General features: G+C 50.4%; 3 protein-coding genes, 1 long non-coding RNA gene and 1 pseudogene across 15 annotated transcripts; 3 read left to right on the top strand and 2 right to left on the bottom strand.

Annotated features, from left to right (window-relative positions):
• Window positions 1-6,968: 6,968 nt before the first annotated feature.
• Window positions 6,969-33,516, bottom strand: CAPN11 (calpain 11). 6 transcript variants are annotated; one of them, XM_003897661.4, is made up of 23 exons: window positions 33,445-33,515; window positions 24,756-24,824; window positions 22,407-22,657; window positions 21,969-22,038; window positions 19,209-19,327; window positions 18,557-18,690; window positions 18,254-18,422; window positions 14,877-14,960; window positions 14,690-14,775; window positions 14,373-14,447; window positions 14,027-14,187; window positions 13,605-13,783; window positions 11,211-11,222; window positions 10,678-10,889; window positions 10,342-10,381; window positions 10,179-10,244; window positions 10,036-10,093; window positions 9,843-9,907; window positions 9,532-9,600; window positions 8,653-8,731; window positions 8,441-8,557; window positions 7,605-7,663; window positions 6,969-7,462 (listed from the first exon to the last, which is right to left on the bottom strand). In XM_003897661.4, exons 1-23 carry the CDS (start codon window positions 33,458-33,460, stop codon window positions 7,436-7,438), a joined length of 2,217 nt encoding a protein of 738 aa, XP_003897710.3. In that variant the 5' UTR covers window positions 33,461-33,515; the 3' UTR covers window positions 6,969-7,435. The 6 variants fall into 6 exon arrangements, with proteins under 6 accessions (XP_003897710.3, XP_031522962.1, XP_031522961.1 ...); XM_031667102.1 differs by having other exon boundaries at window positions 8,515-8,557; XM_031667101.1 differs by lacking the exon at window positions 7,605-7,663.
• Window positions 33,517-34,630: 1,114 nt separating this feature from the next.
• TMEM63B (transmembrane protein 63B) lies at window positions 34,631-64,304 on the bottom strand. 5 transcript variants are annotated; one of them, XM_017957888.2, is made up of 24 exons: window positions 64,044-64,304; window positions 56,151-56,333; window positions 55,801-55,880; window positions 55,531-55,569; window positions 54,433-54,523; window positions 52,026-52,063; window positions 50,903-51,045; window positions 50,753-50,804; window positions 50,153-50,261; window positions 49,417-49,487; window positions 43,229-43,309; window positions 42,651-42,774; window positions 41,768-41,901; window positions 41,503-41,640; window positions 41,209-41,362; window positions 40,198-40,304; window positions 39,860-39,946; window positions 39,540-39,605; window positions 38,181-38,343; window positions 37,490-37,595; window positions 36,349-36,516; window positions 35,983-36,098; window positions 35,729-35,809; window positions 34,631-35,482 (listed from the first exon to the last, which is right to left on the bottom strand). In XM_017957888.2, exons 2-24 carry the CDS (start codon window positions 56,307-56,309, stop codon window positions 35,291-35,293), a joined length of 2,499 nt encoding a protein of 832 aa, XP_017813377.1. In that variant the 5' UTR covers window positions 56,310-56,333; window positions 64,044-64,304; the 3' UTR covers window positions 34,631-35,290. The 5 variants fall into 5 exon arrangements, with proteins under 5 accessions (XP_017813377.1, XP_003897705.1, XP_009203534.1 ...); XM_003897656.2 differs by lacking the exon at window positions 64,044-64,304 and adding an exon at window positions 63,478-63,596; XM_009205270.2 differs by lacking the exon at window positions 64,044-64,304 and adding an exon at window positions 63,310-63,485.
• Window positions 49,025-52,217, top strand: LOC103883694. Its single transcript, XR_001901787.3, has 3 exons — window positions 49,025-49,112; window positions 50,883-50,999; window positions 52,004-52,217. It is a non-coding gene; the product is annotated as an uncharacterized LOC103883694 (long non-coding RNA).
• On the top strand, window positions 63,670-77,724 carry MRPL14 (mitochondrial ribosomal protein L14). Of its 3 annotated transcripts, none has more exons than XM_031667108.1 (3): window positions 63,670-63,812; window positions 75,091-75,179; window positions 77,195-77,724. In XM_031667108.1, exons 2-3 carry the CDS (start codon window positions 75,109-75,111, stop codon window positions 77,559-77,561), a joined length of 438 nt encoding a protein of 145 aa, XP_031522968.1. In that variant the 5' UTR covers window positions 63,670-63,812; window positions 75,091-75,108; the 3' UTR covers window positions 77,562-77,724. The 3 variants fall into 3 exon arrangements, with proteins under 3 accessions (XP_031522968.1, XP_031522967.1, XP_031522966.1); XM_031667107.1 differs by having other exon boundaries at window positions 63,671-63,773; XM_031667106.1 differs by having other exon boundaries at window positions 63,709-63,822.
• A 22,635-nt stretch (window positions 77,725-100,359) lies between these two features.
• The window catches only part of LOC110743073, a 2,688-nt pseudogene continuing 1,539 nt past the window's right edge, over window positions 100,360-101,508 (top strand).

Below are 101,508 nucleotides of genomic sequence, written 5' to 3'. Positions count from 1 at the left end.
CGATGTTCCACAGGGAGAGGAGGGGACTATAGCTGTTTCAGTAATGTGTTATTCCTTCAAAAATAAAGAAAGTGACCGGGCGTGGTAGCTCGTGCCTGTAATCCCAGCACTTTGGGAGGCAGAGGTGGGCGGACCACTGGAGGTCAAGGGTTGGAGACCAGCCTGGCCAATGTGGCAAAACCCCATCTCTACTAAAATTACAAAAATTAGCTGGGCTTGGTGGTGCACACCTGTAATCCCAGCTACTTGGGAGGCTGAGGCAGGAGAATCGCTTAAACCCGGGAGATGAAGGCTGCAGTGAGCCGAACTCCCGCCACTACCCTCCAGCCTAAAAAAAAAGAATTTGATAAAGAAAAGCAAAAATGGGCCAGGCACAGTGGCTTACGCCTGTAATACCAGCACTTTGGGAGGCGGGGGCGGGCGGATCACCTGAGGTCAGGAGTTCAAGACCAGGCTGACCAAGGTGGTGAAACCCCGTCTCTACTAAAAATATAAAAATCAGCCAGGCACTGGTGATGGTGGTGGCGAGCACCTGTAATCCCAGCTACTTGGGAGGCTGAGGTAGGAGAATCGCTGGAACATGGGAGGCGGAGGTTCCAGTGAGCCGAGATCACACCATTGCACTCCAGCCTGGGCAACAGGAGCAAAACTTTGTCTCAAAAAAAAAGAAAGAAAAGAAAAAGAAAAAGAAAAAAAAAGTCCAGTACAAAAATGGGCAAGGACAAGAGGCTCAGGCAGGAGGATCACTTGAGCCCAGGCATTCCAGGCTGTAGTGCCTGATGATCCCACCTGTAAATAGCAGCCACTCCAGCCTGGCCAACATAGTGAGAACTTTAAAAAAAATGTGTGTGTGTGTGTGTGTGTGTGTGTGTATATAATATATAACTATATATTCTTTGGGAACATATATAACATACACATAACATATATGTTATATATGTTACATATATTTTATATTTGTGTATATATTACATATATGTTATATATGAAATATATTATGCTATATTAAAAATGTTATATATTATAATATACTATACATTATATATTATAACATATAACATATGTTATATATGTTATATATGATATATAGTATAAAATAGATTTGTTATATATGTTGTTATTTATATGTTGTATATGACATATAACATGATATATATATTTCATATATAACATATGTTATATGTACAAGTATAGCTTATATATGTTACATATATTGTATATTATATATGCAACATATATTATATATTATATGTAACATATATAATATATGTAACATATATTATATATTATATATGTAACATATATGTAACATATATTATATGTGTAACATATATTATATATTATATATGTTCCCAAAGAATATAGAGATAGTTCATAGAAAATAAAATGCAAGCAAAAGCAAAAAATGAAGAGTTGCTCAATCTCATTTGCCATAAGAGAAACGCAAATTATGGCTATGCTGAGATACCATTTTTCTTCTACCAGATTAGAAATATGTAAAAAGTTGCCCACACACGGTGTTTATGAGTCTGTAGGGGAAAACGGCAGTCTCTTATCCTGCTTGTGGGAGTACAAATTAGTATTACCCTTACAGAGGGGAATTTCCTTTTTTTCAGAATTACTGATATACATATTCTTTAGCCCAATAATCCTACATTTAGAAATTTATTGTATAAAAATATTTTACTGGGATAAAATGACATATGTATAGTGTTATTTATTGCAGCATTATTTATAATAATGAAAGATTGGAAAAAACTGTCAACAAAGAACTGCTAAATAGTGAGACTTTAATCCAGTGCAGTACTATGCAGTTATAAAAAAAATAAGGAAGCTCTCAGCCAGGCACGGTTGCTTATGCCTGTAATCCTAGCACTTTGGGAGGCTGAGGCGGGCAGATCACTTGAGGTCAGGAGTTCAAAACCAGCCTGGCCAACATGGTGAAACCTCGTCTCAAAAAAAAAAAAAAAATTGGCTGGGCACGGTGGCGGGTGCCTGTAATCCCAGCTACCTGGGAGGCTGAGGCACGAGAATTGCTTGAACCTGGGAGGTGGAGGTTGCAGTGAACCGAGATGGTGCCATTGCACTCCAGCCTGGGCAACAAGAGCAAAACTCCGACTCAAAAAAAAAAAAAAAAAAAGAAAACTCTCTATATATTAATATTAATAGAAAAATATCTCCAAGATATATATTTTAAAATTGCTTTTAAAAATAAGCTAGTTATTGGGCTAGGCACAGTTGCTCATGCCTGTAATCTCAATACTTTGGGAGGCCAAGGCAAGAAGATCACTTGAGCCCAGAGGTTCGAGACCAGCCTGGGCAACATAGTGAGACTGTCTCTACAAAAAATAAAAAAAAATAGCTGGTGTGCACCCATAGTCCCAGCTACATGGGAATGAGGCAGAAAGATCATCTGAGCACAAGAGTTCGAGGCTGCAGTGAGCCATGATTGTACCACTGCACTGCAGCCTGGGCGACAGAGGGAGACCCTGTGCCTAAAATAAGCAAAATACCAACCAACAAACAAAAAAAAACCAACCACCAAAAACAAAAGAAGCTAATGAGCTCATCCTGCTTTACTTTTTCTTCACTCAGCATCTTCTCAGGCTCTACAGCTGTGGCTGGGTGGCATCTAGTGTGCTGCTTCTGTTGCGTGGCATTCCATGGTTTTCAAGCACATTTGGGACCCAGCTTTCTCGAGACCAGAGGATGAAGCTGCGGAGATATTCTGACGGAGGAGAGGAGTGGGGTTGAGGCTGTTTCTCTGACGTAGCCTCATTCTTTGCAGTAAAAGTGGAGGCTGTAGTGAGAGGTCTGGGGAAAATGAGGGCAGTGGGTGTGGAGAATGGTAGTCAGTCATCAGGAGAAGAAATCTAGCTTGCCATGTGGCCTCCATCGAAGTCAACCAGCATGGATCGGGAGGATGCAGGCAGCATGGTTAGTGCCCTTTCCCAGCAAAACCCAGCCACCTGGTTTTATGAGCAGAGGACTAAAAGGGAATAGAAAGTGTGGGGCTGCCTGCCTGTGGTTACAGGTCCCTCAGTGACAGCAAGGACATAGTGGGAATGGCCTCCCAGGGCATTCAGGCTGAGCTGGGATGGAGTTCCAGTGAAGCTGGACGGGAATGGAGCCCGAAGGGACTAGAAGAATGGCGTACCTCATTTTCCAAATTTTAAATAATATTGTAAATAGCCATTGCTAATAATATTTAATGCAGACAAGTGGTAAACACTTACTAATGTCAAGGACTATTGTAAATCTAATATGCATCTTGCTTATTCAACTCTATGTCATAACCCTCATGCTATTTGTGTTATTTAGTTCAATGGCTTGATATTTTATTGTGTGTAACATCTAATGTGTATGTATGTATTTATGTATTTGTGAGACAGTCTCCCTCTGTTGCCCAGGCTGGAATGCAGTGGTTTGATCAGAGCTCACTGCAGCCTTGAACTCCTAGGCTCAAGCGATTTTCCTTCCTCAGCCTGCCGAGTAACTAGGACTGTAAGCATGACCCACCACTCTTGGCTATAATGTGTTCACAACTGAAAATTCGTTTTTTAAATTTTTTTTACTATTATAGATAATATCAAAGTTTTTTTTTTTTTTAAAGAATGATGTGCCTAAGTGCTTCACTTTCATTATTGCATTATCGCAGTTGTCCATCCAACACCCCTCTGAGATAGGAATTGTCACCTCTAATTGACAGATTCAGAAGGACACTCTGTTAGAAAGGTAAAATCATTTGCCCAAAGACACACAGCTCATGAATCCTCACCTTGAGCCACTGTGCGAAGTGTTGGGAAAAGAAAATAACTTTTATTTGGCGAGGTGGCAGGTGCCTGTAATCCAGCTTCTTGGGAGACTGAGGCCTGAGAATCTCTTGAACCCGGGACGCGGAGGTTGCAGTGAGCTGAGATTGCGCCACTGAACTCCAGCCTGGGCGGCAGAGAAAGACTCTGTCTCAAGAAAATAAAAAATAAAAATAAGGCCGGGCGCGGTGGCTCAAGCCTGTAATCCCAGCACTTTGGGAGGCCGAGACGGGCGGATCACGAGGTCAGGAGATCGAGACCATCCTGGCTAACACGGTGAAACCCCGTCTCTATTAAGAAATACAAAAAACTAGCCGGGCGAGGTGGCGGGCGCCTGTAGTCCCAGCTACTCGGGAGGCTGAGGCCGGAGAATGGAGTGAACCCGGGAGGCGGAGCTTGCAGTGAGCTGAGATCCGGCCACTGCACTCCAGCCTGGGTGACAGAGCGAGACTCCGTCTCAAAAAAAAACAAAAACAAACAAACAAAAAAAAACAACAACAACAACAACAAAGTGCTGGGGTTACAGGTGTGAACCACTGTACCCAGCCTAAAAATCCACTTGTAACTGCTGCTAATCGGAATGTATATTCAGAACAATTTGAATCTATTTTCCAGGGTTACAATCCTTAAGTTTGGCCCAAACAAATTCTCTACTCATATGAAGCTTGCTTCATTTTATGTTTACAGAGTGTTCATGAGTAACCAGCTTTGTTACAAACCGGAAGGGATAATCCTGATTTGAGAGTTTTCTGCTTCCTCTCCATCCTGGCTTGAAGTTGGCAGCATCTCACCCTAGGCCATGGAACAAGGGGTGGGGTTAGCATCTTCCTAGGGTCCCCAGAACCAATTGGGACTGCCCAGGACCTCTCAGAGTCTCAAAGGACCTGCTAGGTTTTTGTTTTTAAAAGATAGAGTCTCCCTATATTGCCCAGGGCTGATCTCAAACTCTTCAGCCTCCCAAGTAGCTGGGATTACAAGCATGTGCCACCATGCCCATCATGGACCTGTTAGTTTGAGGCTCCCACTGACCTCTCCTGCTCTCCCTGGGGACTTTTGCTCATCACCCAGAGAAGCTCTGTGGAGAGCAGGTGGTGGCTACCATCTCTTAGAGAGAGAGGGAGAATGACGAGTGGGAGAACAGTTTTACAAGAGGCTCCAAAGAGAGTGTGACCTATTCTTTCAGAGTGGACTGGAGACGGAGAGGAAGCAGGGAGGGCTGGCAGGACAGGAAACGATTCCTTTGAAGGCTGTGCGGGGTGGCGATAATGGAGGGAAGGCGGCTTTATATCCAGGCAGACTAGCTTTAGTCTTTGAAGTCACAAAGAAGACAGGGGCCAGGGCTCGTGCAGAGAATCAGTCACCAGATTAAGGAAGATCAGAATCCCACCTGCTTCACTAAGCACACACGGGCTGGGTTTAGAGCACGTGGCAGGAAGTTAGCGACCCCAGGAAGCTGCACAGGTACACAGAGACAGGAAGGGTTTAGCTTCGTTAGGGATGACAGATCTCTAATCTAGGGGAAGTTGGGGGCGCTGTCTCTACCTGAGAGGCTGAGAAGCGCATGTGCTTGGGCTCCAGTGTCCCTGCCAGAAACCAGAAGGGGATGCTGTGGAGAGCTCTCAAAGGACAGGGGGAGAAGTGCAGTTTAGAGACTGCTGTTAATTGCCTGGATCTTCTCACTACTGCAGGGGGCTGGGGCTGGGGTTGGGGTGTGGGCATCTGAGGCAGAGACCCCGAGGTCAAAAACAGGTGGACCCAGAAATAAGTGTTTCTTCCATGCCTCCTGCAAGAGCAGTAGCTTGACAGGCAACAAATTTCTTTCTTTTTTTAAATTTTCTTTTAAATTCTCAGCAAGGCAAGTTACTTCTATATAGAAGGGTGAGCCTAGATGGAACAATGGGGAGTGCACATTTGGACAAGGGAGGGGAAGGGGTTCTTATTCCTGATGCTGTGTTGTTCCCCTATTGGCTAGGGTTAGACTGCACAGGATAAACTAATTCTGATTGACTAATTTAAAGAGAATGACGGCATGAGTACTTTGGTAGGAGTCAGGGCAGAGCAGGTAGCAGGCAATTGGAATAAGAGTGGAGTAGGTAATTGAAAAGATTGCTTTATGAAGAAGTTTAAAAGTAGAAGGCAAAGAATTGAACATACTGACATATTAATTCTTTGAAAAGAAATTTAGAACTCATATCTAACAATCCCTCCCCTTGTATTTCCTTACAGGTTCCTTTTCAAACTTTTTTTTTTTTTTTTAACATGTCTTGACTTAGTTGTTTTGCTTGATTTTCTAAAAGAAGAAGCTTCTCTGGATAAGGTGGAGGATAGTTAAGGGAGGTTTTAGTAAGTAAACAGGCAACAAATTTCTAACAATAGTAATAACAATCTGAATCTGAACACCTTTAAGGCAGGAATGAGTTCACCTATTGCCACAGTCCTCAGCCCTCCCAGTCCCACACCAGGAGGGTTTGTTTGTTTATTTGTTTACTTATTTAATTTGTTTCTGAGACAGAGTCTTGCTCTGTTGCCTAAGCTGGAGTGAAGTGGTATGATCTTGGCTCACCGCAACCTCCATCCCCCGGTTCAAGCAGTTCTCCTGCCTCAGCCTCCCAAGTAGCTGGGATTATAGGCGCGTGCCACTAAGCCCAGCTAATTTTTGCATTTTTAGCAGAGATGGAGTTTTGCCATGTTGGCCGGGGTGGTCTCCAACTCCTGACCTCAGGTGATCCACCTGCCTCGGCCCCCCAGAGTGCTAGGATTACAGGCGTGAGCCACCGCGCCCGGCAGGTTCGTTCATTTATGTGACCTGTTGGTTGCTGCAGGTGTCAGATTTTTAACATTTGAGGCCCCTGCAGTGCCACCTTTGGGGACCCCAGTTTGAAGCAGCTGATGAGACTCCTGCCAGCTCTGGCTCAGCCCCTCTAGAGGCACTCCACCATAGGGCACACCACACAGTTCTTTACAGGGAGAGACTTGTGTGCTTAGCATCCAGCACTGCCCATAAACACCAACTGTGGCCTCCAGTTATTGTGACAACTGCACATTTCTACATGCTCTCTATCACCTTTGGCTGAGAGCTACCCAATCCTTTGGTCCTGGGGAAGTGACTTCCACCCTTGCCAGTCTTTTCATGGGATAAAAACACAGAGACAGGGAAGCCAATGGCATGTGCTATTTATTAGAATAGTGTCCACAGGTGGGGAGGAAAAGAGAGAGGCTGTGCAAGGATGGGTGGTCAGCAGGGAGGTGTGAGCAGGACAGCAAGCATGGAGCGTAAGAAATGAGCTACAAGTCCCTTCCCTATTCTTGACCTCTCCAGCCAGGGGGATCCTGGGGAAGCATCACCTACTCTTTAGTCAAATATACTCTGAGAGCGAGCGATGGTGGGGGAAAGCCAGCCATCAGAAGCCTGGTTTGGGAAAAAAGAGAAAGGCTCTGAGCTCGGGGAGTGGGCACGGAGGTCCCACTGCTGCAGTAAACATGGCACCTGGGACCTGGGCACTGCCACCTGGAGCCCATTTCATCAGCAGAGACCGGAGAGCTGAGGGCTACAAGAAGCACCGCACCCTCCTGGGCTAGAACCTCACTGCTGCTGGTAGAGATGGCCAGGCTCCTGCAGACCTCTATCCCCACATGGTCATCTGCAGCCACTGTGGAGACAGGAAGCAGATCCCAGGGTGGGAAGAGGTGGGGGCAGGATGCTGGCCAGAGGACAGCAGAGTTGGGCGGGGGTGGGGTTGCGAGGCAGGCAGGCGCAATCCTGCAGATTCCTTCCCACCCCTTTCCAAGTACCTGTTCCAGGTTCAAGCAAATATGGCCAGTATTCTTGGGGTCCATGGTTAGAAAGAATGCTGTGTTACAGAGGAAGCGGGGGAGAGGGGCTGAGTGCTAAGTCAGTGTTCTGAAAGAACCACTCCCAACTAGGTAGGAAGGGGCAACACCAGCTGTTCCTGGCTGTTCCCCACATAAATCCCCTAGCCCAGTGGGGAATTAATGAGAGCAACTCACATAGCCTCACCAGGAGCCAGGCCCAGTTCTGAGTGCCTTCCATAGACTAACTGGTTTAACCTGCACCTCAATCCTTTGAGGGCAGCACTATTATTATCCACATTCTTTTTTTTTTTTTTTTTTGAGACGGAGTCTCGCGCTGTCGCCCAGGCTGGAGTGCAGTGGCCAGATCTCAGCTCACTGCAAGCTCCGCCTCCCGGGTTCACGCCATTCTCCGGCCTCAGCCTCCCGAGTAGCTGGGACTACAGGCGCTGCCACCTCGCCCGGCTATTTTTTGTATTTCTTAGTAGAGACGGGGTTTCACCGTGTTAGCCAGGATGGTCTCGATCTCCTGACCTCGTGATCCGCCCATCTCGGCCTCCCAAAGTGCTGGGATTACAGGCTTGAGCCACCGCGCCCGGCCTATTATCCACATTCTAAAGAGGAGGGAATGGAGGCACAGAAAGATTAAGTGACTTGCTCAAGTCACAGCTGCCAGCAAGTGGCGGAGCTGGGCTTTGAACCCATTTCACGTGTGCCTTGTAAGGGGGAGGGGCTCTGGAGCAGCACCCATCAGGGTGTATGGGAGAGGGCCCGCAGCCCCTGGCCTAGGCTGGGGTGTGGGTAGATGCCTAACTCACTGAACATGGTCTTTAGCCTCAGGAAACAGCTGATGAAGCTGTCAAAGTCTACGATCAAGTCATCATCTGCATACCTGGCCACCAGGACCTGCGTTACCTTGTTGTTCAGCTTGATGCCTGAGAGACAGAGAAGTGGGGAGGGGAAAAGTCCAGGCCTCTGGATGCTGCCATCCTCTTCCCTGCCCCAAGGCCCGCACCTGACCCTTGGCCACCTGCTTTCTCAATAGCCAACCGCATCTCATAGGAGTTCAAGGTGCCTGAATGGTCCTGGTCACACTCTCTGAAGATGTCCTGAATAGACAGACAGATGTGGTAGGGCCACGTGCATGGCATGGTGGTTGAAATAATGAAATACTGAGGCCAGGTGCAGTGGCTCACGCCTGTAATCCCAGCACTTTGAGAGGCCGAGGCAGGTGGATCATCTGAGGTCAGGAGGTCGAGACCAGCCTGGCCAACATGACGAAACCCCGTCTCTACTAAAGATACAAAAATTAGCTGGGTGTGGTGGTGCATGCCTATAATCCCAGCTAGTCAGGAGGCAGGAGGTGGAGGTTACAGTGAGCAGAGATCGAACCACTGCACTCCAGCCTGGGCGACTGAGTGAGATTCCGTCTCAAAAAAAAAAAAAAAAGAAAAGAAAAGAAAAATAAATACTTTAGGACAGTCGGCTCACAGCAGTGGCCTAAGACACCATGCCCCAACTCCAACCCTGGCCCACTCCTGATATGCCTATCATCTGGTGACCTAAGGGTTAATGCCAAGCATGGGTTGTCGGAAGCACTGGTGCCCTGCCCGGCGCTCTCTGTGTGCATCCTTCATGACTAGTTGATACCTGAGCTATACTTGTTATAAAATATTTTGACTGGGTAATATGCCACACTCCAACAGACCCTTTTCTAGTGTGTGTGTGTGTTTGTGTGTGTGTGTGTGGTGTTGTGTCTGTATGTGAGTGTGTATGTGTGTGTGTGAGTGTGGTGTGGGGGGGTGTGTGTGTGGTTAGGGCTCCGGTCCTAACTTCCCCTCATTAGTTCCATCTCTCCTAAGACCCTCTTTTCCTTACCCCTCGAGGCTGCCCTTTTAGTGCCCTTTACCGTCCATTTCTTGAGTTTTTTCCACAGGATCTTGAACTCTAGAAGCCCCAGCTTGCCAGAGTCATCTTTCTGGAAGGTGGTCAAGGACAGCAGAGAAGGGAGTGGAGAAGGCATCCCAGGGGACAGGGAAGCAGCAGGGCTTCCCGAGGGGACACACAAGCCCTGGGATTCCGGTACTGTAGCAGCCAGAAGAACTGGCATCTTCTGCTACCACAGAGCCTAATCCCCATCAGGGAGGAGGGCATGGCTGGCCTCTGGGCCAGGCTTGTAGGCAGGGGACAGGGCCAAGAGAGCACTGGACAGGAGGATACATCCATGAGGTTGATCATGCAGCGGCAAGCATCCAGGCCAAAGCCCTTGGTCTTGAAGCTTTTGACTGTGAGGAAGGGAGGGGGTAGAAAGGCGAGACAGGGTAAATGAGGTATCGTGGGGGGCACTGGGAGTGATCAAGAGGGGCACAAAATATGGGGGAGGGGTCGCGTGCAGCAGGAGCGGAAGACTCACATTTGATGGTCATCCTGTTGAGCAGCCTCTGGAGCTCGTGTGCCCCTATCTCCTTGCCCTAGGAAGGGGGACAGTGAACCCCACTTGGGTCCCTCCAGCCCCTCATCCCCCTCCCGTCAGCCCTCCGCCTGTGGCCTGCTCACCTCTCCTGCCACTATCTTAAACAAATGTAGGAAGTCCTGGTCCATGTCATCCTCAGAGACCTTTTCCTGGGGGCAAGGGAGCGGGAAAGGGACCTGGTCAGAAAACTTCCTTCACAGGCCTGGGAGCTTCCTTCCAACCCCCAGCCCTACAGCCTCCCCTCACCTCTTGGAGTTGCTCAGCATAGTTGACTTCATCCAATTCCCTGGGCAAAATCATTGAAAGCTCAAGAGTTACCGGGGGAGGGAGATGGGGATTTCAGCAGGGTGCTCTGGGGGTCATGTCATGTCTTTGAAGCAATATAGGGCAGCTCCATGGAAATCTGGGTTCTAGTTCTAGGTCTGGTTCTGCCACTAACTGGGACTTCACCTTTTCATGCCTCAGTTTCCCTGACTGTAAAATAGGGACAAAGTGAGGGAGGACCTGACAGCAGCTCCCTGAGCTTGATATCCTGCAGCTCTTGGGTGGCAGGCCTTGGAGCAGTGAGGTGCAGTCCCTTACCATGACTCGCTGTGCTTCTCGGTGAAGACACGAAGTAGGAAGTCGGCATCTCTGTGTGGCTCAAAGGTGGAGGGAATAATGATATACTCCCCCGGAGGCAGCCGGAGTTGGCTGCTCACCTCCCGTGAGTTGGCGAAGATCTCTGAGAAGCCATGGTCCTGATACTTCACGAAGAATTCCTTCTTCAAGGGGACATCCTGGATGTTCTGAAACTATATGCACTCTGGAGGTGGGTACAGGACTGGCACGGGAGGTTAGGGAGGGAGGGCCCCCCAAGGTGAACAGCCTGGCCGGGCAGGGTTGGAGGTAGGTGCCACCACCAACTGACCTGGCCTGGACACCACCTAAGTGGTCCGCAACTCCAATAGGGTCTCTTCCTTTCCCGACCCCTACCAGTCCCCAAGAGGGCTGGAATCCTAACCCAGTGACCCCCAGAGCCTCTCGCCAAATTCCACCCTTTGCCAATCCACTTGCAGCCAGGGGTGGGGTGGGTGTGTGTCCAGGAACAAGCCCCACATCTTTATCTTCTGTACCTCCTTTGGGACCTGGGAAGGGAAGAAAGAGGAGAGTCAGATCTCTAGGGTGGTAAAGGGCCTCAGGCCTTCAGAAGCCAAACGGGATGTGTATAGTGTGTGTCTGTGTCTGTGTGTGTGTGTTTTTGGAGGGGTATTAAGAGCCCTGGGACACGGGTGGTGGAGTGGGGCACGGGCTCTGACAGTTCAAAGGTCCTGGCATTAACAATCCCTCTGCTGTAGAGGTGGGAGGATTGCTTGAGCTGGAGGTCAAGGCTGCAGTGAGTCATGATCATGTCACTGCCCTCCAGCCTGGGCAACAGAGTGAGACCCTGTCTCCAAAAAAAAAAAAAAAAAAAAAAAAAAAAATCCTTCAGCTTTCGGTAGTAAAGTACAGTTTATATAAGGTAGATTTTTATCATTCCAGGTTAAGGGAAGGAAACAGAATCCCAAAGATGTGAAGTGATTTGTCCAACCTCAGATGGCTGAAAAGTGAAAGAGCTGGGATAAAAATCTAGGACAGTGTTTTGCTTTTCCGTGGAACACTCATATCCTGCAGGAAGTGAACAGAAGATTACTAAAATTGAGGATCGAGGACAAATAAGTTTGTAAAAATGTGAGTTAAACCAAGTTAAACAGGTTGCTGTATTGCAGAGGTGGCTTATCAGCACCTCAGTGTGCTTGTGTGCACCGGAGAGCTTGGGCTGGAGTCGTCTTTCCTGAGCTTTTCTAACCTTGACGATGTCTTTGGGACAGGGTCTCGCTCTGTGCCCAGGCTGAAGTGCAGTGGTGCGATCATGGCTCGCCGCAGCTTTGACCTCCTGGGCTCCAATGATCCTCTCACCTCAGCTTCTCGAGTAGTTGGGACCACAGGTGTGTGCTACCATGCCCGGCTAATTTTTTGTTGTTGTTGTTGAGACAGGCTCTTGCTGTGTTGCCCATGCTGGTGTTAAATTCCTTGGGCATCTTCCGAGTGATCCTCCCACCTCGGCCTCCCAAAGTGCTGGGATAACAGGCATGAGCCACCACCCCCAACAAAAATGTTATCCTGAAGCACCAGTCTGTTAACCTGGTGGACTAATGGCCCTAAGAGTAGGGCAAGGCTTGTGTCTGTTTTGCTCACTATTGAACCCCTGGAGACTGAACTGGGGCCTGGCATACAGTAGATGCTCCATATAACTTGCTTATAGAAGGGAAAGCAAGTGAACGAACAACATTCTTTTGGAGATTTGGAGAATTTTGAAAAGCATGGTTTGGCTTGGGAAATGCTTCTCAGGGCTTTCACTTGGCTCCTGGAATGAGTGCGGCTGGTGGAGCAGACAAGGGGGATGGATTGTCAGTGGGGGGCATGGATTGTCCGCAGGGGGCGGCGTGTGGAAAAGTCTCAGAGTGCCTGGGAATCAGGACACAGGCTTGGCCTCTGACCCTTGGATGTGTGAGCTTGGGCAAGTGACTTCATATCGCTGGTCCACAGGCTCCTTCTGCTTCCTTAAAGGTATTAGTAGTTAGTATTCCTGAGACCTTTGGAACAATGCCTGGCACAAAGGATAAAATCCATGAAGAGAAAACTGCTGGCTCTGGCTTGAAAAGCACAAAGCACCATTCAAGAGTCAGGGCTCAGCCTGGGCAACATAGTGAGACCCTATCTTACAAAAAATTAAAAAAAAAAAAAAAAAAACTAGCAGGACAATTGCCTGCAGTCCTAGCTAGTCAGGAGGCTGAGGTAGGAGGATTGCTTAAGCCTGGGAGGTCAGGGCTGCTGTGAGCTGTAATCACACCACTGCATTCCAACCTGGGCAACAGATTGAGACTCTGTCTTAAAAAAAAAAAAAAAAAGAAATCAGGGCTGTGAAGCCTGTTGGAGCCTGTTCCTCTCCCAGGCAGGAAGTGGCCCTGGGGAGAAAGGAGTGAGGCCAGGCGGCTGGGCGTGGTGGCTCACACTTGTAATTCCAACACTTTGGGAGGCCGAGGCAGGCAGAGTACCTGAGGTCACGAGTTCCAGACCAGGCTAGCCAACATGGTGAAACCCCATCTCTACTAAAAATACAAAAATTATCTGGGCATGGTGGTACATGCCTGTAATCCAGCTACTGGGAAGGCTGAGGCACGAGAATCACTTGAACTGGGGAGGCAGAGTTTGCAGTGAATGGAGATTGTGCCACTGCAATCTTTCTTTCCCTGCCCTCACCTGGGAAACAGAGTGAGACTCTGTCAAAAAAAAAAAAAAAAAAAAAAAGAAAGAGAGAAAGAGGGAAAGAGAGAAAGAAAGAAAGAAAAGAAAGGAAAGAAAGAAAGAAAGGAAAGAAAGGAAGCAAGAAAGCAAGAAAGTAAGAAAGCACGAAAGCAAGCAAACAAGAAAGGAGTGAGGCCAGGTGAGAGAGAGTGAGTGGCCGGGGGGACCAGCCAGGCACCCACCGAATACAGGACAAAGCCAATGGTCTGCAGCTGGGTTCCCTGCTGCCGTGCATGCCGCCAGTTCTTCTGCATCAGGGCCACCAGGCAGGTGCAGACCACAGCATCGTTCTCTGTGTCATCCTCTGGGTCATCTCCCTCAGGGAGAGAGATCTTAAACTGGGGGTTGGTCCAGAATGTGCCTGTGGCGGAAGCGGGTCAGCATGGTTATATGGGGGCTTCCCTTGGCCACGCCCTTTCCGGGTGGACCGAGCTTCCCCAGCCACACAGGAGTTGTCTCCTCCACAGGGGCTGTGAAATCTGACTAACCCCTGACCTCATGGACCCTGCCTCCGGTGACTTGTGCCCCAGGTCTGGTTTCATGATGAGCCATGGCCCATCCTTCACTCCCTGCACACCCCCTCCCCCCTCACCCCCTCACCCACCAGGGTGGTTCCTGCAGCCCCCTGCGGAGCTGCCTCTGCGCCAGCTGCCCTCATAGAAGGTGGTGTGCCAGTAGCTCTTGTAGTCCCCAGAGAGTGCATCAGGCGTGAGGTTGCAGATCTCCAGGAGCGTGAAGTTGTTCAGGAAATCTTGGTAGGACATCCTGTGGTGGGGTGGGGGTGGAGCCCATCAGCAGCACACTTGCATCCTCAGTTCCCTCTCCCTGAACCGCAACCCCTCAACAACCACCGGAGCCTCTGCATCCAAGGCGCAGAGAGGAGCGGAGCAGGGAGATGAAGGACCAGGGCCTGGGGCAGTGGTAGGAAGCCCACCCCAAGCCACACTGACCAGAACTCCCCGTCCTCCATCTTGTGCAGCAGCTGCATCTGAATGTCTGGGGCCACCTCTTCCCACTCGCTGGACCTGGAGCAGAGATGGGCGGTGGAAGGAGAGGGGCGGAAGTCACGTGGCACCTCCTTCCTCTCCAAGGGACTCCCTCTTCCCTGAATGCCTGCCTGCTGGGGTGCGGAGCTAGATGGAGAATCTAGAGGGAGGGGCTTTGCCCTGTTGTACAGGTTTTTCTCCCAGATGGGATACCAGTCGGTCCACCTAGCACTGCCTGCTGTATCCTCTGACCACCCCTGACCTGGATTGGGGGCACCTACCTGTCACTCCAAGCTCCATTCCACTCAATCCGGCCCCAGGGATTCCGGACCCGAATCAGTGTTTCCATTTTGCCTCTGTAGTGGACCTGGGTAGGCAGGGGTGGTTAAAGGTCAGAGTTATGGGGACAGGGAGACCTTCTCCTCCTTCTCAGGGTCCTCGGGGTAGGGCACATTTCTCAGGACTCACATCCTGAAGGCCAGTCACTGAGTAAGCGTGCCCTCTCACCAGCATCTTGTTGGTCATGGACTCCAGTTCACTGTCGCTGGTGACCTACAGAACAGAGAGGAAGGGAAGGTACGGAGGACCTGGACTGGGCACCCAAAGGAAGGGAGAGCTCTCCAGGTTAATTTTTTTAAACTAAACTTTTAAATTATTATCATTATTTTGAGGTAATTGTAGATTCACATGCAATTGTAAGAAATCATACAGAGAAATCCCATGTATCCCATTCTCAGGTTCCCCCAGTGGTGACATCTGGCAAAACTACAGTGAAATATCAAACCAGAATGTTTTAAAAATTGTTGTTATTATTATTTATTATTATTTGAGACAGAGCTTTGCTCTTGTTGCTCTTGGAGTGCAGTGGCGAGATCTCAACTCACTGCAACGTCTGCCTCGTAGGTTCAAGTGATTCTCCTGCCTCAGCCTCCCAAGTAGCTGGGATTACAGGCGCCTGCCAACACGCCTGGCTAATTTTTTGAGTTTTTAGTATGGATGGTGTTTCACCATGTTGGCCAGGCTGGTCTCGAACTCCTGACCTCAGGTGATCCACCCACCTCGGCTTCCCAAAGTGCTGGGATTACAAGTGTGAGCCACTGCACCCAGCTTTTTTATTATTATTATTATTATTATTATTTTTATTATTTTTATTTTTTTTTTTGAGACGGAGTCTCACTGTGTCTCCCAGGCTGGAGTGCAGTGGCGTGATCTCGGCTCACTGCAAGCTCCGCCTCCCGGGTTCACGCCATTCTCCCGCCTCAGCCTCCCAAGTAGCTGGGACTACAGGCGCCCGCCACCGTGCCCGGCTAATTTTTTGTATTTTTAGTAGAGACGGGGTTTCACCATGTTAGCCAGGATAGTCTCGATCTCCTGACCTCGTGATCCACCCGCCTCGGCCTCCCAAAGTGCTGGGATTACAGGCTTGAGCCACCGCGCCCGGCCTATTATTATTTTTGAGACAGGGTCTCACTGTGTCACCCAGGCTGGAGTGCAGTGGTGTGATCTCGGTTCACTGAAGCCTTGACCTCCTAGCCTCGAGCAAGCCTCTCATGTCAGCCTCCTGAGTAGCTGAGACTACAGCTAATTTTTGTATTTTTAGTAGAGATTGGGTCTTGCCATGTTGCCCAGGCTTGTCTCAAAATTCTGGGCTCAAGCAATCTGCCCACCTCAGCCTCCCAAAGTGCTGGGATTACAGGTGTGAGCCACTGTGCCCAGCCCAGAATGCTGATATGGATGCAATCCATAAACCTGATACAGATTTCCCCAGTTTTACAAGTGCTCACTTTTGTGTGCTCTATGCAATTCCATTACGTGTAGTTTCGTGTAGCCACCACCACAGTCAAGATATAGAACATTTCTATCACCACAAGCATCCCTTGAGTCACCCTTTTATAACCAAACCCATCTCTTTTCACGACTCCCCTTCCCTAAACCCTGGCAACCACTCGTCTCTTCTTAATTTCTATTATTTTGTCATTTCAAGAATGTCATTTAAGACCAGGCGCAGTGGCTCACGCCTATAATCCTAGCACTTTGGGAGGCCAAGGCGGGCAGATCACCTGAGGTGGGGAGTTCAAGACCAGTCTGGCCAACATGGTGAAACCCTGGCTCTACTAAAAATACAAAAATTAGCCAGGTGTGGTGGCAGGCTCCTATAATCGCAGCTACATGGGAGGGTGAGGGAGGAAAATCGCTTGAACCCAGGAGGTAGATGTTGCAGTGAGACGAGACCACACTGCTGCTCTCCAGCCTGGGCAACAGAGTGAGAATCTGTCTCAAAAAAAAAAAAAAAAGAATGTCATTTAAATGGAATCATGCAGTGTGTAACCTTTGGGGGTTGTCTTTTTTTTTTCTTTTCTCTCAGCTAATTATTATTATTATTGTTTTTGGTAGAGATGAGGTCTCACTATATTCCTTAGACTGGTCTCGAACTCCTGGGCTCAAGCAATTCTCCCACCTCAGCCTCCCAAAGTGTTGGAATTACAGGCGTGAGCCACTGCACCTGGCTGGGTTTGGTGTTTTTCATTCAGCATAATTCCCCTGAGATCTGTCCTAGTTTCTCTGAGTATCAGTAGTTTGTTCCTTTTTATTGCTGAGTAGTATTCCATGGTGTGTAATCAACACAGTTTGTTTAACCATTTACTCATTGAAGGACATCTAGGTTGTTTCCTGTTTGGGGGCTATGATGAATAAGGTTGCTGCAAACATTTGTGTACAAACATTTTTGGAGACATGTCTTCATTTCTCTGGGATAAATGCCAAGAATGCAGGGTCATATGTTGCACCCTGTGTTCATGTATTTTGTCGAGCAAATGTTGGTTGGGTGCCTACTGCATGCTGGGCTCCTTCCTAAGTTCCAGGGTCCAGCAGTGAATGAGACAAAGAAGGTCACTGCCCTCATGGAATGTGAGTACTATCCAGAGAAGATGGGCTATGAGTGAAAACATAGATAAGCAAGATAATTTCAGGTCACAATAAATGTTGGGGAGAAAGTAAAAACCAGATAGAAAGTAAAAAGGGCGGCCGGGCGCGGTGGCTCACGCCTGTAATCCCAGCACTTTGGGAGGCCGAGGCGGGCGGATCACAAGGTCAGGAGATCGAGACCACAGTGAAACCCCGTCTCTACTAAAAATACAAAAAATTAGCCGGGCGCGGTGGTGGGCGCCTGTAGTCCCAGCTACTCAGGAGGCTGAGGCAGGAGAATGGCGTGAACCCGGGAGGCGGAGCTTGCAGTGAGCCGAGATCGCGCCACTGCACTCCAGCCTGGGCGACAGCGCGAGACTCCGTCTCAAAAAAAAAAAAAAAAAAGAAAGTAAAAAGGGCTGGCCGGGCACCGTGGCTCCCGCCTGTAATCCCAGCACTATGGGAGGCCGAGGTGGGTGGATCACTTGAGGTCAGGAGTTCAAGACCAGCCTGGCTAACATGACGAAATTCCTTCTCTACTAAAAATACAAAAAATTAGGCAGGCTTGGTGGCATGGGCCTGTAATCCCAGCTACTTGGGAGGCTGAGGCAGGAGAATCACTTGAACCCAGGAGGTGGAGGTTGCAGTAAGCCAAGATCTTGCCACTGCACTCCAGCCTGGGAGACAGAATGAGACCCTGTCTCAAAAAAAAAAAAAAAAAAAAAAAGAAAAAGAAAAAAAGAAAAAAAAAAGAAAAGAAAAAGAAAGTAAATAGGGTGGGGACAGCGACTTTAGACAGGGAGGCAGGGAACGCTAGTCTGGGGAAAAGGCAGTTGAACTGAATGAGAAGGTGCTGGCCATGCAGATACTGGGGGAAGAGCCTTTTGGGTGACAGCAACAGCAGGTGCAAAGGCCCTGAGGTGGGACCATGCTTTGCTTACTTCAATGGAGCAACCCATGAGGGAGGATCGCTCCACCGCCTTCCTAAGGAGCCTGAGCAGGTTCTGAGGGGGCCTCTGGAGTCGGAAGCTCTGGGCCACGCCTCCTGTGAAGTCCTCAAAGCCCTCTATGGTACTGCCCCCTGACAGTGCTTCATAGGACCCACTCAGCCTGTGGGCACAGAGAAGGCACTGTTGGGCTCTAGGATGGAGGTGAGGGAAGGGAGGGATGTCCTGCCACCTCCTCCCCTCCCCCTGATTCCAGCTGCCCTGACAGAGGCAGCTTCCTCGGCTCCCAGCACTCACTTGGCATATGCCTTCTCCAGCAGGGCGCTCCAGAACTCACTGCGTTCGGTTGAGTGCACGAACACCAGCTTGTCATTCTTTGTGGGCAGCCGGTCGTCCACTACCACGTTCACCCACTGCCCAAACTGCCAAATCTGCGGGTAGCAACACACACCCCTTGCGTGGGAACCCTATCATCAAGCGCCTCCTAGTGGCCAGACCTGAAGACACGCCAGTGTCAGAGGCTCCACTCTCCTGAATCACTGAATAAATCACTGGATAGTGAGGGAAAGGCAACCCAAAGCCTGGACCTGGCTCCGCCTCCTCTCCAGCTTCTGCCACGAGGGGGAATTTGTCTACATGTAGCTCAGTTAAAGGGGCAGATTACAAAAATTATGTGACAAAGACTACCAGTGTCACACACACCCACACCCACACCCACAATGGAGAGGAAGAGAAGGAGAAGGGAGAAAGAGAGCCACAAATTGCTAACAACTATTTTCTTTTGGGACTTAAAAAATCAGCTTACATGGTTTCTTTGGTGGGCAGATATTTCTCTGATGATTAGCCGAAAACCCACCCTAATAAATGCTATTTTTCAAAAGGAAAAAAGGTAAACTTTTCCCCCCTCCGCTCCCCACAAAGCCATGGTGGCTCTCACACTGTCCTTCACCTGAAAATGGAAGATGCCAGCATAGTTTTTCTTGAAGCTCTGCCCCCTGGGCACCACGCGGTACAGCAGTTTGGGGCAGGTGGTAAGGGAGCCGATGGCAGCCAGCAGCCAGCAGTCCCCTGGAAAGACAGGCAGGGCTTTGCCACCCCTGAGCAACCCTTTATGTGTGGGTGGGCCTCAGAATCCAAGGCCTAGGGGAGCAGGAACTTGACCCTGTACCCCATTCCCACCCCCTGGCAGAGACGCACCCTCCCTCAACCCTCCCACTAAAGAGCGTTCAGGAAGAAGGCAAACAGGGAGAAACTGAAATCAGAGAGACTCTGGCGAGGTGAGTTTCTGTACATTTTCTTTTCTGAGACAGTGTCTTGCTATGTCACCCAGGCTGGAGTGCAGTAGCACGATCTCAGCTCACTGCAACCTCTGCCTCCCGGGTTTGAGCGACTCTGCTGTCTCAGCCTCCTAAGTAGCTGGGACCACAGGCGCCTGCCACCACACCTGGCTAATTTTTGCATATTTAGTAGAGATGGGGTTTCACCATGTTGGCCAAGCTGGTCTTGAACTCCTGGCCTCAAGAACTCCCGGCAAGTCTGCCAGCCTTGGCCTCCCAAAGTGTTGGGATTACAGACATGAGCCACAGTGCCTGACTGTACCTTTTCTATTATGTGAGAGCCACATGCTTTTGTTTTCTTGAGTTTGGGAAAGAGGTACTTTTGGCCTCAGGCTCTAGGAACCTATTTTTTTAAAGTAAATTTTTATATGTAAGCAGAGACAGAGTCTCACTATGCTGCCCAGGCTGGTCTTGAACTCCTGAGCTCAAGTAATCCTCCTGCCTTGGCCTCCCAAGGTGCTGGGATTACAGGTATGAGCCACTGCACCTGACCAGTAACCTGCTTTATTTGAGACAGAGCCAATACTCTCCACATTCTTCCAACAGATCCAGTCACCTTCCTGCACCCTGTGAGTACACTGGTGTGGCCACGAAGGTCCCAAGAGGCCTCTCCCTCATGTCACCCACATTATATTGGGGACCCAGGGCTTAGTATGTACCCCAGCAGGACCCCTGGAGCTAGGCATTGAAGTGGGTATGGGGCAGTGTCCCTGGCCTGAAGTTCAGCTAAAGGGAATCCTATGGGAGATGAGCACTACAGACCTCCATTGCCATCTGTCTCCTGGGCATCTCAGCCCTTGTTGGGTGGGGTCCAGGGGCAGGGTACTGGGCATCCTAGGCCAGGCTGAGGTTGAGGGACCAGAAAGTTTCTATGACTACCAATGGCCTCCTGGCTGCCTGGAGACAAGAATATCAAGGACGCTCCAATCCCCCTCACCGTTGGAGTGCCTGGGAGAAGTGAATTCCCTCCTTCTCCAGCACATTGTCCCTCCAGCCTACTGAGCCACAGCAGCCACAGCAGCGGCCCTGGGGTCTAAGGTCTCCTTGGTCTCTGCTCTGCCCACACCTTGCCAGTTTTTTCTGCCCCAAGGGCACAGAATTCGGTCTCAGAGAAAGCCCACCCTGGCTTTATCCCTAAAGACGCAACGAGGGATCTGGAGGAAATCCTTGAACAGGACCAGGCTTAGGGAGGAGGATCTACCCTGGGGCTTTCCATGGGAGCCTTGTGAGAGTGGGTTGAGTGGACCCCGTTGCCCTCCTATTTGATACCCCAGATTGATCAGGTTCTAGCACCTGTAGTGGTTTCCACAAATTCTTCGACCATCCTCCCTTCCAAAGGTAGAGCCTAATTCCTCTCCTCTCGAGTATGGACCAGATTCAGTGTTTGCTTCTGACAAATAGAGTATGCTGGAAGTGATGATGTGCAACTCCTAAGACTAGGTCAGAAAAGGCATTATGGCTTCCTCCTTGTCCTCTCCCTTAGATAACTCGCTTTGGAAGAGCAAGCTACCACTTTTTGTGGACACTCAAGCAGTCCTATGGAGAAGCCTATATGGCGAGGAACTGGGGCCTCCTGCCAACAGCCAGCAAGGACCTGAGAGTTCCTGCCATGTAAGTGCACCCTCCTAAGAGCAGACCCTCCAGCCCCAGGTAAGCCTTCAGATGATCACAGGTTGCAGATGTCTTGACTGCAGCCTCCTGGTAAACCCTGAACCAGACCCATCCAGTGATTCTGCTTCTGAATTTCTGACCCACAGAAACCGTGAGATAAGAATATTTGGTTTTTTTGTTTTGTTTTGTTTTGTTTTTGAGATGGAGTCTTGCTCTGTCGCCCAGACTGGAGTGCAATGCTGCGATCTCGGCTCACTGCAAGCTCCGCCTCCCGGGTTCACGCCATTCTCTTGCCTCCCGAGTAGCTGGGACTACAGGCGCCTGCCACCAGGCCCAGCTAATTTTTTTTATTTTTAGTAGAGACGAGGTTTCACCGTGTTAGCCAGGATGGTCTCGATCTCCTGACCTTGTGATCCGCCTGCCTCGGCCTCCCAAAGTGCTGGGATTAAAGGCGTGAGCCACTGCGCCCGGCTGTTTGTTTTTTTAAGTTGCTAAGTCCTAGGTAATTTATTATGTAGCCATAAATAACTGATATCCCCCCAGGACCCAGGCTGCAGCAGGCAGGGAGTGGCATCCAGACTCGGGAGGGGCAGAATGCATGGTGTTCTCACTGTCCTCTCCTCAGAAGGGGAGGGACAGGGAAACAGAAGCAGGCTGTCTGAACCTCAGGGCTCCCTGTTTTCCAGCTTCAAAAGACATCCTGGCACCCCTCCCCCAATCCCCTTCCCCAAGTGGAGACCAGCTTCCTGTGCCCCACTCACCGAGGATCCCCTGGCAGACATCTGTTGGAGAAATCCCATCCATGATGAACAGAGGGTTGTTTATGATATCCTGCAATGAAGGAATAAAGGTTTCAAGGGGGCCCAGGACGCCCCCTCCCCACCTTTCTCCCACCTTTGCTGGGGAATGATGCCCACCTTGAAGTTCCAGGGGAGCAGATATGAGGGGAGGGGAGAGGGTACAGGACCAACTTGGCATAGGTGCAGCCTGTGATAACAGAGGCTGGTGGGTGATTTCCTTAGGGTTACCTGGGAGGTTTGGCTTAAGCATATTCAGAACTGTCCCCAGCTCTGATGAAGGTGGGGCCTAGTGCCAGGCTCAGAATAGGGTGGTGGGGGGTTGAAGATTCTAAAAGTGATAGAGAGATCACTACAAACTCCCCTCCGTCCATGAGTCCATGCCTCCCTTCCAGTGCCCACCTTGGGCCGCTGCCAGCAGATGTTCTGCACATTTTTGGAGTTGGGGCCCAGGTCCTTGAAGCCCAGTGAGCTGGGTTCAGCAGGGAATAAGGGGTCCTCAAAGAGTTCCCCCTTTCTTAGACAGGCTGCTCGCAGCTCCTCAAAGCTCTGGTTACCAAAGTTGTGGGCATTGTGATGCTGGCCCACGCCGCTGGCCTTGAGCCGGCTGTAGTTTATGTGAGCCACCATTCCTGTATCAGTATAAGTGGGCTCTGTGTAAGAAAAAATGACAAATAACGCAATTAAAAAATGTAATAAGCTGGGCACAGTGGTTCATGCCTGTAATCTCAGCACTTTGGGAGGCTGAGGTGGGAGGATATCTTGAGCCCAGGAGTTTGAGACCAGCCTGGGCGACACGGTAAGATCTCATCTCTACAAAAAAATGTTTTTTAATTAGCTGGGCATGGTGGTGTGTGCCTGTAGTCCCAGCTACTCAAGAAGCTGAGATGGAAGGATCACCTGAGCCCTGGAGTTCGAGGCTGCGGGAGTTTGAGGCTGCAACGAGACGTGATGGCGCTCCAGTCTGGGTGACAGAGCAAGACCTTGTCTCTAAAAAAAATAAATAAATAGGCTGGGCGCGGTGGCTCAAGCCTGTAATCCCCGCACTTTGGGAGGCCAAGGTGGGCGGATCACGAGGTCAGGAGTTTGAGACCAGCCTGGCCAACATAGTGAAACCCCATGTCTACTAAAAATACAAGAATTAGCCGGGCATGGTGGCGGGTGCCTGTAATCTCAGCTACTCGGGAGGCTGAGGCAGGAGAATGGCTTGAACCCAGGAGGTGGAGGTTGCAGTGAGCCGAGATGGTGCCACTGAACTCCAATATGGGTTACAGAGTGAGGCTCCATCTCAAAAAACAAAACAAAACAAAACAAACAAACAAAAAACCCATATTGTGTGATTCTATTTATATAAAATGTCTATACAGAGAGACAGAACGTAGATTAGGGGTTGCCTGTTGCTTAAGGAGATGGGGGATTAGAAGTTGATGGCTAAAGGGTATGGGATTTCTTTGGGAGGATAATGAAAACAATCTAAAATTTGTTGTGGTGCTGGATGCATAACTCTGTGAATATACTAAAAGGCACTGAATTATACACTTTTTTTTTCCATTTTTTTTTTTTTTTAAGAGGCAGAGTCTCGCCATGTTGGCTGGTCTTGTACTCCCACCACACCCAACTGGAATTGTACTTTGGAATTATCCTTTGGTTTTTTTTGAAACAGAGTCTCACTCTGTAGGCCTGGCTGGAGTACAGCGGCTTGATCACAGCTCACTGCAGCCTTGACCTCCCGGGCTCAAATTATCTTCTCATCTCAGCCTCCTGAGTAGCTGGGACCACAGGTGTGTGCCACCATGCCTGTCTAATTTTTTAACTTCTAATTTTTGTAGAGACAGGATCTCACTATGTTGCCCAGACCAGTCTTGGACTCCTGGGCTCAAGCAATCTTCCAGTCTTGGCCTCCCAAAGTGCTAGGATTACTGGCATGAGCCACTGCACCCAGCCAAATGGTACACTTTAAATGGGTGAACTGTAGGGTATTTGAATTGTCTCTCAATAAAGCTGTTTTTTTAAAAAATGGCCTCCAGACCATCTTAACAGATGCTGCTTTTTTTTTTTTTTTTTTTTTTAATTTTTTTTTGAGACGGAGTCTCAGTCTGTTGCTCAGGCTGGAGTTCAGTGGCACGATCTTGGCTCACTGCAACCTCCACCTCCCAGGTTCAAGTGATTCTTCTGCCTCAGCCTCCTGAGTAGCTGGGATTACAGGCGCCCACAACTACATCTGGCTAATTTTGTATTTTTAGTAGAGATAGGGTTTCACCATGTTAGCCAGGCTGGTCTCGAACTCCTGAACTCAGGTGATCCACCCGCCTCAGCCTCCCAAAGTGCTAGGATTACAGTCATGAGCCACCACGCCCGGCCTAGACTCCACTCTTTTAAGGAGAGTGGAAATAATGGAGTGTAGAGAGTGGAGGGCAGAGGGAAGGGGCTGCTGGGGGTGGGCTGGGTCAGGTAATGACTGAGTGGGTGGCACTGGGTGAGTGTCAGGGTAAGAGTTGAGTCAGGCTGGCTGATGGATCCCGGGCCTGCCAGGTGGCTTGGGACTCTGGACACCCTGCCCACACCTTCTCCCCCAGGGGGACTGCGAACCGCCAACATCCCTTCCTGAGGGTAGCCTCCCCTCCCCGCACCGCCCTCCCCACACAACACAACTGACTTCCCCCATCAGCAGGCCCAGGGGAAGAGAAGAGAGTGAAGGAGGAGGAAGAAAAAAGGGAGGCCACAGAGCCACGACTGAGTCTGCAGTCCTACCCGCATATGAGCTCCGAGGCTTCTCCTGTGATCCATCCAGGCTCTCTGCTGACTCTGGAAGACTCGGCCCTAGAATAAGAAAGAGAGTGGGAGGAGGGGAGGAAGGCTGTGGTCTAAAGTTAAACAGAGCCCAGCTGGGGCTGGGGTATAGGAAGATTTTAGAATGAGGAAAAGAACTAGGTTGGGGTGCAGCTACAGGGAGGGCAGCAGGGTTCTGGGGTTCTTTACAGGTGAGACCCTGATTGAACCCACAGAAGGGCGAGACCCCAGAGGCAAGAGCAGGAGGTCTCAGTTATTCCTCCTCCCCTGAGTAACAGAACCAGGAGACTAGTTATAACAGCAGAGCTGACAGCACTGAGCACCTTCTCTGTACCAGGCACACCAGCCCTACAAGGGGGTACATGCAATACCCTGATTACTGGAAAAGGGAGCAGAGGCCCAGAGCCTAAGCAGCTTGCCCAAGGTCACAGTGAGGGTTGGGTGTGGGATGAAGTCCGTACTGCAGACCCTCGACCGAGCTTGCAACCTTCACCCTATGCTGAGCCCCCTGAGGGGAAGTGTTTCTCCTCAGTTGAAAGCTGGCAGAACCCGCCCCATCTCTGTTACAAAGGCATCCACGGACGATTTGTTGCTGAACTTATCCCCCTTCCTCTTGCCACTGCCCCAAGCAAACCCCTTCTCCTGTTCCACACGAGTACCTCCTTGGGATTTCCTCAGGTCCTATGATGACCCCCCTGTTCTGGTTCCCCAAGATCTCAACACACTGCATCCCACATCAAAACAGTCATTGAGTCCTTCAATGACTAAGAATCCCCTCCTAGGACCCTAATTTCTCATTGCTACCATCACTGGCCGAGGCCAGGGCCTTCAGACAACCCCCAGACCTCAAATGGCCTCTTGTCTCCTAAAGACCCTCTCCAATTCATCACATATGTTGCCCCCACCACACACCACACCAACTCCCTTTGAATGAGGTTTTGAACCCTTTACTTCCTCCGGAAACTTTCAGGATATCGCTTTGCCAGGAGAATAAGGCCAGCCCCCAGAGCCCTCTCCAACCCTGGGCCCACCACTCCCAGTACAAACCCATCCCTTTGACCCCTCTTGAGTGTTCCAGACTTGGGGAGACCCTGCCTGGCCAAGCAGCTCTCCTGAGCTCTGCGTCCCAGGAGAGACAGTCCCTCCAGCAGTCTCCTCAACCTAGTCCTCCCCTTCCCTCCACCTAGCCAGAGACCTGGGGATCTTCCCAGACCCTGTCACTATGCCCCTTATCTACTGCACCCTCTTAGCATCTCTCCTGTCCTCCCCCGCACAGCCCGTGATAGGGGCTGCCCCTGTGCAGAGCCACATCGAGTGCAGTAAGTGAGGACTGGAAGTCAAGCATCCCCTCACAGGGAGGCCTCCCAAAACATCACTTTATCTCCTCATGCCTCGGCTTCTCCACCTGGGGGATGGATGATATTCTAAAGTGTTTGCATTTGTTTCTGACACAAAGCTCACTCAAGAAGTTAACCTTAAATAGCAAAAATCTAGGCCAGAAGAATGATTCCCTAACTGGCCCCTTTCTTCTAACATCCTCCTCCCCAACTAGTTCTCCACAGTGTTAGCTAAGATTTTGAAAATGCGAACCTGGGGCGGCACGGTGGCTCACCCCTGTAATCCCAGCACTTTGGGAGGCTGAGGCAGATGGATCACTTAAGGCTAGGAGTTCAAGACCAGCCTGGCCAACATGGTGAAACCTCATGTCTACTAAAAATACAAAATTATTAGCTGGGTGTGGTGGTGCACACCTGTGGTCCCAGCTACTCCGGTGGCTGAGGTAGGAGGTGGCTTGAACCTGGGAGGTGGAGGTTGCAGTGAGTTGAGGGAGCGCCACTGCAGTCCAGCCTGGGTGGCAGAGTGAGACTGTCTCAAAAAATAAAAATAAAATAAAATAAAATGCAAACCTGATTATAGATACTGCACCCCCTGCCCAATACTTTAGATGTGTTTCCCTTGTTAGCATGACAAACCCAAACCAGGCTGCCACCTGCCATCTGGCCCCATGCCTTTCTGCACAGGCTACCCTCATTCCTCTTGCCGTCCTTGTGCCTCTGTCTGCAATCATTCCTGATCCCATGCCCACAATGGGTCCACTGGGAAAAAGTCCTGTCCAGCCTCCCAGTGCCTGCTTGATGCTGCCTCCTCTGTGAAGCCTCCCTGGTGGTGTCCGCACAGAACTTGGGGCTGCGCTATCTTCCTACACTTTTGTTAGGACACCCATCACTACCTGCCTTCCCTGAGTTGACTTGTCTGCCTCCTCTGTGAGGCTGTGAGCTCTCAAGAGGAGAGGGTGAGGCCACCTTGTATACTACTCAGTTTCAAAATGCTGGCTCAAAAATGTTTGCAATGAATGAATGGATGCCTTGCTTAGTATTGTGGTTAATTTTTCATAGATGTTTTCTCTCTCCCACCCCTCCCCTACTCCCTATCCTGCAGCAACCCCAATATACAATATATTTTGTTTATTGTTTACCTCCCCCATGAGTGAAAGCCTGTGAGGGCAGGGATTTTTGTCTGTTTTGTTTGCTGCTGTATCCCTGCTGCTGTATTGAGTACATAGTAAGTGTTCAATATAGATATACTTTTTTGAGACAGAGTCTCACTCTGTTCCCCAGGCTGCAGGGCAGTGGCAGTTACGGCTCACTGCAACCTCAAACTCCTGAGTACGGCTCACTGCAACCTCAAACTCCTGAGCTCAAGCAATCCTCCCTCCTCAGCCTCACGAGACCAGCAAGGGGGAACATAGTGAGACTTCTGTGCCTACAAAATAAAAATTAAAAAAAATTAACTGGGCATGGTAGCATGTGCCTGAGGTCCCAGCTCCTTGGGAGACCGAGGTGGGAGGATCACTTGAGGCTGGGAGTTGGAAGCTGCAGTGAGCCCTAATTCTTCCTGTGGGGAAAAGAAAGAGAGATCAGCCTGTTACTGTGTCTATATAGAAAGAAGTAGACATAAGAGACTCCATTTTGTTCTTTATTTGAGATGCTGTTAATCTGTGACCCTACCCCCAACCTTGTCCTTGCAAGAGACATGTGCTGCGGTGACACAAGGTTTAATGGATTTTGGGCTGTGCAGGATGTGTCTTTGTTAAACAAGTGCCTGAAGGCAGCTTGCTGGTTAAAAGTCATCACCATTCTCTTAATTTCAACTACCCAGGGACACGTACACGGCCAAAGGTCGCAGGGACCTCTGCCTAGGAAAGCTAGGTATTGTCCAAGGTTTCTCCCCATGTGAGAGGCTAAAATAATGCTGCTAAAAGGTTTATGGAGATGTTTGCATATGCATCTCAAGGCACAGCATTTTCCTTTAAACTTATTCATGTCACAGAGGTTTTTGTTCATATGTCTTACTGCCAATTTCCTCCCTACAATGATCCTATTGTCCTGCCACTCCCTTATCTTTAAGATGGTAAAGATAATTATCAATAAATATTAAGGGAACTCAGAGACCGGTGCCGGCATGGGTCCTCTGTATGCTGAGCGCCGGTCCCCTGGGCCCACTTTTTCTTTCTCTATACTTTGTCTCTGTGTCTCATTTCTTTTCTTGTCTCTCAGGCCACCCCTTCACTTCCACTGTGCTCCAGCCTGGGTGACAAAGTGAGACCCCCATCTCCAAAACAAACAAACAAAAAATAATAAGGTTGAGGAGACTCAGGATCCTGAATTTTGCTTCTCCATAGAGCCTTTGGCTTGTGATGAGAAGATATTAGGAATCCTGCCTCAGTTATGAGTAGTGAGCACTTATATAGCATTTCTAAAAATAATAATAGCTAGCAGCATTTGAGGGCTCACTACAATAGAGCCTTTGGCTTGTGATGAGAAGATATTAGGAATCCTGCCTCAGTTATGAGTAGTGAGCCCTTATATAGCATTTCTAAAAATAATAGTTAGCAGCGCTTGAGGGCTCACTACATGCCTGGCACTATTCTAAACACCCTACATGCATTAGCTGATTGAATCCTCACAACAACCCCACTGGTTAGGCTTACTATTATAACTTCCCTGCTGTAGACAGAGAAACTGAGATAGAGAGAGGCTGAACTTCCTCAGACTCGGTGGGCATTACAGTCAGGGCAGGCTGCTCTATGCTCTCAACCTCCCAGCTGCCTTGCTGGGAGGTTGCCACAGTGAGGGGCCACGGCTGTGCTGGAGAAGGATGAGTGAGTCAGCTGGCCTCGGTGCGTCCCCTTCGTCCACTGTACTGCAACTTGTGTGTGGTCTTTGTGAAGTCACCTCCCCTGTGTGGAGCAGCTGACAGGGGGTGTTGACGATGGATAAAGGTGTTGGAAAAGGGGTGGCTTGTCCCTTTTTAGCAGAGCTAATGCCTTGGGCTGCACTGGAGCCAGAGTGTCAGCTGTGTGACCTTAGGCGAGTTGTTTGACCTCCCTGAGCCTTGGTTTCCTCACCTGTGTATAGAGGCTGCTACATTCTACATGGCAGGGTGTTTCAGGGTGGAAGAATGCAACATGTGTGAAAAAGACTGGGGTTTAGTAGATGCTCAGGAAACATTAGTCTCCTTCTCCCCACTGACCTGGCTGGTCAACTGGTATTTGCTGAGCTCCTTCTAGGATCACATGGCCTGTGCTCTGTGTCACATATGTGTCCCTCCATCATAGGATTTAATGATACTAGTGATATTACTCCAATATTGGAGTCATGTGTGTGCTTGTCTGTCTTTGCCACTGGTTTGAGCTCCTGAGAGCAAACCCTAACTCATGTTAGGCATGTTTTATGGAGCATTTATTCTGGGCTGGCACTGAGGGGTCGAGGTGAATGCACCCCCAACGTGGAGCGTGGAGAAGACCCTCCCATGCGATTCCTCCGCAGGTTCAGCTCCAAGGGCCACGGAGACAGAAGAAGGGGCAGGAAAAGAGGCCACCAGGTTGAGGGGATCATCAGGGAGGTTCTGCGGGAGAGTGACTATCCCCCTTTCCCTGCTCTAAGCACATCCCGTTCTCCTGAGGGTGGGGTGCACTTTGACTTCCTGGTTCTGGAAGCATCAGGTCTGGGAAGCAGGGAAGCGGGTGGGTAGAGCCAGAGTCTGGGAGTTCTCCCCATTCTTTTCTCCCTCCATTTTCCTCAAACCGTCTCTTCTAACCCAAGCTCTCTGGGATTATTTTAGAAATGGTAACGGAAGCCCCCTCACCCCCTCAGGCTATGATTACAGGTGTGTGTGTGTGTGTGTGTGTGTGTGTGTGTGTGTCTTTATTCAAAGAGACCGTGAGGGGGGCTGAGGGGGATAAACAGTGGAGCCCCCTTCAGATGAAGAGGGTTCCGAGGGAAGGGTGGAAAGCAGTCCCGAGAGGGGAGAGCTGAACACTTCTGTTTCAGCCCCAATCCATATTTGTGAACCTGGCAGATCAGGATGACTATTCCCATCTGACCTGGGTGGAAGCCAGGGCCTCCCAGAGAGTTTGAGTCAGAGGTTCTCAACCCGGGGTGATGATGGCCCCCAGGGAACAGGTGGCAATGTCTAGAGGCAGTGTTGGCTGTCATAACTGGGGCAGGTCTCGGGGAGCTACTGGCATCTAGTAAGTCGAGGCCAGGGATGCTGCTGGGTGCCCCTCAGTGTAGAGGAAAGCCTCCATGATAAAGAATTTTCCAGTTCAAAATGTCAAGAGAGCTGGGGTTGACAAACCTGGGTTGAGCCAATCATCTAAGGCCATTCACACGATAAGGCAAACCACTCCATGCCCTTCCACCGTGCAGTCACTCCAGGCAGCCGCTACCCTGGCTGCTCCGAGGACTGAGGGTGTTGAGCTCTCCTGGGGGCCTGGAAGGACCAGGGAAGATGCTGTTGTTTGAGAAGACTGAAAGAACATCAGAGGGCAGGCCAAGGCATTTCAGGTTCCATCTCACCTCCCTTGTCTCATTTCCCCAGAGCCCTCTGTCCCCTAGTCACCACCCAGCCCAACAAACCATTTCTCACTGTCTGGCCCCCAAACCCTGCTTCGAAGCTGCATACCCAGTCCCCAGGGTGTGAGGTCATTACTCAGCTCTGACTTGCAGGAAGGACTGACACACCTATCCACACCACCACAGTTGTCATGGAAAATGTCTTTAGGCCGGGCACTGTGGCTCACACCTGTAATCCCAGCACTTTGGGAGGCCAAGGCGGGTGGATCACCTGAAGTCAGGCATTCAAGACCAGCCTGGCCAACATGGTGAAACGCCGTCTCTGCTAAAAACATAAAAATCAGCTGGGTGTGGTGGCACGTGCCTGTAGTCCCAGCTACTCAGGAGGCTGAGATAGGAGAATCGCTTGAACCTGGGAGGTGGAGGTTGCAATGAGCCAACGTTGGGCCACTGCACTCCAGCCTGGGCAATAGAGTGAGACTCTATCTAAAAACAAAACAAAACAAAACAAAACAACAACAACAACAAAAACAAAAGAAAACATCTTTTTAGAGAGGGCAAAAGATCCAAGCTGTCACATGGGCTAGGATCATGAGCAGGCTGAGACAGACAGACCAAGGCTGCCTGTGGGAAGCAGACAGATGGCCAGAGCAACACAGTAGCTCCCCTTATCCCTAGGGGTACTTCCAACACCCCCAGTGGACACCTGAAACTGTGGGTGGTACCAAACCCTGTATATATCTTTTTTATTTTTTTATTTTTTAAATTTTTTGAGACGGAGTCTTGCTCTGTCGCCCAGGCTAGAGTTCAGTGGCGCGATCTCGGCTCACTGCAAGCTCCGCCTCCCGGGTTCACGCCATTCTCCTGCCTCAGCCTCCCAAGTAGGTGGGACTACAGGCGCCCACCACCACGCCTGGCTAATTTTTTTTTTTTTGTATTTTTAGTAGAGACAGTGTTGCACTGTATTAGCCAGGATGGTCTCGATCTCCTGAGCTTGTGATCCGCCCCCCTCGGCCTCCCAAAGTGCTGGGATTACAGGCGTGAGCCACCGCGCTCGGTTCCAAAACCCTGTATATATCAATACTATGTCTTTCCTTTATGTACATACCTATGATAAAGTTTAGTTTATAAATTAGGCATAGTTAACATAAGCAGTTAACCATAACAAGTAATAAAATAGAGCAAATAACAACAATATAATATCAGTAATGTGAATGTGGTCTCTCTCAAAATATCTTAATGTTTTCAGATTGCAGTTGACGGTGGGTAACTGAAACTGCGAAGCGTGGAACGTAGGGGCTGCCGCATAAGGCACGAACGGACAGGAAGCTTTCTGCTGCAGCTGCACGTCCTATCTCCTCCATCAGACTGAGAACCTGTAGATCGGTTTTAACTAAATCTATTTTATTTTACTGACCAAAAAAGTATATATCTGTTGTGTATGACATGGTGTTTTAAAATATTTATTCATTGTGGAATGGCTCAGTTGAGCTAATTAATATCAGGATTACTGCACACACTTGTTATTTGTTTGTGGTGAGAACACTTACAATCTACTGTCAGTGATTTTCTTTTTTAAATTTGAGATGGAGTCTCACTCTGTCACCCAGGCTGGGGTGCAGTGGCACGATCTTGGCTCACTGCAACCTCCACTTACCGGGTTCAAGAGATTCTCCTGCCTCTGCCTCCTGAGTAGCTGAGATTATAGGCGCCCACCACCACACCTGGCTAATTTTTGTATTTTAGTAGAGACAGGGTTTCACCATGTGGACCAGGCTGGTCTTGAACTCCTGACCTCAGATGATCCACCTGCCTTGGCCTCCCAAAGTGCCAGGATTACAGGTGTGAACCACTGTGCCTGGCCTCTCTCAGTGATTTTCTAAGTGCAATACATTGTTATTAGGGGACTGTAGATTTAAGGACAGTTTGATTTCCGGTGCTGGGAAAAAACTAAGATGTTGTCTCAGTGAACTTTAAAAAAAATAATTAATTAATTAATTATATTTTGAGATGAGGTCTTGCTATGCTGACCAGGCTGGTCTTGAACTCCTGGGCTTAAGCTCAGGGCACTTCTGAAGAACAAGGACTGGGTTTGGGGTCACCTGCTAGGCCTAAACTTCCTAGGGTCAGGTAAACAGGGAGGGCCTGAGAAGCTGGGAGGCTGGGTCTAGGGGCCTATGGTCTCACGGTGCCCTAGGCTGAGGGTGAGGTATAGGGCTGAGCTTCTGCTGGCCAAGGCTGGCTGCCCTCTGTGCACCCCAGCCCCATAGGAACAACTCAGTTCTGCCCAGCCACCCGCTTCCCCTCAGCTCACTCTTCCCCATCTCCTGGAGTCTGGTCCCAGGCTTGCCTCAGGTAGTCCTGCCCCTGCCACCCTGAGGATCTCATCTTCCTGGGCTGAGGGACCTGCTTTTCTAGGCTTAGGAGAGGTTTTCTCTGTTCCCTAAAGTTTTCTTCTCTACTTGGGCTTTTTCACACAAACCCTTTTCCGCAGCAGCCATGACAGCAGGACGGCCAGTCCCTCTCCTCTCCCCAACTCTAACTGTCAGTGGAGAGGAGAAAGAGCTCCTGCCCGGCCTACCACCCAGTCTGACCACCAGTGGCCTATCCTTCCCCAAACAGTCTGAGGAAGAGGCCCAGGTCCTGTCCTTAGGGAGCATCCAGTCTGATGGAAGAGTCACTGTCTGTACCCTAAAGGGGCACCCAGTTTGATGGGAGACACAACTCCTTCCCTGGGGGGAGACTAGCCTGCAGGAGGTACAGGAGTGGGGTAAGGCCCCATGAGTGCCTACCTGGGGAGGACAGCATGCTGGTGGCTAGCTCGGTGCTTGACAGTTGAAGGTTCTGGTGGGAGGGGGAAAAGAGGCCCTCCCCCTAGAACTCTCTCACTGCAGTGGGATTCCTAGGTCAGCAGCCCGTTTAACAGCTGCCTTCCCTTTTCTCCTTCTCAGTAACCTAGCCCCTTACCCAGCTGAGGGCTACCCGCTTTAGGGACAGATGACCCAGCACCCCCGCCTCGTGCAGACTCCACCAGCCTGGCTGTCCTCACTGTATCATGGTCATCCCATCAGGGTAGGTCCCAGTCCCTTTCTTTCAGCCCCAGGTTTCCAGGAGGGGTTGTCCCTGACACCACACCAACCTGACCTTTACATCCAGAAAGCCTTCTCATTCCCAAAACCCCCTTTCTCACTGACACGGCATTTTTCCTGTGTTGCTGTCTTCACATGGCACCCTCCTCTGTGTCTCTTCTTCTTCTAAGGACACCAGTCATATGGGGGCAGGGTCCCATGCATTTCAGTATGACCTCATCTTAATTGAACGAATTATATCTGCAACCACCCTGTTTCCACATGAGGTCACATTCTGAAGTACTGGGGGCCAGGACTTCAACATGCCTTTTTGGGGGACATGATTCCACCTACAACACTCTCCTTGCCTGGCCCCAATCTGGCATGGTTAGGCCACTGGTCTGACCACATGTCCCACCTCCACACCGGAAACGGGGAATGCTCTGAGCTAAGACTCTGCTCCGGAGTACAGTCTTCTCTGGAGTGTGTGATGGCTGAGGACAGGGACTTTCAGGTTATCCCAGTGCCCCTCAGCCCTGCCTGGTACTAATCAGGCACAGAACAGGTGTGAGAGCACCCAGTGGGATCAGAGAACCTTGTTCCAAGCTCCGATACAGGAGCCGACCTCGGGTGAACCCTCCCCCTTTCTCCTTTCTGGGACTCAATCTCCTCATCTATGAGAATATTAATTATGGTTTGTTATTATGTGCCAAACACTGGGCTAAGAACTTCCTGCTTATTTAATCCTTAAAACAGCTAGAGGCCATGACATTGCTATTCCCATTTTATAGATGAGGAAAGTGAGGTCCAGAGGTATGATGCAACTTGCCTAGGGTCACACAGATACCTCCAGATAGGAGGGTGGGGACCCAGTCCAGGTACCCAGGGTAGCTCAAGTCAGACACCTGCCTCAGAGCTTTTCTCTTTGTTTTTATTTTAAAGGAAAAAAACAAACAAACAAAAAAACCCCAAAACAACAACAACAAAAAAAACAGTGCAAAAACCCATTTTCCAGTGTCAGCCTTGCCCACCCCCACCCCCAGGCCACCCCAGCTCTGAGCCTGATTCTTCCTCCCACTCAGCACCCCCTCCCCTCTCATGCATCCCCTAGGGGCTGGAGGCTCCACTTCCCTGGAGGGCTGGATCCCAGGAGGAACTGTGGGGTGGAAAAAACCGGGGCGGCGGGCGGCGGGGACAGCCCCAGATCCACCTGTCCCCCAGGTCTCCAGCCACCAGCACCAGGCGCACCGGGTACTCCTCTCGGCTCTCATTAACTCTTTCCTGGTCATGCTACTAGCTGGGGAGGGGTGGGGGGTACTGATCTGGGGGAACTCCCTCTGCACCCCTTTGCCCCGGGGCCGGCTCGGGGCTCTCCTCACTGAGGTTGGGGGGCTCCCTGCCTCCCTCCATCATGGGGGAGAGCGGTGAAATCCCCAGGTTTAAATACCTTAATGAAAGCAGGGGCTGGGGAGAAAGGGGCTTTAGATCTAATAAATTATTAGCGTTTTAGTGTCCGTGGGAGTAGGGGTGGGGTGGGGCAGGATGTGGCCTCCAGGGCCCCTCCCTCCCCTTACTGGTGAATCTCATTCTCTATGAGGCTGTCCTCGCAAGACTGGAAGTCTGTGTCCGTGAGGCCGTCGGGCGGCATCAGCAACTCCTCATCTTGGGATGAGGACGATGGGGGCTCATCCCCTGAGCTCCCAGGAGCCCCATCCCCATCCCCGTCCACCTCTGAGTCCTGCAGCACCTGAGCGATGTATTTCTGAAGGGGGAGAGGAAATAGGGGCAAGGTGAACAGCTACCCCTCATGGATGGGGGGAACACCAGGGCCTGTAGGACAGCAGAGTGGGCAGGGCCCTGGGAGGCGGGGGCAGCCCTCCAGGGAGACCAGCTCTCTCCCTGCCCCCATGGGGTCTGGAACAGCTCCCCCTTTCTGCAGGACTAAGGGAACACTGAGCTTTGAGGCTGAGTCTGTCAGAGGCCCCTCCCAACTCTTGAGGGCACTCACCGCAGATTTGGGGACAGCAGCAGCAGTGGAGGGCCGTCCATTGCTTCTGGGGTCCACAGTATCTGTCTCCGTGTGCTCAATCTTGAGGAGCCCAGAATGAGTCAGGAAGTGGGGGCATGTCCTCATCCCTGATCATGGCCCCATGCCCGCTTGGCCCTGTTGGTACTGCCCTCAGCCCTTGCCAGCCCTGGGACCGTCTGTATCCCCTTGAGCTCCTGCCCGCAGCCATCCCCCCTGCCACCCTTGCCCCACACCTTGTAGTTGTGGGCACTGAGGTATTTGAAGTGTCCAAAGCAGACGTGGCAGAGACAGATGACGATGGTGATGACCAGGACCACGAATGTGAACATAGATGTGGGAGCTAGGAACCCTGGTGTTGGGGGGGCAAAGAATGGGGTTGCTATCTCCTGTGGGTACCCCCATGGCCTCCCCACCCCAGCTTCTGATACTCTCTCAATGCAGTCCTCACTCTCCCAGGTGCTACAGCCTGGTCCCAGCCTCTCCCAGGCCCCTTGCCTGCCACCCCCAGCCATGCGGCTTCTCCTGTGGCCTGCTCTGCCTGGACTCCGGCTGGAATCCCCTCTGTTCGCGCCCCCGTTCCCTGGGTAGGGATCCCTCACCCGTGCGCATGGTGGAAAAGAAGAGTAGCCAGAAGAGGCAGAGGATGGGCGCGGCTACCACCTGGTTCACAGCCCCCGAGTGGATCTTCTTGTCCAGCTTGGCCGGCAGGTAGGCGTAGTAGAGATTGTACCTGTCTACCAGGTGCTTCAGCAGCATGTACATGAGCCCTAAGGGAAGCCACATGGGCCCTGACCTCGGAACCAGTGCCGCCGAACCTTTGTGTGTCTGTCACAGGTTGTCCCGGTCCTGAGAAGGCCGAAGGGTTGACCCCCTCCTCCTGCCCGGGCCCCAGGACGGGATAGTGCCCCATGCCCCAGCCTGATCACAGAACTTCAGCTTCCTCCGCTTCAACCCCTTCATTCTGCACTCCTCATTGGGAATTCTACTACTGGAAATCTAGTCATCTGGATCAACAAGCATCTTCTTAAAACCCATATCATTTTTCTCTATCCCTGTCCCTAAACAGGTAAGTATAAATTAAGGGACAAGTTCTATTTCCCTACAGGTTGAGGGATAGGGAGTTTCTAATGAGGACAAGGAAGTTAGTTTGGGAACTTGGAGCCTTCAATAACCAGGGAGGGTTGGTTAAGGAGTTAGGATGTTATTGGGGAGGAAAGTAGAGGCTACCAGTGGGGGTGATGGTTAAAGAGAAACTGCTAAACTTCAAAAAGGAGGAGGGACCTGGCCAAGTCACATAGTTCAGATACAGCAGACTATCTCCATGAGTGGCAAGGACTTGTCCCACCCTGGAATCCAGGTCTTTCCTGAGTTTACAGGATGGTGTACAAGTGTGCACATGGATGCCTGTGTGGGAGTGTGTGTGAACATGTCAGCACATATGTGATCTGTGTCCAAGCACATCCCACTGAGGGAAGGCACAGGTGTGGGTGAGTATGGCCATGTTGGGGTGACTTTGCCCTGGGGACCACATGCCAGCTGGGTCTGGCCTGAGCTGATGGCTCTCCCCCTCCTCCCCACAGGCCAGGCCCCAGACTGAGCCAGGGACCGGGCGGGAGCCCCGAGGGGCCGGTCTCCCAGCCGGGCCCTGTCCACTCGGGGTGGCCTGCCTTCCTAGAGTGGAGAGGGTGAGGTCCTGGGTCCCCCCGAGCAGGGCCCAGGTCCCGGCGCGGCGGTGCCTACCGAAGGGCACGATGATGGGGCAGGTGATACTGTAGGTCATGACCACCGTGAAGACGCACATCATCCAGGCGTAGGCTGCGCCAAACTGGAACTCGTAGGCCTGATGCTGGGGGGGAGATGGGCAGGAGGATGGCTCAGGGAGGCAGGGACTGACCAGAGGGGCAGGGAAGGAGGGAGGGGGAAGGGAGCCAGGACCTCTGGGGCCAGAAAAGAAGCCATGGGGAACAGGACCTAATGTCTAGGGTTGGGTAGGGCAGAGCAGATGGAGAGAGGGGCTATGGCTGAGAGGAGGCTCACGGCGGTTGCAGTGATGGGGCATGGAAAGGGGCCTTCAAGGGGTCGGGGCCTGGCAGGTAGGGGGTAAGAGTTGGGTGGACTTGGGAGTGGGATGCCCAGAGCCCTCTTATTAAGACAGAGGGACCCTAGTGCTAGGGACCCAGATCTCCCCAACTCCCATCATAGAATGCTACTGTCAGAACCGGCAGGGGCCTTCAGGGTTACCTATGTCCACCCATGGTGGAATACGAAGGCCCCAGATATGGGAAGGGGATGGCCCGGAGCCACCGTGAGTCAACTGGACTCCCCAGGTCTCAGCCCTCCTGTGCCCCTCAACCCTAGCGCGATGGCTGCTGTTTCTTGTTGGGCCACCAGGGGGCGCTGTGCGGGCCGCTGCTGCCCCAGGCGGCCGTACCCGCTTCACGTTGCGCCTCTCGGCGGCCGAGCGCGCCAGGCAGAGCCGGATCATGTACATGAGCAGGCCTGGGATGCGCAGCAGGTCCATGGCGTTGCCGATAAAGGCTGAGGCAATGACGTAGTTCACGAAGAAGGCGCCGTTGTCGGGCAGGAACACACACCTGCGGGCACCAGGTGCTCCAGCACTGCACCCTTGGGGTGACCCGGTGGCGGCCCGCCCACTGCCAGAACTACAGCACCCCACACCTCCACCACCAACATGCTTCTTCCATGTGGACACCCCCAGCTTAGCCCCCCAAGTACCTGTGCCCGTTCCCCCCAGAGACAGAGTGGTAACAGACAGCTCCCAGAACTTGTGCCTCATAAAGAGCCATGGAGAGTGCTCAAGACCACCTAAGGCTACCAGATCGTTCAGAAGAGAACTGTCCAGGATCCCCAAAGACAACCCAGTGAGACCCTCAACCCAAAGGCTGAGCCCCAGGAACACCCAGAAGATTCCCCCACTATGACCATAACTCCAGTTACCCCCAGAGTGTGACGTGAACCTCAGATACCTCCACAAACAAGCTTTGAGACCCTTCCCCCGACATCTCTGGGGGAGCCCAGGAACCTTTGTCAGTGCCTGAGATGCCCCAAGTGTGAGTCAAGATCACCACAGATGGCCTAGAGCAAAACCCCTAGAGTCTGTGCCCACAGCCATGATGCATGACCCTTAATATATCCTCACATGATTCCCAAAGATGCCCATACAGAACTCCATCGGCACCCCCTCAATAAAAGCCTGAAATGTTAGAGATGTTCCCAGAACTTGTACCGCTAAACACCCCGAAGTGTAAGTCCTTTAGCACCCCTGCCACAGACACCCCCAGAGTTATAAGGCCAACAGCCTTCCACAGATACCCAAAAATATGGGCTCTAGAGACCTTCAGGGATACCCCTGGTAGCCTCCAAGTCACTCCCTAAGTATGACCAAGATCTCACTAGAGATGGCTCCCCAAACCTCCGAAGTGGAACTCCAGAGACGCCCAATGTTAGTCCCAGAATATGGGTACAAGATACCCCCACAGAAACTACCAGAATGTGGACCCCCAAGCCCCAAATCTACCTTGAGGGTGATCTTAGCATCCAGACAGTTAACAGAGAGTGAACACCAACACAGACCCCAGGGACTTCTACCATGTATACACACCCGAGACACCTTGTGGGTGCCTGTGGGGTAACCCCGCCAGATCCTCTCTCTTATTCCCCCTCCAGGGGTTGGAAGCTTTGTTGCACCCTCCCATGGCACTGGCAATGTCTCTCAAGCATACCCATCCCTGCCGGCTGGTCTCCTTCCCCAGGGGCCCCAGTCACTCACTCAAACCGAATAGCTGCCTCCGCCAAGAATTTCTTATCAAAGAGCCAGCGGAAGAAGAGGTCCAGGCTGGAGGGAAGCACAGGAGAGATGGGGTGGGGGCTGGAGTGGTGCAGAAACACCAGGGAAGGGGGAGTCCCTCCGCTGTGAGCCACTGGGGAGACTCCTGGACATGGGGTGGGTAGCTTAGGAGGCCTGGGGGTGGCCAGGTTTCCCATCTTGGGCCCCTTGCCTTGTAAGGGAGGTAGGAAGCCCGAACTGCTCTCCTCTCCCTGTCCTGCAATCCCCCTACCCTGGCTCCTCTCCCATCCTCCTCAACTCACCTGCTCAGTCCCAGCGAGGGCAGGAGCAGCACCATGAAGATGAGGAAAGTGTAGCACTTGTGCATGGTGGTCCTGTTCTCCCCAGAGCTGGAGGGAGGGGAGCAGGGAACGGTACAGGTCAAGGGAGCCCAGGCCCCAGACGTGCTCCCCCAACAATGACAATGTCCAAGGAGTGTCCCCCGGGAAGAGTGGGCCTCCCAAGGTGAGGGTGCTGGGCACTACCCCTTCCCTGCCAGCTGTGCGACTGCCAGGAGCCTGAAGGGCAAAGTGCTGCCCCGTGAGGACGGGTCATTGAGGGCAGGCCACAGCAAGGTGTGGTGTGAATAGAGGCACCTTACCGTGTCCAGTGGGCTTCAAAGAAGGCTGAGTAGTAGACGATGGTGGGAAGCAGGGCCGAGAAGCACCACAGCAGCAGGGTGGGGAAGAACTGGGTGATGATAGGGTTCTGCAGCAGGGCACAGGGTGTGTCAGGCAGGGCAGTCTAGGGGACCCAGGTGGCTTTGCTTATGTGTCTCCTCCTCAGCTGGGCCCTGGGCCTCACAACTGTCAAGGCGCCCATGTTGGAAGTCCAGAACATCTGGAGGTCTGGGGTGAGGGTGGGGGCCAGGGCCATATGTATAACCCCAGGGTGAATAATACTGAGAGTCAGCATTTGCTGAACACCTACTATGTGCTAAGCACTGTTGATGTACTTTCCATGTTTTCATCCTCACAATAATGCTGTTACCCCATTTGACAGATGAGTAAACTGAGGCAAAAAAATATTCAATAGCTTCCCTAGGTAGCAAACCATGAGGTAGGGATTTGAATCCATGCAGTCTGGGTCTTATCTATTACGCTATTATCACTGCTTGTGATTTGCAAACTGTCCTTCTTCAAACTCTGAGGTTCTAAAGAGGTATGCTCTGTGCATGGCAGGAGGGGTGAGGGGAGGCTAGGCGGACGTGCATGCCACCCTACTGTCATCGGAGCAGCCCTGCTTTTCCACATTGGGTTTCACGCTGATAAAGAGATCAGAATCGAAGTCTAAAAGCCACTGATCTAGTCGAACCCTTCCATTTTTTCAGTTAGAAAGACTGAGGCGTGAGGGAAGGGGACTTCTCTGAGATCAGGACTAAATGCAGGCTCTCTCTCTTCCCTGGGTGTTTCTCCAGGTGTTGCAAACCTAAGGGTGACCTCTCTGAGGGGGAAGGTGGCAGGGAGCCCAAGGGAAGTGCACACAGGGGTTTTTGGGAGCTCGTTGGTGGCAGGGGGCTGGAAGAAGCAGAACGGGCTGGGAAGAGGGATCAGGGCCTGGTATCTGTGTGTTGTGACCCAGCGTGGAAAGTGAAAGGGGCATGGGGCCTCACGTTGAGGTACTCCACAGGCTTGGTGACGTTGAACTTGTCCATGGTGGTGATGATGATGGCTGGAGTGGTGAGGAAGAAGAGGAGGATGAAGAGGACGACATTGATGACCAGGCAGCGCAGCCACCAGATGAAGCCTCGGATGGAGAGGTGCTCCCTGGAAAGGTGGGGGGCAGTCACTCCAGGGACCAAGGGCAGGATTGGCCCCCAGTGACACCAAGACACTCCCTCTCCTCCCCCTACCTACTGAGCCCCCCCCAGGCCTTGGAAAGCCTGCCCTGCCACCTGTGTGCTCACCAGTAGATGTTCTGGGGGTCGGGGGCGTAGGACACGGTCCAGTTGGAGATGTGCAGGGACTCGCTGCAGGATGAGGGGCGTGGCTCCCCGCGGCAGGTGCAGCCCTGGCATTTACACACGTTGAAGTCCTTCAGGATGCTAGAAAGATGGGCACTGGTAACCACAGGCCCACCCGGAGGCCACACTGCTGGCAGAAGGCCATGAGCACAGGGGTCAGGGAGCCCTGGCGGGCTGCTCAGGGCCGAGGGCCAAGCTGGGGACTCACATGGCGGTGATGGTCTCATTGTGGAAGGTGACAAAGGCCATGCCAAGAGGCTTCTCATTCACCTTCTCCTTCTCCCGCTTGTAGTCTTCCTTCAGCTTCTGCTCCAGCTTTGTGTAGTACTCAATGGCCTCCACCTTTGTGGGAGGGTTAGGGCCAGGGCCTCCAGTTGGAAAGCCAGGCCGGGGCCTGCAGCATCCAGCCCACACTGACTTGGGGCTTTCTACAAGCCAGGCACTGCTCCACTAAGCATTTTTGTTTTTGAAACAGGGTCTCGCTCTGATGCCCAGGCGTGAGTGTAGTGGTAGGATCTCAGCTCACTGGAGCCTCAACCTCCCAGGCTAAAGTGACCCTCCCACCTCAGCCTCCCGAGTAGCTGGGACTACATGTGTGCAGCACCATGCCTGGCTAATTTTTGTATTTTTTGTAGAGATCAGGTTTTGCCATGTTGCCTAGGCTGGTCTCAACTCCTGGCTCGAGTGATCCACCTACCTCAGCCTCACACAGTGCTGGGATTACAGGCATGTGCCACTGCACCCAGCACCTCTAAGCTTTTTTACATGTATTACTCACTTTACCCTCACAACACTCTCATAAAGTGGGCACATTAACCCCATGAGGAAACTGAGGCACTGAGCAGTAAGCAACTTGCTCAAGTCCCCAGAGTCAGTGGGTACAGCACAACATCGCCCTTTTGGCTGACATCTTCTAATTTGAGGTTTGAAAACCTGGTCGCTGTAGGGACATCAGACAAACCCAACAGTGGGAACTGAGGCTTCAAGGATTCCAGGGACAGTTGGGGACTCACTGAGGGCAGGGCCCCAGCCTTGCCTCCCCGGGACCAGTCCAACCCCTCCCCAGACTCAACAGCCAGCCTGCGTCATACCTGCTCACAGCCTCGCACCACGCAGCAGCAGAGGTGGCCGCAGGGCTTGGGGTTGATCATGGTGGGCACGTTCTCTTTGCTCTGGAGGTTTGTGAAGTACAGCTTTCCCCGCTCGGCCTTCTTCCTGTGGGACCCAGATGTCTGGTCACCTACATCTGGGGCTGGGGCTGGCTCAGCTTGGGGGTCATCTAGCTTACGCCCCAAGGACAGGAGCTGTCTTGTTCTTGAATTTGTTTAGGATACATGCTTCAGATGTGGCCACACCCTAAGGTCTCCCCACCCATCCCCAGAGGGCCAGAAGTTCTTCCTGCAGGCTGACCTAAATTTCTCATACTGTAGCCAAAGAAGGGCATGTCCTCAGATGCAGTGAGGACCATGGGCCCCCTTCCCCTCACAACAAACTCTAACCTCCAGGCCTTGCTCTTTCCAGAGCTGAATTAACAGGCCTTCCAAAGAGTTGGATTAAAATCAAATGCCCTAGGAAAAAATCTAGCAGGGGAGCCTGTGTGGTAGCCAATATGTCCTCCACAATGGCAGGGGGCCCTTGGTGTTTCCCTTCCCTGCCCGCAGTCCCTTACCTCTCTGCATCGAGGAACATGAGGCGAGCCACGTTGTAACACGGGCGGGCTTCGAGAACTGTGCAGTTGGGGTAGGCTTCCCTGAAACACAGTCCATGTATCATCTTGTGCAGGGACCCCACCCACCTGCCCCTGACTTTCATCCAAGACCCCATCACCTTCAAGACACACATCTCCGGCTGGATGTGGCGGCTCACGTCTGTAGTCCCAGCACTTTGGGGGGCCGAGGCAGGAGGATCACCTGAGGTCAGGAGTTTGAAACCAGCCTGGCCAACATGGTGAAACCCTGTCTCTACTAAAAATACAAAAATTAGCCGGGCGTGGTGGCACACGCCTGTAGTCCCAGCTACTCAGGAGGCTGAGGCAAGAGAATCACTTGAACCCGGGAGGCGAAGGTTGCAGTGAGCCAAGATCACACCACTGCACTCCAGCCTGGGCGACAGAGCAAGACTGTCTCAAAAAAAAAAAAAGACAAAAAAACCCCACAGCTCCAATTCAAGCTGCCTTTTTCTTAGTCTACAAAACTGAGAGTTCCCCAAGAATAAAGCTTTGCAGTTCCTCCTCATGCTTATCTGAGTGGGGAAGTGGGAGCAGAAGGCCTGAGCACTGTGTGAGTGCAGGCTGGGCTGATGAACCAGGATGTGTAGGGACACATTGCATGCAGCTGGGAAAGCCTGGGCTATGGTCTGATTCCTGTCCAGGGCTGTGACCTTTAGGTTGAGAGAAACTGCAAGTAGTCATAGGCTATATACTTCCTTAACTCTGTTCCCAGAAGACCCGGTCACAGCCCAGCACTTAGCCTTGATCACAGATGGACCTCAACCAACCCATAACCCAGTCTACCAAATGATCTCTAACTTTGGCCCAAGATAGACAAGAGATTGATCCTGACCCCTGACCAGGGTGAGGGTGACCTCTAACAGTGGCCAAAGACTGAATCTTAAGCCCACCCTGGCCAAAGACTGACCCTAGACTTGTTACCCAGACCCACGACTGACCTCCTAACCCTGACTCCAGATTCATCCCTACCTTGACTTAAGAGAGAAACTGTCACTGACTCACTGGTACCTGGTACTGGGCAGGACTTGAAGAATGCTTGCTGAGTGAAGGAATAGTTCATTTGTTTGTTTGTTTGTTTGAAATATTTTGAGATGGGGTCTCATTGTATTGCCCAGGCTGGTCTTGAACTCCTGGGTTCAAGTGATCCTCCTGCCTCAGCTTCCCAAAGTGCTGGCATTACACTAGTGAGCCACCATGGCTGGCGGGAATAGTTTCTTTTTTTTTTTTTTTTTGAGACAGAGTCTCACTCTGTCACCCAGGCTAAGATGCAGTGATGTGATCTTGGCTCACTGCAACCTTCGCTTCCTGGGTTCAAGCGATTCTCGTGCTTCAGCCTTCCGACTAGCTGGGACTACAGGTTATACCCAGCTAATCTTTTTTTTTTTTTTTTTTTGTATTTTTAGTAGAGATGGGATTTCACCATGTTGGCCAGGCTGGCCTCAAACTCCTGACCTCAGGTGATTGACCCGCCTTGGCCTCCCAAAGTGCTGGGATTACAGGCATGAGCCACTGCACCCAGCCTAATAGATTTTTTTTTTTTTGAGGTGGAGTCTTGCTCTGTCGCCCAGGCTGGAATGCAGTGGTGCAATCTCAGTTCACTGTAACCTCCACCTCCTGGGTTCCAGCGATTCTCCTGTCTCAGCCTCCTCAGTAGCTGGGATTATAGGCATGTGCCACCATGCCTGGCTAATTTTTATGTTTTTAGTAGAGATGGGGTTTCACCATCTTGGCCAGGCTGGTCTTGAATTCCTGACCTTGTGATTCACCCGCCTCGGCCCCAAAAAGTGTTGGGATTACAGGTGTGAGCCACCGTGCCTGACCAGTAGTTCGTTTTTAAATCTGATCACGCACTGTTCTTTGATCCTAATCCTTAATCTAGACTGAGTCCCCATCTTTTTATATTTTATTACAATTTTATATTTTTTTATAATTTTACAAATTACAATTTTATATTTTATTACAATTTTTATATTTTATTACAATATATAAAATATAAAATTTTATATTTTATTACAATTTATATATTTTTTTACAATTGAACACAGTGGCTCATGCCTGTAATCCCAACACTGTGAGAGGCCGAGACAGGAGGACTGCTTGAGGCCAGGAGTTCATGACCAGCCTGGGCAAGAGTGAGACCCCATCTCTAAAAAAAGAAAAAAAAAATTGAGCCAGGTGTGGTGGTGAGTGCCTGTAGTCCCAGCTACTCAGCAGTCTGAGGCAGGAGGATTGATACAGCCCAGGAGGTCAAGGCTACAGTGAGCTGTGATCACACCCCCATATTGCAGCACTCCAGCCAGGGAGACAGAGTGAGACTCGGTCTCAAAAAAATTTTTTGTTTTAATGAAGGACCACCAAGTATTGAATGCATGAGTTACTGCTCTAAAGTATTAACATAGACCTCATAAACCCATGAGAATTTAGAAACTTAAATCTGGGATAGGGTCCTTGAAATGTATTCCCAGGAGGCTAAAGATCTTTCCTCTGATATTGTTCCTCAAACCGTTTTAGGTTTCCCCTTTGGAAGGGTCCACTCTCATTCTCACTAGACTAATCTCTAATCCTCTAAATCCAACCACACAGGCCCCTTGATCTGCACACAAGATAGTCCCTAATTGTGCTGAGACAGTCCTTCAATCCAGACAGACCATAGACTTGGACCACAAGCCCTGCCTAATCCTGACAATGAGCTCAAAGGCTGTCTCTTACTCACCATATAACCAGCCCTGTCCCAACAGCTTGTATATAGTAGGTGTTCAATACACATGTGGCAAATGAGCAGATCAATGAGATGGCTACTCCATCATGCTCATCCCAGTGATCCAAAAAACTCCAATTAGGACTACAGTCTCCCTTAGCCCTGCTTATAGGCTGACCTCTCCTAAACGAAACTATAGACCCACCCCTGAAACACAACTAGGATCTTGAGCTTCCCAAGGGCACGGATCAGGTTTGGTTCTACTCTGTCTCCCAGGCATGAAGCACATAGTAGATGTACAATAAATGTGGGCTGAATGAACAGACGGTTGACTAGTAGGGTTCACTCAGGTCTCTGTTCAAATGCCACCCTGTCAGAGTCCCTCCCTATCCACCCCATCAGAAATAGCAACCCTTCCCAACCCCTCTTACCCTGCCCACTTCCCTGCTGTGGTTTTCTTAGCACCTACCCCTTCTTGACACAGTCTCTATTACTAGTTCATCTGTTCCCTGTCCACCCCTCCCCACCAAAATGTAAGCAAATGAGGGCAGGCCTTCTGTTGTTTACTGCTATACCCCCAGCTCCTCCCCATGCAGTCACATGGTAGGTGCTCACTAGATATTTGTATCAAAACAACAACAACAACAAGAAAAAAACCCAACACCAGATTTCAATACAAACTGATAACTGATTCCAACTGGATGGTAATATTAAGATGTCACCTAATTCATTGTTACCAAAGATGGTATGAGGAAAAAAAAAAAAAGATGTCACTTAATTCTGAGTACACACTGTCCTTAATCCTGACCCAGAGTGCCCTGTAATGCTGATGACAGCTTGAACCTCAGACAGGACCCCGAACAGTTCTCTCATACTGACAAGAATGATCTAATTTTGACTGCTGTTTTATAGCCTGTATACGGACTGGGCTTGTTTCTAATTTATTTGTGCCTGGCACATAGAAGGTTGTCAATAATTGCATGTAGTGTGAAAGAGTATCCATCTACTAATGCTGACCACAAACCAGTCCTTAATCTTCTAACACAGGCTCTGGTATCTGACCCTGACCAGATAGATGTTCACTCTCAATCCTGCCCAAACACGATCTCTGATTGGATCACACACAGGCCTGACTCAGGACAGTGAGTGAACCCTGATTCTGGCCAACTGACAGATCTGGGCCTCAGATTCAACCTTGATTCTTTACTTTCTTTTTTGAGACAGGGTCTTGCCCTATTACCCAGGAGTACAGTGGCGCAATCGCAGTTCACTACAGCATCAGCCTCTTGGGCTCAAGACATCCTCCCACCTCAGTTGCCTGAGTGGTTGGGACTATTGGTGCATGCTACCATGTCTGGCTAATTTTTATATTTTTTTGTAGAGATGGGGTTTCAACATGTTGTCTAGGCTGGTCTTGAACTCCCGGGCTCAAGCAATCTTCTCAAGGGGATTACAGGTGTGAGCCACCACACCTGGCCTAAACCCTGATTTTGACAGTAGACTGAGCCCAAATCTCAACCTCAGTCTGGGCCATGATCCAGACCAACGTCCCTTATCATGACCACTGGCCAGCTCCTGATTCTGACCACAGACTGACCTCAGAGCAATCTCTGATCAGACCCTGGATTAGCTCCTAAAGCCGATCACCATACGATGAACCCCCTGAGAACTCAATCGTTTTTCTTTTTTTGAGACAGAGTCTCGCTCTGTCGCCCAGGCTGGAGTGCAGTGGCACGATCTCGGCTCACTGCAACCTCTGCCTCCTAGGTTCAAGCGATTCTTCTGCCTCAGCCTCCTGAGTAGCTGGGACTACTGGTGCACGCCACCATGCCCGGCTAATTTTTGTATTTTCAGTAGAGACAGGGTTTTGCCATATTGGCCAGGCTGGTCTCAAACTCCCGGCCCTCAATGATCTTTTATTATTGTTTTTAAGACATGGGGTATCACTATGCTGACCAGGCTGGTCTTGAACTCCTGGCCTCAAGTAATCCTCCCATCTTGGCCTCCCAAAGTGTTGGGATTACAGGCGTGAGCCACTGTGCCTGGCCTCTTCTATTTTTTATTTTTTTTATTTTTTTTTTATTTTTTGAGACGGAGTCTGGCTCTGTCGCCCGGGCTGGAGTGCAGTGGCCGGATCTCAGCTCACTGCAAGCTCCGCCCCCCGGGTTTACGCCATTCTCCTGCCTCAGCCTCCCGAGTAGCTGGGACTACAGGTGCCCGCCGCCTCGCCCGGCTAGTTTTTTGTATTTTTTAGTAGAGACGGGGTTTCACCGTGTTCGCCAGGATGGTCTCGATCTCCTGACCTCGTGATCCGCCCGTCTCGGCCTCCCAAAGTGCTGGGATTACAGGCTTGAGCCACCGCGCCCGGCCTATTTTTTATTTTTTGAAACATTTGAAAAACGGTCTTGCTCTGTCACCCAGGCTGGAGTGCAGTGGTGCAAACATGGCTCACTGCAGCCTCGACCTCCTGGGTTCAAGTGATCCTCCCACCTCAGCCTCCCAAGTAGCTGGGACTATAGGTACATGCCACCACACCTGGCTAAGTTTGTTTTTTTGGTAGAGACGGGGCCTTACTATGTTGCCCAGGCTGGTCTTCAACTCCTGGGCTCAAGTGATCTGCCCACCTTGGTCTCCCAAAGTGCTGGGATTACAGGCATGAGCTACCATGCCTGGCCTTATTCATTTTTTACAGTCCCAAAGCCCACTACGGTAACTTATGACTAACAGCACTTGAGAAAGTTTGCTGAGTGAACAGATGCATATGTGAGAAGAGCCCTAATCCTGTGGTATAGAGACCGTCCCTACACACCCCCATGGAGGGGCCCTTCACTCTCATTCCCCACCCTATGAGCTGTGCCCCAAGATGCATCCCTAGCCATGGGGTGACCAGGTGAGTTCCCACTTTGCCTCATTACATCACCTCCCTTTTCTCTAGTTTCTGGCCACCGGACAGTCCTGGAGGTCTGCTCTATCCACCCCAAGACATAATTCCAGAGCTGAAAAAGTCTCAAGAGAATACACAGTTTAAATTCTCCTGGACTCCTTGGAATCCACTGGAAACCAAGGAGCTTCTCCCTGTCATATCTGCACACAAACTCCAGAATGCTGCTTTTAATTTTAAAGAAGGTATGTACGCCAGTGGACCCTGGGTCAACGACCTAGACCCAGTCTGAGCCAGGAGGAGGTTTGCGGGTAGGGGGTTTGAGTGACTCGCTCTTCAAGTTTTTGTCCTCGTTTTCCTGTTTTAAAGGGGCCTATCACCCAGCCCAAGTGCTAAACCACCCTGGAATCGGACATTTCTTCCTGGATCTAATCTCTATCCCACCCATGGCAGAGCTCCAGGTTAGGGTATAAGGATGTTCTTGGAGTTCAAAGGCAGAGAAGGCTCTGCAGCAGGGCTTGAGGCTAGGGGGAAGTGTGGCTTACTCACTCAAAATGCTTCTTGATCTTTTCTGACTCTGCATATTTGGAGATTCCATTGATGAAGAGGGTCCGCTTCACCTGGGTGACAGGGGAGTGGGTTTGCCTTCTGAGGCCTGACCCCAGTGGAGCCAGAGGATGTGGGGGGTGGAGGGCACTAGAGAAGGGTGTTTCGTTTTGAGGGGGTAGAGAAGTAGGTGAGCAGAGGGGAGCAGATGGGGTGACAGGAGGCCTTAGTTATAGATAAGCCAGGTCCCAGGGAAAGCAGGGGAGTGTTTCTAACAGAAATCAGGCAGTGAGCCTAACAAAAGAGCCACGCCATCCTATGCTCTTTAGGGGTTATAGAGGCAGATGAAGGGGGTACTACTTTCAGCTCCTTAGACCCCGAGGACCCAGTACAGTGGTTGGCATGGAGTAGGTGTCTGGTTCTGGCTTGGTGAGTGCATGTAGAAGGGGAAGGAATATTACTATCCTAATGTCAGCCACAGCTACTTCCCCAAGTGCTGGGCACAGCATGGCTGTTTCCGCGTATTCCCCACAACCTTGGGGGAGGTACTGTTGTTATCCCATTTCACAGATGAGAAAATCGTGGCTTGGGAGGTTATGTAACTTGCAGGACGCTGTGCCAGCATTCAAACCCAGCTGACACTTCTTGGGGCTGAGACAAGAGAGGCCTGCAGGGAAGGGAAGGGAAGGGAAGGGAAGAGGCTGGGGGCGGGGCAGGACCTGGGCTCTGCTCCACGCACCAGATCGTCCTCCTTGTAGCGCATCTTGGAGGTGTGTCTACGCATGCTGTAGACGGTGAGCAGCAGATACAGGAAGGCGAAGGAGGTGTGCAGCCATAGCAGGTTGTTCCTGGGAGGAGCAGAGAGGATACATGGGAGCCACTGGGGCTAGGACACACTCAGATGAGATGCCTCAGCCTGTCAGTGTTAAACCCTTGATACAGACAGGGCCCTCTACTGCCACCAGCCTTCTGGCACTGACTCCTCACAAGGCAGGCCCACATCCCACATCCCCTAGACCCCAAGATTCTCCCATTCCAATGAAAATGTCCCTGATAGGCCACCTCTCTACACCCTACCCGCTGGTTACAGTGTCTCCAACTGCTCCAGCTGGCCCTCCCTGGTTCCTGAGATTTCACCCTCCTCTTCTGTATCTGGTCATCCTTGGGGGATCCTCAGCAGGCATCCCCCTCTTCTGTCTCCAACTCAAGCCCTCAGGGACCCTCAGCCATCCCTGTAGCCTTTGCTCCCATCAATGCAGCTGCCTTTCCTCTCTGTCCCACATCATGGCCCAGACTCTGGTCATAGACCTTGGCCTGGCCGACCAGCTTCACCTCTTACCCTGATTTCAAGTTGGCAATGGTGGTTCTCCCAAAGCTGTAGGCATTGTTCTCTAGGGGGTGAGAAGAGGGAGAGGATGATGGTGGGGTCAGGGCACATCCCCTCCAGCCCCATCCTCTCTCCACCCTAGCCGTCCTGGCCCTCACTGACCCAGCAGGTCCCCTGAGAAGTTGACAGGCAGCACGATGCCTACGGAGAGGACGCCCACAACCACCAGCAGCCCGATGATGTGCCGCTGAAAGGACAGGTAGTGCACGGCGTCGCCCCCACATTTGTCCCGGATCTCATCATCCCTGCAGCCGTACGGGGTGGACAGAGGAATTAGGTTAGGACCAGGGCAAGAAAGGGGCTGCAACTTGCCTGCCCTGACCCACCCCCACCCCAAACCCACCCTAGCTCCAGCTGATCTGGCAGTACTACAGGGCTGAAATGGGACTTCTTGGTCCCCTATTTTCTGTGAGGGGAGAGGGGAGCAAGGCAGAAGAGAGGGGGAGGGAGAAAAAGGAGAAATGCATGGAGAAGGGGAGGGATGAAGGCAGAGGACTAGAAGGAAAGAAAGAGGTAAAAGAAAAAAGAGACTGCAGAGAGAGGAAGGGGAAGAAGAAAAATGGGAATGCAGAGAAAAGGGAAGAAAAAAGAGAAATATCTGTGGAGGGAGGAAGAGGAGAAAGAAGGAGGACCAGTAGGAGGAGGAGTGGTAAAAGAGGCAGAAGTGAAGGAAGGATGGGAGGAGGGGCAGCAGCACCTCATGGGTGTGGCTGAGCCTGGTGTAGTGAAGTGAGGTACCCATGCAGGAGGCTTAGGGGAGTGGGTGGCGGCAGTGCTGACCTGTCCCGGCTTCCTGCCTTTCTCAGTGCTCACTGCCTGCCTGCTGGACTCTGGCTGGATCTCCTGAGTTCTGCCTGCTGGACACAGGCTCTGCCTGCCGCTGGCTGGCTGCTCCCAGCCTACTGCTGCCCCCACCCGCTGGCTGCACAGAGGCTGAGGCAGGGGCTCCACCCCTTCTCTCTACGTGGGGCAGGGCAGGGAGAGAAGAGGGCAGAGCGGGCCCCCCAGGCCAGGGGGGTCACAGAGGAGATTATGGGGTCAAGTGAGTGTCCGGGGACAGCAGAGGCTCGGGTCCCCAGGGCTTGGCCTTCCAGAGCAGGGAGGAGGGTGCTGCGCTGGCAAGGAGTGCTAAGGCCCTGAAAGCTGCTGGCTTCTCAATTTTGTAGGGAGATGCCAGGTTCTGAAGTTTCTCTCTTTCTTTAGAGCTTGAAGATGGTCCACTTACTTTATCCTGAAGATGGCTGTCAGCCAGGAACAGAAACCCTGGGGGAACAGAGGGCTGTCAGCGGGAGTCCCCAGCCCACCAACCCGAACCTCTCTTCTCCCTCAAGTCCCACCCATTCTCATAATTACCTCCAGGCACAGCTTCCACACCCCTCGCTAAAAAAAAAATCCTTATATCCTAGGAACTAGCTTATCCCCAAAAAGGGAGAGAGGGAAGGTCTCAGCCCTCAAAGAAAAAAGACCAACACTAAACAGGGTTATCTGTGAATCCTCATGTCCAGATCTACAGATTTCTGCAAATACCCTGTGGCTGTGTAGGCCAGGGTGGGACGGGTGGGGCTTGGGGTTCTAAGGTTAGCAGGGCCTCCAGACCTCCAGCTAATAAGAGTTTGCAACATGGCTGCCAAAAGCAGAGAGGAGGGCCTTGCTGCCTGAATTCCAGCTATTAACCCTCTAGTCTACCCTGGAAGGATTAAAGCCCAGGGTCACTGTGAGCTACAAGATATCTCCCCACCTCCGGCCAGATGTGGTGGCTCACACCTGTAATCCCAGCACTTTGGGAGGCCAAGGTGGGCGGATCGCCTGAGGTCAGGAGTTCAAGATCAGCCTGGCCAACATGGTGACACCCCATCTCTACTAAAAATACAAAAATTAGCTGGGTGTGATGATGCACACTTGTAATCCCAGTTACTTGGGAGGCTGAGGCTGGAGAATTGCTTGAACCCAGGAGGTGGAGGTTGTAGTGAGCCGAGATCACACCACTGCACTCCAGCCTGGGTGACAGAGCAAGACTCCATCTCAGGGAAAAATTGAAAAAAAAAAAAAAAAAAAGAGATCTCCCCACTCCAGCCTCTAGGCCTGTAAAGGCAGAGAGTGGGGACATTCAGGGGAGGGCTGGGCAGAGGGCACCCTGCCCCTAACTCCATCCAGGAGAAAGTCCAGACATAACACAGGATGGCGTAGAAAGGTGCCTTTCAGCCATGATTCAGGACCATGCTACCTGTTGCCAACATCACCTGAGTCTGAGGACTATCTGGATACCTCTGGCTAGCAGGTGTGACAACTTTGCCACCTACCAGTATGAGTCCAACTCAGGAAGCTGAAGGCCATCTTCTGCTGGGACTGCTGGAAGAGCTGCCACCCCTAGGACTTGCAGCCCAAGAGGGACTGACCAGGGCCACCCCATGTCTGAGGATTAGAGTTCTGACTAGGCTCCTCACCCTCATGGAATTAATGACGGAGAGCCAGGCAGGTAACACCTGTGTGTTAGGTCTGATATGAAAGGGGGTCTGGAGTCTGTTATGAACTGCCATTCATACACCTTTTTGAAAGGGACCACTGCTGGCCGGGCGCAGTGGCTCAAGCCTGTAATCCCAGCACTTTGGGAGGCCGAGACGGGCGGATCACAAGGTCAGCAGATCGAGACCATCCTGGTTAACACGGTGAAACCCCGTCTCTACTAAAAAATACAAAAAACTAGCCGGGAGAGGTGGCAGGCGCCTGTAGTCCCAGCTACTCGGGAGGCTGAGCCAGGAGAATGGCGTAAACCCGGGAGGCGGAGCTTGCAGTGAGCTGAGATCTGGCCACTGCACTCCAGCCTGGGCGACAGAGCTAGACCCCGTCTCAAAAAAAAAAAAAAAAAAAAAAAAAGAAAGGGACCACTGCCACTCAGCTCCAATCCACAAGCAGGTCAACTGGCCCACACGGCCAGGGGTCACCCACCTGCAACCTCCGAGCAACACGACGGATTCTGTTGGCTTTGCTAGGCAGGGCTGGAGGGCTTATTATTTCTTTTGTTTGTTTTGAGACGGAGTCTTGCTCTGTCGCCCAGGCTGGAGTGCAGTGGGGTGATCTCAGCTCACTGCAAGCTCCGCCTCCTGAGTTCATGCCATTCTCCTGCCTCAGCCTTCCAAGTAGCTAGGATTATAGGCGCCAGCCACCATGCCTGGCTAATTTTTTGTATTTTTAGTAAAGACGGGGTTTCACTATGTTGGCCAGGATGGTCTCGATCTCCTGACCTCGTGATCCTCCCGCCTTGGCCTCCCAAAGTGCTGGGATTACAGGTGTGAGCCAAGGGCTTATTATTACTTCTAAAGCCATGACTACGGAAAAAAGGTGGCCTTAGGATTAATCAGCAGAAGTGGGCACAGAACTCTTTGTGGCAAACAAAGTTGGGAATTCACGAATGTTAGGGCTGTGCTAGTTTGGAGGCTGTGACATAGAGGAAGGAGCCAGGAGTTCTGGGCCTGGGGGATCATCCTGTGGTTCCCTGGATGAATCACTTTCCTTGCTGAGGAGGAGGCCAAACCAGCATCCCTGACTACACATCACTGAAAGTGAGGGACTTCTCAGCCCATATGCCCTGGGGGTGGGGTGGGGGACTAAGAAGTTTTAGGGAGGGCACTCACATTGTCCCTTTGGTCAAAGTCAACGGAGCTGGATACAGAGGTGAGACGCTCATACCGGTCATGACTGTCCCCGTGCATAGCTGAAGCCACACTGGGGGTGAGGGAGATGAGAGATCAGAGAGCCTGTTGAGTCTGAGTCCCCGGGGAGCTGGGCCGAGTGCTCCAGAGCTCCAGGGCTATAGAAGGCACAGAAGGCACAGGAAGCGCAGAGGCTGAAGCAGAGAGGAATGACTGCCCTCTACCCGGCTTCCCTCAAATATGCCTCTTCCTTTCAGGGTGACTCAGGGTGGGAGCGGAGGTGGGCACTGATGCTGGGCAGTAGGGCCTTGAGGGAGGAGGTAATCTTCATCATCTCCCTAAGGAGGCTGAAGTGAGAACGCCAGAGGGCCCTGCAGTTCCAGAGTTGACTGGCAGGGGCTGGGGACAGGCAACAGAGCCAATATTATGCAAAGAGCAATGAGGAGGTGGAGGAAAGGATGGACCAGGAAAACCTGGAAGGGCTGGGAAGACTGGAAGGTCTCCTGGGTGGGGCCCTCCCCTCCCCTCCCCTCCCCTCCCCTCCCTTCCCCTCCCCTCCCGCTTCCCTGACTCCAACAGCTGTTACAACTCCAACTCCAATCCTATAGACAGAGATGACAAAGTGACAAAAAAGCCCAGTCTGGGGGGCTCCTTGGGCAGTCCCCCTCCCAGGCCTCCAGAAGAGGTGAGCAGAGAACCCTGGAATATGAAGAACTAGCTGTTAGGTGACAAGAAGCTGCTGGTGACACCCAATCTTGTCTCTACGTGATTGTGCTGAGGATTTCCTGGAGGACAACTCCTCCCCTCCAGCCAACAAGGGCCGCATAGGCAGGGGCACACAGAGAGGGACTTCTCCCAGGCAGGGAGCCAGAGGGAGAGATGAAGGGGAGGTGAGGCAGAGACAAGCTGGGGAGCCCCCTGCTCTGCAAAGCACACCGCCTGCGTTAATCCGAAACATGAGCCTGCAGAGGAGAAAACTGCAAAAAGAAACCAGCAACTTGGCAGGAAGAGAAGAGAAGCGTGAGAGAAGAAAAGGGAAAGCTGGTTTAGTGGGAATGAGGGGGCTGGTGCCCCACATACTATTCCTGTTCCACTCGGTCCCTCTCCTGCCGCCGAAGCCTGGGGACAGAGAACAGACAGGGTTAGCAGAGGTGGGGGAGAGTCCCTGGGGATAGGTGAGGAACAGGGGCCCAACTGAGGGCCCTCATGCCCCCATGCCCACATTGGGGCTAGTCTCTTTTCATCCCCCCAGCAAAGGGGATTGAGAGAGGGCTGGCTCCTTCCTATTCCTAAGGAGTGTGGAGCAAGGTGTGTGTGTGGAGAGCTAGAGGGAGGGTCCCAGACCCTTACCTGTCTGCATCTGTCACCAAGGCCAGCCGCCCATAGTCCCAGGCCACCTTCCGGAGGATAGAGAATAAGAACAGCAGTGCCTGAGGGAAGAGGGGGCAGTTGGCAAGTGCAGAGGCTGTCCGCCTGCTGGACTAGGGGGCAGAAGCAGAGGGTCCAAAATCTTGTCTTAGAAGGGGATGACCCTGGCTCGGGTGAATGGTCAAAGTCGAGGCTTGGGCTGGATGATGGGGACTCCTCCTGCTTAAGCCTGGGAAGTCAGGGGCAGGTGGCAGAGTGGTTAGAGCTGGAGGTGTTTGCCAGGTGTGTACAGGGCATGGATGCCAAGGTAGGGGGTGGCAGCAGGCACTCACAAGGAAGCACATGAAGTCGAGAGCCAGAACGGTGGGGACGCCCCCAAAGGGCAGGCCCTGCAGGACAGTGCTGCGGATGCGGGCGCTGTAGCAGTAGTCCTTGGGGTTGCTGTTGTTGAGGGCCGTGGTGCCCAGTGTGGCCAGCAGAAAGGGCAGCATGGCTGCTACTGCCGCATGGTCCTCCTGGGCAGAGGGTGGAACAGTCAGCTGGGTTTGCCCCCATCCCCTTCATGGCCCAGTAGGGTGGGTGTGGGGAGGGGGCAGTGAGGGCAGATCACCAGGCTGCCTGGGTAGGTGGAAGCTCTGGCCTCTGGAGATAAGGGCCTAGGGAGGGGAGAGTTGAGTCACATGGATTTGCCTTCACTGGCAATCTGGCTATGACACCCCACCCTGGGTATGGGGAACTCAGTCTAGATGCCAGGCCTGGACTGGGGAGGCTGGTTTCATTAAGAGGCTGGTTTCATTTTCAGGAAGGGGTCTGTGATTTTCTAACATCTATCTAAATGCCCCCTGCCCCCGCCACCCCCACACTCTCATTCTTTCAGTCTTAGGGCAGGGGGCGGAGCTGAGCCTAGGAAGACAGGGAGGGGTCTTAGATTTGAGGACTCAGGGTAAGATGAGGGGTCTCCACAACAGGGGAAAATGGGTCAGGAGCCAGCTGCCTCGTCCTGATCTTTCATCAATCAAATGGCACAATTTCATTTGATTAGGGTTTTGAACTCTGTTAATCACCTCTATATAACTGGCTTAGGTTCGACGATGGGTCAGAGTAGGAAGTCAAGTAAATAGCAGTACTTCTGCGTTCGAGTTACCTCCCTGGCCCCAGCCACTCCTGCTTATTCTCATTTCTTTTCCCTATACCGTTCTCCTCTCTTCAGTTATTTGCACAGGATCACCTGAGTGTTCTGAGTACTACAACTCCCACAGTGCCATGCTCCTGCCTCTAATGCAGGGAAGGCTGGGAAAGCTATGCCCTCCGGCGAGCTTTTCCACTGGCAAAGGAGGGGAGAGTGGGTGGGGGCCTCTTAGCCTGCCCGGGCAGCCAGGGTGCTGTCTGGTTCCCTGCTGCTGGCCAGCTGCATTGATGCTCAGAGTGGATGGGGTGGGCAGGAGGAGGAGGAAAGGGACAGCCAGCCTGAGTGCCTGGGTTCTCAAAGTGTTTGGGGACAGAACAGAGTGGGGCCCTGGGGAGAATCCCAGGATGGCGGAGAAGTGTGGCCTCAGCAGTGCAGCACTGCCCCACCCATTTTACTGGGGGGTCCCTGGGGGACCCTTCTGCTGACAACACTGAAGCTCTGCCTTGGGGGCGGGGGGTGGGGGAAGGTCCTCAGGGAAGGAAAAGGAAAACCAGACAAAGAGAACAACAAAACTAGCAACAGTGACTGCAACTTCGGGAGCAGGGGCCCTTTGCCCCCAGGGGGAATCAGAGGGTTTCTCCTGCCTCTTCCTAACACTTCAACCACAGGGCAAGAGGCAGAAGCCCTCAGATGGAGGGGAGGATGGAGTTGTTGATGTGTTTTACTTGGTCCCAGGGAGTCTCTGCAAAGCCTGGATTAGGAAGACTAAAGGAGTAACTGCTCGTATGTCATGCCTCCCCCTTTTCCAGTTCAAGCTGCCTTTAAAAATACACCAATTTAGTAATTGTATCAGGTACCATTTGTCCAGTGCCCTCAGTTTCAAGAATAATATATACATGATTTCATTCAATCCTCAATGATCCTGAGTTGAGTGTCATTGACATTTTAGGGTGGGGGCACAGGGACTCAGAGGTTAGGCAACTTTCCCAAGGTCACACTGCTAATAAAATGAGGGACCTAGGACCCAAACCTAGCTCACCTTCTTTTTAAAGCTAGAATGCTTTTCAGGGCACCACAATGCTTTTCTGATGTACCTAGAACAGGACTCGGCAGACCATGGAAGCTTTATAAATGCTCATTAAAAGTTCTCAGGCCAGAGAACTTGAGGGTGCTGTGGAAATGTGTGTGTCCAGGTATGTGTGTCCAGGTAAATGTGTGTTGATGTGTGGACCTGTGTCCAGGAGGAGCTAGGTGACTGCATGGCAGTCCACGGAAATGAAGGGAGTTGTTGGCTTCGAAGTGGGGGTGTGAACATGGGTGTGTCTGGGAGCCTGGGTATGTAAACATAAGATGCACAGAACCCTGGCACACTATAGGAGGTTAAAGGTAGGTATAGGTATCTTGGGTTGGGGGGGCTCTAACTAGTCCCCCTTTCTCAATTCTCAACTCCAATGTACTCCAGCAATCTCAACACTCCATTCCCACCGCTTGCCTGTTTCTCTGAATTCCAAGGCTCCACCAGATCAGAATGAAATGAGAACAAGCCCCAGAGTACCATTCCTATCACCTCCTGTCTTATCCACACCAAAGAAAGGTAGAGCATTTTGGAAGCTTCTATATGAATTGGCCCCAGCAGGGTGGACAGGGTCTAGCCAGATGCTTAGTAACTGAAATCACCATGCTCCTCTGCTGTTGGCCTCCTTAGGGTCACAAAACACTCTCACCTCCACAACTGCATTAATTCTCCCACCTGCATGGGAGGAAGGCAGGGTGCACTCAGATCACTATCCCCATTTTACAGGGAGGAAGCAGGAACCCAGTAGGGGAAGCAACTTGCAGTGACAGGACAGGTAAGGGGTGGAGCCTGGGCTGGCGGCTCTGCCGGTTGACAGGCCTGCTCCAAGCTTTTAATTGTGGGGGCGGGGTTGCTGGGCTGAGTTTCATCAAGGGCAGCTGCTTTCAAAGCCAGCACTGGGCTGAGAAATAGAGAAGAGGGAAGACACTGAGGCAGAATACCTCGGGGACGGGAGGTGGCAGTTCTTCCACTCCACAAGGCGCCTGCACCAGCTATATCCCAGAGTTTCTCTAGTCTGATACTGAGGCTTTAGCTAGAAGTATGTCCAGAGAGTGATGGAGGATTTTATTTCTAGCTAACTTAAGCTTTTATTTTACCATTAAGGAGTGTGTGCATGGTGGGGGTTGGAGAGCTATAACTTATACGCCTGTTTTTTTGGTTGTTATGTATTTTTTTGAGACGGAGTCTTGCTCTATCACCAGGCTGGAGCGCAGTGGTGCGATCTTGGCTCACTGCAACCTCCGCCTCTTGGGTTCAAGGGATTCTCCTGCCTCAGCCTCCCGAGTAGCTGGGACTACAGGCGCATGCCACCATGCCCAGCTAATTTTTGTATTTTTAGTAGAGACAGGGTTTCACCATGTTGGCCAGGATGGTCTCAATCTCTTGACCTCATGATCTGCCCGCCTCAACCTCCCAAAGTGCTGAGATTACAGGCGTGATATAAACTTTTTCAATGGAGTTACTGGACAAGATTTAAGTTAGGGCTTGGGATCAAAGCAAGGCCATGTGGTCTGAGGGGAGGAGGTGAAGATGGAAGCTAGCTCTGTTACTATGAAACCTAAGTCTCAGTCTTCCAATCTGTAACAAAGAGATATGAATATTCTTACTCTACCCCCTACCCACTTCAGAGGGATAGGCAAAGAATATATCCACAAGTGAGCATAAAAGTAGTAGTAGGTGCCAGGCACGGTGGCTCACACCTGTAATCCCAGCATTTTGGGAGGCCAAGGTGTGCAGATCACAAGGTCAGGAGTTCGAGACCAGCCTGGCCAATATGGTGAAACCCAGTCTCTACTAAAAAAATACAAAAATTAGCTGGGTATGGTGGCGCGAGCCTGTAGTCCCAGCTACTCGGAAGGCTGAGGCAGGAGAATTGCTTGAAACCAGGAGGCAGAGGTTGCAGTGACCCTAGATCACGCCACTGGGTGACAGAGTGAGACTCCATCTCAAAAAAAAAGTAGTAGTAGGCAGGGTGGGGTGGCTCACCCCTGTAATCTGAGCACTTTTGGAAGCCAAGTGGGGAAGATCCCTTGAGCCTAGGAGTTGGAGGCTGTAGTCAGCCATGATCATGCCACTGCACTCTAAACTGGGCAACAGAGCAAGACCTTGTCTTCAGGAAAAAAAAAAAAAAAAAAGCCAGGCATGGTGGCTCACACCTATAATCCCAGCACTTTGGGAGGCTGTGGTGGGAGAATCGCTTGAGCTCAAGAGTCCGAGACCAGCTTGGAAAACATAGGAAAACCCTGTCTCTACAAAAGATACCCCCCCAAAATTTAGCCAGGCATGGTGGTGCACGTCTGTAGGCCCAGCTACTCTGGAAGGTGAGGTGGGAGGATCACCTGAGCCCAGGGAGTTCCAGGCTGCAGTGAGCCGAGATCATGCCACTGCACTCCATCCTGGGTGACAGACAGAGACCCTGTCTAAAAAAAAAAGGAAAGAAAAAAGAAAAACAGAAAAAAAAAAGTAGTAAAATAACACATGTATTAAAAATGTTTATTTAACTCTTCTTTTGTGCGAAGCACTCTTCTAAGCACTTTACAAATGTAACTCATTCGCTCCCCATCACAACCCCAGGAGGACACTGAGGTACAGAGAGAGTATATGAGCTACTCAAGGTCACATAGCCAGTCTGTGTAGACCCAGATAAGGACCCAGGCTGCCTGGCTCAAGTGTATGCTCTTAATCACCGCACTTTGCAGAGATATCTACAAACAAGAGCCACTTCCACCAGGGAGCTGGAGGCAGCCAGTTACCACTCTGGAGAAATGCCATACCCTATTTCTACCTGCTTGCCTTTCCTCTTGCTTATAGCTTCCTTCCACTCAGGCCTTGGGTTTGTGATTTCAGGTTCTGAGGCAGGTGTAGGGTACAGGCACCGTAGTCTGGTGGTTAAAAGCACAGACTCTAGGATGTGACAGACCAGGCTTCTAACCTGGGAAAATTACTTAGTCACCCTGGGCCTCAGTTTCTTCATCTGTAAAATGGGACAATAATCCAGTTGTGTCGGTGTTCTGGGGATTAAAAGCTCTTAATACAGTTCAAGGTATATAACAGGCTCCAGGAATTAGCTATTGTTATTAATAAGGTATGGAATAAAAGGGATTGGTTTAGAGAAAGAAAACTGGTGAAAACAAAAATAAGATAAAAACACAGAATTGCCGGGCGCGGTGGCTCAAGCCTGTAATCCCAGCACTTTGGGAGGCCGAGACGGGCGGATCACGAGGTCAGGAGATCGAGACCATCCTGGCTAACACAGTGAAACCCCGTCTCTACTAAAAAATACAAAAAACTAGCCGGGCGAGGTGGCGGGCGCCTGTAGTCCCAGCTACTCGGGAGGCTGAGGCAGGAGAATGGCGTGAACCCGGGAGGCGGAGCTTGCAGTGAGCTGAGATCCGGCCACTGCACTCCAGCCTGGGCGGCAGAGCGAGACTCCGTCTCAAAAAAAAAAAAAAAAAAAAAAAACACAGAATTTAACATGATAGAAATATAACAGAGCCCCTCAGTCAGGTTGGGCTTCTTATTCCGACCTAAGGGTTTACACTGTGTTAAGGATTCTGCCAGTGAGTGATAGGGAATATTCTCACTCTTTGAACATACCCCATGCATCTGTGGCAGCCTGGGAGGTGGAGGCATGGGAGAGTAATGGGTCAGAAGTTCAGAGATGATAACCCATTATTGATCAACTACCAGGAAGGATGTCAAGCTCTTTACTTGTTACCTTGTTTGATCCCCATGATAAAACTTGTAAGGAGGTGGTAGTAACCACATTTTTTTTTTTTTTTTTTTTGAGACAGTCTCGCTCTGTCACCCAGGCTGGAGTGAAGTGCCACGATCTCGGCTCACTGCAACCTCTGCCTCCCAGGTTTAAGCCATTCTCCTGCCTCAGCCTCCTGAGTAGCTGGGATTACAGGTGTGTGCCACCATGCCTGGCTAATTTTTGTATGTTTAGTAGCGATGGGGTTTCACCATGTTGGCCAGGCTGGTCTCAAACTCCTGACCTCAAGTGATTTGTCTGCCTCAGTGTCCCAAAGTGCTGGAATTATAGTCATAAACACACTTTTTAATGAAAACTGAGGTTCAGACAGGTTAAGTAACTTGTCAAGGTCACACAGCTGAAGAATGGTAGAGCTAGAATTTGAACTCAGGTCTCTAAGACTGTGCTATACTTGGAGGGAACTTGTATGATGTCCCAAGGGGGTTCTTAGTTACCAACCGCCTGACTTCTGCCTTGCCATGTCCCCACCCACCCACAGGCCAAGACTGCACTGAGTGAGCCAACAGCAGGCCCCAGCATGTGCCACCTGGGGCATGCCAGGGCCTGGACCCTCTGGTGCCCTGGAGGACAATCATGCTGCCAGCACACCCCCACTTGAAGCCTGGCTGACACTCCCACTCCCCTCCTCATCCTGGCCTGGGAGGCAGGATGGGCCCCTCTTCAGCAGGTGTTGGGCACAGCCTCATTGCTCCCAGGCTGCTGCAGACCGGTATTGGGTAGGCAAGCCCCAGCCCCCCAGGGCAGTGGAGTGCTCAAGCTTGCCCTGAGCGGCCAGACCTCTGCCCAGGGGACCCAGGCAGGTGGCAACACAGAGCCCCAAGGGCAGCCTCTGACCTCTCCTCCTCACTTCCCAAGCGTCCTTTCCTTTTCTGGGGAACAAGATGCCAAGCTTTGGAACTGTCCGCCTTAGGCGTTCAAGACAGCCAGGAGGGACAAAGCGGCGCCCCCTCCCCGCAACAGGGCCTTTGCCCCACTCTCGGTTCCGCGTCTGAATCTTTTCCCCACCGCACCCTCCAACGCAGGCCCGGGCGGCTCATGAATGAACTGCACTGTGTGGGGCGTAAGGAGAGGACACGCTCCCGGGGCCGGCCGCCTCCCCAGCCTGCAGACCAGTCAGTCCCCAGAAGGGTCGGGGGCAGCCGCCGGCCTCATGCCAGCGCCTGCGAACCCTGCCCTTGCCCAAGCCCGAGCCCTTACCCTGGGCCGGCTTCTGGTGTACTCGCCCCCGGGAGCAGCAGAAAAAATAAAAGGGACCGAAGGCATCGGACTTGGCGACCCCGGGGTCCAAAACTCGGGGGCGGGGGCGGCTAGTTCCCCACAGCGGCGGCGGACAGGCGGGGCGCAGCTGGCACTCCCGAGGGGCGCGCAGGGGACGCGCACCTGCACCGGGCAGGTGGGAGAAGAGTGGCACTCGGGGGCCGGGGGCGGGGGTCCCACCCCTTGGGATCTCCCCAGGACTGGGGAGAGCGGGCGGCGCGTATGTGGACCTCCGGCACGGGTTGGAGGACTCACATTCGGCTCGGGATGGTGCGGGGTTGGGGGCAGCGCGCGCCCGGGCACCTCTGGGTCCCGCAGGAGGTTGAAGGGAGGGGACGCGCAGCTGAGTCCAGGTTTTTTCTTTGGGTGGTGGTGGGATCTTCGAAGAAAAGAGCGAGGGCTGGGGAGGGGTCGCGTACTCACCCCCAGGCGCAGACTCGGCTCCGGCTCCGAGCCCCGGGTTGGGGCGGGGCGGGGCTGGGGGAGGGGGAGGGGGAGTCGCTGGGCGGCTCGAGCTCCGGGCTCCTGCGGCGGCCGCGGCAGTGTATGGGGGAGGGGGAGCGGGAGGAGGGAGAGGGAGGGGGCGGAGCCCCGTATGCCCCGTCCCCTACGCCGGCGCACGCAAGGCGCGCGCGCACTCTCAGATCGCGTCCGCCGGGCTGGGCCTGGTGCGCAGGCGCTGGGGAGAGACCGCGTGGGGCGAAGGCGGCGCTTGGTCGGTGAGGCCCGCGGCGGGATTTTCCCGGGCGGCGAGAGCGGTATGGTGGGGTGAGTGGGTGGGCGTCAGGCCCCTAATTCTCTCCTTCTCTTCCTTTCTCTCCACTAGGGGAGGCCCACTCCCCGGGGTGAGTGAGGAGAGGCCAGAGTGGGAGGCAGAGGGTCAGTGGGAGGGGTCCCGACGGGGAGGGGAGGCCCCTCACCCGGACCCTCCTCCCTCCGACTCTCCGTGGGCGGCTTCTGCGACTTCCAAGTCCGTGGCAGGCTCTCACCTGCTTTCCCCGGGTTGCGGAGCCGACTTGGGGAGGGCGGGCTGCGTTCAGCTGTCGCAGGTCACTCCCGTGCGTCTCCTCGGGCTTCTCCGCTCTCCGCGCCGCCTTCCCTTTTCCCAACTTGGGTCTGGAGATGAGTTATCCAGACGCCTCTGTGGTGTGAGGATTGAGGTTTTGCTTTCATTCTGTCACGCTGATGAGTGCGCCCTCCCCCAGGCAAGGGGGTTCCCTGGTTTCTCATTTCACCAGAGACTGCATCTATCAGTGATTAAGACTGGAAAGATGAAGGGAGAGACTGAGACTCTTTTCTATATATATGTCACCCACACAAATAGATCACAAAGGCACAACGGGCACCAACCTGGCCATTTAATTTTTGGTTCCTGGAGGGGACAAAAAGGAAGTTTTGCTTTCCACAGCGGACGATGAATGAACTTTGCCACCATAAGAGATGGATGGGACTGAATTTATAAAGAGGTTAAAAGGGCATATGACAGACACCTTGGGCTACTTGGGAAACTCTGGGAGTTTGGGAGATACTTAACTCCCAGGGCTGGTGGTGGTGGTGGGGAACTGCCACTGCTGAACAGAAGGACACTGCCCACCTGGGGGTTTGGATCTTGTAGTTGGTCAGCGTCACTGCTGTATGCTGGCTTTTCAAGAGTTCATTAGTAGCTTGTGGAATGCAACTGTAAGGTTTGATTTATTGCAGTGTTTTTCAAACTGAATCCTATGGTGAGTTGGAAATCAGTTTAGTAGATCACGGCCATTTAAAACATGAAACAGAAAATATCAGACAGTGTTGCACTTAGTAAGGGTATTGTTTCTTGACACTTGCTTCAGGTGTACACACACGTGTGAGTGTATTAGAAGGTGTTCTACAGTGTGTTTCTGTAGGTCGCAGTGAGAAAAATTTGAAAAGCATTGGTGTCCTGTGCCCTTCTATTTGCCCTCTTGCCTTTCTTTGCCTGAGTTTTCAGTCACTTAAAATTGTCCGTGAGGATGCAGTTAGCATGCCAGGAATATACAGTAAAGAACAAAGTGGATATTCTTCACGGAGGTTACTGTGTGAGATGAAAGACAGTTCACTGTTCATCACTGGAAATACTGTATGTGCTATTGAAAAACAAGGATTTTATTGAGGTAAGAAGTTGGTTGGCTTAATTAGGAAGGGCAGTTTTTCAACTGTGACAGAAAGGAAGATGGAGACGAAGCCCGTTTTTGGTAAGGTGCCTGGTGGGAAGGGTCTTTGTGGGTTTGGATTCTGGGAGTTGTGAAATTGGTGTAATCTATTGCATGTGTGGAACAATAAAATTCACTTTGAGGTCGAATAGCATTGTAATGGATATCTGAAAAATGGAAGTGGAGGCCATAGTTATCTGGTTTTTGGACTTCTGAGAATCACTAGAAGGCTTTTTTTTTTTTTTGGTTCAGTCTGTCTTGCCCAGGCTGGGGAGATCTGGGTGCAGCAGTGAAATCTCAGCTCACTGCAGCCTCTCCTGGGATCTAGCAATTCTTATGCTTCAGCCTTCCGGGTAGCTGGGACTGCAGGCGCGCGCCACCACTCCTGGCTGATTTTTGTATTTTTAGCAGAGATGAGGTTTCAACATGTTGCCCAGGCTGGTCTCCAACCCCTGGCCTCAATCAGTCTACCCAATTCGGCCTCCCAAAGTGCTGAGATTACAGGCATGAGCCTCCTTGTCTAGCCAGAAGGCATTTTTTATATGTTTTTATTTTTTACAAAATAGTATAGTTATGAGTCTGAGCATGTGGATTCCTGAGCTATTTCTGCCTGTGCTTGATTAGGGTCAGCACCTAATCCTTAAGGAGTGTGTGAGCCATCAAGTGACACTTTCCAGGGCAAGCATTTCAGAAAGCCTGACATGAGAATTAAGTGCCTTGTGGAATCCGTGAAGGAACAGTGGCCAAAATATTTTATTATTGCTCCTGAATATTAAAGATAAAATGTTTCCTGGGGTGGGGGGGGGGGAAGGAAATAACAACAACAAAATTTCTCCGGAGTCCACTTTTCAGGTAATTGGGCACTGAACATGGTTATTTAGACTCTCCTTAGCTCCTAGAGTCTTCAGTTGCAAGAATCCTTTAAAACCTATTTTGCTCCACTCATGTCTTTGGGATTATGATACCTGGGCCCACCTAAGACGGATTTTCCTACTGTCAGGTTGCTTGGCTAGTTCTTTTTTTTTTTTTTTTTTGAAACTGAGTCTCGCTTTATCGCCCAGGCTGGAGTGCAGTGGCGCAATCTTGGCTCACTGCAAGCTCCGCCTTCCGGGTTCACGCCCTTCTCCTGCCTCAGCCTCCCGCTAGCTGGGACTACAGGCGCCTGCCACTATGCCCAGCTAATTTCTTTTTGTATTTTAGTAGAGACGGGGTTTCACCATGTTGGCCAGGATGGTCTCGATCTCCTGACCTCGTGATCCGCCCGTCTTGGCCTCTCAAAGTGCTGGGATTACAGGCGTGAGCCACCGCGCCCAGCACTTGGCTAGTTCTTAGGGCTGTGTGGGGGCTCGAAAAGCAGGTTATGGTTTAGCCTTCTATTTTATAGGCTCATGATTTTTCTGGGTTGTTGCTTACCCCGGTATGATTTTACATGTGTATTTACAGTGACAACTAGTATGCAAGAGAAGACTGCAGTTCAGATCTCAGAAATGTTCTGGGTCAGGTAATATGCTGAATATTTAAAAAGGTCGTAGTAAAGTAGCTTACCATTCACCAGTGAAACACAACTCAGAGTAGGAAAGCCCTCTGTTAAAAACTCAAAAAATCATTTATGTCTTTAGAAAAGACAGGAAGCACTTTATCATGTCCACTCTAAACTGAAAACACTTTCAGGGCTGTGATCTTAAAGAGGCATCCATGGTGCTGCCCTAAGAATCAGGGAACAAGCTTGCTCTTCCGGGCCAGGATCTGGTAAGCAATTTATCCTGCAGATTTAGTCCCTACTGGATAATTCAGAGAAGGATTGTCCATGTTAAAATGATCCCTTATATGAGTGAAGCTAAAGCACTTCCATTTCCAGACCACTTTGCTTTTCCCAGTATGATCTCTGCTTGGCAGAGAGTCGTTGAGACCTGGACAGGTGATTCCAGGGTCACAGACTTGGTGTGAGAGAAGGGGAGGATGGAGTGAAAGAGATACATGCTTTCCATCAGCAGCACCCTCCCATCCCCATTCTTTAACTTTTCCACACTACTCTCCTGCCAGTCTGACATCTTTTTTTTTTTTTTTGAGACGGAGTCTTGCTCTGTCCCCCTGGCTGGAGTGCAGTGGCGCGATCTCGGCTCACTGCAAGCTCCGCCTCCCGGGTTCCTGCCATTCTCCTGCCTCAGCCTCCCAAGTAGCTGGGACTACAGGCACCTGCCACCGCGCCCGGCTAATTTTTTGTATTTTTAGTAGAGACAGGGTTTCACCATGGTCTCGATCTCCTGACCTTGTGATCCGCCCGCCTCGGCCTCCCAAAGTGCTGGGATTACAGGCGTGAGCCATCGCGCCCGGCCCAGTCTGACATCTTCATAAACCTGGAGCCCACCTAAACCTGGCCCAATGTGAGTACTAATAGGAAGGGAATTATGTATATGATTCAGTAGAATTTTACTTTACCTTGTGCAGTTTTTCCTGAGTTGGACCAGATGAAGAATATTACAAATTTATATCTGGATTATAGATGTTTGTATACTTGTGAGGTAGGGATGGGAGGGGGAGCAAAACTAGATAAACTATACAATTATCTCCACTTTGAAAAACCATCTTGAATAATTGAAAATTGTCAGATCTGTCTAAGTACTACTGCTTACTTTTTTTTTTTTTGAGGCAGGGTCTCACTCTGTCACCCAGGCTGGAGTGTTGTGTCAAAATTATGGCTCACTGCAACCCCCAACCCCTGAGCTCCAGTGATCCTCCTCCCTCAGCCTCCCAAAGTGGTGTAATTACAGGTGTGAACCACCACGCCCTGCTTTAAATACTTTTGCAACAAGGTGGGGCATAAGTTAGATAAACAAATATGGGACAATAACCCTAGACATGTTTTCCCTTTGTGAAATGGGATTGAGAAATGGGGTTTTCTCAGTGGTAGCTGTGGTGGAAACAGCCGATCATCCTATTGAGGGATACTTTACATTGATAGTGCTGCTGTGAAAACTCACACCTTGGCAGATCACTCAAAATCAGCTTTAGCTTTGGTCCAAGGCTGTCCTGCGTATAGTGCAGATATTTAATGAAGAGATGGCTTTTTGTTTCCTGAGTTTTTTAAAGATTATGTGGCAGCTTTGCCAAAGGAGAAGGAGTACTTACCTTGTGTGTGGAACAAATTATTTGTATCCGTGAAGCTTATTAGTGGCTAAAGCAGCATCACTGTGCAAGTATTGTGCAGTGTTTAATAAAAACAGCCTTGGGCTCTGATCTGGGCCTTATTGCCTTCTAACCTTGGGTGAGTCAACCAACAAGCTTTGCATTTCTGTCTTCATTTCTCCAACTCTGTGGAGCCTGCAGAACTGTTCAGAATCATTAGCAGATTCAGCCCCCTTGCAGACTATTGGTCTTTCCTGTTTGTCTTTGTTTCCATTGGGAGCTCAAACTGAAATCTTCAAAGAAAGTGATCTGTGTGAAAGTACTTTGAGAATTATAACATGCTGTTGTGTGAGGTTACCAAACCACGCACACACCACACTTCCTAAAAGGAAATAGTTGGGCAGCAAAAACAGTAATGAGTCTGTAAGCAACAAATGAAAGTACTTATTGGTCCAGAATGGTTGAGGAGAAACCTGAGATGTGAGGGGTTGTGTCTGCGTGACAGGACAGAGGGTCCCCAAAATTCCTTTTTGTTTTTGATTTGTCAGAGCTGCCAGGCCTTTGCTTTTCCTATTTTGATTAAGAAGGATATTTATACTCTCACACTGGCAGAGTTTGTCTTTTTTGCATCTGGGCTTTCCATTTGATTTTTCAGTGTCTCTTTTCCTGTCCGTTACGTACTAGCAGAACCTCCTTTAAAGGCTCATTTGTGATTGTGCTGAACTTTTTGTTTTCTCCTTTTTCTATAGAGGCCATTCCCCTTGAAAGGTCTTTAAAATGTAACCTGCCAGGTACCTAAAGATTGAAATTGTTTAGGTAGAAACAATGTATAATTATATATAGATCTGTGATACTAAATATATTTTGCTGATCCTCAAAACTTAATGGTACTTTCCAGCATTCCACAAAGCATCAGAGGTACAGACTCTTTGTGTCTGCCCTTCCAACTCAGAGTAGCTAAAAATGAGCTCTCTGGCAGAGGACGGTGGCTCACGCCTGTAATCCCAGCACTGTCGGAGGCCGAGGCGGGCAGATCACGAAGTCAGGAGATCGAGACCATCCTGGCTAACACGGTGAAACCCCGTCTCTACTAAAAATACAAAAAATTAGCGCCTGTAGTCCCAGCTACTCTGGAGGCTGAGGCAGGAGAATGACGTGAACCCAGGAGGTGGAGCTTGCAGTGAGCCGAGATCGCCACTGCACTCCAGCTTGGGCGACCGAGCAAGACTCCTTCTCAAAAAAAAAGAAAGAAAGAAAAAAGCACTCTGTGCCTGTGAGGCTCTCCCAAGTCACTGGGAGCCTGGGTAAAGGGCACAAGAAAAACCACAAACCCCGCTCACATGGAGCCTCTCTGGAGCTGGAGGTTGAATTATAAATCAGTTCTTTTTTTGTTTTGTTTCTGAGACAGAGTCTTACTCTGTCACCTAGGCTGGAGTGCAGTGGTGTGATCTCGGCTCACTGCAACCTTCGCCTCCCAGGTTCAAGAGATTCTCCTGCCTCATCCGGGGACTGACTGTAGCTGGGACTACAGGCACATGCCACCATGCCCCGCTAATTTTTGTACTTTTGGTAGAGACCAAAAATTTGGTATTGTTGGCCAGGCTGGTCTCAAACTCCTGACCTCAGGTGATCCGCCCACCTTGGCCTCCCAAAGTGTTTGGATTACAGGCGTGAGCCACCGTGCCCAGCCATAAATCAGTTCTGTCCACTTAATAGAGAGTTACTCAGCTGTAGGTGTGCTAGGCACAGTTCTGGGCACTGAGTGTCTGGCACCGAGCCTCAGAGCAAGGGCTGGTCCCTGCTCTCACAGAGCATGCAATCCAATGGAATCTGTAGGGCGATGCCAATTTCCCCATATTCCATTGAAATCCTTAGTCCTCCCTTGCCTCTACAACTGAAGGGAGATCTTAAAGCAAGATGGAAAATGAGCATGGCTTGGATTGTATTAATTTCTTTTTTCTTTTCCTTCCACCCACCCTCTCTTCCCACCCCCGACCCCAGCTCTTTTTAAGGAGAAGTTGATTCATTTTCTAAAACAGGAGGGTAATACTTAGTGCTGATCAGGAAGTGGCATGAAAAGCCGTCTCTGGCACCAAAGTTTTCCAAATACCTGGCCTCCTCTAAGTGAGAGTGTCGTAGAGAAGGAACTATCGTTGAAGCCAGTCTCCTGTGCACAAGACTCAGAGTGACATTCCTTGTGAAACAACCATTGTATATAGACTAGGTCTGAAGTGATTCAGAATCTGTGTCCATAGGATAGATTTATGCTAGGAAATAATATCAGGGTCCATCAAAGTTGCTTTGAAGTAAATTGCTGCCTCCATTGCTCTTCCCTGATCTGAAGCAGTTATTTTAGTGGTGGGATGAGGCATTTTCCGTAGTGGACAGTATAGGCACCAGGCCCAGGAGGTGAGTCCAGGGGGCCTGGAAAAAAAGCACGGGCTAATCTTCCATGATTAGCACCATCATTCTCTTACAGCGTGTTTGCCTGACATGTCCTGATTCTGAAAATACAGATAAGAGCTCTACCGTGTCTGGATTTCCCTCCGTCAGAGCCATGGGGGATCTGTCTATCTCTTGGCTACCTCATTTATTTTATTCAACAAGTATTTATTGCACTCCCACTGTTACTATCAGGACTGGCTGGGGTCTTTTGCTAGGGTGGAAGAGGAGGGTACAACAGTTTGTTTTTTTTGGAGGGATACAGGACATATATACAATAAGTGAATGTATTTGGTTCTTTTGTGCTTTCAAGTTCATAGGAATGCTAACTGCTGGCCATTTGATGTCTGAGTCCTTTGGGTTTAGGTCTAGAGGTCAATATCAGATCCACTAAAGAGCTAGTGAAAAGTCACTGAATTGGGAAATGCTCCCTAGAGACATGAATATATCACTCTTGTGTTTGAGGGCAGTACAGGTAATCCTTACCATCAGAGTCTGTGTGGCTCCTGAATTCCTGTAGCATGTTCAGATGCCATGTTGTCAGAATATCTGGTTTCTGAATTTTGGATAGCGAGTAGGAAGAAATAGAATGTTAAAGGACATCAGCCTTATCTCAAAGTATCCACATTTACTCAGTGTCGGTGTTTGGATAGTGAATATTGACTCTGAGCGTTGCACTGGCACAAGGATGTCCCAGTGTTCAGGAGGGGTAGCAATTGATGCTGCCGTTTGACACAAGACTTTGTGGAGGAGATTCTTGTGGAGCTGGATCACATTTGGCTGGGCAGAGATGAGTGTTGGTTGTGGAGATGGCATGAGAGCAAGGTGCAGAGAGGAGGCCTGAGTTTGTGTTTGTGCACTGACAGCCTTACAGAGTCTAGGGAGGTGCTTTGTGATGACACCTGAGTCAGGAAAGTTCTGGGAAGCCCTTAAGTGCTTCTGCAGTTCTTGGACTAATATCAGCGTTCTTGAGGAAGCAGTGTGGTGCTGAGAGGCAGGGTGTTGCACTTCTCGGGAGAGGGAATGTGGGTGGTGCTGGGTGAATCTTGAGGGTTCTGTGGAGTCGCTCAGGAGACTCTTCTCCCCCAGGGAGCCAAAGGCCTGCCAGCATCAGATGGGAACAGCTTGGCAGGCATTTGAGCTAACGCAGCCTGGACCAGAAGGACTCTACTTTTCAGAAGTTTTGTTTTGTTGTTTGTTTTTTTGCCAGTTTTTAGCTATTGCTCTGAGTATGGATCTCTTCTTGCCTCCTGTACTACAAATTGTCTTCAAAACTTAAATTAGATTAAAGGGAATAATTTTCACCTGGTATGTGTCTCCATTTCAGTTGATTCAGCTAGCACTGAATTGGCTGTGAGTAAAATGTGCATGTGACGTCAGTGTTCTTTTTTTTTTTTTTTTTTGATGGAGTCTCACTATATTGCCCAGGCTGGAGTGCAGTGGCCCAACCTTGGCTAACTGCAACCTCCGCCTCCCAGGTTCAAGCGATTCTCCTGCTTCAGTCTCCTGAGTAGCTGGGACTACAGGTGCCTGCCACCACGCCCGGCTTGTTTTTGTATTTTTAATAGAGAAGGGGTTTCACCATGTTGGCCAGGCTGGTCTCGAACTCCTGACCTTAAGTAATCCGCCTGCCTTGGCCTCCCAAAGTGCTGGGATTATAGGCATGCACCACTGCGCCCAGCTGACGTCAGTATTCTTGATGGAACAAGAATGATTTAATAGTTGTAAAATATTAATATTTAAATTAAAGTTGCCGTGTTTACTCTGTTGAGTAAGAACATGGGTTTAGGAAGCCCACAACTGGGGTTCATATTTCAGCCTGGTCACTCCTAGCCATGTGACCTTGGGCAAGTTATTTAACCTCTCTGGGCTTTATTTCTTTGTGTATAACAATGAGGCTAATAATAGTTGTACCCATTTCATAGAGGTTTTTGAGGTTTATTTTATTTATTTATTTTTTTGAGACAGAGTTTTGCTCTTGTCGCCCAGGCTGGAGTGCAATAATGCAATCTCAGCTCGCCACAACTTCCACCTCCAGGGTTCCAGCGATTCTCCTGCCTCAGCTTCCTGAGTAGCTGGGATTACAGAGTTGTGCCACCATGCCTGGCTAATTTTGTATTTTTAGTAGAGATGGGGTTTCTCCATGTTAGTCAGGCTGATCTCAGACTCCTGACCTCAGGTGATCTGCCCACCTCAGCTGGGATTACAGGTGTGAGCCACTGTGCCCGGCCATGAAGTTTAAATGAGATGGTATGTAAGACACTTAGCCTGCTGCCTGACACATTGTAACCATTTGATAAGTGTTCATAAACAAAGAGCACAGAAAGAGGCCAAATGACCCTTAAAGCTGCTTGACACCCAGGGCTCTCGTGTGAAATGAGTTTGGTATAGCAGAGCGAGGCTGCAGAGTGCGGTTGGAACGCCCTTGGACTGAACCTGGATCCAGTTCTGGTTCTGCCCTTGACTAATTGTGGGATTCTACACAAGTCACTTAATCTGCCTATATATCAATTTTCTAATCTTTAAAATGATATATGACATGATGATGATGATAGCTTATTAGCTGGTAAAGAGTGCCAGGCACTATGCTAAGTGCTTTGCATGGCTTATCTAATTGAATCCTCATAACTACCTTGGGGGAAGATACTGTTAGTATCCCTGTGTTACAAATGGGAAACCAAAGCTCAGCAGTTTGGTTACTTGTCCAGGGTTACCTCACCAGTAAAAGTAAAGCTGGTCTCATTTGGTAGTCTGTGATTCTCTGTGTGTCAGATGTTAGTAGTTGCATACATTAGCTGCCTTCTTTTGCATTTAATTTTTCTAATCATAATTACATTTTGGCTAATGCTTCATGGGTTGTCTTAAGGAAAACATTTGGGAGTAAGTTTGGGATTTGAGGCTAAATTGTAGTTAATAAGCATTTAAAGGCCAGTTGTGGTGGGTGACTCACACCCATAATCCCAGCACTTTGGGGGGCTGAGGCGGGAGGATTACATTAACTCAGGAGTACTCAGGAGTTCAAGGCCAACCTGGGCAACAAAGTGAGACCATCATCTCTGAGAAAAAAACCCAAAAAATTAGCCTGGCATCCTGGTGCGTGTCTGTGGTCCTGACTATTCGGGAGGCTGAGGTGGGAGGATCACCTGAGCTTGGGGAGTTCAGGACTGCAGTGAGCTGCGATTGTACCACTGCATTCCAGCATGGGTGACAGAGCAAGACTCTGTCTCAAGGAAAGAAAAAAAAAAAGTATTTATGGAGTGTCTAGGTATTCCTGGGGAAGAGTGGATTCCTCTGCCCCCCCCCCCCCCCAACATTCTTATTAAATAAAGTCTTATCTGAGGTGGTTTGAACTTGTGCAAAGCAAAGCTGTGTGTAAATACTACAGTGTAGAGGCTTTTCTCGGCAGACCTCTTGAATGGGCACCTCTGCAGCCAAACATTTGGGTGGAAAAACAGGTGTGTTTTGCAGCTGGCTACAGGCCTTTCTGAAGCACTCTCTGAAGTGATGTTCTGGTGTTTCAGAGCGCTGGCAGCCTCTATATTTGTTAGTGCTAGGGAGCAACAGGGTTGAGATTCTGAAAACTGGAGCCACAAGTCTTGGGTTGGTGTTTGCTCTTTCAACTAACTCTTCAACTTGGTTTCCCAAAGCCCACTTTCAGCTGTAGTATGGTGTAGGTCAGTTTTCCATTTTACAGTGTTGTTTGGGAGACTGACCCAAATAGAGACTTTGGTCTTTGACTTGGCAAGAGCAGCCTTTGGCTTTGCTTTGCTGGCCTTGAGCTGTACAGGTGTTCTGGCCTTTACATTTGGGGGAAAGGTGATGTAGTGACAGACAACTTGAGTGGCTGCTTAGATACTTTACTTTCTTTTAGGGAGTTAAAGTACTGGTTTCAGAAGGCGCATGAGTATCAACAAGGGCAATAGTGTGCAGTTTTTCCTCTGTGGAGGACTCGAGAAGTAGTCCCTGGCTGGATTTATAACCAAGGGTTCATATTTTCCTCCTGCCTGTAGAAGTGATATAATAAGGAAGGCATTCTCTGTGCTGCTGTATTTTTTTTATAGCAGAAGCTGTTGTGGGCCATGCCACCTCTCCAACCCCAGAGTTAGAACGTGAATCAGCAAAATCGGAGCTAGAGCTCTGTCTAATCATCTGTGTATCCTTTAACCACTAAGATTTATATTTTGTGACTAATGATCTTGTGCTGGAAGTGCCATCTCCCACACAAGTCCCCAAAGAAAACTGGCTCTAAGGGCTGTGACTTAGAAACCAATTTTTCCCCCTCTCATTTTTCCTGCAGGATCTATCTTGGGATCCCATGGCTTTCTTTACTGGGCTCTGGGGCCCCTTCACCTGTGTACGCAGAGCACTGAGCCATCGCTGTTTCAGGTAACTTTTCCCATTAAGTCCTTAAAACTGTCTTTGTGTAAGATTCCTATCAGGGCTGGGTGTTATGGTGACTAGATAGAACAGGAGTAAAAACTCGGGGAGGTAAGCATGGGGTTGGGAAAAGCTAAAGGGATCAGGCCGAGCTGGCTTGGTTGGTCTGGTCACAGGATGGGGGATAGGTAAAGAGGTGATGATGCTGTTAGAAGTGCGACGGGGAATGGCATATGGTGGAAGCTTTTACTCTTCAGTCCTTGCAAGACTCTTAGAGTGAATCTGACATCTCTCAACCCTGTCATTCCCCTACAGCATTAAAATCCTCTCTTTTAAAAATGAAATTTTTTAAATTACAAAAATAATACATGCTTATTACCAAGAACTTGAGCATGATAGAAGTGTGACACCCTCCTCTTCTTGTAGATGCTAAGCCAGGAGAGCACAGGAGGCACGCCCGTTGGCAGACATGCCTCCTGGCCCTGTCATGCCCTCATCCCACAGGTGTTTCCTGAGCACCGCGCCTGGGGTTGGCCATACAGAGATGAATGAGAGTTGCTTCCTGTCCTGAAAGAATTCTCACTGTCAGCTATAGGAGCAAACTTGAAAATAAGTAACTCTAAGAAAATGTGATAGAATATTTTAATAGAGGATTGTACTTTTGATGGTCTCTCATAGGAGCTGCTAGTGGAGGAAGAGAAGGAGAAAGAGTGGAGGCAGTCTTCTCAAAAGGGAGGTGGGGGCAGATCCTGTCTAGGCCTTCAGGAAGAATTGGGAGGAAGGGTGTGCTTGGGGAACTCCAGTAGTTCCTGGTTGCTCCTGCCCAGAGTGGTAGAATGTGTGGCCTTAGAAGGTAGGTAAATTGGGACAAAGTTGTTGACAATGTAGATGGTGGGGAGTAGCATCACTTTTATATTCTAAAGAGAGCTCTTTGTCTGCAAAGTGAAGTGCAGTGGGAACCAACTAGGACAGTAATGTCACAGTCTTGGTGCAGGAGAGTGAGCTGCTCAATGAAGGAAGTTGTTGGCGGGATTGGAGAGAAAGGACATAGGTGCTTAGCGGGTGATATTAACAGGACTTGGTGGCCAGTTGATGTTGGTGGAGAGAGGTTTATGGCTTGGGTTCTGGTGCTGCTGGAGAAGCCATTATCTAGATAAGTGTAGCAGCAGGAGGAGGTTTGCAAGGGGAGGCAGTGAGGTCAGTTTGGGACCTACTGAGTTTGCAGTATCTGTAGAGTAGGGAGTTGAGGAGAGTGGAAATGTATGGAACTAGAATATAGAAGAGAGGCGGGGCTGGAGATGGAATTTACTAGTTGGCAGCAATGCTAATGGGCAAGACTGCCTAGAGTAGGCATAAAAAACAAGAGAAGAGGTCCTAGGATTACCCTGTGGAAACACCAGCATCAGGTGCTAGCATCAGGAAAACAGGAATCCCACTGTAATCGTCTTGTTTAATAATACCTTGTCTGTCTTTAATAAGTACTCTGTAAAAATTTTTTTTTCTAATGAGGAAAAATGTATTAAAAGATTGTTACCTTGACTTATTTCCAGTTTCTGCTATGTTGTGTCAGGGACTTCCCTTTGCAAACTTACCCATATCTTCTAGTTCCCAGCAACATGTAAATAAGAAAATTAGGGAATGGTGTATTCTGGGGAAGCAGGTTTTTCAGGATAGGCAGTGGATGAGGCCTAGCCCATAAGGGATTCCTTTAAGTCTTCAGAGTCCTTTTGGAAAGCAAAGGCTTTAAGTTAGGCTGCTGTGAAGTTCATTGTCACGTTGGGTTCTCTTTAAAACTCATCCAAATTGAGATCTTGACACAACAGCAGAAGCTCTCAATTGTGAGGAAACTGTTGTGGGTACAGATAAGTCTTCACAAAGTCCTGACTTTCTGGTGCTGCTCCTGGACAGCACTCTGCTGTGTGTGTGTTGCTGACATGTACTTTCTCCCTAGCCTTGACCTTTCAGAGGCCTGTGCACCCTCACCATGAGAGATACAGACTGCAGACTTTTTTTTCTCCCACCAGCACCACTGGGAGCCTGAGTGCGATTCAGAAGATGACGCGGGTACGAGTGGTGGACAACAGTGCCCTGGGGAACAGCGCATACCATCGGGCTCCTCGCTGCATTCATGTCTATAACAAGAATGGAGTGGGCAAGGTGGGCGACCAGATACTACTGGCCATCAAGGGACAGAAGAAAAAGGCGCTCATTGTGGGACATTGCATGCCTGGCCCCCGAATGACCCCCAGATTCGATTCCAACAACGTGGTCCTCATTGAGGACAACGGGAACCCTGTGGGGACACGAATTAAGACACCCATCCCCAGCAGCCTGCGCAAGCGGGAAGGCGAGTATTCCAAGGTGCTGGCCATTGCTCAGAACTTTGTGTGAGTTGAGCCCAGGCCTCTGGTTGCAGGAGGGTTCGTGAATGGAGCAGTTCTGAGAACGACTCTTTTGCTAAGGGAGCTTGGGAGCCACATGGCTGCTCCCTTCACACTGGGTAACAGTGTAATGTCCTGTGAGAGAATAAATATATTCATTTATGTGTTCCGGAGCTTTCTGGGATGTGGTGGGAAAATAAATGACACTGAAGCAGTTGAAAGGTGGCTTACCCAAGTCTGGCCACACGGGGTAGCATTCTTTACATGGAGCAGCCTTGGTGCCAGGGTCTGAGCCCTTGCTTTTCTGGTTTGGACCCTGTGAGTTCACGCAGGACTGTCAGGCCCTGGAAAACTGAGGTACACACCAAATGCCAATTTATAAATGTACCGTGGAGTCTGCCACTTTCTAACCAAAAGATATTTGTTTTTGTTTTTCTCATCCCAAATATCCTCTTCCTGTATTAGTGGGCTTGAGGCTTTAAATGGTTATAAAGATGACCAGGTTAGCATGGAATAAGAGCAGAGAGGCTGATTTAATCTAGTGAACATTCCCTTTAGGCTGTAGTAAAGCCCAGACAGTAATTCTTTCTTTGTTCTGGATAGTCTGCCAGAACACGCCTCTGTGCCCAGTAGCAGAGCTTCCTCCCTGGACTGCTGGAGAAATGGATACATTCTTACATTTTGCAGATGACATAATCTTGGGCCTGTGCAGGTGATTCAGTGAGTTATCTTTCCTTCATCTGTTGGTCTGCTTGGGGACATTTAGAGGCTCCCTTAGTTTCTTTAGTGGAGCCTCATCAACTTATTTATAAATTCTTTTTTTTTTTTTTCTTTTTTGAGACGGAGTCTCGCTCTGTCACCCAGGCTGGAGTGCAGTGGTATGATCTTGGCTCACTGCAACCTCCACCTCCCGGATTTAAGCGATTCTCCTGCCTCAGCCTCATGAATAGCTGGGATTACAGGCATGCACCACCACACCCAGCTGATTTTTGTATTTTTAGTAGAGACGGGGTTTCACCATGTTGGTCAGGCTGTTCTCGAACTCCTGACCTTGTGATCTGCCCACCTGGGCTTCCCAAAGTGCTGGGATTACAAGTGTGAGCCACTGTGCCTAGCCCTTTTTTTTTTTTTTTTTTAATTCATTTAGAATACCTTAGGTAGTTAACTCATTAAATGAGTAACTAATCTCAGTGGCTTCTGAGAGTCAGAGTAGGATAATAATTAGGAACACAAGCTCTTGTAGCCAGACTGTATGGGTTTGAAGCCTGACTCTACCACTTAATGACTATGGGCAAATTATTTTACTTTTCTGTGGCTCAGTTTCCTTATCTGTAAAAGGGGATGTAATAATGGTAACTACTTGATAGAATTGTTGTGAAGATTAAATGAGTTTGTACTTGTAAGTGCTTAGAACAATATCCTGGCAATAATAAGCACTCAGGCTGGGCATGATGGCCCATGCTTGTAGTCTCAGCTCCTCAGGAAGCTGAGGTAGGAGGAGCACTTGAGCTGAAGAGTTGAATCCAGCCTTAGCAACGTGGCAAGACCATGTTGCTAAAAAAACATGAAAGAAAAAACAAAAACACTCAATAGGTACTTTTAGAAATAGGAATTAGCTATTTCCTATTGTCACGACTGCATGGGTCAGCACTGAGAAAACAAAGGTGAGTAAAAGCAGGTGTGGCCCCTGCTTTCCTGGAGCTTATAGAGTCCCAGGGGAAATCAACATGAATCAATTCCTCAAACAAGTGCAAAGTCCCAAGAGTAGCAAGGGTCAGTGATAAAGGAGCTAGAGTTTTTCAGTGGGATCAGAGGCAGCTTCCCTGAGGAAGGATTGCATCAGCTGCAGTCTGAATATGTACAGTGATAGAAGTCAGTAGTGGTTACCTGGGGGGTAGGGAAGGTGTAGACTGGAAAGGGGAAAGAGGGAACCTTCTGGGTCTCAGGAATGTTCTAAAATCTAGATCTGTGTGGGAGTTCCATGAGGATAGACATCTGTAAATAATTACTGAGCTGTATACTTTAGTGCACTTCACTCATAGTGAAATAAATGAATAGGCATTAGCTAGGTGAGAGAAGAGGAGGAAACGTTGCTGGTAGAGGGAAGGGCATGTGCACAAACCCTGTGACAGGAGGGAATGGGATAAATGCCAGGTCTAGAAGAAAAAGCCATTGTGGCTGGAGCCACAAGAGGGATCATGATGTGGGTTGAAGCCAAAAGAGGAGTGGGGCCTTATGAGCCCTCGGAAGATTTTCCTCATGCTGAGGGCATTGGGATGCTGTTGGAGAGTAATTTAGCAAGTGGAATAAGGCTGGTGGGAGGGGAGATTTGCTCTGCAGAGAGATCCTCGGGGAGGCCAGAAGGGATGAGTGTGTGCTTTGCAATAGACTATACGCGAGGTGATAATATGGACCGGGGTGGTGGTGGAGGGCAGTGGGCATCTTTAGGAGGTGGAGTTGACTTGGTAATCGGTTAGTAATGGGGAATAGTAATGGGGAAAGGCCAGGGATGGGTCTGAGGTTTCTGGCTTCTATACCTGGATGGTTGGTTGTGTTGAACATGGAGCTAGGTTGGAGGATTAGGGAGGAAGAGCAGTTGTGGGCAAGCTGAATGGAGGTGCCTTTGAGACATCGAAGAGATGTCGAGTAGGTAGCTGGATATAAATCTCTTAAATTGGAATAACACTGAGGACACTGAGTTTCAGAGGTAAGAGGTGATTTCTCAAGGTTCTACAGCTAGTAAGTGGTAAAGCTGGTCTCAGAGCTGGATCCTGTGACTTCTAACCGAGGGTCCTCCCACAACATCATTGGGTCTTCCTTTCGTAGTTGATGAGTCTACTCCATCTTGACCCGATTCTTACTAGCTGTGAACCTAGAGGCTGATGTTCTGATTTTCCTGAGTTCTGTGGGCACACCTTGGAGCCCATTGCCCACTGAGCCTTGACTGCAATGAGGCAGAGGCTCTTAGTTTAACATCTTCCATTGGAGGAGCACATCGCTCCCCAGGGCTCCTCTGACTAAGCCTGATTCAAGGTACTCTGGGTATTTTAGGAGCTAATATCCTCTCCTTCTGGCCCTCTAGAAGGGCTGACATGCTCTGCTGCAGTGGTTGGATGTGGTCAAGGAGGAGGAATCATTGAAACCAGGGCCTGCTTTGCCAGTGGTGAGTGTTTCTCTCCAGCGGCAGCAGCTGGTGCTCAGCAGGTTCTTAATGTCCCTGCTTTCTGTGCTACTTCCTAAAGGCTGTGGGAGGTAGAGAGCCCTGGCCTGAGGCAAAGGGAAGGTGGAATTGTTCTCAGCCTGGCACCACTTGCTCAAGGGCTGGACCTTTGCTCTCACTGGGGCAGCTTGACCCAAGCTGCCCTCTGGCTTCTCAGGTTGCTTGCTTTCTGGGGTCAGCCTCACTTCTTCCTCTGCCCTTAGTCAGCAGGAAGTATCTTCCTTTCACGTGCTTGCAGGGTGCTGCCTCCCCTCACCCGCCTCCCTGCTGTTGAGGTTTGCCAGAGTCATTCAGATGACTCTCCTCTGTCCTCGCTGTCCCCTCCTCTGGTCTTCATGGACTTAAACCTTCTTCCCAAGGTGTTCTGTGCTGACCACTGGAAGGCTGTGGTTTCAACAAAGTCTGTGGCCAGGGCCTGTGACGCAGGCCCTTGCAGCACAGCCCAGAATAGCCTCGGCTTTGCTGCTTTTCCAGCTGCCCTATCACTTTGCAGGCTGGGATCTAATTTGCTGTCCACCCTCTCCACCCCAGTCTCTCAGTCAGTGCTGCTTTCTTTGCCCATAAAATATTTATAATCACAGATTATGTTTCCCTATGAGTATAAACTTGCTTTTGTTGTTTTTCCCTTTCTGTGCCCTTAAGAATCTGCCCCTGACAGGCCAAAGGGCTTTATTCTCTGGGTTCATGGACTTCATCACACTTTCTTTGCTGAAGTGGCTGGCTCCCTCTGCTAGACCACTGCTGAAGAAATGTGAGAAAAGAGCTCTAGGTTAGTTATTGTAGTCAGAGACCTGGGTTCCAGATGGAACCCTGCTGCTTACTAGCCACAGCCTCTCGAGTTGGGAGCTTATTGCTCGAGGGCTTGGTGCTCAGGACCTCTGGCCAGTGGGTGTGACTCCTAAGGACCAGCCACACTGAGGGATATACCCTTGGCTGCTGATGAGGTGAGGGGGGACCTGGCCAAAGCATGTGCAGAGAGGCCTTGCCACCATCAGCACTCCTGAAGCTAGTCACCTCTGGCACAGATGTCCAGTCTACTTCCTGTGTGCCTTTGGGAAGTAGCACAGAAAGCTGGGAAATTAAGAGCCACTAAGTACCAGCTGCTGCAGCTGGGGAGAAGCACTCACCACTGAGTTTCTCTCCTGAAATTCTCAAGCCCAGCCTTGCACTTAGGAGGGCAGTGGCCACTGTGAGGCAGAATTCACTGGAGGTGTGCCTCCTCCTGTGTCAGAGTGAGGAGGAGGGCCAGGGCTGGGGTCTCTCCGGGGGTGAGATCCTACTGTGCAGGTGGGAGCCCAAGGCCGTTCCGCTCCAACCTCCCTGTGCGCAGCCTCCTCAGTGTCCTTGCTCAGGCTTCTTACTGCCTTTCTTGGCCTCTTCTCATGGTCTTTGATTTTCTTTCTCAGTGGCTGAGAAATCTTGTTTTTGACAAAAATTATATAATACTGTACTAAAATGCTTAACTGAAATTCGACTCTGTACCAGCAGCTGCATTTCTTTTCTTCCTCTAATTTTGTAATTCAGACTTAAAATCGTGGGACTTTTGTTTTATTCTTTCCCACCGGGAGAATGGTAACGGATCACAATTCAGTTCTTCCCAGCATTTTGGACACCTTCTTGCTGAATTATTTTGCCAAATATTAGTAATTTTCTGAATTATTTGGGCTTCCTGGGCTGAAAGTGGTGATGAGTTTGCTTCTTAACTTTCAATATAAAGATGGTGATTCCCAGCTAGATTTGGGAACAGTAATAATTTGTTGTCATTTGCTTGGTATTATGGCAGGCTGTTTCATAAGACACACCACAGGCATTTTTAAAATGAAAATTAAACTTATTTTATTTTGGGAGTTTCATAAGAACTCCTGAATAATTGTGATACCTTTGGATATTATGAAACCTTGATTGGCAACTGATTTGAGGCCAAGTGTTTACACACTCAATAGAGACAGTTCTTGGCCAATCTGGACTGATGATCCAGTGTGTGATCACAGCTGCTCTCCCTGCTCCCCACTGAGCTCCCTGTTGATTGGCACCAGTTCTCAGGGGGCTGCCCAGCACAGGAAGAGGAGAGAAAGAGAGACCTTTGGGTGCTGACCTTCTCAAGGGATACTACACCTGGCCTCCAGTGGGTTTCCCAGGCAGGGAGTGGGCTGTGCTGCCCCATGCCCACAGGCTAACCCAGTGCCCTTCTTGGCTGGCCATGGCTAATGTCTGCAAAGAGGCAGGCACACATGGGTCAGGGAGCCAGGGCTTTCATTTGTCCATGTGTCTCACTGGCATCCTGTCAACCAACTGCATTAACTTACCAGTTTGCTGCCAGGTCTGGTAAAAGGTTTGCAGGTAAAGAAGGATGAAATCCTTGTCTGAAATTAGGTTTCAAGGTTATCTCTGGATTTTGTTTCTCCGGGCTGGGTCCACATAATTGAGGGCAAGGCTTTGTTGGAGTTAACTCACCTATGGCCTCAGAATAGTTTATTTTAAAACAAAGCTGAAGTGGATTCCCACCATTGTGGTTTGGACCATTCATGATGACCATGTCGACTTGGGGGACTGAGGAGCCACCCACATTTCACATGTGAAAGTAACAGAACTCGAGTTTTCTCATGCCCAGTCCAGCTCTTTTCACTGCATCTGACTGTGATATAATACACAGTTTCACTCTGTTGCCCAGGCTGGAGTGCAATGGCGTGATCTCGGCTCACTGTAGCCTCCACCTCCCGGGTTCAAACGATTCTCCTGTCTCAGCCTCCCGAGTAGCTGGGATTACAGGCGCCTGCCACCACACCCAGCTAATTTTTGTATTATTAGTAGAGACAGGATTTCAACATGTTGGTCAGGCTGGTCTTGAACTCCTGACCTCAAGTGATCTGCCCACCTTGACCTCCCAAAATGCTGGGATTACAGGCGTGAGCCACCACACCTAGCCTGAAAAATACTTTTGAATGGGGCCATACCTGTCCAGCCTGCAGGGGCAGGAAGCAGCATTGCTTGTGAGGAGTTGAGAGAACCTCAGCTGCACTGAGGAGCAGGACTTCCCAAGGCATGTGGACCAGGTGGTTGGAGTATGTGGTGCTGGTGGGTCGGAGGGAGGCAGGATGCTTGTGAGCTGTGGTCTAAGACCTCTCCAACCCCTCATTCCTCACTGGGTCTGAGAGCTTCAGAGCCCACCTTGCTGCTTTTTCTTTCTTCTGAGTAGGCGCTTCCTCACTGGGATCCACGTGATTTCTGAACCCCCCTGGCAGACCTGTACCTCTGTGTAGCACTTCCCAGTTTGCAGAGTGCCTTCACCTTTTAGTCCTACAAAGTTTCTTCCAGTGTAGAACTTCTGTGACTCCAGGCCTGGTGACAACTCTGAATAGTAGGTAGGGCTGGTGTCCCTGTTTTAAAGATAGGAAACAGGAAGTAAGTGGTAGAGTTGGGCCAGTGTTCTTTTTCCTCTGTGGGGCCCCGGCTGAGCCCTGTTGCTCCTCAGCATAGCACTTCTTATAGCACTTTGAGATTGGGCAAGCCCATGGCTCAGGAGCAGTCTCTGTCTTGTTCATAGTTCCGTCACTGATGCGTCGTAGATGCACAGAAATATGAGAGCTGAAAAGTTAAAATCTGTATTCTCAATTTAGGAGTCGTATATAGACATCTAGTATAGGGGTTGGTAAAAATTAAGACATTATGGAGTGTCTACAAGGACCCGTGGTGGACAGAGTTGCCTATCTCCACATAGATCCTTATCTCAAGGGCCTCACCCACGCTGGCCAGATGCCCAGTGTTTCCTGTTTCCCCATTAAACTCTAGTTTATGACTCCAGTTTAAGGTATCCTATGATGTCTGTAACCCCTTAAGCTGGAGTGTGTTTTTACTCTTCATGTTTAGGGGGAAAAAAGCTGTACAAGAGATAAGGCAGTGCTTCTTAGCTGAGGACGTTTGGCAGTGCCTGGAGAGAGTGTTAGTTGTCACAACTGGGGGCAGCATCTAGTGGGTAGAGTCCAGGGATGCTGCTGGCCATGCTACATTGTGCAAGACTGCCCCCACAACAAAGAATTCCCTGGCCCCAAGTGCTGACAGTCTTAAGGGTGAGACTAGGTGGGACCTGTTGTGTGTAAGGAGGATAGAGAGCATCTGGGAGTCATAGTGAGCCGATGGTTCATAAATAGTGGTGTGGAATTGTAGGAATGAAACCACATTGCAATCCATGGAGATATGCACTTGCTCACCGTTTATCTGCCCATTGCCATGATTTGGGCCCTACAGCTGGAGCAGGTGTTGGAAAATTTAGAAAGACTGCAGCTTACTGAAGGGTTGAGGCCAGCAGTCAAGGCCATTGGAGGATCATGATTGCATGTGCAGTGCTCTGGGTTGGGGGTTGAGGGCAAAGCTTTAGCTGGGGCTCAGCCGCTGGCTCGCATGTCAGGTCACTTTGGCTGGTCACATTTCTCAGAGCTTTGGTTTCTGCCTCTGCCCTTACCTCTCAGGACTTTCTTAGCAGTGGCACCAGCAACCGTCCTGCCTTACAGATCTTACAACTTTGGAGTCACTTTTGGGTTTGTCCTACTTTTCTGTTTTCTTTTTTTTTTTTTTTTTTGGAGATGGAGTTTCGCTCTTGTTGCCCAGGCTGAGTGCAGTGGTGCGATCTCGGCTCACCACAACCTCCGCCTCCCGAGTTCAAGTGATTCCCCTGCCTCAGCCTCCCGAGTAGCTGGGATTACAGGCATGCGCCACCACACCCGGCTAATTTTGTATTTTTAGTAGAGATGGGGTTTCTCCATGTTGGTCAGGCTGGTCTCAAACTCAGGACCTCAGGTGATCCACCCACCTCAGCCTCCCAAAGTGCTGGGATTATAGGCGTGAGCCACCACGCCTGGCCTCATTTTTGTTTTTTATGAAGTGCTGTCCATTCTCCTACAGCAGCATTCCTTTTCCTTCTGGAACTTCACATTTCATCCCAGGGCTCTGACCTGGTCTTGGCATGCTGCCAACTTGTTGTGACAGTCTAGCTGCCCACTGGAGGCAGCTCTTGGAGGTAGAAGCCACATCTCTCCAGCCTTGGTCTGTAGCACATGGTAGTAGGAACAGACAGGAAACTAATTTATTGAGGGCTTGCTTTGTGCCAGTTTTGTGCTGGACACTTTACATATTCTCTTCCAAGTCTTCACGATGCCGTGTGATTATTGTGTCTGATTTATGAGTGAGAAAACCCAGGCTGAGAATAGTTAAGGCACTTGTAGTCAAGTGACAGGCTGAGATTTGAAGTCAGGACCGCCTGGCCTCATTTCTGCTTTCTGCTGCACTGACCTGTGGTGGAAATATTTCTTGGTAATGTGCCCTCCCTCAGCTATTAAAATAGCTTTCCGGAAGCATCCGTTGGATGACCACTGTGGATACTTGTAGTTACTTCCAGTTGCCTCTTAGGTCAGCACCTTCCGGCCCAAGCTGAGGTCAGTGCTTCCTGCTGGAGGTTGGCTCCTGGCCTTATTTAACACCACTGTTTCCTGTCACTCCACAGCTTGGTCATCTACGCTGGCCAAGGAAATGGGCCAGTCTTCCTTCTCTGCACTTGACCGACTGGGGGCTTCCTGGGTCTTGGCTCACCCTGGAGCTCTTAACACCTGTTTCCAAGTGGGTTCCTAATGTTTGCTGAGTGAGTTATCAAGTGAAAGAAGAGTGTGGGTTCTTCCCCATCCCACAAAGGGCCACCACTCACCTTCTCCAAAGCCAATTTCTCATCTGGAAAACCCAAGCCAAAGAAGTCCCTTGCAGCCTGGCGGAGGAGCTCTGCCCACTCGGTGCTCTCAACCTGGAGGCGGGGGTTTGTCCCACTTGGAGACCTTGACTTTGCTCATTGCTTTTCCAACCCTGTCAGTACTGTTGCTGCCTTTACACAGGCATAAGCCATGCTGACCCCACAGGTGAGCCTTGGCACATTTTTGGCCTGGAATGTCATTTTCTCCCTGGAGAAGTGGTCGGTGACCCTGCTCAGGTGTCTCATCAGTGAAGTTCTGTTCAATTGACATTGATTGAGCCCCGGGTTGGACATCTTAATCTGTCCCTCAGGGTCCCTCTCACCCTTTTCCACCCTGCCCTGTGCCCCAGGAGGCTGACCTGTACGGACTGCATCAGCGGGCTCCCATTCCTGCAGGGCTGACCACACTCCTCAGTCACATGTCACAGCCCCTCAGACAGTGCTCCACACTCTTGGGGCCTTGGCGTCAGGGCACTGCAGCACCCACTGTACTGGTCCACACCTTTGTTAACAGTCCCTGTGTTAAACTGTCCTCAAATTATCCTAATTCAAGTGTTCCCCTGTTGCCTGCTTGGACGCTGACTGATGCAAACATTGACTGTGTTTGCCCAGATGGGCAAAATAGGGATCTTGTCCTGGAGAAGCTCTCAGAAGGGAGACAGATCCATGAACAGTTTCTGCCTCCTGCAGCAGGTGACAGGAGCCCATGTGCTGTGGCAACGCTGACCCAGGAGGGTCAGAAAGGCTTCCTGAGAAGATGCCCAGAGCCTGGAAACTGGACAGTCAGAGTTAGTCAAGTGACAGGCTGAAGTGGGAATACCCTTTCATTCCAGCCAAAACCAAAGGTGTGATGCCGGGTGGGATGTGCCGGGAACTGCCAGCCACTTGAGGTACCTAGAGGGTTGCAGTGGGGCTGAGGCGGCTGACAGGCCAGGCCAGGGAAGGCTATGTGGGTTGCACTAGGTGCTGGGACTTTAACCCCGTCACTGTCCTGCTTTAACTGGCCAGTGGCTCCCCATCCCAGATGGACATTTATTAAGATCACCCAGCTGCTGTGCAAAGAACCCCTCTAAAAGGGATGGTGTGAGGGGCCAGGAAGGGAGCAGTAAGTTCAAGAGATGGCCGGGCACTGTGGCTTATGCCTGTAATTCCAGCAGTTTGGGAGGCCAAGGCAGGTGGATCATCTGAGGTCAGGAGTTTGAGACCAGTCTGGCCAGCATGGCGAAACCCTGTCTCTACCAAAAATGCAAAAATTAGCTGGGCATGGTAGCGTGTGCCTGTAATCCCACCTACTTGGGAGGCTGAGGCAGGAGAATTGCTTAAACTGGGGAGGTGGTGGAGGTTGCAGTAAGCTGAGATCGTGCCACTGCACTCCAGCCTGGGTGACAGAGCAAGACTTTTTGTCTCTTTTTTTTTTTTTTTTTTTTTTTTGAGACGGAGTCTCGCTCTGTTGCCCAGGCTAGAGTGCAGTGGCCAGATCTCAGCTCACTGCAAGCTCTGCCTCCCGGGTTCACGCCATTCTCCTGCCTCAGCCTCCTGAGTAGCTGGGACTACAGGCGCCCGCCACCTCGCCCTGCTAGTTTTTTGCATTTTTTAGTAGAGACGGGGTTTCACCGTGTTAGCCAGGATGGTCTCGATCTCCTGACCTCGTGATCCGCCCGTCTCGGCCTCCCAAAGTGCTGGGATTACAGGCTTGAGCCACCGTGCCCGGCCAAGACTTTGTCTCAAAAAAAAAAAAAAAAAAAAAGGAAAAAAACAAAACAACATAATACTCGTAGGGCAAGGCAGGGATGGAGGACAGGAGTTTGGAAAGATTTGAGGGAAAATAGCTATTTAGTAGGTTGAGGTAGCTTGGCATGGAGAAAGGACCATGCTGGGAACAGGGCAGGGAGTTGAGAAATTCAAGTTAGCACAACCAAATTATCTTGGGATAGGTTATTGAGAGGTGGGCTTTGTATTCAGAGGAGCTTCACAGTGAAGGAGAATGGGGTGGGGGGTTGGGGGTGAGCACAGGGCAAGCTGCAGGCTGTACCTGTGGAGGGGAGCTGGGCCAGCTCAGCTGCTGACTAGTGGAGGCCTGGGCTGAGGCAGGGAAGGGAGATGCCTGCAGCAGCCATGGCACAACTGGGGATCTGGTGAGACTGTGTGTGATCTGGGCTACAGGGCTTTCTCTCCTGCTAGCCTGTGCTGCCCCTCGCCCTGCCCTTGTGCTCAGGAGCTGCCCCTCCTCTGAGCCATGTCCAAGAAATAAAGCACATCCATGCCTCCCTGCACCTGCAGTCTTAAGCCTATTGGGCTAATTAATTGGTCAACTTCCCCTGAGGTGGAATAGGCAGGATCTGGTGAAAGTTTGGAGGTGGATGGAGGTGAGGGTACCTTCTAGGGCTCTGACTTGGTGGAGTGGATGGGGCTCTTTATGGAGTTCTTAGGAGGGGAGAGAGGAGAAGGAAGGGAATTCTTTTCTGCTTGTTTAGTTGCAAGTGTTTTGTTGACAGTGGGATGCGCCAAACAAGGTCAGGGGTGAGAACAGAGGGAGAGAGACTTGAGAGGCTTCAGAAATGCACAGTGCTGCTAATCATGAGGTCACCCAACAAGGGGCTGGGGAGAGAGGCGCAGTAAGCCAGGGTGGAGTGCTGGAGAAGCCAGTGTTTAGGAGGCCGGTGGGCAGGATGAAGCTGGTTAGGGAGTCAAGAAGACAGTCAAGGAGATGGGAGAAGGACTGGGGAAGTGGAGTCCTGGAAGCCAGGGAGGTGATGTTCCAAGAGGAAGTGGTCAGCCTCAGCAGGTGAAGTGAGGCCTTTGGAGGGAAAGGTGGAGTTGCCACAGGCCGTCACTGGTGGAGTAGTGGGGTCAGGCAGCCTGTGGTGGGGTGAGAAGGGGGAAGTGCAGGTGACTTCTGCAAGAAGCTTGGCTGAGAAGGGAAGGAGAGAGATAGGCTGTAGCTGGAGGTTGACATAAGGATGTTAGGATGGGAGACACCTGAGCAACTCTTCTTGTAGACAGGTGGTGCTCCCCTTGTTTCGAGGAGGTCTTTGGTAAGAAGATGTTGGCATAGTAAGTTACTAAGAGACCCATATCATCAGCAAGAAAAGGCCCACTAGTATGGTCTGCATTTTACCCTGAAGTTGTCCGGTGACGCCCAGACCCAGGGAATTGGGACCAGGCTGCCTGATGGAGAGCCTAGGCTCTGCATGGGGACCCCTGGGGAGACCGAGTCTGGGGCTTTTCTAACTTGGACAAAGGATGGTTTGATGGGGAAAGTAAACAACTATTTGATGCCATCCCTGGACTCTATTTCTGACCATCTACTAGAGGCTTTGTACCCTTCAGATACCGCGGGTGCTGTCAGGGGCTTACAGCAGCAGTGATCACATTCACTAAACACTCCCTAGCCCAGTCCTAAGCATTTTATGTGCCCAGTGTAATCTTATCTTCCCAGTGGCCTCGTGAGGTAGGTTCTGTTGGCATCACTGGGTTTCGCCCTGTGCTACAGGCACGGGAACCAAAGCTCAGAGAAGTGGGATAACTTGTCTGAGGTCCCAGGCCTGGGAAATGGTGGCGCTGGGCTGCCTAACCTGGCTGCAGTGCTACTGCACCATAGTTGGTGGTGGTTCATGAGTGGAAGTTGGGGTGGAGGGCAGTGGTGACTGATGGAAGGAGACCCCAGGAGAGGAGGAAGCAGGAGAACCTGAGCAAGCGAAATGGCACCCTCATTCCCTGAGCCTGGTGGGGGGACTGGGTGCTCAGAGAGGTAAGCTTGTATGTTAGTTGGAAGAGGGGTGTTGTCTCCTGGGAGTGAGGGAAGGGTGGGAGCGGAAAGGTGGGGCCAGCTGCCAGAGGGAAGGTGAGGATGGAGAAAGGGTTATCAGCGTACTGAGGGTGCTACGCCCCATGATCTCCCCCAACAGAGAAGAGTTCTGTCCAGCATTGCTTGGTGGCCAAGTGAGGGAGGAGAAAAGGTGGCTGCAGATACTTTGTGTCTGAGTCTGCAGGGCAGGGTAGGGGATATGGCCCCTCTCAAAGGGTTTGCTGCCCAGGACAGGGTCAACTATGCCTTTCTCCATGATTTCTGGTCTTGAGCACAGCTCTTCATGGGTGCCCCATACAGGGCTCTACTCACTGAAGTGCCACCGACTCCAGGGATGTGTCATGTCTGACCTCAGTGGAGGGCAAGGAATGTGTCTTTTTGTATCTCCAGTGCCTAGAACAATGCTGGCACCTGGAAATATTGCTTGAACATAACTGTCTTGTTTTTGTCTTCCTATGAGTTCAAGGACAGGAGCAGTGCTTAATGCACAGTAGGTAATGGAATATTTGTTCCAGCAACCTGGACACTCAAGGGAAGAAGCTGGGGCTGCTGCTGCCTCTCTGGAAACCTTATCTCCCCTTTGATTTCTGCCTCTCCCAACCCAAGTGTACCCACACACGCCAACACATACACACTCACAGACACAGGCTCACACTCCAACATGCATACTTATTCACACACATATATGAGCACACAACACCTGCACACTTGCATGCACACACTATTTCAGTCAGAACTGCTCCTGCAGAGTCTCTCCAGCCCCAGGGCCTGTCCTGCAGCCTCCTAGTGGCACTGCTGTGGTGTGACCCGGAGAGCCTGGACAAGGACTCTATTCTCAGTATATTCACTCCTAATTTGTCCATGACAGATTTAGGCTCAGAGCTCAAGGGGGTTGCAGACACTGGGTGAGCCTTTGTCGCTGCCCTTGAGAAGGTCCCAGTTGCCTAAAGCTCTTGGCCAGAACTAAAGGAAACCAAGGACACGGGTACATAGCAGTACCTACTGTGCGTGCTAGATGCTTGGTGCAAGGCATTTTGTTTACTCCTTACAATAACTCTATGAAGCAGGTTTGACTTACCTCAGTTTGTAATGTGGAAACTGAGACTCGGTTGTTAATTAATTGCCGCAAATTGCACAGTAATGGATGGAGCCAGGATTTGGGCCTGAGTCTGACTCCAGAGGTCCTTTCTTTCCACACTAGGTGGAATACTTGTTGGCAGAACAAGGGGGAGAAGAGGCTTTATGTTGCCCGGCTTGTCCTTTTGAGCAGATAACATCGTATTACCCAGAACATAAAGGTATGAAAGTTAATACAGGCCAGTACTTCTTAGCTTTTGTGGGCCCTTCAAAAACCTGAAACTTGCTAAGGGTTGTGGACCCTCTCCCCAGATAGTGCATATATGCAGAGGCACACATAGGTTACTTTGGGTATAATTTCAGGGATTTGAGGTCCCCCTGAAACCTCCAGTGGCTCCCAAGTTGAGAACCCCCGTGAGGGGTATTTGCTAACAGTGTGACAGATGAGAAGAGATGACTGTCCTTGCCCTGCACAGAGCACATACCACAGTGCCAAGAGAGGTCTGTACATACTTGTTTCAGCCTGTTTTTAATAGTGAGAATTGGAAACAATCTGAATAGCCATCAGTAGGGACCTGAGTAAATAAGCAAAGTCCATGTGTGCCATGGAGTAGCACACAACTGTTCCGAGAAAGGATGGTGTATGTATAGATGTAGCTCTCCAAGACATATTGTTGAATGGGAAATAGCCTGTTGAAGAGTGATACACACACTTTATTCTGTTTTTTTTTTTTTTTTTTAAAGACAGAGTCTCACTCTGTCACCCAGGCTGGAGTGCAGTGGTGCAATCTCGGCTTACTTCTGCTTCCATACCCCGGGTTCAAGGTGTCTCAACCTCCTGCGTAGCTGGGATCACAGGCCACCATGCCCAGATAATTTTTGTATTTTTAGTAGAGACGAGTTTTCACCATGTTGGCCAGGCCGGTCCTGAATTCCTGGTCTCAAGTGATTCACCTGCCTCATTCACCCAAAGTGCTGGGATTGCAAGCGTGAACCACTGTGCCCGGCCCTACACACATTATTTATGTAAAATCACTCAACAACATTATTTCCTACAAATACAGAAAAATTTATGGGGCTGGGTGCAGTGGCTCACACCTATAATCCCAGCACTTTGGGAGGCTGGGGTGGGTGGATCACTTGAGACCAGGAGTTCGAGACTAGCCTGGCCAACATGGTGAAACCCTGTCTCTACTAAAAATACAAAGATTAGCTGGGCCTGGTGGCATGCACCTGTAATCCCAGCCACTTGGGAGGCTGAGCATGAAGATCACCTGAACCTGGGAGGCAGAGGCTGTGGTGAGCTGTGATGTCACACTACTGCATTCTCTGCACTCCAGCCTGGGCACCAGAGCAAGATACCCTGTCTCAAAAAAAAAAAAAAAAAAAAAAAAAGAAAACCCGCAAGAAGACACTAGAATGATTGATACCCAAGACAGTGGTAATAGTGGGAGTTCCTTTGGGGAGGAGGGAGGGTAGAAGGTTCCTGGTCAAAGGTGACACAGCTCTATGTGCTTTAATTTTTTTTTAATAAGGAGACTATATCCCTCTATTATTTGTGTACTTAAAACCACAAATAATTTTAAAATGCAGTGCACACACAATGTGTATGGGGGAATGAGGGCAAGAGGAAGGGATTCTGAAGGAGGCGGTGTGGGGTAGAGCTTTTATAGCAAACAAGCCTGTATTCCAGTCCTGACCTTGACAATTACCTGCCAATGACTTAGGGCAAGTCACCTTACTCTAAGTCTCAGCCTCCTCATTTGAGAAGTGGGTATGACAATGTCTGCCTTCCAGGGCTCTTGTGTGGATATGGAGTAGGCCATAGAATTCTTGGCACATAGTAGGCACTCAGTGCATCATAGCCATTATTGTTATTTCAAATTTCAGCCAAAAGTAACCACTTGAGCTCTTACTAGGTGACAGTTGGATTAAGGACGTTGGGACTGTATCTGGTTCAATCAGGGATGACTTCCTGGGGGAGGAGGAGCTTGAGCTACTTAAATATATGTGGAAAGCGGGGCAGCATTGAGTTAGAGAGAGGACTGTGTGCAGAGGCCAGGGAGGGATTATACCTATGTGCCTATTATTAGTGATGATATTACTTATTTCCATATTATAGACAAAGAGGGCGAGTCCAAGCAACTTGTCCACAGACACATAGCTAGTAAGTGTAGAGTGTTCACATGGAAGGGATGGGCAGAGGAAGAGAAATGGGAAAATGCAGGAACTGGGATACTTCTGTAGGGGCAGAAGGGAGAAAAAAAATGGGCTTTGTAATCAGAAAGACTCCTGAAGAGAGGGATGTGGGGGATTTAACAGGCCAGCCATTGCCCTTTACTAAAAAAAAAAAAAAAAAACGCCTAGGGGAGTTGTAGGACCTTAAGGTTTTACCTTTGCAAGATGCTCCTGACAGAGGCCAGTGGCTCTCCATCTCCCCTGCGCCCAAGCAGAGAGGATTGGGGCCCCTCCCCACAGGAAGGGGTGCTAGGCTGAGTAGTCCTAGGAGGCTGGGGCGCCTTTTCCCTAGGAACCCTCCAAGAACTGGGTGGGTTGAGAGCTGGCTGGCAGTACTGTGCCAAATGAAGTCGCTGCATGCCCCGTAACCTGGCAATTCCACTTCTTAGGTTTTCAGGCCAAGCCGTAACGGTTGCTGTCTGTAAGGATGGTCATGGCAGGGTTGCTGGGGTGTTGGAGGGAACTTGGGTGCCTGTCGCCCTCAGAGTGGGTAAATAAATGTGGAAGGTGCCCACCAGAAGCTAAATGTTCCCCCAGCAACATGGATGAGGTTTAAAAATACAGTGCTGAGTGAAAACAATTAAGAAATATATATATATAATGTGTGTGTGTGTGTGTGTGTGTGTGTGTGTGTGTGTGTATGTATATATATAAAATGTACTAATTGTGAAACTAAAAAATACATACACTTGTTTTACAAGGACACATACAAATGGTTGGCTATGGGTTAGGATGAGGAATGAGAATAAAAATGAGATAAATGCAGAGTATGGTGAAATCCAGTTCCTCTGCAGGTGGAGGGGGAGGCTAAGCGGTCAACCCACATTTCCGTGCACATTGCGCCATCTAGTGGGCAAAGGGGCTTTCAGCTGCCCTGGTCCTGGAGCTGGTGCAACTGTGGCACCATGACATCCTGGGCAGGTGCTGCCTCAGCTGGGCCCCTGGAGCAGAGGTGAGGGGTGAGCGCTGCCTGTCAAGTGGGGGCCAGGCACAGCCTGCTGTAGGCCTGGCCATTGGGCTGGTAGCCATCTCTTGCAGTGAGGAAGAGGGTTCAGACAGGCCTGGCTGCCTCTAGGGGCTGTCTGATGTCAGGGCTGGCTCTTCACCGCCTGCTGTGGCAGGCAGGCAGGTGGTTCCAGAGGAGGGAGCGGCTGAGGCTCTGATGCCAAATTTTCACATGTAGCCCTCCCTCCTGGCAGGAAATGGAACATCTGGCAGGATCATTGTGAAAGCAAAGAGGAGAGAGGAGAGCGGGTAGAGACACTCAGAGTGTAGAGAGAGCAATGACTACCTTGAGTCAGAGCACAGAGGACAGACCTTGGCACCAGACTGCCAGGGTTCACATCCCTTGGGCAAGTCTCCCGTGCATCAGTTTCCCCTCCTTGGAGTATGATAGTACCTACCTTGTAGGAATGAAGTGAGTCAAAATAAAGCACTGAAAACAGGTCCCCTTTCCGGGTCAGGGCTGGGTAAGTGTTGTCCACTCTCAGTATCTGAGGTTCACCCAACTCCTGTAAAGCCAGCACCCTGCTGTCATCCTTCATGGGAGTCATGGGGCATGAACAGAATGCCCTGGGCTGATGGGGGTCACTGCAGCAGGGCCTGTGGCTGTAGGCTAGGAATGGACTCCAGCTAGTGACCCAGGCCAAACTTTGGGGAGGGAGGTGGGGTGAAGCAGGGTGGGGCCTGGGGCTGGGGACACTGCATTCTTTTTTTTTTTTTTTTTTTTTTTTGAGGCGAAGTTTTGCTCTTGTCACCCAGGTTGGAGTGCAATGGCGCCATCTCGGCTCACGGCAACCTCCACCTCCCAGGTTCAAGCGATTATCCTGCCTCAGCCTCCTGAGCTGGGATTACAGGCTCCTGCCACCACGCACAGCTAATTTTTTGTATTTTTAGTAGAGATGGGGTTTCACCATGTTGGTTAGGCTGGTCTCGAACTCCTGACCTCAGGTGATCCACTAACCTCGGCCTCCCAAGGTACTGGGATTTTACAGGCATGAGCCACCATGCCCAACTGGACACCCCATTCTTGGGGTCTGTAAAAATGCTTTCTTGGCCAGGTGTGGTAGCTCATGCCTGTAAACCCAGCACTTTGGGAGGTGAAGGAGGGTGGATCACCTGAGGTCAGGAGTTCAAGACCCGCCTGGCCAACATGGTAAAAACCTGTCTCTACTAAAAATCCAAAAATTAGCTGACTGTGGTGGCACACGCCTGTAGTCTCAGCTACGTGGGAGGCTGAGGCAGGAGAATTGTTTGAACCCAGGAGGCAGAGGTTACAATGAGCCGAGATTGTGCCATTGCGCTCCAGCCAGGGCAACAAGAGTGAAACTCTGTCTCAAAACAAAACAAAACAAAAAAAACCACCACCAAACCAAAAATACTTTTTTATCTTCTGCTTAATCTGTTCCCAAATACCCGCCAGCCAGGTTGTGGAGGTTGTGTGTAATTAGGATACATGAGCCCCTGTCCAGCGGGGACCTGGCAGTCTTGGTTACCTCTGGGGCTTGACGGGCCCTGTCCTGCCCCACCTCTCTTGGCAGCCTCTGGCCATTTATTTTAGCTGCCCCTCCCCACACACCAGCCTCTCGAGGCTCCTGCATCACAGTCATCTTTCTAAAGCACAGTACAGCTCAGCCTGTTGAAGCAACTGCCTTGGCTCCTCGTTGCCCAGAAATTCAATGTAGACATCCTTGGTAGGCATTCAGGGTCCCTCCTGGTGTGGCCCACCCTGCCTTCCATGCCCGTCTCCTGCCAGTTCTACTCTCAGCAACTCCATTGCCCCTCAGCTCCCACCAGGCCTCATGTTCCACATCCCTGACCTTGCTCAAGTTATTCTCCTTGCTTTGAGCGCTCTTCCTCTCCACTTTTCCACCTGGCAAAATCCTCCTCATTCTTAGGGACCCAGTTAGTTCCTCCATGAAGACTTCCCCAGCAAACTGCACCATCCCACCCCAGGCTCCTGTCATAAACCATTTGTCATTAATCACTTAAGAGTTACCACATTTTGTCACAGCCAGCAAGTTCCTGTTCAGTGAGTAGAGGAAAGAAAACGTGGACTTTGTCACCAGACTGTATGATGGAATCTCAGCTTGGCTACTCACCAGCTGTGCGACCCTGGGCAAGTTACTTAACCTCTGAACTTCGGTTTTCTCATCTAGTAAATGGGGTAGAGCTCTTATTTAACCCAGATTCCTCACCAGGCCTGCAAGCCTTGCCTGCCCTGCCTCCCTCCTGTCTCCTGTTGCTCTCCACATCTTACCCACATCAACATCCCCACCCCTCCTTGAACATTCTCAGTCCTTTCTTGCCTCCTGGCCTTTGCACCTGCCCTTCTTTACCTGGAATGTTTCCTTCTCATTCCATCCTCCACCTCATTTCCAATGTCACCTCCTCAGAGAGGCCCTCTGCGACCACCTTCTCTAAATCCCCCGCTTCTGCTTCATCTTACTTTGTTTATTTTCTTCTAGGGCTTATCCCAACCTGAAATTTCCCTATTTTCTGGCTTAGCTGTCAGCTCTGTGAGTATGGGGCTCTTTTCTCTGGGAATTCAGATGAACAGACTTGATACATGTTAGTCCTGGCCTCTCCTCTTCCCCCAAGCCACACCTGCTCATCTGGGAGCCCCGTCAGGGCAGGGCATCATGCCCTCCTCATTCTTGCTTTCTTGACCCTGAGCAGTATGCCTGGTCCATAGTGAGCCTTAGCCTGTATTTGCTGCCTGCCTGCCTGTCATTGTCTTCCCGACCTTTTCTAGCAGTCCTTGGTGATCTCCTGATGGTTTCTAACACGTGCTGCAGGTTACATGTGAGGCTGAGCCTGATAGCTCCCAGAGCGGGAGTGCCCAGGGGTGGCCTCGTGTTTCTGCCATTTACTTTGCTTTCCAGCCCAAGACAGGATTTTAAGTGGAGAGTCTGGGGTATATTACTGGCTGTAGCATTAGGGACCTTGGCCATACCCTTTGCATTACCCTGCATGGTAGGACAATACCTAGAATGGTCTGGTCAAACCCAAGAGACTTAGAGAAGGCCAGGAGGACACAGTGATGCCTATAGGCCTCTCTCAATGGGGAGATTGTGCTGTGATTTGTTCAAGTGGAGTGGGGTCCACACAGTCTGAGGAAGCTTCATTTGGTTTAGAGGAAAATTGCTCTCTGAACACAGACCATCCCTTCTTTCTTTCTTTCTTTTTTTTTTTTGAGATGGAGTTTCGCTCTCGTCACCCAGGCTGGAGTGCAGTGGCATGATCTTGGCTCACCACAACCTCTGCCTCCTGGGTTCAAGCGATTCTCCTGCCTCAGCCTCCCGAGTAGCTGGGATTACAGGCATGCGCCACCATGGCCAGCTAATTTTTTAAATTTTAGTAGAGACAGGGTTTCTCCATGTTGGTGAGGCTGGTCTTGAACTCCTGATCTCAGGTGATCCACCCGCCTTGGCCTCCCAAAGTGCTAGGGTTATAGGCGTGAGCCACTGCGTCCGGCCTCCATCCCTTCTTAAGCTGACCAGAGGTCTGGTAATTGGGTGAGTGTGATGGCTCCATGTTACCTACCTCCTCTGGCACCAGGACGTAGGGACCAGTCTGTTGGTATGCAGAGGCTGTGGTACCTAGCCTGGCATCAGTGATGCTGGGAAGAGGGAGTGCTGTTGCCTGTCTGCTACTCAGGGAATGACAGAGAGGGCTGGAGGGAGTGGCCTGGCAGGGATGGACCCGAGGGCCCATGCCCTCCTCGTGCTCACTGAGCAAATGAAGCAGGATTCACTCCCTACTGGGAGAGGGAGATTGGGATTAGGGGGCACGGTGTTGTGCTCTCAGATTTGAAGATTTATCAATAAAATTTCAAAAAGTCATTTTTGGAACTGGCATAAAGGTTGGTGGCATCTTATTTTGTCAAGTAAGGACACAGGATAGGTAAAAAATTAGTTTCCTACTATTGTATCCTAAAAAATGAGTATTTTATTTTATTTTATATTTTGAGACGGAGTCTTGCTCTGTCGTCCAGGCTGGAGTGCAGTGGTGCAATCTCGGCTCACTGCAGGCTCTGCCCCACCCCGGGTTCATGCCATTCTTCTGCCTCAGCCTCCCAAGTAGCTGGGACTACAGGCGCCTGCCACCACATCCGGCTAATTTTTTGTAGTATTAGTAGAGACGGGGTTTCACCATGTTGGCCAGGATGGTCTCGATCTCTTGACCTCGTGATCCACCTGCCTCGGCCTCCCAAAGTGCTGGGATTACAGGCGTAAGCCACTGCACCTGGCCTAAAAAATGAATATTTTAATACCAAAAATTGAAAAAAAGAATAGTTCTTCTCTAGAAAGGCCAATCAGCATTCTTGTGCTGACATTTTGAGCTGTGGACAGAGGGGAACAAGGTCAGAAACCAGCTCCTGGGAATTGTTGGGTTAGGAGTTTGGAGAGCGTGTGCGTATGAAGGGAGATAGTGTTGAAGCAGGTTGCTGGCCTGGTGGTATGACTGGAGGGAAAGGGCCTGAATATTTCCTGGATTAGTCCAGAATATTTCCTGGATTAGTCCAGAAATTCTTCAGTCCCCTCTATCACTTAGCCTTCCTGTGGATTAACTTGTTTTCTCTTTGAAAGTGTAAACATCCGGCCGGGCGCAGTGGCTCATGCCTGTAATCCCAGCACTTTTGGGAGGCTGAGGTAAGCGGATCACCCGAGGTCAGGAGTTTGAAACCAGCCTGACCAACATGGCAAAACCCCGTCTCTACTAAAAATACAAAAATTAGCCAGGTGTGGTGGGACGCATCTGTAATCTCAGCTACTCAGGAGGCCGAGGCAGGAGAATCGCTTGAACCTGGGAGGTGGAGTTTGCAGTGAGCTGAGACCACACCACTGCACTCCAGCCTGGGGGACAGAGTGAGACTCTGCCTCAAAAAAAAAAAAAAAAAAAAAAAAAAGAAAGTGTAAACATCCTACGGGCAGGGCCCATCAGAGAACCTCGACAAGTACTGCCCTGTGCACAGCCTCCTGGGAGAGTAACTGTATAGGTGAAATCTGGCTGGGATAAATGTCAAGGGCGTGTGTGGGGAAAGGAGAGGGAGGAAGGAAACGAACCCTTGCTGGTCCTTACTGTGTTCCTGCAATATACTTAAGGCTTTTTCATGAGTTAATGAAGAGCTGCTGCTTATCTCCATTTTACAGATGAGAAAACTGAGGCCCAGAAAGACTCAGTGATTTGCCCAAGGTCACACAGCCAGTGGTGGAACCAGCATTTACATTCAGGCCTCTATGAACTCAAGGTCAGAGATTTTATTTCTCCAGCAGGCCAAGGCACAAAAAATTTTAAAAACAACTTGAGTCCCATCTTCCTGTCGGCATAGTATCTGGCAGACATGTTTTTGATTCGTTCTGTCCATCTGGAAACACTGTGGCTGACTCTGTTGGCAGCTCCCAGGCCCTTGGAGGGGAGGTTCAAAACTCACAGTTTGTTTTTAACTTAAGAGAATTCTGGTAAAGTACACATAAAAGTTGCCATTTTAACCATTTTAAAATATTTTATTTATTTATTTATTTAGGAGACAGTCTCACTCTGTCGCCCAGGCTGGAGTGTAGTGGTGCAATCTCGGCTCACTGCAGCCTCTGCCTGCTGTGTTCAAGCGATTCTCCTGTCTCAGCCTTGCAAGTAGCTAGGATTACAGGTGTGTGCCACCATGCCTGGCTAATTTTTTTGTATTTTTAGTAGAGATGGGGTCTCACCATGTTGTCCAGGCTGGTCTCGAACTCCTGGGCTCAGGCAGTCTGCCCACCTTGGCCTCCCAAAGTGCTGGGATTACAGGCGTGAGCCCTGCACCTGCCCTTAAAGTGTATAATTTAGCAGCATTTAGTACATTGAAAATGCTGTGCAGGCTGGGCACGGCGACTTACACCTGTAATCCCAGCACTTTGGGAGGCTGAGACGGGTGGATTGCTTGAGCCCAGGAGTTCAAAACCAGCCTGGGCAACATGGGGAGACCCTGTATCTACAAAAAAATACAAAAATGAGTTGTTGTGATGGTGTGCCCATGTAGTTAGCTACTTGGGAGGCTAAGGTGGGAGGACTGGTTGAGCCTAGGAGGTTGAGGCTGTGGTGAGCGGAGATCATGCCACTGCATTCCAGCCTGGGTGACAGAGTGAGACCCTATCTTGAAAAAAAAAGAAAAGGAAAAAAAAGAAAATGCTGCTTGACTGCCACCACTCCTCAGTTCCACGCTGCTCCTCAGTCCCTGCCGCCTCCCAGCCCCTGGCAGCCAGCAATCTGCATTCTGTCTCTAAAAATCTCCCCATTCTGTACATTTCCGATAAATGGGATTGTGTACTATATGGCCTTTTGTGTCTGGCTTCTTTTACTCAGCATCATGTTTTCAAGGTTCATCCATGTTGTAGCATGCATCGGTATTTTATTTCTTTTTATGACTGAATAATATTCCATTGTGTGGATGTACCACATTTTGTGTATCCATTCATCAGTGGTGGACATAGGGGTTGTTTCCACTGTTGGGGTTGTGAATAGCGCTGCTGTGAACATTCTTGTGCAAGCTTTTGTCTGAACAAGTGTATTTAATTTTTTTTAGTCTATACTAAGAGTGGAATTGCAGGGTCCTGTGGTGCTTCTGTGTTTAGCTTATGGTGGAACTGCCAAATTTCCACGGCAGCCGTACCATTTTACGTTCCCACTAGCAATGTGTGAGGGATCTCATTTCTTCACATCTTCACCAACACTTATGTTTCATTAAAGATTTCTTATTATAACCTCCCTAGTGGGTGTGAAATGGTAGCTCATTGTGGTTTTCATTTGCATTTCTTAATGACATCAATCAAATTTGCCCTTCACTCTTTGGGGGGCCACAGGTAGGCCTCTCCATGCCATGCCTCCATGCCTCAGAGTCA

This window comes from Papio anubis, chromosome 6, assembly GCF_008728515.1.
Source record: "Papio anubis isolate 15944 chromosome 6, Panubis1.0, whole genome shotgun sequence".
NCBI lineage: Eukaryota > Metazoa > Chordata > Mammalia > Primates > Cercopithecidae > Papio > Papio anubis.
This window is presented reverse-complemented; position numbering and strand designations above follow the sequence as displayed.

Excerpts from the sequence above, each read along its gene's own strand:
- TMEM63B (XM_017957888.2), bottom strand. The coding sequence starts at position 56,309 with ATGCTGCCCTTTCTGCTGGCCACACTGGGCACCACGGCCCTCAACAAC. Across the intron at positions 49,488-50,152 it reads GCTACAAGGAGGACGATCTG|GTGAAGCGGACCCTCTTCAT; the intron begins GTGCGTGGAGCA and ends CCTGTCACCCAG. Across the intron at positions 39,947-40,197 it reads TTTGAAGCCCACTGGACACG|CTCTGGGGAGAACAGGACCA; the intron begins GTAAGGTGCCTC and ends CCCTCCCTCCAG.
- MRPL14 (XM_031667108.1), top strand. The coding sequence starts at position 75,109 with ATGGCTTTCTTTACTGGGCTCTGGGGCCCCTTCACCTGTGTACGCAGA. Across the intron at positions 75,180-77,194 it reads CTGAGCCATCGCTGTTTCAG|CACCACTGGGAGCCTGAGTG; the intron begins GTAACTTTTCCC and ends TTCTCCCACCAG.
- CAPN11 (XM_031667101.1), bottom strand. Across the intron at positions 22,658-24,755 it reads GCCTCGGAGCTCATATGCGG|AGCCCACTTATACTGATACA; the intron begins GTAGGACTGCAG and ends TTTCTTACACAG. Across the intron at positions 19,328-21,968 it reads TGTCTGCCAGGGGATCCTCG|GGGACTGCTGGCTGCTGGCT; the intron begins GTGAGTGGGGCA and ends CTGTCTTTCCAG.